Source organism: Liolophura sinensis, chromosome 5, assembly GCF_032854445.1.
Source record: "Liolophura sinensis isolate JHLJ2023 chromosome 5, CUHK_Ljap_v2, whole genome shotgun sequence".
Taxonomy (NCBI): Eukaryota; Metazoa; Mollusca; class Polyplacophora; order Chitonida; family Chitonidae; genus Liolophura; species Liolophura sinensis.
The window spans coordinates 12533654-12677832 of record NC_088299.1 but is presented as its reverse complement, the minus strand read 5'-3'; the positions used below and the strand labels follow the sequence as shown (position 1 = coordinate 12677832).

Here is a 144179-nt window from a genome sequence, read left to right as displayed (position 1 = left end):
GTAAACGAGTGATTCCAGTGTACATTCTATATGACTTACACATATCGCATTAATATTAAATATGAAGCTACTCATAATTTACATGATTGCAAAACAAAACAGTTACCAAAACGGTTAGTGAGACGGTATTAACGACTGGACTATTTAATCAGTTTGGATGTGGTTTTGGTTCATGACAGAAACAGCCGTTATCTATACGGTATCGTATTTCATACTCTACATAGTGCTATAGGAGAAGCCTACTTAACGCCATGTGATACAGGGCTGTATTTCTCTTGAAGAAAACTCAATGTGTTCTCTGTTATATGGTTTTCGTTCTAAGAGTATATACAGACAACCCCGTTGCATATCTCTCCTGAAGGTTTTGTTACCTGATGCTAATACTTAGGATTAAATTCTTGAGGGCTGAAAAAAAAACGATACTAAAATATTACACTGTTTGTGAAAAATGCAAACCATGTGAAAACCACAAAGACTATAAAACAAAATGCAAATTCACATTTTATTTCAGGCCTGATCTCTTGAATGTGATTAAACACAACTTGATATGTTGTTGAATGAGGTGTAAACATTCATTCATTCGTCTATCCAGTCATTCACCATTCTCATTACAGCGCACGTGACGCTCTCTACGCTGGCTTTGCGTCACTGCCACCACTAGACAAGCTTGACGTTTGGAGCCTGTGCGAAACAAGACGGCTTGTTTAGGCTTAGTTTCACCACTGGTGTTCAGGCACAGAACTACTGAATCAACATTTAGCAGTAAAATTGTTTCAGGTGTTGGTTAGAATCATGCTATGCATTACTTCTTGCCTCATCACTTTGACCCCGTAACCTCGGCGTTGTTCAAGATTTCTGTTCTAAGTTTGCTAGTGGTGACAGTCATGTGAAGCGAACGTAGAGAGCGACGCAGGCGTTGTAAAGTGTATGGCGGTTCACAAAATTATTTAAATATTAAATCGGCATCTATATAAAATAATAATAATAATAACAATAATAATAATAATAGTAATAATAATAATAGAACACCTTCTATACACGACCGTGTTAATAGCGATATCATTTGGGGAAGTTATATATATATATTGCGTCAGAATTGGAAAAGCGCATTTCAGTTCACACATGTGCGAATCCACCGTCTCTTAAAACAGGATATGTTGTTTACTTACCCTCGCGATATCCCGTCCCATTGTTTTGACACATTTGGCTATTTGCTCTGAGATCTGCCGGCCACAAAACACAACAGTTGTGTTATGTTATGATCATGGCTATATTGAAAACCGTGTGTACAGAAACTAAACGACGTGTGTTTTCGCATATAACGATGTATGCAAAATTAATAAAAGTATCACGCATTTTCCTTGATAAAAATATATGTGCATATCACGTGAATGCCTCATGTAACTTGACATGCCGTACCAATTTCTCTAATTTTTATATTTCATGTTAAATTTCACAGACAATTTCCCGTCGTTGATGATGAAATAATGCCTTTAAGGGGAAATAAAGAGATTTTCCAGCCCCCAGCCACGTTTTCTGCCTGGAATGCAAACTGATTAAGTGATGTTCTCGCAATTATTCGTTTTTATAAATAGTTAAATTTAATTGACTTTTTATAATCTAATGACATTATTTCTCTTTAAATTCAACAGTTCATAGCTCCATCGGTAATCATACACGACCCATTCATTCCTCCGAATCCATTTGTTGGTGTCAGCATATTGAACGTGTGAATTATGTATAAAGGCACAATAAATTTACGCTTACATTTATATATACCAATTATATCTTTACTTTTTTCGTCATTATGGCTGTTAAAATAACCTGGATGTTACGCCTCATGTGTGAGGAGCTCGCATTGTTATCAATATCTTCCCTTCTATTCGTCTTAGAAATATGGATCATTACTTTGTATTGTTTTACATGGAAGAGTTGCTAACAAATCACAGTCGACGTTTCCATATACCCTCCCTCAATAGTCACCTATACGTGTAGTCTTGTGTAACCTATTTGTTTTGTATTAGCTCTGCAATCAGACCTTGTTCCAGGAAATATTTCTTCATGGGTCATATCACGGGATCGTTTCCAGATCAAAAGAAGCTTTCCAAATGGCTGCATACGCAAATAACAGACTGCTAAGAAGATTGAAATCATATAGCCTTAATACCCGGTCCTTGTACATGGGGTATATGATACCAGATGTCCGTGTACATTCCCTGAATTCAGGGAACATCCTATTTACTCGCTTGAAGGGCCACCGAGAAGACCGAGGAGAAAGGCGTCCACTAGGCGTCTCGATAGTTCTCCAAAATAGAAGCAATCCGTATTAAATGACTCCCGCAATATAAATTAACTTGACAATTATTGCCGTGAAATCGCATTTATAATTCAGCCGGGAACAAGCATGTGCAAGGGTAATTAACCAGGGCCTGTAGTGATCCTTGATTACATGGATTTGTCCGTGCAATTTTCTTCGCAAAAGTTCCTAGGCAATGTAGTACTCTATAATATACTAACCGTTCAAGTCCACTTGCAAGAGATAATTTCCCCAAATGATATCGCTATTAACACGGCCGTGTGTCGGTATTTCACATTACACATCGAATAAAACAATTAGAAGATGAAAATAAAAACTGAACGATCAGGTGCGTCCTAACATACCCCACTTTATTATTTCCTACAAAAAATGGCATCAAGCTGTAAATAGTGTTCTAGTATGGACAATGACTTTCGCTGTGGTTAGTTTTTTCCTTTGTTCTGAGTATTCTACACAAACCAATTACAATTTGTCATATTATTAAATCACGCTAGTTTAAAATTAGTACACTGTGGTGACCCATACCCACTCATGCAGTTGCTATTTTCCTGCCAGCTTTTATTTATTCTGTCCGCCTGTATCACATGATGATACACATGCACATCCTGTGACAATATGTCCACCGGTTATGAGCCTTTTCACGCGCAGTGGCGACTCAGGTCAAAGCTGAATAGACCACTGTTGTCTTGCCATGCATAAGTAACACTTTACCAATTTTCCCACAAAACGTCATCGCAAAGGTTATAATGGACAGCACACAATACAGCTTACTTTATTACCTTAGGTAGGGAAGGCTCCACATACTAGATTGCATTGTAAGGTTACATCTGCATAACAAACTAGCATCTGACTCAATCAAGACTGAAATTAGACTGAAAAAAAATTCATGTGCATTCGTCGGGGAAAATCCATTTCCCATGTGTACAAATTTGAACAGAAAGCCTCCTTGAATTTCTCTTTGTTCTTTATCTGGAAATCGCTTATTACATCATCTCACCGTAGAGGTTGTCTGACAGTGGATTCAGTGATATTCTTATGGTTCGCAAAATACATCCGTGAAAACCCATTGAAAAACACGATCAGTAGTATGCAGGTAAAGTAGGCAAGTAACCGTTGTTGGCGCTAAGGTTATACATCTGCTGATCTATCGATAACCATTACTGACACTTATTGACATTATGGAGGGCTTCCAGTCGAACTGAGTCCTTTTCTCTTTGACCATGGTGCCCAGGAAAGTTTAAGCTAGTAGATCTTATCATGGTACCGAAAATGTTGCTTTTACTACGATACCGAGAACATTACGGGACGAAGAGAGCAGAGCAGCGTGTATGTGTAATAGTTAATTTCTCTTGTTAATTTGTCTTATTATTTTAACTGTTGATGTAATCAGTTAATTCGTAGCAACTTGCAACCCCACTAGCACCGTGGCTTAAACAGAATTAGATACAAATGTTGGGATGTTAATTAATCAAAGTTGTGTTTTGACAGTGCATAATTGCGAACATATCCACATAATTCTCTTGTAGCACTGCAGCTTGCGAAATTCATATAACACTTACGCTACTTTTAATACAAGGAATATGCATGTAGATTAAAAGCTGTATACGTTTATAGGTACCGTTGATCATGCTAATCCACAATGAATACAAATACCATTTTCGAATTTTTGAACGCCTGGATCTGATTCCACAAAGCCATTTTTGGCTAAAGTCAAAATTTAAAATGACTTTTTGGCATATGAAGTTGCAATTTAGACACATTTGTCTTAAGATAACATTGATGAGGCTGACAAAATTTTAACTTCTAGAGCCGAAAACTAAGCGTTTAGGTAGTATTTCTAATTTTGACAATTCAGAACTGCCTTTGTGCAATCGGAGAATGGTCCTCAGCTATAAGATCCTGTTACTTTTGGCTTAACAGTAAATCCCTTTCAATCAAATCTGCCATGTGTTGTGCCCTTGTATGATGGTTAGCTGCAAATGCGAATATAGGTCTAGTATTATTAAACTACACCGCCTAACATAATCTCTTTCACACCGTGTGCCGATGCTAAAATGTTACTTTTGACATGTAGTGTGTGTTAAATGTTGCAAGTAATAAGTGGCAATGCCAAAGTATTGTTTGTATTTGTAATTTGTTTTTCCTATACCATTTACCCATGTCCGTGCACTCTTCAGCGAGTCACTAACGGTACTCTGTAAATCTGTCTGTATCGCCCGGGGGGTTTACGTGTGATCAAATTGTTCTTGAAGGTGAACGTAATAGCAGTCCTATCAAGAACATACATATTGAAAACGTAATTGGAACCGGACATCCTGTGTGATTAAAGGGGAACATACAGTAGCGGTCGGCGTCTTATTTGATCTAATGCTTTCCCAGAGATCTAATTGTCAAGATGGAATGGCAAAGTTGATTCTGTCCGCCAAGTAGATGTCTGGCTACGCCACGCTGAGGGACCCGATGCTTAGTTTAGGAAATGCACGTTACGGTGATACCAGACACAAGACAAAAGTATGAATTGTTGTTTTGGATATTAACGTCACAGTGAGAAAAGTATAGGATTTGCACGTATATTAGAATACAATGCATGCAGAAATGAAATGAAATATGCACGAACATTACTGTGAAAATAATAAATCCATTTTGGTAAGATAAATGACGTGAGGAAATTAATCTATCGGTACGCAGTTAATGGTTAAATATTCTTCCACTGATTCTGGACTGAAAAAAATCCAGTAACATCATTTACAGACGATGTGCAAGGAATCGTTGAACTTCAATCAGCCTTTGAGCAATGCAAACATATTCAATTTGCCGCAAACGGGATAAATTTCAGATAGGTCGGAATACATTACTGTGTTTTGCTAGAGGCACTTGGCCAAAATAGTTAGTGTGTGTGATAAGCTTTTGTGTACACCAGCAACATCGCACAATATCAGCACCGAGACTTGTTTGCTCCTTGTATTTACGTATGCTTACCATACCGACAATTGGCAGCTCTTGGTAGTTGTCCAGAATCAATGAAATTTCTGTGAACTGTGTTATTGATTCAGTAGTGAGCCCAGATTACTTGTTCCTTTAATCTCATCACTTCGTCTTCAGTCTTTAATTATTGTTCCCAACCTTTCATCCATAAAGTCTGAAAAAGGACCCGGACCTTGTTAAATGCTTCGTTTCTAGATATCTGTCAACTGCCGGTGCATAAAAGCTGAGTAGAGTTCGATAGTTCTCAGCAGATAACTTTGAAGAAAAATTGCTTCTCATTAGGGACAGTTTTCTGTCAGGGTTCTTTTAGGTAGATCGCTAAAGTTCCCTGCTTATCACCTCTTATATCGAGGAAATCAAGCGTTTCTGGGGTTAAAAGAGTCTATTAAACAACTTCAACACTTTTTGATATGCAGACAAAAACTTGTGAAACTTAGCAAAGGAATTTTTTTTTCAAGTCGACTTAGTGTTCATGATAATGTCTTTTACCATTCATAAACTCTTCCAACATGGGTCAAAATGTACCGGTATGGTATTAAGCTGAAACAATTTCACACTTTGACAGAAGCCTGTGGCGCATTTTGTTCAAGGAGGCACTACTTTAATCGTAACAATTCCTTAACAGTGGTGATCAGAAACCTGCTCTGTCCGAGATGCCAGTTAAGAAGCTTAGTCGTTGAGCACAAATAGCTACGGATCTTAAAGGCAGATGGGGGACACGTTTTTTAATATTTCCCTAAGGCATGTGAAAAACACATGGAATACTGCTACTTACATCTTGAAAGAATAGATGAATTTACTCCAAAAGCCTGTTTTCTGACGTCGATGCATGTACTCTAACGTCGTATGTAACTGGTATCGATAAAGTGGACACGTATTTTTGTTAAAGGGATACAGTCCATGATATTTAGTTGAGCTTGAAGCGCGATTAAGAATGACCTTTGTACATCTGGAAGGAAAACCAATTCGCAGGGGTGGTCCATTGCTTGGATGGACAATGCCGACAAATATAGCGCACATTATTGCCGAATTGCGCATTAAGGGCAAATGAATCTAGATTTCTATCGCGCGCCTTTTATTCGAAATTGACCCTAGCTTTTGAAAGGAAGCTAACTACCTTATTGAGCGAACTTTTGCAGATGGTTTCCGGTGACCACAATAGAGCCATTTGACGAACGAGTTTTCGTGACCGGAATGAGGAGTCGCAACACTTCTCTGTATAATGCATGGCAAGCACGGATATAAAGACATAAACAGTATAACCAAGATTATACATTATGTATTTGACAGAAATAAAAGTCCGAAAATGGCACAGTTTCGATATCGGAAAACAAACTTGATCGCTTTTGGATCGATACACTTTTTGGCCAAATTACCTCATACATGCAATTTAAAAAGAATCTTTTGATGTAGAAGATTTGTCGATAGTCAATATATATATATATATATATATATATATATATATATATATATATATATATATATATATATATATACCAAAAGACAAAATAGTTAAAGAGTGCCTAAAGATCATACAATTGACAGTTAAGCCGACAGCAGGTTGTCTAGATCTGTAATGAAAAGATACGTGATCAAAGAACCCTTCATTAAACCATGAGTGGTTGGATGAAGACCAGAGTAACTGTAAGCTCCCGATGTTGTGGATGACTCTGTTCAGGTTATCCCTTAATGAGTCAACTGCTACCATATTTTCTTTTAGATGCGAAGCGTATTGTTCTCATTATAGCAAAGTTTTAAATTTTCCCCTTGAACACAATAACAGCTGGCTGTCTGATACGGTTAGAGAGTATCTTAATTTAGACACTTCCGCTGCAGAGAAAACCGAGTGGATGCAGGTCAATGGTTCAGCCCTGGTCTGACCTTAACTAGGTCATGCAGGCCGAAAAACTCGTATCGCCTGTTCTCATAACCGTCTACAATAAGGACGTCTACATCGTGAGCTGTGTTGTTGAGAAACTAAGAGAGAGACCTTCAACCGCCACATGGTGCTGTTTTCTAAATTATCCGTCTGTCCCTGGCTTGCTCTGGGTAATTTTGATGAAAAAACTGCTCGAATAAATGTGATAACAGCGTCTATCGACTTTTATGCTAGATTTCATTTTCTTCTATGAAAATAAATGTCTCCAACGGCAAGAAATGATCCGCTGATGGTAGCATTTTTTTCTTCTCCCTTCAGACCTATACCGTATTTCCACTAATTTATGTTTGTATAAATTACATCATTCATAAACACCGAGGCGATTTACGATGTGTAGTTGTCATATAAAATGCGAATTGATTTAATGCAACAGGCTTTTGCGTCGTCCAATAGCCAACATAAAAGCCTGCAGATATGGCACTGCCTAATAAGTAGAATCTCTTTAATTTATTTACTGAAGCACAAAATCTTTTTATTGTTATGTTTTAGTGAGTTATTTAGCGTTGTTTACGTTGTGTTTTTCAGAATGAACTTAAAGAAATTGTCTCAACGCTAATCGGAAGGGAACACGAGAAAGAGACACATAACAGACCAGGGGTTCCAGCGGAAGTTGAAGAGGACGGAAATACGCAAGACCGGAAGTTAAACGCCGACATTGCAGGTGACTACGAAGGATTTGACAAGGAGTCAGTCGTTAAAAGGGTTCCTTGGTACAACGCCCGAGACTATGACGGATACAAGAGGTTCGGTGGATTTGATTCGATCAATCACTATAGCAGTTTTGGGAAATTCCAAAAAAGGAAAAATGAGGAAGCGGCCGTAGATGACTCCAAAAACTTGCTAGATCGTCTGAAACGGGCTGCCTTCGATTCTATACACCATTACAGCAGCTTCGGGAAGTTCAACAAGCGGTCTGTGGACAGAGCGTACTTCAACCGCGGATATGTGGCCATGCCCTCTTGGAAACGGCGGGCATTCGACTCGATCCACCATTACTCCGACTTTGGGAAATTCAGCAAGAGGAAATGAGCTACATCTGAATGGTATACATAGAACTGCCATAGATCAAATTTATCTGGGTGTCTTTCACAACAGCTTTCACTTCACGCCATCAGAGCACGTCGACTTCAATTAGCTTCTTTAAAATTCAAGTAGAAAGGTTGTGATAAGTCAGTGACTGCGTCACCGCAAAAAGGATTCTTTTCTAGCAAGCTAAACAATGTACATGGGACAACACATGTCCAATGCTTTAAGACGATACAAACTGGGCATTATCAAATTTCAACTAAGTTTGCTCTTTCCCACCCCAAACTGTAACACTTTATACAGGATCTTCAACTTTCTGTCAACAGAGGCGTTAAATTGCTTGCATCCAGCCAAGCGGACGAAGGGTCTGCAAAATTGGACTAGGCACCGCTAAACACATTAGCATCGGGCCAAGGGGAAGTGTAAATTTTCAGATCTAAGTCTCTTCTGTATTTCCCAACAAATGCACATTTTTCAAGTTTGAACACATGTGTATCAAATACGACAAATTTTGTGTTCTGTGCTTGCTGGTCACCTCATTTTTCTAATCGTGCCTCTACTTAGTTTGCAGAGTCATTTAAGTACCTTTGTAATAGTTAAAAAGGTAACTTTTATGTAGATAGCCAATTTGTTGAGTTATGTATTTATGTAATATGCTATCATTTTATTATCAGTCTATAATCCAGCGTAAAAGCTTGCCGTAGGGTGCTAATCTATTATATTTTATGTGTATCTTACATATATATTTTAATTTCACCTTCAATCCACATTTCCATCAAATTTTCTATCAATTTTGTTTGGAAATACAGGCTAGGTGCATTGCAATTGTACATATTTGTTAGCCTTATTTATTACAATTGTATAAAACCTTACTTAATTGACCTATGTCAAAATACAAACCTTTGTCTGTCGTCCTTCCGATAACTAAATACAATTCCTCCGCGACGAAATACGATTCATGAAGACCATATTGTGTTTCATTATTTACACATTTTCTAGTTATATTTGATCTTTGCTCTAAATTATTTTAAGCGTAATAAACTGCACTCTATTTTTTATACATTCATGCTTAGCCTCGTTATTGCAGCATCGATAGTTACACTCTATGGTTACTAATGCTGAAGACGTTTCTAGGTACCCGAGGCCGTGCATTGCGTGGAAATGCGCACAAGCAAAAGTTATAGACGAATCTCGTTGCAAAGGTATGTCTAAGCAAACAAATCTCTAAGTTTCGCCATGACGTATTAGTATTCACAGTAAGAGGTGTTATATGACGCTTGTAACAGAGCTCGAGAATAAAAGCTGACATTGCTTCAGGAGTAATACATGTTACAAGGCCGATCTGCCACTAGCTATAGGGAACGCGAAGAGCTAGGCATTGTGCTACGGTAAAGACCAGAGGTTAGACATATTCCATGTGAAAGATTCGTACACTTTCGTTCTGAGTTATATGGTTAATGACGTGCTGATCGTGTACGTCCGCAGGCGAGCGTTACCCTTTAACCTCTCACTGGACTACTAAACTTTCACAAATGAAAAGTTCTGGTACCAAGGACAAACTGCAGTTGTATTCTTTTTCTCTTCCTTCTTTATCATATAGAAGAAAGCTAGAAACATCGGGCAACGCCATGGTAGAATTAACGTCAAAGGCAAATTTGCATATTGGACAGACCAGTTTATGTTGTTGGGAAATGAATTGTTAATGAATATATTAGTGTTGGTTTAAAGACTAACAAGCTTGCTCGTATGGTTTTTTTATCCGTGCATGCTAGAATAACATTAAGTTTTGGTGGAGAAATTAACGCATACAATTATGGAGACGGAAACTGTGCCTGTTTTCCGATCGGATACGTTGCTCTGCACTAGTGCACTGACGACTCAAGCGCTTCGCCATGTCAAGAGGTTTGACACGCAGAAACTTGCAGCTTTGACTCGGATAATGTTCTGTTGTAGTGAGAAATTTTATCGGTTACAAGTGCATGCGACACAGGATAAAGAGGAAAGGAAACCCAAACAGACTGACCTCTAAAAAAGATGACTGGGTACAAGACGTATTTGTCTTATCCACATGCCAGGTTAACATACATCTGGTTGTCCATCGAAATACTTACCTCAGTGAAAATTATACTCCTGTTCGTCCTCCGTGCCGCACTCCGTGGGTTAGTAATTTGGTTATTTTGATGGAACATTACTTACATTCGTTTCACAATTTTTTTCTGTTTTGAAGCAACTAAGTTATTCCGTTATTTCCGTTATTTCCGACAGAGTATACGCTATGCAGATGGCTTCTCAACAGAAGTAGCCCAATACCTACATCATGTAATAATAACTCGTATAATCCCTTCTTAGGAAACTGATTGACTGACAAAAACAACTCTTTAGCAGATTGAACCAGCAATGCCCAGTAAGTTCATATGCCCAATTGCAGCTCTTTCTCTCTCACACAACAATGGCTTTAATTCAGGAGGTTTGTGAGATAATTGACGACAGTTTGTGATCCAGTGCATGCAATACGGCTTCTACCGTCGGCTTTCTTGGAAGTGAAAAACTTCAACGCTGCGTTAAACCCACAACTGAACAGACAAAAACATAAAATAAAATCGGGACCTCCGTGACTCAGTTTGTTAGCGCGCTAGCGCAGCGTGATGACCCAGGAGTCTCTCACCAATACGATCGCTGTGAGTTCAAGTCCAGCTCATGCTGGCTTCCTCTGCGGCCGTAGGTGGGAAGGTCCTCCAGTAACCTGCAGATGGCCGTGGGTTTCCTCTGGGCTCTGCCCGGTTTCCAACCACCATAATGCTGGTCGCCGTCGTATGAGTGAAATATTCTTGAGTACGGCGTAAAACACCAATCAAATAAATAAATAAATAAATAAAATAAAATCATTCCGTTCTGAGATTTAGGATTGGACATTTCCTATAAATTTGGCGTTTGTTGTAGACAGTGAATTTAGCCATATCTACGAAGGTGACTTAAAACTGAAAAAAAAAATTAAAAAATTACATTTTCTATAAAAACAGGTCGAATGATAATATTATGTGCGCTAAACTATAATGTTTACATCACGTCACCATTACGTCATTTAATTATTAAGGCTAAATATCTTAAGCCATTTAATTAGCAAAACGAAAAACTTTCTGATCTGAAGACTGATTGGCGATGTTTTGTAGCCAAAGAACAATTAAAGTTTATTTCCTTGCCTCAGTATGGCTCATTCAAAATTTTTGACAACCACCATAATTTTAAAATTGTTTGAGAGATAAAAACCAGAGATAAACTCCATATTGCGGTGATATGGCAAGGGATGGGACGCTGTGTGTTGACCTTACCAAACATACCATATTTGTGGAAAATTATTATCTTCCCAGGTGCATATTTTTTAAATATTTATTTCTTTGATTCTTGTTTTTCGCTGCACTCAAGAATATTTCACTTTCACGACGGTGGCTGGAGTTATGATGAGAGAAAACTGGGCAAAACTCACGACCACGCGCAAGTTGTTGGTTGGCACTTTTTGAAAATAAGAACATGATGAAAAGGGGTTTTTCTGTTCCTTTTTATGGTTTGAATTTTAGAAGGTGGCGTCTGTCACACTCACTACTGCCTGGTAGTTTCTATCGTGTGATGACGAAAACTCTACCGGGCCTATAAGCAGAAACCCTATAACTGCATATAACCATAGAGAACGTCAAAACACAAGCGAAGAAAACAGACTACAAACAGCAGGTTAAAATGGACGCCAATGTTATAAACCAAACTAAGGAGGTGTCTTAAAAATAAGCTTACGGGATAAAGTGTATACATCTAAATGATGTCTAGGAAAAATACCAGACACGCGCCAAGGAATGGCACTCACTGCACTTAAACAGATCATCAGAACAGGTGGTTTACATGTACGTATATCACTTCATTATTTATAACCAACATGGATCGGATAAGAAAGGGATACGCCGTAGATCTATATGGACATGGGCGAAAGTGGTCAAAAATTAGCTGTAGCTCATGGCAGATCCAATTATACTGGCACCGCGGAGACTGGACGTAAACTGCACTTTCAAACAATAGTTAATTATATATTAAATGAACGTATGTTCAGTAGACGAAAGGATCGCCCACCCGCTGTAACACACCAAGCAGTATACCAGTTAGGAGAAATAGGCTAATCGAAGGCGGAATATCTGGATGTTCAATCGACCAATTCTGCTCGTCCGCGACCGCATCGTTCATATAGGATAATGTACCGGCCGATGGTATTGCTCTACCCCTGTCTGGCAGTGGAGCAGATCGCTTACCGGGTTAAGAAAATGGTGTGCTAGTTCAATAATGTTAGCAGCATAGCTGACTGGCTTCAGTAATTAAGCCCTCTGGTTATGTATCAAGGTCGCTATGAAGGATATTCGAGACAGTCTGTGTCTCCCTCTCTCTATATTTGTAAGGATAGGAAACATACTGGTTACGGTATAGTCAAAAGTTGTCTTCAAAAGGTAAATCATATTCATACCCTCATCAATACATGCACAAGACCGTAATTGCATTCATATCGGCCATGTCTTCATCAAGTCATGACCATGCCGCCTGCAGGCGTCCGGTCAATGCCTGCAGGCGTTATCCAGTAACACAATCTGATTAAACCAACCCCGTATTAATTGCTTCAGCCGAACCATGTAGCTAGTAAATCGGTGCATACAAACTGTTGTGGTCTTTCTATCAAGCATACTTGCGTCGAAACAGACATTCGTATGGAAAATTCCAGGTCAATAATCGCAAGGTTAATTCCTAAAACGATGTTAAATATAATTAAAGATGTACAGCATAGAAAGTAAAACCAGAGCAGCACCGATATATTCATGGCAAATGTTCACATAAAACCGATGAAATACGGCTTCCTGTCAAGTTAAGGTCTTATTCTAACAGTTCATGCAAATGCTTACATAGCAGCAAATTAGCAAACAAAAACTACCGAAGGATTAAGAAAGTATATTAAGTACGAAATCGTCAAGAATTTTCAATGAGTGTTGGAAGGACACAATGAATATTCCAGGCTGTCGAGGAAAATCAGCATTTAAATTGTGTACCATGCTAGTAAATAAGTTGTCCATCTCAGTTAGGCTTCGGCTACAACTGTTCACATAACGTGGAGATCTAACCCAACACGATGCATACACCCTCCTTAGCACCGAGTTAAGTGAGATAAGACACGACCTAAAGAATCTTACGGGAACGTTCAAAGTCCTGAGCATGTTGGGATACATGTTCGCCCTTAAATTAGCCCTATATAAGCCACACCATCATCACTGCTCTAGTTTTACTCTCTATGCAGTAGTCTCTTGTCAACTTGTATCTTGGTCTGTCAGTATTTTTAAATGTGGGCGGTTAAGATCTTCCTTTTTTTTTTTGGCTTTCTTTAAGTACAGAAGAACCTCGCTGTGACTGACTTCTTGCGCTTGATTTCGAATTCGCCATGGTCAACAGCATGGCGACCGGTTATGCTTGAGATGTAACCCCATTAGGGGAAATATAGGCATCGCCTCTCAATCAGTACCTGCATCGTTTTACATCTTGCGATGAATTTATTATAATGTATTTTGTTGCACTCTTCCCCAATGAAAAGAAACATAATTAAATAATTAACCACGTTATGCTCTGAATAAAATCCGTTCTAAAAGCTAAGATGGATACAGAATTGTTTGACAGAGGATATGCGGTGGTAGTCAAGTGGGTACCCAGTTGAATATGATATCTCATGCATTGTATACTAAATGTGGTGACAACACAGCGTTTTAGGTAATTCTAGATCAGTGATCAGTCACTGCAATTTTTTTTTACTTATTCTGCTAAAGTCATGTTGCTAGGGGGCGTGTAATTTGTTACTATATGTCCATCTACATGAACAGTTACAACATAACCTTGACTGACGTAAATAGAGAAGAGGTCGTATTTCACCGGTTACGTGTAACCATTTGCCAGCTACTACAGTAGTATCACACTGTTGCTCCCTCTTTCAGGATTCTCTATGTATGTCTTATAACATAACAATTTAATTTACCTTTATTCACGTTTTAAAATTCTGTAGACTGTAACATAACGGTAGGTCTATGCACATAAATGGCGAAAGCATAGATGTTTTAAAATGCATCCCTTATGTATGAATGTATAAGAGGCTGGACAAGATGCAATTTTTATCAGCATTGGATCGGTGCGTCGTGACGTTTCTTTATCCGTTCACCGTAAGGCAGTTGTTAATGAAGTGAAGCGTGCAGGAGTATAAAAATGACGGTAATAATATATGCATGTACTAGTTTTGTAGAATTTACTTCTGGAAGCGCCACTCGCGGATGGAGACTCGAGGCGAAACGAAATAGGTATTAAATGTAAACGGTACAACAGACCCGAAACCGCCCATAGCTTTGTTAATGCAGAGTGCAGGCTACAGCTGTATAGGCGATCTAACTGAACTCAGACATTGAGAAAACATACAGTTCCTCGTGGGATTCACAAAAACGCTCGTTAGTGGGAAAGTCATGTTCGAAAGGGGCCGCGTTGAGCATTATATTCAGCTGCCAGTGTTATAATGCATTATGGCCTTTGTCCTAACCACAACGCATTCTCAGTCCAGAAGGGACACGCGCAATACACCCTGTCTCCAAAGAAAATCTGTTGTTTATTCATTGACACTAAAACCGCGAACATAACATTTCGCTTATCTCTACCAGGTTACGCTTGCTAGTCTTGCCGAACGCCGTTTACTGCGCTTCTCAAACTTTTATGACTGTTTTATGTGAGAGGAAACGTTTCTTTAATGACGGGGATGGTGGTGTGAACAAACGTGTAATGTTACTCAGAAACAATGCAAAACCTTTAGAGTGACAGTGTGTGAATTTGCGATTTAAAATCGTTTCTTTACGCTTTCTTATTACCATTGAAGGGGTTATCAAATTTTAAAAGATCATGACTTCTTAAGACATTAACCAATAGCAATGCGGTATATGTACGGTTGCTTTAATATCACCATTTATGGTAACAGCATTCTAAAATCTTGGAACAGGTTTGATTTATTAATACCACTGCAGTATTCACTTTAAGCAGAATTTGATAAAAAAAATTAAAATGCACTCATATGCAATATTTTAGATGTCACTGATGTAGAACTACTCAAAATGCTTTGTTCTCATTATAATGCGTAGGGATCTGACCTCAGATTCATGTTCTCCGGGTTTTTTTGTGTGAAAAAGCTTTCAAATATAAGTTACGGTAAGAATCATCGTTACATTTATCTTATTCATTTATTTATTATGTTTAACGCGATGGTCAAGAATGTTTTGTGTATACGAGGACACCGGAATGCTAGGGATAAACCATCGACATTTTGGTATGTTACTGATGAACATTCCCACGTATGATTCCCACGATATTGCTGAGTCGCAAATACCAAATTTCAAATAAAACGAAATCAAGATGAAAATCCTTTGTTGTTAAGAAAACGGTATTGAACCTTGAAAGTTCCCATAAACTTCAGACTTTTGTTAAGCAGGATCGTATCCGAAATTGCTGACAGCATAGCAGACATCTGAGACAACAATGACGGCAATTTGTCGTAAAGTCAGGTATTATGGTCCCCGTTAACAAGTAAGGTCCCGGGGCGTTCATTTGATATGTCTTTCTACAGTCTGAGATAAGCATCAACAAGTGCCTCGTGGACTCGCAAAGTCACAGAAACGCCGCCAAGAAAGCTACAATCTCGATCTGCGAATTAGCAACTGGGAATCGTGACAATCTCAAAAGGACAGCGCCTTCTCAAATCCAACATGTTCTTTCCATGGCATGAGAAACTTGACTATACGTTATATGGAGCGATCAACCAGCTTTTGTAGAGAACGACTGCTGCACATTTTATACAAACAAACCAGATGAATTTGACAGATGTCCAAAATTCAGTGATATCTAAGACCTTTGTAAGCCGTACAGCCATCACAATTTTCATCGCCTTATTGTCCATGAATCTGTTGATGACAAATGCACCAGTAATGGATTCTATTTGTACTCAGTAATAAAAGAATAACGGATCGATATATCAGCCTTCCTGGGAGTCCAGTTTGAACAAGCTGGACGAGATCAAGCGCAACTTGTCAAGCACTTTAACGGGATCTCCCCATACGGATTAAAAGAAAATCATAACCTGGTTCTAGTGGGATGACCAGAGAACGGCGGGAAGGGGAGAGGGGAGAAGTCATGACCTCACCAGTTAGCTTTTGTGTCACTTAATTAGATTCGTCAGCTAACACAGGCGTTGTTTGATGTTTCACCGTTTGATAGTATAAAGTATACAGTCAACCCAACACTAGCCGCTAACAACAAAGATAACTACAACAATTAATGAAAAAAAGCTTCTTCCATGATTCGAACGATCGATATATTAATATGTTACGGTCGCATACAATCATGTGGAGAACCGGAGTTTATTGGATGTCCAAATATTAACTTCAAATCCTCTGGATTTATGGTGTCCCCCGCAATTCGACGTCACAGACAACCGGCTTCTTATACTTGAGTCACATTCAGCGAGTATAATTTTTACTTACCGTGCTATATGAAACATAATATAAACAAATGTTAACCCCCGGTCATGAATGTAACCCTGTACTACTTAACATTGGAAGTGTTTAACTTTTTATATAAGAAAAGCAAACGGCAGTCAATTTCCTTCGTGGTGGCTTTTGTACGTTTAGGTGGATGGATTGTCCTGCCATGAAAGAATTAGATTTATTCGAAAAATACATCTATGTTAGATGTCCTTGCCATTGCCTGTGGGGAGTGGAGAGGTCGGGGCTTGGAGAGTAAGTAAGAACCTCTTAAACTGCCAATGTCGATGTAACCATTTTGCTGACCACATGTCTGTGAACTTTTCCTTTCTCGCTACAAAGTCCTGTTTTGCCGCAGATGTGTCTGCGTACCGTCAGGTGAAATTCATCATCAAGTGTATCTTTGTTCAATAAATCAATATACCTTTAGGTTCCTGTTCTTGGATTCGAATTTGTTTACACACCAGTGGCTTAGGGCGCTTGGGTTTAAAGGTCTAAACACTTGCGATAATACTTAGTAATTTACCTTAGTTAACGAAGTGCTCAGAGCCTCCAACTCCAAAAGGCTATGGACACTAAGATAAACTTACCTTTACTTACCTCCAAATGCCCTACGCAATTTAAACTCACAATTTAAAATGACACTGTGGCCATTTCGCTCAGAACCAAGGATGGATTTAACTGAAGTACACCACCAGCACTTCCCACACCCACTAATCCAGCGTTCATGTCTCTCGTTGGCTTAAGTCGAGGAAATACGTGGTCAACATTGCTCTAACACACGTTTAGGTGTGCATGTTCTTAGATAAAGTTCTTGGGCATGTTATACACTCGCCTTCAACCATTATGCTATACGCTATGGATTCACTGTGCGAGTGAAAACCCGTGTGTCACATATGGGAAAGCTCATCATGAACTTGATGTGAATGACCATAGCCCCCTGCTTCAAATGCACCTGAGCTCGTGCTAGTTTGGATGCGCCTGTAAAGTATCTTTTTTTTCAGGCACTCCGATTTCCTTCACCGCAGCAGAAAACAGGGGTCGGTTGTTCGAAAGGGTATTATCGGTCCCGATGGCTCAGCTGGTAGAGCGTTCACTTCGCAGGGAGATAGACCCAGGGTCAATCCTGAGTCAGGCCACACCTAAAACCTTAAAAAGAGGAATTTGCAGCTTCCTCGCATAGCGCTCAGCATTTAACGAGTAGTGCAACGACTGGTGGACCCGTATCTGCATTATGGATAGGGCGGTAAATTTCTACCGGAAGAGAGCATACATTGAAGAATAAAAACACTTGCAATATAAAAATATTCAGAGAATCAAACTTTCCATTGCGTGTTTGCGATGTGAACTTATGTATAATAGCCAAAGAAACAGTGGGCAAGTTCGATGGTATTCTGATGTATAATATAAGGGTAGAGTAAATAAACGAAAAACCTTCAGCAAATCTTTTAGCAGTCACTGTGTGTTGTACTTTACATAAAGTGACGTTTCTCCTGAAATATCCATTCTAAAGCACCTTCGTGTTGTTCTATCTCTGGCCTGTTCTGACATTAAACTTCCATTATACCAGAAGGACACCTTGACCCGTCCCATCTCACACCCATACCTTATCACTTTTATATCCTGACTGATAGATTATCAATCACCAAAATACCGCCAGGGTAAAAACATCTCCATGTTGCTTGGTGAACCGTTATAGCCTTATTTTGGAAAATGCCAGTTTCTTTTCAATCGATTTATTACCGCGATAATGTTCGCTCGGTGCTCGGTTATCTGAGACAAGGAATCGATCGTTCCATGCATCGGCAGCCTTTCACCGAGGACAGTGGTAATCATCAGCTGTCTTCTTTGCATCGCATCTCGGACATAGTGTCAGAGAGACGCATGGAGAACCAGTCACTTAATCAGACACGCAAACCGTCAGCAGATTATAGTCATATCACCAGCCAGTCTGTCTGCCTGATCTTACGTATGTCAAACTGACTGCTAGGAATTAAGGCGAGCAGTCAAAGAATGGCCCTGCCTATTGTAGGAGTAAATCGATGGGAGACAAAAAGTGAATTAATGTTGATCGGATCCACACCTGAAAACGATGCGCAAAAAATACGTTCAATTTTTTTTGTTTTTTTATTTCAGATTTTTTTTTTTACGATAGTTCAGATGTTTGAATTCCATGGTGGGCTTTATGGAACATATAGCCAGTGTGTAAGATCAGCATTTTTACCCACAGACAAAAGTTTTTTATTGTAATGTTTTCAAAAATGTCGTCTGTGTGTGATTACAGACGTGCCATTGTCAATATGGACCTTAAAGCTATTTCAGTGAACAAAAAAACATATTTATTGAAACAGTTTTCAGTGGTCTGTCTCATGATACCCACTTCATTTTAAGCGCTCTATTCCACTTATAATCGATCACACATCCAGTTTGTCAATCGAAAAGTCGGTTTCTCAGCCGGTTGATCTCAATATTTATGCCGGATGAAGGGACACAGATGATGTGGAAAAAATATAATAGCCCGCGTCCAATTGTAAATTACCTACATTTCATGAATGGCATCAGTATAAATGTAATGCATTCACGAGCAGAGAAGGGGAGGTTATCCAACCAGTACTTAAAACAGTTAATGATGTGTATTAAGTCAAGCGGTTTAGAACGTTGTAATGAATTTCTCTATTTCACTGTTTGTTCAACTGTGGATTCGAGGATTGTGTATATATATATATTTATTTTCAATTTAAATTGAAAACTACATAAATTGTCTTACAGTGGATAGATTTGGGTTTCATGAAATAACTTCTCCTGTATGGTAAAGCCATGTTCTCACTATGCGATGTCTTGTGTAAGCTCTCAGAACTCGACTTGGCTGGCTTTTGTGAATAGCAAACATTTCAGTCTTCTTTTTTCAAATCTAAAGAAACACGTTTGTTTTTTTTCTGTTTTTTATAATGTTTCCAATCCTATGTTGAAAGCTATTCACAACTGTCTCCTGGTTCTAAGATTCTATTGTCGCGGAAAACTCAATAAACCATTCATGCATTTATTCATTCTTACAATGAGCAAAGAATTAAAATTACATCGCTTGAGACTTCCTACGATACATCCACACATACACGGTGGGTATAAGAGCGCTAACTTGAAACAATGAAAACCATTTACAAAGAACAAGCTAATCAGCGCTAAGGCATCAAGCGGGGAGGCAAGGCGTGAAGGCAATTTGCGTAGATGAGGCCATACTTAATGTAACTGTAAGATAAGTGTTTACTCTCTGTATGAGAACGGAAGGCACCAAGTGGTTTTCTAATGAGTAGACGAACTGAAATCTCAAAGTGGCCGAATGCTTAGAGCGTCCGCCTCCAAGTCGGGAGATCTGGGGTCAAATCCGGTTCAGGTCATACCAGAGACTTCAAAAATGGTGTACATGTTGCTGCCTTCCTTGATGCTCAACACCCAGGACTAGAGCAGGAAAACAGAAATGGTTAATGCCAAGCATACATACATAAATTAAAATCTTAAAATCTCAATTTCGACAAGCTGGGAAAGGTTGTGAGGTTGAAATCCGGAGCACCCCAGGAATAAATATGATAAATCAGATGTCCAGCACCTGTCAGAGCTCACAGAAAAAAGTCGTTTGGGATGCAAACTGAAGATGCTGTTCTCATCTTGGAAATGCGTAGTACAAAATCTGTGAGTTTCAGAAACATCCTTGATTGTAGTAGCAGGAGCCGGTCACACCGGAGTGTACCCTATATTACAAAGACATACTAAAAGATAACTAATTCAGCTCCGGTACAATGGGGAAAAACAAATCTGGGGTGAACATAATGTGCTTGAATATCTTCAAAGTATCTGCTACAAAATCTGTGAGTTTCAGAAGTTTCCGTAGTTTGCTGATTGTTTACCTTTATAGGAGAAGTTGATAACACAAAATAAATACTCAGCTTCAGAATGGAGTGACTATAACCAATCTGTTATTTTCTTTTAATACAAACTGATTTTAAAATAACAAGAAGAATCACGCCTCTTCGATTATAGCAATGTCATAACCCAATCTATGAGTGAAATATTCTTCATCATAACATAAAGCAATATGCAAATAATACAGGCCTACAGACACGTGTAATAAATTACCACTAGGTACCATTTAATTGTTTTGACGTTCGGAAGGGCTTGACTGAAGTTGGCTGCGACTTGACTATAAGTTGGGTATGACTTAACCTGGGCACGCGAGGAGTTGGGAACAACTTAACCTGATCCAGGGTAAGCCACTGATCTTGCCACTGATCCATGTCTTGTTGTAACATCGTGCTACAACTAATTCATGTCGGGTTGTACCATGTTCTTCGAAGTTTACCCTAGTACATCACGAGAGTCTTTGATAAACGTGTTGATTTGTATCCCCAAAGATATACAATGCAGTTTGGGAGCATTGGGTTCCTGTTTTATGTTGGGTATAGAGCTCTTGCTACATGGGCTGTCATATTTAATCCATAAAGCCAAACTCGGTGACAGATGTTCTCCAAAGGGTGGACATGTACGAGCAATATCATCTTTATGGCATAAATATTGCTTAAATAGAAGCTTTTCCCCGCTTAATAAAACAGGCTGGTGTTGGAACTATAAACAGATCGTCAACCAGATAACTGTCTTAGACATAAGGCCTTCGATCCGCGTCATTGCCTTAAAAAAATACAGCAGCACGTTTACCCGGCACGATCGAGTTTCGAGTTTGGGCGAGAAAAATTTATTGCCACTATAAACCCGGAGTGAAGTGTCAAAGATTGTTTCCGAACAGTTTGTTATAATATGCATCGCGGGAGAAAGACTGAAATAAAAACCCGAGTGGATAGAAAATTTACGCAGAAGAATTTAACGTATAAAACGAACATGAAAACGGATCAACTTTGGTGAAGAGCTTATGGATGTGTTTATATACACACCATGATGTGTGACATATCGAAAACAGAATATTTAGTAATGCTGAACGATTGTTTATCATACGCATTTTATATAGTGGCACGTAGGCGAAACTTGGCACGAGTTTTTTTTTGGCATGATTTAGACGGTTATACTACCTACAAAACCACAAATATCGTCGAACACACCGGCCAACAGCCAAGAATACAGTGTTTTCGAATACAGTTTCCATTTTTTTACGTCACGAAATTAGGCGAATCATAGTATTCTTCATTGATACCTGTGCATCATTTAATTCAGAACCACCATTGCTTTTGGGAAATAAATTTATTCATTTATTTATTGATTTTCTGTTTAATATTTCACTCAGTATTACTTTTCATTTATATCACGGCGAATAAATAAAAAATATTGCATTCTTTTAAGTTTTACTCAGCAAAGGCAAGTGTTGCTTTTTACAATCGTGGTGGTTTTAGTTCTTCTACTTTAAACTATTGTTCGTTCTTATATTGTATCCATCACCTGGTATGACCGAAATACTGTCAATGTAGTGTTAACCCATAATCATTCATTTAACGTGTCTCTAATTTTACCTAACTGCAAATACTTAATATGTTGTTTATATTTCGCTATTTGTACTTATAAATATGTAAGATTCTTGGTACGTCAAGAGAGATAATACAGTCTAATACAATACAGTTGTACGTCCAGAATGAAATGAGCAAAGGATTATGGCTTAACGCCACGTATGGGTTAACAATATCTCAGTGATAAGAGATGTACAAAGTAAAATGCATGCATCGGATATGAAGCTTATGTTGTACCTGACTTTGGGAGTAGTTTTGCCGAAATGTATCCATTCCTTTAAATCTATACAGATTATCTGAGCGGTTTGGGATCGTGCACGAGATCTTTTTCTTCTACGACTGAAATTCTTATTCGTACCTAGATGAAATAAACCAAGCAAAAACCAACATTACAGGTATATGTCATAAATTACTTACAACGTGCTTACAAAGACAGACTAATAATAGGAAAAAATCGCTAAATGTTGTTGGTACATTGTTCGGCAGTAAAGATTCAATGTACACATTTTAAACATTTTCAATTCGGTTGTATTTCAACAAAAGACGCTTGATAAATATGGCCCTTACCCCAGTATATCGAAGCACTCTTAGATTTAAGTCAGACGTTGTCTTAACTTGAAAACAAATTTACGGAGCTAGAGTTTTGACTTATCTCAGTAATTTTCATTGATACTTAGAACTGTGTTCGATTTTGGTGACAAATTTAAACATTTTGCGTTTATGTCCAAGTATAAGGGTGGAAATAACACCACAAGTTGAGACTAAGCCCACCTTCAGTCTAAGACAGCGTTGTGATCCTGGGTGCAGAGGAAAACATCGTCATGTACAAGTAACATGTAAAATCTGTCTTACAGCCGCAGTTTAATTGTCGAGGGTGGGATTTGAGAACAAGTCTTCATTGGTCATTGACCTGTCTTACTCAATGTCACCTGACGCAGTTAAAGACTTCGGTGTGAACTGAACCGAAGTATTTAATCCTAATAGATTTGAGGGAGCAATAAAAGACTTAATGGGAAGACGATATGGTACCCAGGCTAGTAGTGTGAAATTGCCCTTAAATTCCGAAAGTAGTCCGGTTGGGTTTAATATACAGGCCCTAATTTCCAGTACATGGCAGTCCAATTCACGGGCATCAAAGGCGATAAAAGCAGACTGATGGAGAGTCTGTGGGCTAAATGGATTTTACTGTTGTAGCCCGTTAGCCTATTGGAATGGGTGACATTCTTCCGAAATGGCGAGGAAGTTAGTAAGGTGTCTGTGGACGGAAATAATAAGCCTGATTCTAAGCCAAAGCTCTGCATAAAGATTTGTAGACGGTGTAGCGTTAGTATTAAAGACCAGGCAAACTGGGGTATGAAATACTGGGATAGAATATAAAAGAATACAGCATGGAAAGCAAAATGAGAAGATCGACAACAGTTATTGTTAGCAAAATGTGAAATGTAAGCGGTGACATCCGACCTCATGTCAGTTTGTGCATCAGTTAGTGTTTATTCTAACTGATCATTTAAATGTTAAAAGAGTACAACCAATACATCCCAAAAATCGTGGCTTCAGTAAAATTAAGTGAAACAATAGCAATCTAATAGACGTCAGTGGTTCTGAATGCGCTGCAGCTGTGACACGTGTTTCTATGTACATCCGGTTAAAATTCTAAACCACAAAGTTTTCTGTTCCATTTATTTCTTTTCATTTACTCACCATAAATCTTAAAAATGAATACATTGATATACGTGCGAAAGACGATTGACACAGAATCGACGCTGATTTGCTGACAGTGGAGGTAAGTAATCCCGGGTTAAATCTTGTAGCCATGGTCACGCTTGAATAAACGTACCATATCTAAAATTCATCTTAGGCAAGGTATAACCTGGACTTACCTGTCTCTCACACCAGCCAATCAGAATCGATACTGTATCCTTTACGTGGCTTAATAAGGTAGATGAATCAATCGGAATCAACTAAACTACATCGATTGAAAAGTACTAAACCTGAGGTGAAATACGGTTATTTAGGCTATGATACCAGACAACGTGTGGAACTTGTTCGAATTTCGACGTCATTAGACATTTGTGCAACACACATTTTCATTATATACCTATATGAACATATTTGATGAAAATTCACGACGAGGAAGAGATTTTGATAGATGGACAACCTCTGGTTATTCTTGGACGATGTTTCCATATGGAAACTACCATCGCTGGAATTAAGTCAACTGGAGTTACAGATGAGTAGCTAGGTACATATTTATGTACAAAACTCGAGAGACTGATGTCAAAACGTGAGAGATAGGTGTCAGAATGTGAGAGATAATTGTCAAAACGTGAGAGATAAATGTCAAAACGTGAGCAGTACTTAACAAATAAATAGACAGTTTTCAAAACAGATCAGTAACATTTAGAACAACGGGAGTACACTTTTTCTGAATCTTCATCTGATTTGGTTTCACCAGAAACAATAAATATTTTTGTTTGATATTTACATATCTAAAAAGGCATGATCCTTGAGAAAACAGTATATGTACAATAACAATGTGCTACAGAAACTAAATACACCTGTGCATCAAAGTAGCAATTCCTTTTATTCCACAAAAAAGCAGAATGAACACTGAAAACATATATGTTTTACTCATTTTTTTAATTTGCGTATTAAGTCGTACAAATGGATGTTTAAACACGTCTATGCTAGTTTACTCTCATCCGACAGAGACCGTAACTTTATAGTCCAAACGCCTTAAGGTTATAGGGTCTGTCGTAGAGAGAGAAATGGAAATAAAGTTCACGGATTGAGGAAGCCTTAGTGGCAGGAGACTTAAGTGTCCTTCGCCAAACACTTAACAAACCTCATGATTTAAAGCGTAAGTAGGGGAGAAAGGCATGAGTTCCAGGAACCAACCTACTTCGACGGGCGAAATGCTTTAAACTGAAATAAACATTACAAAATGAAGCAGTAAAACAAATCAGTAGAAAGATCATTAAAAACTGAATCTGAAAATATCTTATGTTTTTAGATGCTGTAACTGAATTAAAAGAGAAATAACAAGCAAATCCTTGGATTATAATGCAGGGTTTATGGACCAAAGTGACAATGTATGTCGCCAGTGACGACATGAACTATTTTAAATATAGAAAACTTGAAGTTTCCAAAAACTGATTGGAACAACATCGTAGCCTTAGTCATCGCACTCTAAGGGAGACAACTCGATAGACCCTTCGATCATAACGTGTCGTTCTGGTAAGAGTGATAACTGATAATGCTGCGTAGAAGCACAACAAAAGATGTCTCGACAAGCAATCATAACGTACGCTCTGGACCTATTGTTGCCCGCGAGTGTTTTATTTTGGGAATCACCCGTACGTGGGAAGGTCTACCAGCAACCTGTGGCAGATATAAAGGAGTTATACACGAGTGTATAAAGGAGTTGTACACGAGTGTATAAAGAGGTTGTACACGTGTGTATAAAGGAGTTGCACACGAGTGTATAAAGGAGTTGTACACTAGTGTATAAAGGAGTTGTACACTAGTGTATAAGGGAGTTGTACACGAGTGTATAAAGGAGTTGTACACGAGTGTATAAAGGAGATGTACACGAGTGTATGAAGGAGTTGTACACGAGTGTATAAAAGAGTTGTACACTAGTGTATAAAGGAGTTGTACACGAGTGTATAAAGGAGTTGTACACGAGTGTATAAAGAGGTTGTACACGTATGTATAAAGGAGCTGTACACGAGTGTATAAAGGAGTTGTACACGAGTGTATAAAGGAGTTGTACAAGAGTGTATAAAGGGGTTGTTCACGAGTGTATAAAGGAGTTGTACACGTGTGTATAAAGGAGTTGTACACGAGTGTATAAAGGAGTTGTACACGTGTGTATAAAGGAGTTGTACAAGAGTGTATAAAGAGGTTGTACACGTGTGTATAAAGGAGTTGTACACTAGTGTATAAAGGAGTTGTACACGAGTGTATAAAGGAGTTGTACAAGAGTGTATAAAGGGGTTGTACACGAGTGTATAAAGGAATTGTACACGTGTGTATAAAGGAGTTGTACACGAGTGTATAAAGAGGTTGTACACGAGTGTATAAAGGAGTTGTACACGAGTGTATAAAGAGGTTGTACACGAGTGTATAAAGGAGTTGTACACGAGTGTATAAAGGAGTTGTACACGAGTGTATAAAGGAGTTGTACACGTGTGTATAAAGGAGTTGTACACGAGTGTATAAAGGAGTTGTACACGAGTGTATAAAGGAGTTGTACCTGAGTGTATAAAGGAGTTGTACAAGAGTGTATAAAGGAGTTATAAACCGCTGATCACTCCTAGAGAGGTTCACAAATTCAGATCACACCGTTGAGCATTTTTAAGCGCTAGACCAGGCTCACCTCTGGCACAAGTACTGTAGGCTTATGTGTATAGGTCTGCATTAGACTGTGCTCCCCAGCATGCGCCTGCCGACGAAGAATATATTTATCTTTTTATTTGATTGGTGCTTTACACCGTACTCAAGAATATTTCATCTTTGCGACGGCGGCCAGAATTATGGTGGGAGGAAACCGGGCAGAGCACGGGGGAAACCCACGACCATCCGCACGTTTCTGCAGACCTTCCCACGTACGGGCGAAGAGTAAAGGTTGTACTCGATTTCGCTTGTGGAATATTTTGTTTTCATAAACATATTTAATCGATATTTGAAGGCAGAATTCGTCATAAACTGTAAAATGTATATATATAGGAATATATAGGGAATAAAGGAATATAACAAGAAACCACAGTATTGTTACATCATTGTCGTCTGGAAGTCGGGATCAACCCCAGGCCGGGTCATACAAAAGACTTTAAAAGTGGCTCTTGTTGCTGCCTCACTTGACACCCAGCACTGAGAATTTTCCAGAAGGAAACAGAATTGGTTGGTCCGGTGTGAGTACAACGTGACTTGGTGGGGGTGTCAGGTCTGGTGTCTTCAATGGCTGCAGAACTTTGGCGACATGGTCTCGCCCAGCCATATGTTAAAGTCACAGTACAATTATGTACATACAGGTGATCGTCATATGACTTAAAAATTGTTAAGTACGAGGTACAAAAAGCCGAGCACCCATACATATTTCATGACCGCGAAGCCTGCAGCGATGCACTCTGACAATATTGAGGGAGACCGAAGCACGCAAACCAAACATGACAGCCCATCCACGCTGACACCGGGCCAATCAGTCCTGTTTAATTCATCTAACCTGTCACTGCTAGGTCTCAAGCGAGACATCAACAAGCAGTATTTTAAAGTCTTTGATATAACCCTACCTGGGTTTGATCCCAGGTCGCTAACTATATTATTAAGCTAATTGCGTGGGCCAAAAGAGGGAGTATGGATGCAGCTATCTTTGTGGATTTACCTAGAAGTCGCATGGTAAGATGTTGGAACTTCCCCCATGTGAGCTTGGATAATCTGCCCCAGCAGGCGAGATAAGTTGCGACATTAAAGATATAACAATTACAACAATTTAGTGATGAACGAGGTAGAAATTCAACTTAAGGATTAACCAGACAAAGAGGATGCTGAGTACTTGTTGAATGGTTTTAAGTTTGGTTTTCCTCTGTATTATCATTGCTCGAGGGCTCCAACAGGTGCAACAAATTTACTTTCAGTTCAGCAAAATCTTGATACAGCGAAACAGAAAATAGACAAAGAAATCAATCAAAATAGATTGGCAAGCCCCTTTTAGCTCACCCTCATTTCCTAACCTTAGAGTTTCGCCAATCGGATTGGTTCCCAAGAAAAATAACATAACAGGAGATTACAGACTAATACACTACATCTCATACCCAGAAGGAGAATCTGGCAATGCTCTTCCGACACTGCCATGTGTTCTGTTAGCTACTCCAGTATTGATGAGGCTGTTGATCCTATACAGGAGATTGCTGGGGATACTCATATAGCCAAAGCTGATATAAAGTCAACTTTCAGACTTCTACCGTTAGTCCAAATGGCATTGACCATCTTGGGTTTACATTCCAAGGTAAGTTCTGTGTGATAAGACTCTTTCAATGGTATGCTCGATTTCCTGTACCACCTATGAGAAATTCAGAACGTTTACAACACACCAAGTCAGACAGGTATGTCACCACAGAGAGGTACGAAAATGCCTGGATGACTTCATGTTGATTGGGGAATCAAAAGCAACCTGCCAACATATACTTGATAGCTTCATGCAGATTTGTGACTGATTAGGTATACCAGTAGCACATGAAAAAACCGAAGGACCATCAAAGAGATTGGTATTTTGGGGGCTTGGAATTACATACAGAGTGTAATCAAATTAAGCTGCTTGAAAACAAACTTGTGCTGTTCAGTGCCTACATACAGTCTTGCCTTTGTCGCATCAAACTGCGACTAAAGGAGCTCCAGTCATTACTTGGGTCACTTAATTTTGCCTGTCGTGCAGTAAAACCGGATGGGCCATTCTGTATACGGTTAATAGATGCAACATCGCATGTCAGGAAGCCACGCTATTTCATACGGGTAACCCCAGGAATGCGTAATGATTTACACATGTGGCAAAATTCCTAGATGAATGTAATGGTACTGCATATTTCTTGGACGAATTTTGGTAATCAAATCGCAGCCTACAGCTAAACACTGATGCCTCTGAGTTGGCTTTGGTGCTGATGGAACATTGGATGTGTCGTGCATGGCCACAGGAACTGGATGACATAGAGATCTCCAGGGATATCACGTTTCTGGAAACCCTTCCAATAGCTCTTGCTATCTTGGTGTGAGGGAAAATTGCTCTCAAACAGGAAGGTGGTTTTTCATTGTGACCAGAATTCAGTTGTTGCGGTTCATAAACTTCGTTGTTGCAGTTCATAAAGTTTAGAAGAGTAGTGAGACTCATAAGGTTCATTAAATTAGAGTGCATGACACACAAATAACATAGCTGATTCCTTGTCTCGTTTGCAGGTTTCCAGGTTCAGGAAGTTTGCACCCCAGGCTAACAGGGCAGCTACACCTCTACCATGGGAAATCTGGGGCATCTGTGGATAAAGGCACACAAGTTACTTCATAGCGCTATGGCCAAACGCACTTGCAAGGTTTATAATCGTTCATAAACGTTAGAAATATTTCTAACATGTCCCATTTGTGGCCAGATCCAGTGAAAGATATCATCATGTACATTACATATTTGTCAGTGCCCCAATTATCCTCGTCATCAGCTTTCACATATTTTGCAGGTGTAGGCAATAGGCATAAGTTTATGGGCTAGCCAGATCCGACACAACATTTCATTACAAAAAAGTTAGTAAAAGTCATTTAACAGGCAACCTGGTCACCTGGATGAAACCGTTGCTGCGCAACACCACACACACCCCGCCCTCCACCCCACCCCTTGTTTGTTCCTCGGTATATGAGGTTTTACCATTTAGAGTTGCATTTTTGCTAGTGTTATGTTTTTATTTTTAAGAGTCAGTGAGCTCGTGCCAGATAGTCTTTCTCACATAAGACTTAGTATCTTCCTGTTAAATGACATCAGCTTTTCTAACTCACCACAGGACAGGTGCCTACTGATTCAGATTCGGTCCTCCAAAACTGATCAGTACGGTTAAAAGGCATACCAAGTTCTCTACCTATTCCATCAAAAAGAGCTTTGTCACTTTAAGGCAGTCAGTGAGTATTTGTCACTTCGTCTACATGGGAACTCGCACTTACTTTGTCATTTTGATACAAACCCAGTCACTCGGTACCAGTTCACATCTGTTTTAAAGAAAGCACTGAGTTATCAGGTCATTACACCATCAGGTCATTACACTTCACATTCCTTTAGGATTGGAGCCGGTACAATGGCAGCCGTTTGGGGTGTGTCGGAAGATCGTATAAAGGCTTTGGAAAGATGGAGATCGTCAGCTGTCCGCACATACATACAAGTAGCCTGGGGTTGTGGATATGTGTTTTGTTAGCAAATGTATGTTTCCTTATACAAGTTCAGTAATTCAGTTTATTTCCAGGCAAGAGACAAGTTACCATCTACGGATCATCCGTAGTGCTCTGGGTAGGCATACGAGCGATATCCAGACCAGGTGGGACTTCCCTTGGTTTAAGCAGCCATTTTTTCTATTCGTTGGGCGGATAAAAGAGAGATGAGATTGAATGAGCTCCTCCCAGCTGTTAAACGTGATTTCCAACACTACCCAACCCCAGACATTATCATTGTACACCTGGTAAGTTATGATTTGGGCAAACGCAAGTCATGCGATTTGATTTTTAATATGATCCATGTTCTTGAGGACATTCCTTTGCTAAGTCACATTGTGCGGTCTTGTATGCTACCCAGGCTAGTCTGACGTGGGATACAGAATCTTGAAGCCGTTGACAAAGCTCGCAGGAAGTTCAACAAAAAAGTTAGGGCTAAATGCTGTGCCAGGGGAGATACAGTGACAACACAAGAGTTCATAGCCCACACAATCCCTGGCTGATTCAGGTCAGACGGAACACACTTATCAGCTACCCATAATGGCATGCTCAGTTTAGATTTCCAGAATGCTCTGGAATCTCTCATACCTATTCGAGGATGTTTATGGTGGGTCATGGTGGTATGTGCACATTAAATTTGTGCACATGTGGCAGACTGTAAGCCTGTCTATTGACTTGCATTTGTGGATATACTTGAAACGTAGGGAAAATTTCATTAATGGGGCGGAATCACCTTTAAGTTCTCCCACATTGTTGAAAACCATGTTTTTGTGATGAGATAACATGTAATATATACATCTAAGTGTGTGGCCACATCAGATGTCTTAGGCGTTCGCAGAGATGGACATAGGCGGGTTATCAGGATATTCCTTGGGAGGAAGATCTTTGACCCAGTTATAAAGGGATATTTGGCTGTCACAAAGCCGGTAACTAGGATATTGCCTGGGAGGAATATCTTTAACCTAGTTAAAAAGGGATATCTGGCTGTCACACATCCGGTAACCAGGGCATCTTTGACCCAGTTATAAAAGGATATTTGGCTGTTTCAAAGGTGGACATAACCGGGTAACCAGAATATGGCCTGGGAGGAGTATCTTTAACCTAGTCATTTAGGGATATCTGGCTGTCACACAGCCGGAAACCAGGACATCTTTGACCCAGTTATAAAAGGATATTTGGCTGTTTCAAAGGTGGACATAGCCGGGTAACCAGAATATGGCCGGGAGGAATCTCAGGCCATTTATTCATACATGTTTACTGTTAAGGTTGACGACTCGGGTACCTTGGCGGTAACTACAGTAACTTTGGTTATCAATGGTTTGCCAGGACAATTGACCGCAACCACTGGAAACCACTGGAAACCACAAAGTATCTCGGTATACCGCGTAAATGGTTATCTTGTAATAGGGTGTTCTAATGGTGCGTGTAGATATGTTCACAGGTCTTACTCATGCCTCGATGTAAAATTAAAGGAATAAAAGCTGTGTCCAATCTCCATCTACCATTGAAGGTGTTGTTAGCTTTATTATATGTTTTATTGGTTAGCATGGTTATTCGTAGCCATTGAAAATGTCTTGAGACAATACTATTCAGCATTTTCCAGCCTGAGCACTGATTATTTTGAGCTAAGTCTTGGTAATGAAACACAACTTTGTCTTGTCGCACGTAACCTAAAAGAGAGCTATCTCCCTTCTTGGCCCCAGCTCCCTGGGTTGTGCCACAAAATGTTGTCGGTTTGCAAATATTTTGTCATCCGGATTAAGCATTATTACATCATCTGGAAGACGCACATGGTAGGGCATATAGATGGTAAAGTATTTCTCGTCAAAATATTTAAAATTTCCTCGTACACTTATGTCGCGGTATTTATATTATCTGTACCTTGTTTTAATTTCCCGATTCCTTTATCCTTCCCAGATTCTTATAATTTAATGGGATGATATTCTTGTCAGTGTGGACTGTGAGCATGTTATAGACTGACGTGTGGATACACTTGAAACCTTAAGGAAAATTTTATTAATGGTTTGCGATTTCCTTTATGTTCTCCCACATTGTTAAAATTACATGGGTTTTATGTGATGAGATAACATGTAATATATACATCCAAGTGTGTGGCCACATCTGTTGCGTTCGCAGAGGTGGACATAGCCGGGTTACCAGGATATTGCCTGGGAGGAATATCTTTAACCAGTGATAAAGGGATATCTGGCTGTCACAGAGTTCTATCCTTAAAATTTGGATTTGACACACGGTACATGAATAATACACGTTGTAAATAACCTCACGGGAAACGACGCAATTGGCCTAACCACCCTAAGAGCAGCTGCTTTATATGTCAGCCATTATGGGTTTTATAATACATTAGTTTTCGCTAATTTTGACATTCTCAACATATGTACTAATTCATCTTTAAAGACCTTAAATCTTTAAGAAAAAACCCTTCAAATTACTTTGACTTTAGGAAAAAAGGGCTTTTTTCTATGTTCAAGGCTTTCAGACCACCCAAGATTTTATCACAGCAGAAATGTATACTCAAAAATTAATCTGTTAATTTTAACAAAACATCTGTTGTCTTAATATTAGAATGTGTTCTGTTATTGCAACAGAGTACTCTATTAAATATTACACACATGTTCAACATAAAGATTCCATTAGACTAAAAGAATATTACGTTGAATATGATACAGTTTTATGTTATAATAATAGAATACATTCTAGCATCACTGAGACAAAAGGCTTTCTGTTAAAATTAACAGATTCATTTTTTGAGCGTACCTCTGTAAGGTTTTATACGGTGGAACCTTTAAGCAATACTCTCTGTAATCACAGAAATATTTCCAGTGTTGCAACTTACACGTGTTACAACTTGTCCCGGCCAGCCAACCCCAACCCACCGCCTTACGATGTAATTGAAGCTAGTACTTATTCCCTATTACAAATTTTCCAGTTTCTTTCCGGCACAATAAGCAAGAAAGCCCTGCGTATAAAACGTGGTACAAGGGAGACAACTCAAGGCGAGTTATCTCACACTGCTACGTGCTGCGTCCGCTGTATACATGTATTTAGAAACGTCTATGGAACAGGTACACACTTCATTTTTGGCAACTGTAGAAAGGTTCGGCGTATATTCATCTTCAGTGGAGAATATAAAGTAAAGAATGTATGGAGATTCGTTGACAACCGTATTCCACTATACGTGTGTATCAAGCTTCAACACGTATGAATTTATAATTCAAATACATAAGATACACATCTGTACAGACAAGTACGCGTAGTTTATGTCCCGATATTTAAAACATCGATTTGTTCTTTTCTCTGAACTGACCCTACTACGACGAATGGCTGGTAAGCGAGACGCGGAACTAAGGGGGGGGGGGAGGGGGGGAGGGCATATCTTAGACCTTAAATTCGACAGTCTTGGTTGTCGTCTAGGATAGAGTTCAGAACAAGGGGTCTGGATTTCAGGTCAAGTGTCTTCTGCATTAATTGTCAAGATAAATACCATTGCTAAAAGGCTCACATGCATGTAAAACCAAGAGCGAAGCGAGACCTCAAACTTTATTCTTCAACCAGCTTGTAACAAACAAAATTAATCAACTGATCATCAGTTTTTTAGTGGATACTAGATTGTCTCCATGTTATGTAACTGTGCGTACTTGTCTCCATGTCATGTATCAGTGGGTACTTGTCTCCATGTCATGTACCAGTGGATACTTGTCTCCATGTCATGTACCAGTGAGAACTTGTCTCCATGTCATGTACCAGTGGGTACTTGTCTCCATGTCATATACCAGAGGGTACTTGTCTCCATGTCATGTATCAGTGGATACTTGTCTCCATGTCATGTACCAGTGGGTACTTGTCTCCATGCCATGTACCAGTGGGTACTTGTCTCCATGTCATGTATCAGAGGGTACTTGTCTCCATGTCATGTATCAGTGGATACTTGTCTCCATGTCATGTACCAGTGGGTACTTATCTCCATGCCATGTACCAGTGGGTACTTGTCTCCATGTCATGTATCAGTGGGTAATTGTCTCCATGTCATGTACTAGTGCGTACTTGTCTCCATGTCATGTACCAGTTGGTACTTGTCTCCATGTCATGTACCAGTGGGTACTTCTCTTCATGTCATGTACCAGTCAGTACTTGTCTCCATGTCATGTACCAGTCAGTACTTGTCTTCATGTTATGTACCAGAGGGTACTTGTCTCCATGTCATGTACCAGTGAGTACTTGTCTCCATGTCATGTATCAATGGGTACTTGTCTCCATGTCATGTATCAGTGGGCACTTGTCTTCAGGTCATGTACCAGTGGGTACTTGTCTCCATGTCATGTACCAGTGGGTACTTGTCTCCATGTCATGTACCAGTGGGTACTTGTTTCCATGTCATGTACCAGTGAGTACTTGTCTCCATGTCATGTACCAGTGAGTACTTGTCTCCATGTCATGTACTAGTGGGTCCAGTGGCATATGGCCTCAGTCCACTACTAATTTTCGATTGAGGTCTACTTACATAATGTTTGACCTCACAGCATTGTCCCTAAATCTACCAGAAAATATATCTACATAGCAAAGGAGTACAGAAAAATAAAGTCAGAATTTAAATCGATAATTATTACCCTGAGCAAGATCATTCCAGTCTAAAACACTTTTAAATTGTCCCCTTAACGGTATAGTGTCACCGTGGATAAATGCTATCAGCCGGTTTTACGTACTGTTATATATTTAGTCAATAGAGTGTATATAATTACATATGACTAAGGCTTCGTGATTTTTACTTCTGAACGAGATAATATTTTTAGATATACTGGTTTGGAAATATGGCATGTTTAATGTGCATGTAAATATTTCCATTTCAAAGCAAAAGAGTTCAACTAAACTTAAAGCCGTATGCTAAACCTTGGCCAAGAGCCGTTGGGCCTTGGTGAATTATTCGACCTGCTTCACTGACACTTTTCATAACACAGGGCTCTTCTTAACCTTGCATAAGCCTCTGTCTCTGTACTGAGCGCTTAATGGAACGGGGAGAGGAGGAGACAAAAACAGTAGATCTACTACCGCCTAACGTAATAGCTGTGGAAGGTCATCAACCCAGGCCTCAGGCGCTCATCACTTTCATGTTTCGTTTTAGCCAGGCCAAATTCAATTAGAGTTCCACATTTTGTCCTCAGTTCACCGGCAGCTGTTTTAAGGGCACTGACACTAGTAACCGGGAGACTAGGAGACTGGGAGACTGAACTGTAAACCCACCACTGCTCTGTCCTGTCTGATAACCACCTCTGTCATTACACAAGTATCCAAAGCTTTTTGGAGAATCGATTTCCAACCTCTGTTTCGTAAAGCAAAAATCGATCTGGTCAGTTTTGTTCATTTTCTGAAGCGTCCGGCAAAGCCCTTTGGTTAATTACGACATTTTGATATCGTAAGACGACTGGGAAACACAAAGGGTCTTGGATGGCTAGGACCTCTCATGTGTGAATATTGGCCATTCTCCATTAGACCTATGCGTGTATAAGACGGAGCATTTCTCACGACAAACTGATTGCCCTGATGGCTTAGTTTGCTTAGCGTCCCTTTCGAGGACCTGGGTCAGGTCACACCTAAGGTTTTAAAGGAGGAAACTTTAGCTTCCTCGCTTGGCGTTTATCATTAAGGGATAATGGCTCGGGTGTGGCGGCTTTCTTGTCTTCGGTATGTTGTCTCATTGAAGCAGAACTAGATAAAGGAGCGGTGAAAATCCGACCTGCAACAAGGAGGCACATTACACGTACATGCACTCTAAGGACTCCTTTGTCGACTGAATATGACTGAAAAATTGTTACGTACGACGCTAAACCCAAAGTCCTCAATCACGGCAAAATGTGCGGACACTATAAAATTCGAGATAGAGAAAGTTCATAGAATATGTGTTTCTCTCACTTTGGTTTAAAATCGCTCTCAACATGTCCACTATACTTATGTCATATGACGAGAGTATCTCCTTGCAACAGACTTGATCCAGTGCCCACATATTTATACTGCTGCCTCACTGTAAGGCCATAGCGAAGACACCAGACACGACGCCCCGCCCTGTCATATAATGCCGACACCGAACGGACCAGTACATAGCGTATTCCTCTCAGACTTATCTGGCTCGTGTCGGGGCTCAATCCTGAATCATCCGCATCATCAGTCTTTTTTCTTTTCATTTATTTTCTTATTGTTATTATTTCTTTCGTGGGAGGTGGTGGTTGTGGGGGGAGGTGGGGGGGGGGGGACATTTATTTTGACTTACCGGACTGCTGTCTGAATTCTAGTGACCCACTATCACTTACATAGGGCGTTTTGCCTAGATCTGGTATATTTTTGTGCATTTGTGTAGTTGTGTTAACTTATTTATTTATTTAATTGGTGTTTTACGCCTTTGTCAAGAGTACTTTACTTTTATGGCTGAGGGCAGCATTATGCTAGGAGAAAATCTGATAGAACCCCGCGGGAAAACCACGACCATCCGCGGGTTGCAGTATTTCTTATACGACTGCGACCAGCATTATGGTGGGAGGAGACAAAGTAGAACCTTTAGGAACCCACGATCATCAGCAGCTTGCTGACAGGCCTTCCATCGTACGGCTGGAGAGGAAGTCACAATGTGATAATATTTATTTATTGATTTGATTGGTGTTTTACATCGTGCTCAAGGATATTTCGCTTATATTTTCGAGACCAGCATTATAGAGTTAGGAAACTAGCCATGGAGAAACCCAAGGCCATCCGAAGGTTGCTGACAAACCTTCCCATGTACGACAATTGGGCTAGATAATCACATATGATGGAGTGATGATTTATCGAGGCTTTGCACTGGGTACAGTTAGTAGACCAAATGCGGTACATTTTCGCAGCAGAAGTCATGATAAACCAGTGACAAGTGCCCAGGACTGAGCTTTGTATTATCATGACCGTCCTTGAAGCGTCCTTGTAATTCATACACAGATGACGGACTAAAAGCAATAAATCCAAATAACAGAAGACAGAGAAGAAACGAGAGATAACATCGGCATTATGTCACCGCGATAATTATTTCCTGTTCGTCTGGCAAACAACCTGTTGCTCATATCTACGGAGTTCGGGGAAATGCGTAAGGTTTGTTGTCAAGAATGCGTAAGGTTTGTTGTTGAGGATTTTAACAGGGCTGTAGACAATGATTTCCCCAGACAGAAAGAAGGACCTTAACCGATCATGGCGATTCGCCAATAAATGGAAGCCATCATAAGAGTTGAGAAACCACCGACAGCGAACCGATCCGGTTGCAGCTTCAATCCATATATGTTTAGTTGGAAAGAAATTGTGAGGCGAACTCAACAAAACCAATTTATTCCTGATTGAAAGTGCATAATTACTGAGTATGAAAAGATTAATGCATGAATAGCCATTTCTTAAGCATGAAAATCCTACAGTGCTTTTCGGGTAGCCAATGATTTTCATTTCATTGCTTACAAGGGGCAAACAAAGCTATGGATGTGTTTATATACTCGCTTTTAAAATTTCATTTGCTTCTCGTGCGTGTTTTATCGCTCAAAACCAGAAGTGATGAAGAAATATAGTCTTTAGGAACGAACAACAATTATCAACTCTCGTGCACAGTACTAGTCTGATTTATTATACAACTGGGGCAGTAAAGTGCGTCTCTGTTTGCCTTTTAGATGTAGAGGAAATGTCAAGTTAAGAGTTCAGCGGCACAAAACACAACTCTTCATTAGACGGCACCTCAAGGTGATACGACTGGAGATTTTAAGGTTTGACCCAGCAGGACATCCTCCACCAGATTAATACGATTTTACGCAACAGATGTACACGAAAACGACTTTCGTTTTTACGGAATATTAATTGGTAAATGTGATTTATCTTTTTGCCCTCCTTTATCTTAACGCTTGGCTCTAAATTTCGTCCCTGTGAAAGATTCAAAGCAAAGTGGATGAAATGGAAAATGTCAATCGTTCTCCAAGATAACAAACTATCACATGTACCACGTTTTAGTAAGAGCTGTTGCTGCGTGGAGAAGCCAGTGTTCAAAACCGAAGCGTATTCTTCGTTGAGAAATATAATATATATACATCAATGTAATGTTGCAAAGTTTCACAGCTAGTCCACCAGTTATGAATATAGGAGTGTTAAAATATCACTGTCATCAGAGCTAAAACACTAAACAAATGGCTTGTTCAACTCTCAGACATCGATAGCCCTCACACAATGCCAAACACAGAAGTACGAACGTCATTTACCACAAGAAAGTATATAAAGTACAAAATTAGGACAGAATCATGCAAAAAGAAACAGTCAACAGTTGTAAATTATGTTGTGAAGACGCGAGAAGTGGTCTAGGTGAATGAGTGAAATCAGTCGTGTATCATGCCTGTACGTAAGTTGTCAAGGTTCAACAACGACACCAGGTCGTAGCAGATTTCCGAAAGGACGACATCATTACTACGCACAGAAAGCTTAAGCAGATACATTAACACTCGGTGTCCAGAAAGATACCTGGGTCTAAATGCACTCTAACACAAAGCAGACAGGCTTTTACTTTAAAAAGATTTATGTCAAACACTGACCCGGTTAGCATCAAGTCGGTCTCGTCAACTCACTGTATTATATACAAAAGGACGTCATCTATGAACTTACTCACGAACTCAAAAGCTCCGACAAGATCGACAAAAAATCTCCATCTAACTTCCTGCCAAAGGTGCTTTCATTACTTTTCTAGACGCACCAGTCGTCACTCAAGGGAAGTGTGCAACTTCAGGGAGTGTGTACCTCTAAGGTCGGGTATTCAAAAGCACAGGCAGGATATTTGAGATTTTTATGACATGTAGATAACGATTAAGCGCAAACTGAATGAAAGAGGCAAGTCACTGTGTGTTCTCGTTACGCCCCAATAGCGCATAAAAATGGGTAAATCACATTCATGCTTTAAAAGGCCAGAAGCATGTCCTACGTCACAATTAGTCCAAAAATAGCAACCATCAACAGACACTCCAAGAATTAACGACAACGTAACCACTCCTTTTCTAGGTTCAATATATAAATGTGTTTTGTGTGGGAAAAGTTCGAGGCAACGCAAACGGATACACAACCACGTCATTCGTTATACAACGGATTTTTTGTCTGTAGTGCAAACCATGTCATCTCATTTAACATAATTGTCCCGTAGTGCGTTTCGTTTTATTGAATGTCTCTTATTTATTGCTATCGCACGAAGAAGCTCTCCGCTTGTTCATTCATTTTTAATCTACTTTTTAGGTATATTTTTCAGCCCTGCCTATTTTATAACTTAGAATCAGAATGGATGAAGAAGTATAGTCATCAAAGAAGGGATAACAACAGGTGCACTTCTGCCCTTCTGCCCTTCTGCGATGCGCGTCCTTGCTTTCTCGAAAGATATAGATAACAACCGCCCCCCGCGAGATATCAGAGATAATGTTAAGCTTAAGACGGGTTCAGTGGCAAACAACACCACTCTTCATTAAACGACATCTCAAGGTGATACGATTTCTAAACGACGACTGGTGTCTCAAGACTTGTTAAGGAGTACTTGCTTTAAGATCTTACTCAATGGGAAATTCGGCTGTAGATTAATGTCTTCGTAGAGCAGTTGCGCGGAGAATTGGATTTGAGGTTTGGCATGGTTTTTGTCCCTGATTTTCCTGCTTTTACAGCGGTATGTTGGTGACGCTAGTGTCCATATCCGTCCATATCTTTTAAAGATACACTTATAAGCATAGTGCAATAAATTGGATAAAAGTGAAAACAATCCTCATTTTACAAGACACTATGGCTGAACTAGGCTTGAAAGTTTTCATGTTTGACTGCTGTTATGCAAATGACTATTTCGACACCTAGATTCTTAGATAAAGTACAGCTCATCCCGGATATAGACGAACGTAAACATGTAGGAACACATGCACATTGGGGACAAATATTTGCACTGCGTGGCAGCAGACAACCAAGTATATATAAATGCGCAAAACTTCAGTCGATCACAGCTGTGTCATGGCTTGCTATTAATCTGCATCATCTATGTATATAAAACACAAAAACAAATAGAGCAGTAAACAAAAGGCACATCTGTTCGCCATAGCCAGAATATGATATCTTGTCTGGAGGACAGAGGTTTCAAATTTAAACGTTTGACGACTCGAGTTTAGCCGAAAATATCTTCAAGGATTTGTAATAATATTGACTTCTATACAGTGACGCTGCGGTAAGTGTCTTTATTTAGCTTATCTCCATAAATGCATGTGGATGTATTTAAGCGAGTGAGTGAGTGTTTGATATCGTATTTAACAATCTTTCAGTCATATGACGACGAAGGAGTCCTTAGAGTGCATGAACGTGTAATGTGCCTCTTTGTTGCATGCCGGATTTCAATCGCCCCTTTATCTATTGCTGCTTATCTGAGGCAACTTACCGAAAGCATGTAAGCCATTATACTAATACAAGTCAGCCAGTCGTTGCACTATCCTTTTAACTATGAACGCCAAGTGGGGAAGCTACAACTCCCTCCTTTACAGTGATCTTAGTGATTTTAGTGTTACACTCTATCGTTCTGTTACCACGCTTTCCGCTCTTATGCTTTCATAATAAAATTCCGTTTGTGATCTTTATTTTGGTGACATACCCCGGGTTATATATCGATACACAGCATACGACCATCCCATAACCCACAAACACGCCTCTGGATAAATGCATACATGTACATGCTCTAGAAATGTAAATCTCTTCATGAAAAATCAATGGATAAACTGCGCAGACTCATTATCCATACATATTATTGTATTATCCACTTTGCTTTCCCACGGGAAAGGTGCGTTCCGGAAACCACCGACAATTGCAGAACGGTAAATCGTTGTGTCCGGAAAATTCATTGATCATGATATTTAGCATGACAGACATTGCACCCTCCTGGAGCATTGAGGTCATTTCCGCCACACCATGGACAAATGAGAGCGATGGGTTTGACAGTTGATCGACCAATGTCAGGATAAGTGGATGTAACGATCGAAGTGTACATGCAGTACTTGTATCACAGGGTTTCGCATGGCCGACGATGTTGATACCTGTTTGTATATCAATGACAGAGTCAACTATTTCGATGGTGGGCCATATTAAACGTTTTTAACATTTTCTTTTTTATTTAATCGGCGTATGGTCTCCTGACTTTTCTCACTTATGTGATAAGGGAGATTATCAGGGCACGTCATCACAACGAACACAAATGCCTGAGGAACGGTCTGAATAATGACGTGGACTAGATTTGAACTTTCAACCTCACTGGTCAAGAAAACTAGACAAATGGTTACCATCCCCTTCGACCAGTGGGGCAAGAACCCCCATCTCCCATTTCCCTCCTTCATATATAGCACAAACTCCGACAAATATCATATCGTTTTCTGTCTTAAAATGACAGTAATAAGGGAAGGGAGAGGACACAATGAATGAACGAACGATTAGTATTTAAGGCCATATCGTTTGGCAAGTTCCCGCCAGATACTGGCATCACGTTGGCGGAAGACAAACGGTCTTCATCTTGAGTAATTATATACCAGTCCAATAAATTGCAATTAACATCACTGCATTTTTTTACATAATTCGGATTTGGTCACGGTGCTAGAGTGCATGTAAATTGCTACTAGTTAGAAAAAACCCTGACTGATGTAAATGAACAAGAGGCCATTTTCCTCGGTTACGTTTGACCATATGCCAGCTATCACACTGTCATCGCTGCTGTGGTCTTACTATTTATGCTGTATGTCTTCAATTGTATTCATGGAATGTTAAATTGCCTAACACCCTGGCTTTGTCCGAGTGTTTGAAAGATAAACACCTCAAATCATGGCGAGTTAGGAACTGACAAGATTTATGCCGTTTTTCCTCCAGCCAGCGATGGCGCTTTTGCATGTACCATACGCTTTTAATGTTCTGTAATCGCCATCACGCTGCATGGTTAGCGTCGGCAGAAAACGTTAGCTCGCTAACTAACGCTAATATTGTCTAACAAGTAAGGGAGTGCTGGTTTTGAAGTAGTGTTAATCCTTTAGGTCAACACGACTCTGCGACTGACATTTTTAAATCTATTTAATACAAAAAGCTTGTTTCCTTTTTGATCTCCTTTTTATTCATTTGTATCATTAGCAGGACTTCATTCACCGGTCTTTGCATTCATTGTCGTTAATTGTACCTTCCTTTGAATTCATTTACTCTCCTTTGGATTCATTTGTATTATTAGCAGGACCGCAATCTAAACTTTGCAATGTATTACCACAAATGAGTCACGTTAACTACATCAAACGGCCTTAAAATACGACAAAATTACGGAGCTCGTTATCATCACATTATTTAGTATGTATAAGTATATTTGGTAGGAACATAAATAGCGTAATAAATCCTGTGAAACTACAAATTACACGCAGCCTAATCTATTCCGATATAGTATGCGTCATATCTGTCGAAACATGGTAACCTGTAATCACATCATGTGACATTTTGAGTATGTATTTGGCGATTCACATCACGTTCATGCTCTATACCCAATATTTGATTTGTTCATACTTTAAACTCTCAAGCTTGAGGCCGAAGGAAACCACACCTAGCACTAAGGAAACCAGTGCAACGCCTCTAGAATACATCCCGAACCAACGTGTCTTGTGACACAACGCGGATAAGAATGGTTCAATGATTATGACTGCGTCACTGACAGGGTTTTTAAAAATTGGGACGTTACTCTGTAATGACTAAATAGAGTGAGTGAGTGAGTGAGTGAGTGAGTGAGAGCTTGGGGTTTAACGTCGTACTTAACAATTTTTCAGTCATATGACGACGAATGCATGTAATGTACCTCCTTGTTGTAGGACGGATTTGCACCGCTCTTTTATCTAGTGCTGATTCAGTGAGACGCCTTACCGAAGGCAAGTAAGGCGCCCCGCCCGAACGGGTTGACTGATACGGGTCAACCAGTAGTTGCACTATCCCCTTCATGCTGACCGCCAAGCGAAGAAGCTGCGACTTCCTCTTTTAAAGTCTTAGGTGCGACCCAGGATTGACCGTGAATCTACCGCTCCCGAAGCGGACGCTCTAGACTAAATAGAATGGTCTCTTTAATCAAACGCTTTGAAGGGGCTCAAACGTAGGTTACGATGAGACATACTGTATGCGGTGGGTGAATGCATCAGGCTCAATTAATAACAGCGTGTTGAAGGTTTGCGTAGATAAATGATTATTTGCTTTCCTTGGATATCAACAGGTCGCCATCGATATATTCAATCACTGAAGATTTAGGGAAATTTTCATTTTCTTATTTTACAGTCTGCTAGTCTTCAACAAAGCCGAACGTTTTCAAATGTTACAGAATTTAACAATGAACATCATGTCAAGAGCTTTGTTAAATATGCGAGTCCCTTTGCATAAGGAAATTATAAGGAATAGCTTTGGCATAGTTCAATAACCTAGAAGTATGTTCTCGGCGTGTAACAGATTATAAACAGCACAGTATGTGTACTATAGCATTTTCGCCATTTCTGTCTGAATCATTCGTCCGTTAAAGAATTTAACGATTGCAAAATTGCAAAAATTACATTAAAAACATGTTTTTTATGCCATTGAAACTTAATTCCAAGAACACTAGAAAATCATCATTTATTCACTGCACTATAGCATTTATAGAGGATATACAATGAGTGACCCATTATATCTGTTTTATTAAACGAGTGGTGGAATTTTGATTTGTTCCGAGCCTTTGAGGAAAAACAAATGAAAATTACATGACGAGCTTAATAAATTTGATGTAATGGGTCATGGATTGCATATACTATTTATCCCATAATTTACTTTGAACGGATTTATGTGGATGATAGAGATGACAACGCCTGTTTGTTTTGAAGTGTGTAAATGAGATGCGTTCCGATATCGATATACCGGTATGTGAAGCGGTTGGAACCGAGCCACACATTTCACTAAATATAGTTCTAGAAAACATTGAGGAAATCCGTCATTTCTCTGAGCACAATTTGTCAGTGTGCTATAAGATGACGAGCATTCATTACTACTTATTTTTACTTATTTTTTTTACTTATTGATTTCTGAAATCACAGGCCTGCTGAACGAAATATTCAAATTTGGGCTTTTATCGCGAACAATTCACCTCAAAACTCATTTGCTGGTCTTAGTACCACCATGGAACCTGGAGAATGCAACAAAACAGTGTCCAAGATATTTCCAGTAGCTCTGGATGACAATGCTCGTAGGACATCGCGAAGTCATGGCTGGGCCCCTTTAGCCCGGAAGGACGAATTGTAGAATATCGAAAAACAGTCGATTACTAACGTACCCGGCCCACCCAGCCACTCCATTACAATGCTTAGGGTTATAGGGCACCTGGCTGTTAAGAGTGCATGTCATGTAGATGGCGTCAATAAAAACTGACCGGAGAAGGGGACTTTATTTATTTATTTATTTGATTGGTGTTTTACGCCGTACTCAAGAATATTTCACTTATGCGACGACGGCCAGCATTATGGAGGGAGGAAACCCGGGCAGAGCAAAATCAATTAGTGCCTTTACTATGAAACCCACGAACATCCGCAGGTTGCTGACTGATCTTCCCACTTAAGGCCGGAGAGGAAGCCAACATGAGTTGGGTTTGAACTTACAGCGACCGCATTGGTATTTTACTAAATATGGATGAATATTTACCTATGGTATGATCGACATCTCAGGATTTTAGGACCCTAAGCATTGTAAAACAGTGTCTGGATGGGCGACGTACGATAGTAATTGACTGTTTTCCGAAATTTTACAATTCATCCTACCTGACTAAAGCGGACCCAGCCATGACTACGCGAAGCCCTACAAGCATTGTCATTCAGGGCTAATTTCAAATATCTTGTTTGTGGTTCGGTTTTGAACTTCCCGTGCGATGGCAGACGTGTTGTTGAATCGAAAGGTCACGGTGGAACTAATCATCGTGTTCGATTTGCCAAATAGAATGGAATGGATCTAAGAATAATCTTGAGGTACGTCAGCTGCACACGAGACAATTCTTTGGTGCTCCACAAAGTGATAAAAATCCGCAGCAAAGGAAATCGTTTCAAACTACATTTGGTTTTCTCGACAGTTCGAAAATTCCGACTTGTCGTAGCCAATAATCAGCAAAGCCAGACATTGTTTACTTTCCAATATGGATTAAAGAGGATGATTACCATTCAGCTGACCTATAGTTAGCATAGCAAAAGTGAGCTTCCTTCAATGTGTCATACAAAACTGGTGTCTCCGCATATCATCTCGCTAAGCTATTGCGCCCTCATTAGCTAATTTATTAATTTAATCGCTGTTTAACTCTGTACTAAAGAGTAATTCGCTTTTACGATAGTGGTAACTTGTATGCACGGTAGAGGAAAAAGGGGTGAATGAAGGAAACCATAGGCCTTTGGCAAATGACAGCTGAACTTTCCCTCGAGTTAAACACATATATACACACATGCAAAACAGCTCTATTTGCATGTGATATCGGTGAAGGGCAAGTGATCTCCGTTACACGGTCATGTAAGACAGCATCAACTGCAAAAAGAGCGCTGTCGACAGCATTTTGTCACCAGTGTGCGCTCTACGTATTGGCAGAACCTAGAGGAATCTTTCTCCGAGAATAGCGCTGAACCAACACTTTGTGTGCGCTAGAGTTTGCTAAACAAGCTTCAATAACATTTCCATATTTAACACCATAACAACAAAACATTGATGGCGACTTATGGATGATTTAAGGAGGATTTTTCTTGGATTCTGATTGATCTTCAACGCGGTACTCGAAAATGTTCCGCATAAAATGACAATCAGTGCTTTGGGTGGAGAAAACCGGGATAACCATCAACCTTTAGGAAGTTACTAACAAACTTTCCCACTTTGTGACGTACAGATATGCCGATCATATTGTTGCAAAAACGAGTGATCTTAAACGAAGGCAAGACTGCTAAAAACGACCACACGTACATGTACGTCGTATACTATATATATTGTGTCTGAAGTCCCACAAGCTATGGAAACGAGGTGCATTAGAAAAAATAACGGCCTTCCTATATACCCATCTCAAACGGTTTTCTGATGTTGGAGAAAAATCTATTTGATTCTGTCTCGCCATTGTTGTATGGACTTACTTAGCAGCCAACGGACTTCGATCTTCCTTTATACCTTTACAATGCACGTGTATTCCTTAAACGCCCCTGCTTACATATCGATCGAACACATTTGCCTGTTTTAAATGCTGATCGATATTTTACATCTGAAGTGAACCTGGGCGATATACATGTACACGCAAACCTTCAGCAGCTGTGTAAACGAAACCAACGTCTATGCAGGTCAAACAAGGATATTATTTGTAATACTGTGATCTAAGCAGAACGCCTGAATGATCGCTGGATAGCGTGGGTGTGTGCAGTGTATGATTTTTTTGTGAGTTGGAGCTGCACGTATATTTACAACATCAACAAGCATTTTCTTTGTAGCCTAGATGATCAATGCTATGAGTACAAAGTCTAGAGCATGTAGCACATTATCAAATTTTACCTTTTACCGTTACGCGATCTATTAAAACAAGCAGATGAAAAAGCTTCATTTTAAATGTTGTATAAGAATACACTTTAAATACACGGGATCGGTTAACCAGTCATTTGATTAAACCTGCCATGTTGAAACTTGCCTTTTTGTTCATGATTAGATTGTGTAACAGAGTCAAAATCAAAACGTTGCGTAAGGATCACATTTTAATTAATGGCATTTTTTGTGAATCAGGATGAGTGGTTGAATGTAGTTGAGTTCATGGACGCATTGCTATCTGCCGTTTCGGAAACGAACCAATTGCACATATGCATTAACATATAACTGTCTTCTATTTACACTTCTTATTTGGTGACCATGGTAACGCTGCGACAATGTTGCAATGATGCCAAGGTGTCGTTAAGCAAAGAAGCATGCGCTTATGTAATTTTTTGGGACGCGTCGAAATCAAGGAATATAGTTATTCCCCAAATATTTTTCATCGAATGGGATAAATACAATAAATATAGATTCAGAACTGATTGGATTGTTTTTAAGTTTCCAGTTTTTGCAGTGGTACTTATGTCTCAGTCAAGAAACATAAGCGCCTTAAAAACAGTCACAAGCCTCAGTATTAAGCTGGGCAATATTAAATATCCTAACTTAACACACTGGTCACTGTTAAAACACAGAAGACGTGACAAAGGCCATATTTAAACAATGTCATGTTAAGCACTGGAATGATATTCAGATGTTGTCGGTGGACACTTTTCTGCAAGAACATAAAAGATGACTGTTCATAATTTCTGGCTTATTGCCGATTTTATATGCTGCTTTGTCCAGATGTCTTAAGATTAAGATATGAATAACCACAAAAGTCACTGACATAGGACGTACATTGTTCAATAAATATGCCCTAGTGCTAAAAAAATTGGTAAGACGTTAGATGTCGTTGTTCTAGAGAATGACAATCTTGTATCGTCATACTTAATTATGGAGTGCAATTTGAAATGCATATGCTTTCAAGTTTCTAACTAGACATACATCATTTTGTCTTGTTAGAGATAAATATGGAAACCAAAGAGCGAAATATCAAATAAATACTAGTGCAAATGTCCACATATAAGTATGTACACCGAAACCTGACCTGGGAGGTGCAGACATACACATTTTGTCCTCCTCACTTTGTAGATGGGCGGTTTACGTGCTACTCAGTCACTATATGCAGTTAGGTAACAACCTGCTAAGCTGGCCTGTATACAGCGATATATTGACATTTTTATACAAATCTCAACTGCATGGAAGTTGACAGTGATAGATGGCCGGATTGAGGAAGTTAAAACCTGCTGACGGTATTGTGAGTAGCACGTACTTGTGCAAGCTACGGGTCTCACAGACCAACACGGCGTCATGCAACATCTCTGGTGGGTTTGTACTGAAGGTTAAAACTCTTATCGAAAAATCCGAAGCGAAAATCTTGACTGAGCGTTTTGTCTGACCTCCTAGCTGGCACGCATAGACTCGTACTTAACGGTTCTATACGGAACCACACACCAGTCCGTGGTACGAGGGCTAGCATTGCGAACGTGAGCCAAACAAAAGCTGGTGAAAGCCACGTTACGCGTTTTGTTTATACTGGCCATTGATTTGGATTAGGTGGGGTTATTTTTCGAGCGACATGTTAGGTATTTAATAAACTCAGTATTGATGTGGTTTTCTAGAATATCGCTGGTGAATACTAGGAGTCTACTGTATGTGACGGATTCGGAATATGTAGAATCAGACGCATGACAGCGTCATAGACATGAAACAATTTCGGCACTCACTCCAGTGTCGCTTTCCTTTTACACATTTAGCATAAATGTGTACATAAAAACTGCAAACCGAAATGTGAATGAGGAAATAAATCTCCAGAAACTGGTCCACAGTTTTCACCAAAACAAGTTGCAGAATGATAAGAAGGAGGCAGACAATGACACCTTCATGTAATGGCAACATTGTGTTGTATTTGCGTCGCTTTCAATCTACGTCATACGTGTTCAAGTTAGGAACTAATTTATCTCCACCCGCCACTACATTCAGGCTCTTTTTCTATGGTTCAGAGGTTTAGTACAACACCCACTTATGGGCAGAGTTTTCGCCTCATTGACCCTCTGTTTGATAGGTTTCTAAATAGGCATTTTGCCTGGGCCAGGATATACATAATCCTTGGGAATATAGCCATAAATAATAAGTGGTGGCAACAATCGTTTAGCCGAATAATGTATAATTTTATTAATTTTTCCCTTTATTTATTTAATGATTTATATTTGCGATTTTTTCACAGATACGATTGCGCTAACATTTATGAGCATATGAGATTAATTATCTCAAATGTAACGTGCAGATATGCACACCAAATTGCTGACGTGACATTATCTCAAATGTAAAGTGCAGATATGCATACCATATTGCTGACGGGACATTATCTCAAATGTAACGTGCAGATATGCACACCATAGGGCTGCCCTTCATCGAACGTGCATCGTCGACCGCTTAATATCACCAAGGTCCCACAAGTAGTGAGAGGCGGATTAATCCGCTAAGTCCCTGTCCTACAAAGAACCTGTAGCTCGTGTGCCCTGATTTTAGTAATGAAGTTAATGACTGTGTTAAGATAAGGCCTTGTGATAATTTATATTAATTGAATGTCCTCCTTCTGGTTGAACGTAAACATTTGAAAGCCTGTACGACGTTTAAGCATGACAACATTTCAGTACACAATCATTACGGAGGGATTTCTGCTATCGATGGATACATGCTGACAATATGATTTACGAGGATTGCTCAGTTTTTCCTGTTTTTGTCAGGATGGTCAGTTTACCACTTGATATAGGCGTTGCGCCTACAAGCTGCATGCTGAAAATCAATTATTGAAATCTAGAATCCAGTGGAACAGATGTTTCAGATTCCGATGTGTCATAGCAGTCTGACATGCTGTCCTGTGTTTTTTGTGCAGCTGAAAGCGATTACACCACAATTTGTGGCACTGAAAATGTAGAGATCTCAGCACTAAAGCGTCACAATAAACTCTGCTGAAATTTACATATATTTCCACATCAGGAAAAGACTGCGTAAAAATTAAGTGATCATCCTGAGACAGAACATTTATTCTATACTGGTGATTTTAGCAAAAAAACCATATATTCACTAATCAAACAAAACTTTCTCTATCTGCCAAGAATACTGAAAATGATTGTCTTTCATAAAATATCAGTATCTGTACTATTTATAGTGGTAAAATGATTCTAAAACGACACCTCATTGAAACAAAAGTCACAAAATTTTGAGACGTGACATCTGCCCAGGCAAGGCTGATATTTGTGTAAGGCATAATTATATTTGAGCTATCCTGCTCCACAGTTAATAATATTGATTGGTTTTGCGCTGATCGAATTTTTTGCCAAAAATCTCCGGCAAAGTCTCTATGTAGATGTGCCCCTACGTGATGGAAAAGCGAATCTGACGTTAAATATATACTAACGAGCCTGAGAAAAGTTGATATAATGTCATTACCGACATACATTATTAGTATGGTCCATAATCTGTGAAAGGTACATGTACAGTTATATTTTATTAATGTTTATTTCAACCTTAATGTCGTCTTTTTCTTTAATCAGTCATCACAATGTAAATGTTATTTCACAGTTGGTACTAATTTTATTTCTCTTTAATTTACACGATAATGCAAAACATCAAATCAGGGGTGGTCTGCGGGAATAAGTCTGGTATTCATCACCACAACATGTCGCCTCGTAACCCAGACGCCAAAGTTCAAACCAGGGGGAGTCATTCAATATTAAAATTCAAACTTTTCCAGGGACATCCGTGGACGAGGTCATTAGCACGCCAGCGCAGGGCAATGACCCAGGAGCCTCTCACCAATGCGGTTCACTGTGAGTTCAAGTCCAGCTCATGCTAGTTTCCTCTCCCGCCGTACCTGGGAAGGTCTGCCTGTAACCTGCGGATGATCGTGGGTTTAGCCCGGTTTCCTCCCACCATAATGCTGGCCGCCGTCGTATAAGTGAAATATTCTTGAGTAAGGTGTAAAACACCAATCAAATAAATGAATAAATCAAGCTCTTCCATCGTCATATTTTACAATTTGCCACTTTGCAAAGCATTGACCCGTGAACCTGGATTCAGTCTGGTGACGTCTTTATTGCGCTCATGTGAGACAGCATCAATGTTTATATGTCGACTTTGGAACCGGCTTGCTACAGTTGGACACAATCTATACATGAAAGACATAATATTGAATTTCACAGTTAAACAGTGAACCAAAGAAAAAGGGTAACAGAGAGATATGATATGTATAAAGAACTCACTTTGGCAGGATTATTTCCCATGCCGATGTATATATCAATGGAATAACTGTATTAGGCACACAAGTGCTCAGAATTCACCACCAAGCTGTGGTGCCGAAACCGTTATTAGAGCATATCTCCCGAGATATCTCCAGCATATGTCTGCATCCCCAGGCAGTTACAGGTCAAGTGCACATGTAACACGTATACCAGTCACAATGGCTGTCCTTTTTATCGAGATTAAACCCTTAATGACTTCCCATGTTGGGTTAGAGTGAAATATAGAGCGTTAGTAACAAGCCTTCCTCATTGATGCTAAAGAATATTGCGCTGCTAATTGTCATGCAGATCACAGAGAATGGAATGGACAGAGAAAGCGTTGTTCAGCCCCACAAACCACCGAAAACTCCAACAGGTCATAGGTCCCTGGTCCTGAGGCCACAATATCGGATCTAGTTCTCGTTTATCTCTTTTTGTCCGTATCTTTATGTAAAGATATATTTTAGTTTGCTGGACATCACAAGGTTTAGATCGTCCATACGAGATCCCAGAATGTGTCGGTTGTCATGGAATCGAGTGTCCACTCCATTCTACAAGATTTTTCAAAAATGACGTCACAGGCGAATCAGAGTACAAGTACCAAGCCAAGTACGGGGCTACACAGATAGGCTTCATTTTCCAACCTTCCTCCACCCCAGCCCCCCCCCCCCCCTCCCCCACCCCATTGTTCTTCTAATAATTGTACAATATTTGTTTTGATAGCGTTCTCAATCTTAGCCACTGACCGAGGTCAATAACTGTCTGGTTTCTGAGAGTTGATAAAACATTACTTTGACAGCCATTTTAGAAACAGAAATAGACTATAGTATATTTCTCAATTGTGCAGCTTTAATTAGCTCACTATGCATATATCAGCATAACAGATCAACACCGTGAGATAATGACAAAAGTAATGAGAAGACAATGAAGATAATTTTATGATTTCGAAAACTTTTTGCAAATTGACCTCCACTTTAGGGCGGATTCAAATTCCTATTAGGCCTACATAATGGTTAAATTCAGATTAAACTGAATGTAAACAAGCACGCCAACAAGACAAATCAGACATAAAACAGATGAATCAAGATTGTATAGCACATGGAATTTTAATTATAGACATGACATATGACGTGGGACCATACAAGCAAATTTAGTTTTGCCACTGAGACAAAGGTCTCGACGACATCGAACACAAGCGTGATGGGTACAAAAGTTAGATCTGCGAATACAATCCATGATGAGTGAGTGCACTACCCTCTACATGGTGGTTGTGATAGCTGTTGGTACTCAGTACACAGTGGAGTCGCGTGGATAGAGTAATTGTACTGATAATTTCCACACCCTAGAAAGCTGCATCAAATTACTCATCTGACATTTAACAATTGGCCGGCTTTGAAGGCTTTGTTTGAACGACCGTGCCCTTCGAATCAGCCATAATGATTTCTAATTGTAATGGCGGTGTGCTTGCTTCAATTTATGCACTGTCAACAAGGTATTTGCATGATGTGGCTTGGGTGTAGAAGTGTTGATTGGGAGATGTAGGAGGTCTTATGGTCTAATATGTTTACCTAAATCTTCAATAGCGCTAACCTCTCTTGATGTGTTCTAACTAGAAGCGGTATCTGGTTTACACCGAAGTCACTGATATGCACACGCAGTACCCTGCACAACGCTGCTGTTCGACTAACAGTTTCGTCGTTCTCATGCATTCGCTTGCGGTGACATCGCGTGTTTGCATCTGCATTCTTCGTTGCCATGTCGGCAATCACATATTTTTTTCCTTTCATTTTCCCCAGGGGGTAGTCTCCAATCTGTGCTCACAGATAATCAGGCCACATCTCACAGTGCGTTATATTGACATGCATATACACAAGGAGTATGCCAGTTGCAACGCTGCTACAGCAGCTCAGAAAATACAGCGGTGATAGCTGTTCTTGTTTAGATTTCATTCTGTTAAACCACAATTTTTTGAAACATATGCATGTTCAAACTAAGGTATATACGATTTTATCTTTATAGAGATCAGCCTGGTGCAATATACTCGGGCGGTATTAAAATGCAGCTTAACATCCCCGCTGACAGGACCATTTAATGACCCTTGACAATAACAGAACAGGAGTTCAGAGCAAGGACAACGTACGGCACCGTGTCAACGACATATGTACCACCCATATTGTACAGGCCTTCCACTATACAGGCGAATAGGCTCGACTGCATAGCCTGATTTTACTGGTCAGGTAAATAGTATATGTATGCTTTCTGTGTAAGCCGGCTAAGTGCTCGGAGCCATTGGCGTCTTTGCAGTCGCAGTGTGCAAGATGAGGTTTTGAAGGTGTGAAGAGATCGCTCTCGAGCCGATCGTTATTAGGCGATCAAACATCGAGGATATGTTGTTTAGCAGGCTATAGCTTCCGGAAAAATGAGTCTTTATCTCAAGTATCTCTCTAGATTTGAGATGCTTTACAAGGATTTCGACGGAGCTGCCTCGATGCAATCCACTTTTGACGCGCCGCATGTATATTTATACACAGACCTTTCCCACAGCTTATGTTGCCAGGTGGAGGGTCGGTTAGCATCGTTTTATAGTTAATTCCATTACGTTAATTAAAACCACTGGCGGTCGTTTTGCTTGTTGACAGCTTGAGCAAGGCCTCAAACAAATCAACCATTATTGGTTCACTTCAAGGATTTCGTAGAGTATAAATGGGTTTTTTTCTGTGTTAAAGGGTGGGATTGTGTGTAAGGTGTCTATTGTAAGCGGGTTTAGATTAATGCTTTTTTTTAGTTTCATTTTTTCTTTAACAAAAAAATTTCACCCAGGTTTTAAGTATTTATGATGTATGTCGATCTTCACAACTTAGGTGCATCGATCTGTTCACGGGGTTGACTTCGCATGTTAGCGGCGGGACGAAAGATGAAAGGAGAAAGCCTAGGTGATCGTGGGATGCAGTGTAAAGCCGAAGATTCCGGCGATGGCATCTCCGCCGGCCACGTGAGTAGAGGAGGCAGTAGCAGTGTGAAACGCGGGGGACGAATTGAGGCGACGGCAGCCAGCAGCGCTGGACTGAAACATCTGCTGTGGCCTGGGCCCGGATTATTGATGAAAGGTCAAAGTTTGCAAGCGATTCATGCCCAAAGTTCAACAGAGACGAGCGGGTTAGGTGATACGATCACCTCGGGCGTCTCCTCGCAGGAAAGTCTACATAGTTGCCGGGGTGGGGCAGGAAAGGATGCTAACAGCTCAGTTCGAGGTGATCAACTCGACACGTTCAACTGCTCGCAATCCCCACAACGGGACGGAAGCGAGTACAAAAATTATACCACTTTCGCTCCGCCACCTGTCGTGTATATACAAGTGTCTGACAGGACTTGGAGGCCAATTTCCACCCACCCGGACAGTAACGTGCACCCCAGGGGCTTCAGTAAGCGCGTTCGACGTAGACCATCCTTCGAGACTGCGGTCGAAATGGCAGGTATTAACAGCAACAGCGAGTCGGGGCGACCAGCTGCCGCCCGCGCCAGTAACGAAGATCGCTACACACAAGATCGAACCAATTTCGATGAACTGTTCATTGCGAGTAGTAACACTGACAATAACAGGGTACATGATTACACGAGAGCGCCGAATTACCGAACCGGCTCTACCGCTAAACCCATGACGTCTGTCCCGGGTTATGGCCTCTCCTCGTCAGGCGGGCACGGCTATACCACGAACTCACCGTCGGTCGGTCTTCAACCCGACCAAGAAGACTCATGGAGCCGAAGGAACTCAGTTAGGAGCATTTCTTCCCTGGGCGGGGGCTCGTTCCGTTCAAGAAGTGGCTCAACGCGAGGATCCCGGAAATTCCTGGGCAGGACGACGGAATCGCGATGGCTTCGCTGGTCGAAGGATCGGAGACTTTCATACCGAAGGAAACTCGACATGATGGAGAAAGACAACCAGGAAGAAGACAGAATTCCAACGCCCGTCAAAAAAGCCCGTAAAGAGTGCCTTAAGTTCGTACACCCGGATCTTGAACACAAGTACTTGTCGGAAGAAGACCTGAAAGACCACCACCGACAACAACAGGTACAGCAGCAGTATTACTATGGGATGCTTGATGCCAAGAATGGCGACGGTTTGCATCTGACCATCATAGAATGGCATCTGCTGGCGGACTACTGGGACCACAAAGTGTTTAACAGAGCCAGATATGTGGCAGTCTTCCTCAGCTTCCTCGGATTACTACTTACAATAATTGCCTTGACACACTACAACTGGATGACCTACCTGGCCACAACCGACAAAGGTAAGAGTTAATCAAATATCCCAGGTACATGTATGATAGAGGCCCCACCAGATGATGTCAACTTAGTATGTAAAATGCTCACAAACTTATATCCATATACCATTTGGGCTATTTAAGGTCTGCTTTGGGCCTTTGGGCTACAGTCTACGTGCGACCTAAACTCACAAGTACTGTAAACAATCAACAATATGTAAGGGAAACCACGTTTAACTTAAAAGAGGAGAGGCACAATATTAGAAACTAGCAGGTTGCCCATTGAGCACTGTTAGTGTTGTGTATTGGCCATTTTTATGGTTGTGTATTGAACATTATTATAGTTTTGTACTAAACATTGATGCAGTTTTGTGCTGAACCTTAAGACGGTTGTGTATTGAATATCAGGACGGTATACAGCTAATGTAGTGGTATCTGTAGACTACGAATATTGGGGCGTTGGATGTGAGCTATACAGTTAAATTTGAAGAAATGAATTTTATCATGATGTAATATGGTACCACTCCTACATACATAGCCTCCAGTCGGAGCGACATTGTAACACATGTTGAGCGTAGCAGTCTCGTAAATGTAGCCTATATCGTCGTCCGGCTATTCACCCTGTTGTATAAGATAATGTCGACCACGTTATTTCGCATTGTTATTATTTTTCTAGAAAATGAATACCCCTGTGTTGATAACGGAAATATAAGTCCGATGTAACTCTAATCAATTTTCATTTTCTTCAAGAGCATAGGGCTAAATACCAGTTCGAAGATCTGAAGGAATTTATGCAAATTTACCGAGCATGCACAAGTTCATGGATTTGTCTCATGCCTGGGCGAATTAAGCTAATACAGTTAACACATTGTCAATAAATTAACATCTCTTACTCCAGATGTAATATTTATTTTCGTTCCACAACTTCTATTTCACCGGATGAAAAAAGCGGTTTGGCAAAAGGATTGCATTATGATCCATTAAGGCCGATTCTTGTGTCCACATTATATTACACACGATTAATACACATTTTTGGGCCTGTTTTTACCCAGTTGTAATGTTTGTATACACGGGGCGGTTTGCGTGTGGTCTCAGCAAAATGTTGGTTGAAAAAATGTAGTAAAATGCTATAGCATTACAATCTTCAGTCCATGTGTGTGCTCGTATGCATCCGACTATGAAAACATACTATGACAATACTGTTCTCCATAGGTTCTTTGACAATACTGTCGCCCACAGGTACACATTTTAAAAGGCATTTTGCGACTGTAAATCTGAGGATAGCCGCTTGGCCAAATAGTTCTAGTTTATATATACAGGATACATAATGATCTAAGGTCATTAATAATAATAATAATAATATCTCTAACTAAACTGCAGATGTCCAGTAGAAAACAAAATGTCGTCGATACCTAGGCTGTCATAACTACGATGAAGACAAGGCCTTCCATTCAAGAACGATTTGACTTGAATTTCATCTTACCAGCACGTGACCATCAGACCTTGACAAGCAAAGCGATCTCAGTGTCGCTAATCCCAAGCACCTAAGCATTTTAGGCATAGCTATCTTAGCTTTGCCATGGCTACCAGTACATATTTCTTCTACAATTAGGCCAAAGCAGCGTTGCATATAAATGATGTATATATTGTTTTTATAAATATATGTGACAATAAAGCTCCATTACTGTGTTGAGGAACAGCCTGTTTGCCATGAAACAGTGCGTCACATGATCAGTAGTTTGATTGTTGAGATAGCGCTGACCTCCATAATGAAAGCATAAAGCAAGAGAGATTACTGATTTGTGTTATGTTAGACATCACTGTGAGAAAATCTATAAGCTGTAGGCCTTATAATATATCTGATATGAGGACTGAAATATTCATTTTCGATAATACTATATAACAGTAAAAATCTAAAGCGTTGAGCGGCGAAAAATACACTAACAGATATAATATTATAGACTAGCGACATAATGAATGAATGGAGTTTAACGCCTGATATGAGCTATACAATGTGTATAATATATATTGTTGAAGACTGAAAATAAAACGAACAGAATACAACTGATACATTTACTAATTTAAACAGACAAAAAACTTCGGACATACAACGCCAAATTCATTAAATGCTAACACGATGGTACCCGCAGTAAACGACTGCTCTTCGTCAGCTGCCTAACAAACCTCCTGCCTTAAAACCGCTAATGAACAAACCAGGATAAGTTGTGGTCGAGCTTACTATCTCCTGGGGTCAGGTACTTATTTTACAACCATGGTTTGGAGAACATTGAATTGTTGTGATGCCAATTTGATCGTTTACACGTTTTACGGTAGGCTTAAATTCTACATGTATTTGAAGGTAATTGCACTGTTGGGCTATTATATTTATTGGGTGCAAGGCGAAGAGGTTTTCTCCGGCCAGCCTGGTCTCCTTCACCCATTAAGATGACCCCGTCATATAAGTGAAAAAATTAATAGGATGATAAATGTAGGCAAATAAATAACATGCATGTAATTGCGTATATATCGTTCGCTGTAAATGCTGTCACGACATGTCAGTTCGAATATAAACACGGACAGCTGTCGTTTCGAACAACCTGTTTACGGGGCAGGATGGAAGAACAATACGGGATGTGGTGACGTCGGCACAATGGTCTGCACCCAGTCTGTAACAGATGTGCGATAACCGACGATGCTTTCTGCATAACATGTTCATAGATCGACTGCACTTGACGTCATAAACACACCATCGGTCGAATGAAAAAGCTCGACACTCTTTACTGCGTATGTATCGTTTTCTTTACATAACTGTCATCACTAGCAATCACTAGAATCGCGAACTCCATGGCCACTGGTTTCAGGCTGACGAAGCTGGAAAATTTCTCAGAAAAAAAAGACTTGCTAAATGAAAAATGGCCTATCTGCACATGATAAATGGTTAAAAATGTCTTTATAATCATTTTCACCGATATATCGACTTTTCTGACATCTCATAACTGCAATGGATTCATTTGAGAAAGCAATAAACATTAATGTTCGTTTGACATTTTAGACATTTCACAGCACTGAATCAATGCCTGTGCAGAATTGTCTGCAAATAGAAAATATTTACATAATCCTAGCAATTTCAATACTTCGAAATATATCAACAGATTGTGTGGACAGATCCTGAAAAAATGTCACTCAAGAAATTACTTTAAAATGCATTTGTTGCCCGTTATACAGATACGATCCATTTTGTTTAAGAAAAGTGGACAACATATTGCTTCTAGTGAGAAAAAAATTCCGTGAGCACAGTCTGATTGATGTCTTTACCTGATTGGTGTTTAACGCCATATTCAAGAAGTTATCACTGGTATGACGGTGTAGAAAACCCCCAGAGTGCTCGATACAAACCGCCTAGCTCTGGATTCGAACACGCGACCTCACTGGTCAAGGGCCGAAGGATATTTTAGTTTCCGTTAACTGGTTGATCATGTCTCCTGGCATGACATTAGCCCCGATGTTGTTATGCTGTTATAAATAGCTTCAATAGATTCATCGATTATTTATGTGGCGGATGCTGATTAATTAACGTTATACTTAGTAGTCAAACTAATTTCCAGCAAATTTCCCACAAAATGCACTCAACAGCATTGCTAATTATACATTGTTTTAGACTTTTCCTCAATGGCGTCAATGTCTTCATTTCCTAATTTCCCTGGGCGTATTTTAAAATAATAAATCAATTCTTTCTCTAGATATTGTCAGTTCGGATCAAGATAATGTGAAATACCTGTAAAAAAAAAGGTTGCGTGTGAACACAGTCCCGGAGATTAAATCTATTCGATAACAGAATTTCAACATGTGACAGGGCATGGAATTTCTGCTATATGTCATATAGTTTGGCTGGGAGAAAGCTGTAGAATGTTCCGAAAAGAGAATGTTCTAGGAAAAAATTTGATTTAAAATATTTAAGAATTTAAGAATATTTTAAGAATAAACCGGGCCACTAACCGGGTCAACCGAGCCATCAGCTGGTTTCTACTGGGCGTACGAAGGTACATGTATGTCAAACGTGCTTAACACCAATGCGGTCGCTGTGAGTTCAAGTCCAACTAATGTTGGCTTCCTCTCCGGTCGTACGTGGGAGGGTCTGCAGCAACTTGAGGATGGTCGTGGGCTTCCCGCGGGCGCTGCCCGGATTCCTCCCACAAAAATGCTGGCCCCCGCCGTATAAGTGAAATATTCTTGAGTACGGCTTAAAATACCAATCAAGTAAATAAAATAAAATACAGGAGTGAGTTTATTAATGACTATTAATCAAATACCATATATTGAATTCACGTCATGTTGTTTACCTTGGGGCGTTTAAGAATCCGCCATCTGATGCTGTAGTATTTGTATAATGTGCAGACAATAAAGACACGTATCTGGTTTCCCACCGGACATCCAGGGTACAATTTCACTTAGGTTGCTTTCATTAACTAATGGTATCTTATAGGACAACTGAACATTTTTGTGTATTGTATGAAAGCTATACCTGGGTATACATAAAGAAGACATATGAAGATACAAGACGATAGGGATGGTAGACGCGTTATTCCAGATGCTTTTCTTTGAATGTAGGCGTGGGTTCAATCCCACCATTGGGCAAGAAATTGAAATTGAACGACATAACTTACTTTAACTAATTTGAAGTCAACAGCACAGACATTTCTAGTGAAAACTAAAATATATATTATGAGTGTGCATTAGTTGTACTCAACCACTGCTCTTCAGTTCTGATTTGCACCAAGATGCACTTGTTTAGCTTGCGCAGTAGGAAGTATCGAGGCGTGCTGTGTCTTCAAAATGCACACGTTCCAAAGCCTGGTTTAACCAGTCTCGTGCCATAATGCCTCGCAGCCGCACAAAACTATGCAGAATTCAGCATAAGTCTTTGGTGACCTTTATTTAATGAGAATGTGTCAATTTTTCACCACAGATAGGGTTATATTATTTCTAAAAGTTCACGTGTACTTTGCAATCTGCTATTACATCTACAGTGACATGATTATAGATCTCTAAATACAATGCACTCAGGTTCTCGTGTTCAGCGATATGTTAATAAATATATTCGGCGAGAAACATAGTGTGTATATTAATTATTAATGGAGATTGTTTTCCATTATGACAAAATCTGTAGCAGTATAATATCGTGAAACACATAATGCAATACCAGCACATAACACGATAAGATGTTGTAAGCGAGGACTAGGATACCAAACAAACATGTGCATGCTGTTATCTTTCGTATTATATCATATAGTTTTATAAAGCTTATTCATTAGGCTGAAGTCCTTCGATGAATTTCTTGCAAATTATGCATTTCCACTAAAATTCCCTGCTGGTATATTTTCTTTAATACCCCAGTGCAGGCACTGGCATGTGTCTAGCTATTGTAAATTAATTTTATGGAGTGTCTACCTTCCGGACCACTGCCATACATCACTGAATTTACGGCGTTTTTTTTTTTTCAAAAAACTGGGCATTTTAGAACTGCTATTTAAAGATACACACGTATTTTTGATATTCTCATTAAATCACATGTCTGCCATACCCATTTCATCATTAAGCCGCCTCCACGTTGTCATAATGTTAGCTTTTTTGTAGAAGATGTCTGTACATATGCATGGTTCACGAACGGCGGCAAAATGATCTTCTTGGAAGATGTCTTCAGTCATGTCGCATTCCAGTATTAGGTCAGGCTGTATATTCATCGTGTTGCACAAAATCGCCACGTAGGATGTCTTTACAGTAGCATTCAAACCGCTACTGAGATATATGTCATGATCTTTGAGAACTTATAAACTAACATTTGTACATGATTTCAGTACTGATTCTACAACATCCCTTGTGCCTTTTCATTGTAAGCTGTTGACAGTTTCTCTCTAAATCTGTCGCAATGTCGTACTCAGTATACCGTCTTAGTTCTTTAGTAGTTCGTGTTGAAAGTAGTTTAAGAATTGACGTTATACTTAGTAGTCAAGCTAATTTCCAGCTACGTTCCCACAAAATATAAGAACGTCATTGATAATTTTACGTTGTTTTAGACTTTGTCAATGTCTCCATTTTCCTGGGCGACTTTTAAGACTGAAGCAATAACTTTGTCTTGATATTATTGGTTCGGATCAAGATAATGTGAAATACCTGTAAAAAAGTTACGTCTGAACACAGTTCCAGCGCTTAGATCTGGCTACAGTTAAAGAGGCCAGAATGTGGCAAGCAAGTGGCAAGCATGAAAATTCCTGGTGATTTCGTGCAAAGCGTAACGCTAAAACAACAACACGCACTTTGACATAAGTTGGCTGTTGTTAGTCACACACGAATGGAGGGCCCTCCGGTTGTTTACCAGAAGGCCCATCATAGTTGATGGCTGATATATGAAATGCTGTTTTGAAGCCGAGGTTGTTTTGAGGGGCATTTTTCATACATTGAATGTTTGTGTATTGTGTGACATGTTGAAAGTACTGCCTTTAAAACAGTACCATTCTTCAATCCAAAATGGGAACGGAGTTATTTGTCTAGGTTACAGCAAAATGAAAAACAACGACTGTGTCTTAGGACTAACACTACATAAAGTGACATATACTTTCGCTGCAGATGTTGTCAGTCAATAAAGTGCTATCATCGCTGTTTCTGATTACACTTATCCATTAACAGTTTGAGGTCTGTCAGTTATACCACACTGAGCTATCTTCTGGATGTTGGCATGCCGTAAATCCAAGACGAAGTGTCGTATGTTTATCTATGACAGTTGTGCATCTACCCGTTAAGTTATTATGACTATTCAAGTAAAACAGCAGCGTGCTGCCAGTTTCCTTTTTGTTGTACCACAGTTTCCTGTCAGTGAACATCTGGGACTGTTCGCCGTGATCTGGCGCCGTGCTATTTGCTCAGCGATGTGCTATCGATTCTCGACATGCACTGATGGTACAGCAATGCTCTTTGAAGTGTGCCACTGTGCATGTAAGATAGCCTGCCAACAATAGCTCAATCGACGGATTCAAAAAAGACTAAAATGAGTCTATGTGATATGTTGTCTGTGGGTTCAGCCTGGAAGCCATCCTGGAGAACCAGCCATAGTGCAGATCCCGCCTCACCTCGGGCTCGTTTGATCAATTATAAATAAATTATTCCGAATCATACCGGAGATATTACAGTTTTAACATTAACTTAATTACATGGCGTGTGTTTTATTCATCGGCCTTGTGTTTGTATATGTCGTCCGCTATATTGCTTGTCGCCAACCAGGTAGAGTCCATCCAATAAATGTCAGCTCCGTGAAGTGACGTGGTAAATACTGAGATATTCAAACCAGTTTGGAAGAATGATCAAAAGAATGTCTTCTCTGACGTAAATTGATGCCGGTAATTAACATTGAGATATACAGAAGTGCTATGAATTTGCGAAGTTGTAGCTTTGAATCTAGCTCTCGAAATCGCGCCTGCGGCTTTCAGTCAGGTGCGGTCGTAACTCATGTGCTGAGTCCGTAATCTTGACCGCTACCACATCACTGAAATATTCCTAATGAAGCATACGCCTTTCAATACAATCAAATAAATAGAAATAGTTTTGAAACTACGTTTGGTCAATCCTAACCATGACACTTCACGTGGTGGTGTATTTCGTGTATTTAAAATGGACAATGGAAGCTGGGGATATATATTTCCAAATCCAGGGTTGTTAGGGTTGCTAATAACAACAAGCAAGCAAAAAGTGGTCCATTCTAGAAACAAACCTATCATTTAAGCATTTACACGAACAGTTAGAATAAAATCCTGACTCCGGTAAATTGAACAGAGGCAGTATTTAACTGGTTGCGTGTGATCATTATGATTTGTCGGCTATCACACTGCCGTCGCTGCTCTGAGTTTACTCTGTGTGCTGTAAGCTTTGCTATACATACTTTAAAAATCAGCCGTTCTAAGTCTCCCAGTGTGTGGTATCAATCATATTTTGAGGGTATTATCCCGTCTGCATTATTGAAACATTTTAAAGAATTACAGTATAAATCCCCACAAATTCAGATAATAAAACCGTTGATCATTCACTCCGTTGATCTTCAGTGCTCATCAGATTGTGTATATCGGTTACTTCTTCTCCAAATATTTGCTCACAAATTCGGGCATTATTTGAACTGGTCCACCCGTTAATCTTAAGCATTCATCTAATTTATCAGTAGGCCTACTCTTCTTTAGAGTGGTCATAGACCATTCCTTTTACATGATGTCTCTCATTTAACATCCAGCACAGAGATAAGAGTGTGGGGATTTTGCTTTTATAGAGGATGTTGAGGTCAGTGTAAGGTCAGTGGCATATACGTATGCTTTGATCAACCTGTATTATTCTAATCGCTCCGATGACCGGGCCAAGCTGACGTTAGCCCTTCTGCTGGGAACCAGCAGGGATCACCAACCTGTTTTCTGCTCGATGTCAGCTGGCGCTAATGGTGATCGGGCTTAACTCTCTAGGTAAACAGATCAATTAGCTTTGAACAATGGAGAGTGGGAAGTCAGTGCGAACATAAACCGTGCGCCCTCAACACTCCCAGGAAATCAATTATGCTCTAATGAAACGATTGTCACCGCCCTGTTGTGTGCATACACCAGATAGCGATGGCCTCTGTTGTCTCAACATGTACATAGATTACTGAAGAAATCTTCTTCTAACGACAGAGTGAATTGTGACCGACTTGGACGCCATACTCACTTCGTGACGCCATACAGTTATTGTCGGGCTGTATAGAGGCCCCTTTGCATTCTTTCCATGCTTTTGTTTGTTTATTCATTTGTTAGCATTTCAACACAATTCTCCTTCAGTAACATCATACTCTCCATGCTGTGCGTCTTAATTATATCTAATACATTTCTGTTATCAGTGCATTTTTGTGTTCACTTAATTTTACTTAAACCACGGTGCTATGGTGCTGGTATGTTGCTACATCTTAAGCGTTTGCACGAGCAGTTAGAATAAAACTCCAACTGAGGTAAAATTGAACAAGAAACCGGATTTAACTGGTTGCGTGTGATTATTTTCCAACTATCACACTGTCGTGGCTGCTTTGGTTTATTCAGTGCTCCGTAGTGCGTTATCTAAATCATTGTTCGCCAGTTTTTGTGATTTCATTTCCGGAACCTTGCTTGTTGTTGTTGCATATAGGAGATTGCGTAAGCAAAACTATATCTGTGCAACATTATTAAATGATCATTGAATAAACTTTTACCCTTTCACTTACCCTAACACCATACTTTGCTGCTTGATATACTCCTTTATTTCTCCAGGTGCTGGGGGCGTGTAAATTGCTACTAATTATTCATTTACATGAACAGTTAGAATATAACTCTGGGTATGACTGAGGTAAATTGACAAGAGGACGTACTTCACCGGTTACGTGTGACACTCGTCGCCGGTCTGGTTTTACTCTCTTTTGGTGTACACCTATAATTATATCTAATTCACTTATAGCGCTTTCAATATTAATGACCTTCGTAAATACACACACTCTGACAAGGGAAGTATTCCTTACGTCACACATCCACGACCATCCAGAGGTTGCTGAGAGTCCTTCCCACGTACGGCCGGAGAGGAAGCCAGCATAAACTGGACTTGCCTTTGTATAAGAAGCGCACTCTTAAAGTCTATCCACAGACAATTCTGACGAAAAGGAATGATTCTTACTATATTAACTTGTTTTTTTTCATTATGTCAGGTAACTCGAATGGCGGTATTAGTAATGTTCGAAAATCGTGTTTTTGTTTTTGTTTTTTTTTTTGTTTTGTTTTTTTTTTGTTTTGTTTTTGTTTTGTTCTTTTTGTTGTTTTTTTTTTTTGTCGACCAGCAAGAGTACAAAAGTAATGCAAACTTATAGTATCGGCAAGACCAAATGTCATAGCGGATCTTATAGCTCTCTCATTTACTTATATTCATTTTAACACTTACGACAGTGCCTCCTGGCGAATAGATCAGCAGTGCAAACATTTAAATTGACAGTCGATACCAAACGGACCAGGTCAATAATCGCAAGGCTAATTCCCCAAAACGACGAATAACACCAACCACCAAAGAACTAAGAAAGTATATAAAGTACGGAAATGGGACGGAATCGTGCAAAGAGAAGAAGTCAAGACTTATGGTATATTCTAGGCGACTGAGTGAAATTAGTATTCAAATCGTGTGCCATGATAGAATATCAGTTAGCAAAATATGTATCTGAGTTGCGCTTTGATTGCAACTGTTCATATATCCAACGTGCTGATCTAATTCAACACGATGAATATACAATCGCTAGCCCCGGCTTAAGCGGAATTAGACACCATCATGAAGCAGAGCACGCTCTGTCCATATTTATTTACAAGAGAATTATACTCATTGTAAAACTTAAGAAACTTGGAGTGAAGGAGTTTGATTGAAAAACTTTGTTACGCTAGTTTTTGCAGTTAGAACTTGTGACTTTGGCCTTTGCACAAATATAGATCCAGATAAGATGTACCATTTGGAGAGTCTGTGGTTTCCTTTAAATCCAAGGAAGCTGGATAATTATCCCTGACAGCGTTTTCTATATACGGATTCTTTAAAGACATATGGCACAAGTTGTATTCTTCGTTAAAACGCTCATATGTCGCAAGCTTTAACTTAGGACTCGAGTTGCGACTTGCTGTCTTTAGTGAAATAGTGGCCAGGAAAAGAGTGAAGCTTTTCCTCAGGTTTGTTTTGTCTTTGCCCCACATATAAACCTGACTCCTGGATGCTATGAATGAAATAAACCAGGTTTACGGCATCAAACGCTAATCGAGCAAATATATATTCATGTTTCTTAGTCATTCGTTCAGATGTACCGCTTTGCTTTTCTATTGGTTACAAATGTTGTTTCCATTGAAAGAGTGCAATGTTGCTTAACAGGTTGCAAGCCTTGTCTCCCCTTGTAGAGGGTTGAATGATTACGTGTTACATGAGCGCATTGATTTTATTCATTATTTATGTAGTAAATTTGTCAACTTATATATCCCCTGACTTTCGCGTGGTACAATGCCATACTACCACAGACAGCTTGCACTTTTCTCTGTACAACATATCAAAAAATCAACCTAGCATGACCACCATTTTAGCCGTGTCTCCTGGAAGTGAAGTCAAAGCATTTTGTCACCTCCATGGGGTGGGTAGTAGTACTGGGCAAAAACTTTTCAGTTCTATCCTAAACAGTCTAAATTCTGATATATATTTATCTAGGTGTAAAATAACAGTGCAGAAATTTATATTTCATCCACAACTTAAAATGTCTGCTGGGCAGTATTACCCAGTCAGTGCTCCTTCACTCTTCAGGTGACAGGCAAATCTTAGATCCAATGCTCCGAATTGCGCATGTGCAACCTACAAGTGTTTGTCCACTGTTTATTTGTGTTATCCTGATAGATGGACGATCCACCACACTTGCTGATAAAACATTATCTTAGTTTGCAGGTTGTTCTACTAAAAATCTCATTGTTTGAGTTCAACAGAAAGAGCAGACGGGTTTATTTCGGATACATAATGTAATTAACTGTGTTCAGTAGTAAGTCAATATTAGCAGTATTAAAACCTGTTTCAATCCATGGTTTTGATTACCACCTACAAGTACATGCGTGTGGGAGGTATATTTGCACGAAGCTTGTGTGCAAATTGCCTTAGAGAAACTGGCCAATCACCAGTTTCACAATTTACAGAATCAAATTACATATATGCACGTAAGTATTTGCATAAGCGTATTGTTTATCTTACTTTATTTTACATCAGCGCAGGCTAACTATACCATTCCGTCTGGACGTTAATTTGAGTCATTTAAGCAAATGTTTAAACGAATCTGCATACTGTTAGCCTGTGGCATACTTATGTAACATTTGGAGCTTTTGAAATTCAAGCGAACGTCCTAGCTTAGCTGGCCGTGTGCTCATATATATACACATGTGTGGCGCACACAGTAAGACTATCGCGACCCCCTCAAGCCTACACGCCATAGTCTACATTATTGATGTATACTGTCTCAGAACACGCGACATGACGTGATCCAGCTAACGAACGCGCCCTAATTCAACCCTCAATTCTATCTCCAAGGGGATTGTGCTCTACCGCAGTATATATGTGGCTAAGCCATCATGTAGCCATCGGGGAGCTGTAGGCCTACCACACTGTACGGAGGGTCCACGGTGAAAACACGGGAGGCTGCTCGCCTGTATGTAATACATATGGAGGAGGTGATGAAGATGGGATAGACGGCGCTGTGCATATCAGAGAGAAGGCAATCGGTCATACAGTTTGGAATCCAATCAAGATATATAAGCAGTGTTGACATCAAGTCAGTCCTCATTTATCCCAAGTACCAAGAGATTCCGCAAGATAATGCGTAGATGTGTGTATACCTCTCATCGATACACGCTTCAGATTTCTTAGCCGTGTATATTAGCCATGCAGTGAAGAATCTGCTACATCAAGTAATGTGCCGAACTTCAACATAGACAACCCTTTGGAACAGTCACCGTTTCCATCTTGGGATAATGTCATAAAATTCGCCCAACTTTGGCATAGATAATCCTTTTTGAGCAGTCAAGGTTTATATCTTCGGATAATGTCACGAATTCATATTCATAGAGAAATTGCAAAACTAGGTTAATAGCTAAATAGCTAAATAAAAAGATAAATATTCCTGTAATCTTCGAGCACATGAAACCTCCTTGAAGTGATACTGAGCGATCGGGTTCTTGTTTTGAGAATCAACCAGGATTTTTGGAAATAAGGATTTTAAAAATAAGAGTTTTTAGGTACACATGCAGGTGAAGGTTTTGCTTTGTCAGAGTTACGGTTTAAAAGGATGTATACAGAATCAATTTTAAATCCATATGACAACCAGAACTGCTGTTAGTGTTCAATCCTATGGGGACGTTTTCCTATTTCGTTAAAAATGGCTTCCTTTGTGACGCATGTCTAGCGTAGACAGTCATTCTTACATCTATCCGATTGGTATTCCTGATGCTTGTGTATTTAAGCCAGAGTCGGGGCTTCTCGGCAAAAACATTCATTTCCACCATAGATATCAGGTGCAGAGTCCATTCTGTACGTCCTTCGTATACTGGTTTCAAAGTTGTTAGTGATCGTAGTCCGATATTACACATCACAGATGGGTTGGAAGACATGGCATCGAACTTCGGTCTTTTACACTGATATATGAGCAATACATTATTTACAGACTGTCTGAGGAATCTGTCTAATTACTGAATTGATAAGTCGGCTCATAATTGTGGCTTTCATGTTAGCATTGGGAATTTATGATGCGGTGTCAGGTAACAAAGGATATGGTCCAACGGAATAATAGGCTGACTGTCATAACTGAAAATCATCCTTGGTAATTTTGGTCAATACTTTGATTCGCATCATTTATTCTTCATGTCCCGTCTTTGAAGATGATTGTGTTAGTTGTGCATGTATTACTTCGTGTGGGTGAACGAAGGTTCATTTGTCTCTCTCTGTCTCTAACTACCTTCCTGTGTATTCAAAGTATATGTAAGTCTGAATCATACATGTCGGCTAAAGACTGAACCCCATATCTTACTAAGAACTCTAGTTATGTATAGATTATTTCAGGAAAGCAACTGACATTTATAACAGAATGACTTGCTACATCCTCCCTTAGCTAACAGTTTCAGCTATCTTCAATCAATCTAACAATTAATCAATCAATATACAATCCACACAATCGGCAAATATCCTATGAAATACGTTCACTAGATATTTTAATGGCAATATGAGTTTTATTAAAGATGCAAGATACAGGCCTCGAAATCTAGTCGTGACCACTTTGAAACTGTTTTTGTGTTAGTTTACACACCTAGTAATTAATGACCAAAACTCAAACAATGATGTAGCAGATAATGTTTTCAATTTTCTTGTATAAATACCATTATATTTTGTTTCGTTCGCTTAATACCAAATGAGTTTAGGTTCCGGAACATTTTGATGGGCGAAACTCAACTATTTCAAATGCTGATCTACACATCCGACAATTTATAACCAAAATAATGACAGAACACTCTCTTTCCTTGTTCAAATATAACAATTTTTATTTCGTTTGATTGATACCAAGCAAGATAAGATTTCAGAATATTTTGACTCTTGAAACACAACCGTTTAAAATGTACATATCCGTTAATTTATAACCAAAAAAAATGTAATAAAACTATGAAAAATACCATGATTTAAAGCATTATTCGTTGGTGAATTGCTCCCTTTGGCCCCAGTGGAAGGGTAATGTATATATACTGGCCTTGAACAAGCCTTGTTACAAAGTGGTCAGCCCGGCACCACATTATCTCCTGGGCCATCTGACACCTGCACTCATTCGCAGCTGTCTGTGTGATATATATGCTGCATTATTTATGCAGAATGCTATATTGTATTCATATGAAGTGTCCTCTGGGAAATTAAGCCGGTGTGAAACACATTATCTCTTCCCCGCCAGTGAGCAATCCATTTTGAACAACAGCAATTTTTGCCATCGACAGTGGTCAACTTCTGTTCTTTTACAGTGGCGATATTGTCGCGGCAAACAGTTCTCTGTACTCTCCCATATACAAAGCTGTCTGTTCAATGCGGCTTTTGTATCCCATATTATAACCCTCAAAACTCATCTTTACACCTCTACATAGGATTTCATTGCCTAAACACGTGCGTTAATGATGAGCATATGCTTTCTTCAGTTCAACAGCTCGAAGTTTTTTTAAAAGGAAGCCTACATTCAGAAATCGCACCAAGGCAGTACCGATATTTGCATCTGTCTTTCCGGTAATGTATTGTAAGAGCTTTATGAAATATGGGAACTCAAGAGTTTTTTCTTCAACTTTTTGTATTTTCTTTAAACCTTGTATCGAAACGTCCAGGAGAAGTACGACAGGATAACGCTGATCGTGGATGTCGTGGGAATTTATCAATGCATCCATTCTATGGTGTAGTTTTCTGTCTCACATTGAAACTGGTTTTCTCTTTCACATTCAAACAACTTTTCTCTTTCACATTATGGTTGGTTTTCTCTTTAACCCTGATACTGTTTTCCTCTAATATACTGAGACAGGCTTTCACACTGAGACTGGTTACATTGAGACGAGTTTTGTGTCTTACGCGGAAATTGGTTTTCTCTGTCTCACTTAGACAGGCTTTCTGTTTCACATTGAGACAAGTTTCTTGTCTCTCATTGAGACTACTTTTCTCTCTGATGCCTGGACCAGTTTTCTGTCTCACAGTGGACGTCTCAGTGTGATACTATTTGTCTGTTTTACATTGCGGGTATTTTCTGTCTCGTTGACGGGCCTGTTTCCAACCATTCAACACGTCAATTTTCTTTCCTTTTTTTCCTCACTGGTTCCGTGAAATTATCTATTAAGTACTGTTTTCTGACGATGGCGCTTGGTAACCTTGCACGCCAAGGTTCAGCAAATACCTGTTTTAAAGAATATATCACTGTCCTGCCTGATGTGGGCTACATAGGGAACACAAGTAGAACAAGGCGTTCTTTAGCTAAGATCAACGGTGTAAATAATTCATCGTGTGATTAAAGCTTAACGGTCGTTCTTATCTCGGTTTATGGAGATAGTGCTAAATCATCCACAGGGACAGTGCTAAAAGAAGCACAGAAGCTTCAAAATTCCTGTCCGCAAGCAGCAGCACCAAAACGCCAGCTGTATCACAGTCACAAAAATGCATTTTGATTTAAATCAAATGAAAACTGATAAATGAGTTTTCGTTGTCAACATTCAAATACGGACTCATATCCGTAATAACCACAAACTCACTTACCATATTATAATTCATCACGTAATATTAAATACCAAGACAAATTCAGGCGGACGCTTTGCTTCGAAGCTTTCTGGTGGATTTTCACGACTCATCAACGTGTGGACCGTCTCAAAATATCACCGACTTCGTGTCGTTTCTTGTCGAGATATATGATTTAACTCATATACGCGTTGATCAGTCCTCCAAAGGACTATTTGAATCTCTGTGAGAAATAAGTGTGTACCAACACGTGGATTCATCGATGTACATATTAATTTATTTTTGTAATAAGAATCAACACTAAAATTAAGATTAAATTAAGACAGTGATAATGTCGGTGGAAGATTTTGGAAAACCTGTGATCTGTTCGCCAACGAGAGGTATATTGCAATGGACAAAAGGCAGATAAGAAACCCCACAAACAGATCATTTTCGCTGGCCTGTCTTTAACAGGACATTGAAATCAATACAAGTTTTTGCTAATACTCCCACGTATTCTCCGAAGAGAAGAATTGTATCCGGTCTGATATTGCCTTTTTGCTGGTTGCCCACTCCCTATAGAAAAGAGACGAAAGACCATGAAAATTAAACCGTTAAACACCCACTCTTAAAACCCGACGAAAGGGCTATTCATCCTGTTGGATAGGCCAATAAACATAAAGGAGCACAAATTAAGAGATGATGGTTAAATTGAAGCTGTAGCTTAAAAGCTGTCTTCATCCAAACTTTGGAACAAACGTGAATTCACTTATAAATGTGAAAAATTAACGAACTGAACAGCGAAAAATTGTCTTGAATGTTTTGAATGTCTGAAATGTCATACAAATGTTTGAAATTTCCTTTTTTCCGTTTGTTTTTGGCGCTCAGTTTTCCTTTGCCGCCATTGCAATATATGGCGAAAGCCAATAGCTAAACTTTTCCTGTACTTGATCTGTTCTCTTGAATTTCTCAATTACTCTGCGTCTGTCAGGTTTATAGGTGTAAGGAATTAGAGTGCTTGTCATAAAGCTTTAAGAACCTTACAAAACCTTAGAAATCTCCTGATTTAGAGCCCCAACGGCATTAGCGGGTGATGGATTCGATCCTATGACCCTTTGGTCAGAGGCCGATAAAATGTGTTATATACCAACGCTATATTATATTGGGCCAAACATTTTTTACCAAGACATTTCACAGACAGGTTTGAACCCGCACTTCCTGACTTATGAAAAATCACCTTTACCACTCGACCACGGCCTGGACCCCAAAACAGCAGGTGGCCCCATGTCTAACACATATAACTGATCTGTCCATGACAAATACCACAATGATATGCGAAATGGATGCTCTTGCTCGACCTGTAGCAACGTCTAATCACCTGAACAGGTGCATAAGACTGATGGATGTAGAGATCATTTTCCATGTGATTCAGTCGTGAAATAATGATGAGAGAAATAGGAGAATGATGTAGGACGCCGTCACAAGGACGAAAACAGCTTGACAAATGGCCGTTTCTCATAATGTGAGTTTTAAACGCATGGATCACAGATGGTGGTTAGAACGGCATTAATTCAAATGAACATGATTATTATACCAGCAGTGTAATGGTGGTTATAATGGCTTAGTGAGTGAGTGAGTGCTTGGGGTTTAACGTCGTACTCAACAATTTTTCAGTCATATGATGACGAAGGAATCTTAGGGTGCATGTATGTGTAATGTGCCTCCTTGTTTCAGGACGGATTTCCACCACTCTTTTATCTAGTGCTGCTTCACTGAGACGACTTACCGAAGGCAAGTAAGCCGCCCCGCCCGAGCCATTATACTGATACGGGTCAACCAGTCGTTGCACTATCCCCTTCATGCTGAACGCCAAGCGAGGAAGTTACAACTTCCTCTTTTAAAATCTTAGGAGTGACTCGATCGAGGATTGATCCTGTATCTACCGGTCCCGAAGCGAACGCTCTACCAACTGCTGATGGCTTAGTCACGAAGTCACACGAGATGCGGGTTCCAAAACAGTCGACCGGTCCCGATGGCTCAGTGGTAGAGTGTCCGCTTAGCGGAGCTGTAGATCCATTGTCAACCTTGGGTCGGATCACACACCTAAGACCTTAAACCAGGAGGCTGTAGTTTCCTCGCCTGACGTTCAGCATTAAGAGGATAGTGCAACAACTGGTCGACCCGTATCAGTACAATGGCTCCTCTTACTACCAAAAGCTCAGACTGGGGGAAAACGGTGTACTGCTCAAAAAAACATCTAGAATATCTTCCTTATAAGAGAAATAAGACGTCATGACAGTGATTTCATTAAAAGGTTTTATGTAGCAAAATGAAATCCAATGTTCTCAAGGCGTGTAATACAGTATGGTCTTGAGACTTTTAATTTGCTGTTGACGAGCTTTTGAGTTCACCGTGAAAATAAGCACATCCGCGCTCATAATGTCCACTGAATTGTTACATCTAGCATATTCATGGTGTGGTCAAATATATATAGCCCCTCCATTATCGAAATTAGCGCGCTAAACTACGTACAGACACGAAACGTTGAACACAAAAGCTGTCTCGTTGGCGACGGTTGATTTCGCTAAACGATGTTTTGATGAGGTATCCTGATATGTTATTGGTTTTCTTCAGATATCCCCTTACCTTACACCACCTCGGACTGAATGCGTAATTGAACTCGTTGCGTTTGGAAACGCGGCATCCAGGCGTCAATCTGGCCATTCCGTTTTTGTGATGGAGAAGCTGTCACATAACGGTAGAATTCATGTTTTGCGATGCAAATTGCGGAGATTCTAAACTGAGCGTGTTTTGGGTGGATTTTTTCATTAATAATTAAGGGCAGGAAACCAAAGCTTCTGATTAATGTAGTTTTCGGCGAGCATTAACAAGTGTACGTTTGCCTGGAGCAGTACTGGCAGTATTCCTAAAACATGCGAAAACCTGTTACCTTTATTTTTGCTTACGTTACAGTTGACATGAATGTGTACCACAAGTTCGCAGGGTTTACAGGTAGTGATCACAGTACAATATCTCCACCCCCACGATTGTTTAATTATACCGGTAGAACAATGCAAACGCTTAAATAGTTCTCGTCGGCCGTATTACTCTTAAATCTTAAGTTTACGGTTTACATAAAATACAAACCCAGATATATGCTTTCTGTATAAAAACCTATATACTTTATATCTTTATTTATCAATATAGAGGATTTCTCGAAGATTTATGGCCATTGAAGAACCTCGTCAACTTCAGTATACAAAGCACATACAGACACGAGCGACACGCAAATACTACTTCCAAATACAATTAATACAGAGTAATTGCAGTATTAGATGAAGTACACGAAAAGCTGTTTATGTGCGATCGTACATCTATAATAATTATTAATACTATAAAATAACAGTACAAAATATGATCACGAAACTGTAATGTCGGGATTCAAGCTCCCTTTTGTGGTTTATGACGTCACTCACGTGTTAATGAATTTTGTCTTTTCTCTGAATTTTGAATATCCAATGGCATTACTCCCATGTCTCTTGTATCCTTTGCAAAGAACATACGTTGATTGTTCATTTTGACTCGTTTAGTTAAACTCCATTTTCACACTTAAGTTTACACATGTCGAAAATGGCAGGTCATCAATTTATTATAAAGTTCAAAAGAATAAAGATAAAAACTAAAAAAAGTCACTTGACGTTTTCAACATGTCCGTCAAAAACTAATCTGCATACGAAACTTGATATACCGTTGGTTGACCTCGGTCAGCTTCTTTTCTTCATGCGTACATGATTTCAAGTTGTTAAGAAAGTTTTTAACAAAATCTAATATGACCACTAAGTCACTTGACGACATCTGTCTAAAAGTTACGGTGCACAACTTCAAGATTGTTCTAAAACTTGTTCTTTCAATATGTACGACCAAAAGTTGTAGAGACAAAATTTGCGTAGAATAATATATCCCTAACAAAACAATAAGGGTAGGTCTACCAGCCGGAGGTTTGAACGCCTAATAATGAATGTAGTCGATAGAAAACCTTAAGTTTTAATTCAGGCGTTAAAAGCAAGTTACTCACGCACGTTTCCACAAGTGATGTACAGATATACAGGCCATATTCGTGGAGGACAGTAGGGGAGTTTCGAGTTTGAACCCTTTTATCGATAAAGGTAGAAAAAGTCCAACTGTATCACATGACCTGTAAAATGTTGGACAACTATTTCTGACTATATCTACTAGAACATGGGCTTCCAGAATAGGTTTCATAAAGAGTGATTTAGACGAATAGACGAACAGTGGAGACAACTGAGGTGCTGAACGTTTGTGAACTAAAGCAAAGAGGTGTCATTTATGCCTCTGCAACAGAATCACACAGGTGATATGTAAATTAATGTTAACAAAGGTTGCTTTTCACAGGTCACATGACACAGCAGGACTGTTTTTATCTCTGACGGCAAAAGAGTTCCAACTCGAAAGCCCCATGTTGGTCCGAAACGAACGATAGATTGTACATACGGACACTCGAGCGTCGTCGACCGTTGACTGTCTTCAACGCAAGCAGTGAGAGGGGAAGAATTGCTATCCAATGTTCAACGAAATCCGAGGTTACATATAGTATATGTATATATTCTAACAGGCGTTTATTTGACGCTCTTCCTTGTAATACCAGACCGGATCATAACGTGTAAAACATGTTAAAGGAAATGTGATCCTAAGGCCGATTAATTATGTATAGGAGACGGTAATTGCTGTGCAATCCGTCTACTGACGAGGGTTCCCCGCTTGAAATGTCAAAGGTGACACCACACTGCTGTGTCTATCACCTTACCAGAGAGATAATCCGTCGTTTGCAGCTGCCTTTCTCGGCGATTTTTCTTATCATATGCACTCCCTATAGAGAGATGCAGGAAAATTGCAATTGCAAAAGGGCACAGGTGCCGTGATCCCACATAATGTCCAGTGAAAATTCGATTAAATATGTGACAAACAAAACACAGAGGAACTTCTCGGTTCGTTTAGGCCCTGCAGAAAATCCTTGCTCTCCGCAAATATTCTGACATTCGGCACTGATGTTTTGATATGCACAAAAGTTCTTCCTTGGATGCATTATTTAAATCATCACAGACGTTGTCTGTGATCACAAATCGTTTTTGTTCATCGCTTAAAATTGCCGATTAGGTTTGTGCTTTTTTTACTAGTAGTCTTCATGAGGTATTCCCAGTGGCTTTTTTAGACCCCTTTTAATTCGAAGAATTGTCCATTGCACTGCATGGGCAAGCTGTATTTCCTTCTAGCTGTCGAGACTACTGTGGTCAAAAAGACCTTGGAGTTGTAGAACATTACCGTGTAAAGTTTGATAGTAGTTTCTGTGATTACTAGTACATTGCAAGTCTAGCAGAGACCCATTCCGTTTAAGCTTCCACCTACATTCTATAGAACGCATTTTTATGGGTTGAATACTCATGCCTTGAACAATCTACACGACATGAGCGCTGAAGGTATTTAATGAATAAATGTGATAGGCGAGTCTTAAAAGTGTAAAGATGTGTTGTCTATTGTTTCTAGAGATACAAACTCTTAGACCAGCAAAATTGCAAACTGTACATCCCTTTGCCCTCATTGCTCGTGGTGGCAATAAGCGGTCAACGAAGCCTGTCTACTGGTCGTTGAAGACAACATGCCTTCCACCAAAATGGTGTGCTACTCTACACATCACACGTGGGGAAGACCGTCAGTAACGTGCCAAAGGCAGGGGATTTCCCCAAGGCCTTCCTTGAACGATGAGTACATTTCTAAGGGGAGTAAACGGATGATGGATCCCAAGTTTTAAATCAACCAGTAATTATTGTGTAACATCTACCTTAAATCACAACCAAGCAAAAGAAAGTGTTTCTTCCTGTAGAGATCTTGCGGATGTCCATCTCTCGGTTTTGCTCCGCCACACTGTGGACGTCAAATGAGCCTCCACGCCATGCAGCGAAGTGTTTCCTTGCATGCTTGCTTTGCCGTTTGCTCTTACATTGATTGCAGCAAACGGTGGTGCGATACTTGCCAAGAAAATACAGTCAAACTTTATTAACATTTCGAGGAAAGTAATGCTCACAAACTTCTGCTAGATATCAGTACTGTTTAGAGCTATCACTTGTTGAGTAGCCTCTTCCCTATTCCCGTGTGTAATCAACTTTTAGCGCCATTTCCTTTAACAACTTGACGTGGCAATTCAACCTTAGTTTGAGAGATCAAGACACAAATTTTATTTGAAACTGCTTGTGGATTGTAGGACAGGGTTCCTATAATGCTGTCAGAGAGAGTTGCACCATTTTTCACAAAATAGGACCACAAGATGAGGTCGTAAAAAAAGCTAATGTGACTGAGACTTGGTTAGTTATTTATTTATGAGGTATAGTCTCAATTTCAGTTGGGCAGGTAATAGGCATGAGTCTATAAAGTAAATGTCATTGGAGTCAAAGTGTCTTAGATTACTGAGTAATGCTAATGGAAAAGGTAGACGCGAGTAATAATGGCGGTTTAACCAAAGAACAAGAAAGATAATTTAATTTCAAGCCAAGTAACCCTGGTCACACGGTTCTGTCGACAGCATTTGCTCGGAATTTCGAAACTAGTGCATAAATATTAATGACAGACGTGATGGCGGGGCGCGAAATTGCAGTATGCGCAGTTGCCTGCCTTGGCTATCGTAGGAGGGCGGAAAGAGGCGAAGGGCCGGAGCTGTGCTCCACCTACGGCAATTATACATGCGATGAAATATTTATGGACTGGAATTCATTAATCTGGAAACTTAGCCCTTGGACACACATTTAAACAGCAACTGACACATCAGAAATACAATGTTCTAACATCTGTAGAATAATTGATATTTTTTTAAATGGTAGAACATCTTTTTTTAATAGTAGACCTCTTCTAGATTCGTTCTTGTATTTAGATGACACAGGCTGACCTATTAACTCAATCGATTATGTGACAGAGTATGTACTGTTTTTATGATCATTACTCCATGATGGAACCGAGATCCTACCTTCTATGAACTAGTTACAATCTAATGTTTCTCGAGCGGACATTTTGCAGCAGAAAGATGAGAACGCAGTATTGTGCGTAGGGATGGGAAGTCTGTATAGAAAGAAAGACTTTTATTGTGCTAAAGTGTTGTTATCGGTACAGTGGATCGGCCCCTGATCCCTGAGGTCACTGGTTCGAATCCACCTCACACTGATTCTGCTGGGGATTTAATATGTTTGTTTACATGCTTTGGGTTTTAGGTCGTACTTAACAATTTTTCAGTCAAATGACGACGAGGAGTCTTCAAGCTGGGGATTCAAGTCACCACGTTTATCAGACAGGTGACCAAGGAATTTAGGAAAAGTATTATCACTAAGGTGTGACATTACGGAAATAATGACTGTAGACTGTAGTAGATATCACAATCCCTTCAAATCGTGAAACTCATGATTGTGTACAATACATACATTTGTATTATTGGCTTTTATTTACTGTTTTAATGATATCACTGTTGCCTCCCACACATTGACTAAGACAGGGATTGCTCCAGGTATCGCTCCTGTTTTCCCCACCCATAACCCTGACCGTCCTCTCAAATTTGGTGAAATATTCTTTAAAACGACGTGAAACAACGAATTAGTCAATCGCTCAATACTAATCACTCATTTGTCATGCGCAAAGATAAAAAATTGTTGATAAACAACTTTATTAAAATATTTACGTTAAGAAGTATCGATATTTTTATAGTGCCAATATTTCCAAGTGGCACTAACTGGAATGTTGCCCAAAGCCAGCGGTGGTATGAACATTTTGTTCTCTGCCAGATGGCTCTGGCATAGTATTGTCCATTTCCAAGTCATGAATGTTGCAAGAACACCTAGTTAAAAGATACCATGGCATTTCTTGTCTTAGATAACAACATCTTATAAACATTCAAGGTGTGGAGTGAGCGACCCTTGTGGGCGTCGTTATTGTCATTAGGGGTGTTTCGCCACTCCCTTGGGCATTAGTTTTGGCTACCGCGTGCTCATGATCAAGTGCACCGTGGGTGATACATTCTTATTAGGCCCTCTGTCGCAGATCAATGACTAAGTTATGGGCTTGACTATCTCTTAGCCCTGTCTTTACACCTGCCTTACATTTTGTATACGTGGACAATATCCTCGTAATGAAAGCCAGCGGATGGTATTATTTCTGTTACAACGCTCAAAATGATGTCTGAATATTGCCTGTGGGGATTTAATGGTATGGATGGATGCGAAATCAACCAAATTTCGCTAAAAAAGAACCGGCTAACGGGATAACAAAGCTTCACTTCACATGATATTTCACATGATCGAAGCGATATACATACACGAGAGGTAACCAGTTTGGTAATACCTATCATAAGAAGGTTTTTGATTCTTTTCACAATTACACGTTCGAATGACCAAGTTTTCAAACTCAGACTGAAATTTGCTATTGGTACCTTTAACATTCAATTTCGACCACAAATTGGGAATTAATTTATTTATTTTATTGGTGCCTAACGCCATACTCAAATATTATTTCCTTATGTCACAGTGATGAGATAAGTGAGATAAAGTGGAGTTGCTCTGCGTAAACCACCAACCTTAGGTAAGTCAGTGGCGAACTTGATACACTGGTGCACGACTAGTGGTCTTCAACGAAGATGCGACTGCGCCATGCGAGCGCCCTCGACCGACTGTCATCAAGGCTTCACAGAGAGTGACGAGGATAGCCTTTGTACTGAGATGAGTCGTATGTGTAGTCAGTCTTGGAAAAGCCTAGCAATGGAACAAAGCTAATTTTCAACTCTTGTTTTGCCTTCATCGCTACAGGATACACGATATCCTTTTCCTGCAAACACCATCTATCATTTATTGTGTCTTACGATCTATCATTTATCGTCATAAGACACATGATATGGTTGAGTTGTATAATGGGATATTTTTTGTAGCCTGCGTTATAAGCTCGAGGCATACGAAAACATCCGTAATGCTCATTTTAAAGGCAGTCCCCACTGAGGTGTAATTTCACTTGTACCTTTTGCGATATACGACGAGGTTCATCGAAAATCAATGAATCCCGGTCCACTGGGTCTTAGAATAGTGGCATCAACCAACGGTTAGCTAATGCCATGTCGTTTGATATATTGCATGGGTGCCAAATGGGACCGCACTGATCCAAGGGGGTCAATTATGCTCTGCGTTCTGCTGCATCAGGGAGGAAACGGTGTTATCAGCGTAAGAAATCAATTGGAAGCCGTCGCCACGGATATGACCAATCAAACTGTTGACATAAGCAGCCCTCATCGCAACCCACCGTCGCTCATAACAGTCCCTTCACCTCAAACAAAGATGTAATTACGCAAGTAGGCCTCGCTGCAATATATGGTGAGCTGTTCGGAACACGTTTCTTTTTAATCACCTGATAAAGAAAACGCCACCTGAGCAAGCCCATACAGATATACAGATAGACCATTTATTCTTACTAGATATCAACACAACATTAACATTATAGGCTAGCTCACCTCCTACCAAATGTTGTCTGAAGAGCTATAAAATGTGTTTCATAATAAATATAAAAGACGACAGCATGGTGAGTAATACCAGAGCATCGATGACAGAATGATAGTTGGCGAGTGGTCCCACGAACCCGTTGGGGTCAGTGTTTTATTCTAACTATTCCTGTAAATGGTTAAAAAGTAGCTAACAGCTTGCCGACGTGCAGACAAATGCTAAACTGTGTCTTCAGCTAGGTGTCTTGGTGGCAACCCTGTCGATTCTGTCGTGATAAAGCCCTTGGAATCTCTGACTCCTTTCTTATCCGCGATTGCTAGGACTTGTCGAGCTGAAGTTTGAAACGGTGATTCCCTTTGATGGTATCCAAGAAATGTGATTAGAGTCACACATTAGTACAAGGAAGATGTAAATCAGGGGCTGTAGACTGGCTGCATTGTCGTCCTCACCTTTACCAGCTCGTGCCGGCCTTTCATCCTAGACTCATAAACTTATGGGCGAATTCCTATGATCTTTCACTGTTCTTGTCTCGTCGATAGTTAGCCACTGTGATCCGCCATTGTCTGTCTGTCTTGATTTCTCTTGATTTCCCTGTGTGAATTACCCGTGTCGTCGGGAACACGGTTTTCTAATAACACTTACCCTTCTCCCGCCGTCCTAAAGCCATCATCAATCCCTTTAATGGCATCTGTTTGGTGTGCAGATATGTCTTAATGCCACCCGCTTGCGGAGCTCAGTTGCCCGATGATCGCATCCACACTTTATTACGGCAGAATAAGAGTATAACCCGGCGCCTTATCGACAAGCAATGTTTTAATAAGTAATAACCTAGCTGGATGAGTTTATTGTAGTAGAAAAAGAGGCAGCATGATGTAAACTGACAAACACATAACACCACAATGCAAATGCCACGAGCGAAGCACTTCAAGATTTCTTCTTGATATCATAGCAGGACTCAATATTTTTGTTCAATATATTAAAGGTTTGGCTTCTAAAAATATGGTGTATGTGGAGTGTAAAGAGATCGGTTTCTTACTTTTTTGTATTGGCGTGTGTGGTATATCTCACATTTGCATAAAGTTCCCTTATTTGAAGCCAGAACAGTGCAGTTTTGTGTAACCAATGAAGAACCGTAGTTTGAACTATTAATATTACATCAGCTTTAATTCATTGATTTATTCATGTCGTTTGTGTTTAATGCAGAATGATGTTTTTTTTCACTTATATCATGGAAGTAAGATTACCAGGCCACTACCCTTCGTAATATGACAGACAAACCTCTTGCCTGAAAGACGGCGGGGAAATAAGTTCTTTAGCCGATGAAGGCGTGAGCTGTTAGGGATATAATCTTCTTACACACATGGATGTGAATCTAATTATATATTAGACAGCAGGGTGTCAAGTTATAACCAGACCATTGGCCAGCGTACTGCTTTTACGCCTTTAAATCGGAGCTGTAAAGTTTTACGCACTAATGAAGAACCATACGTATACTTATGATTTACTATCCTCGGTTAACCACCATCTGTCTTACGCCATGATGTACTTAAATACATGGTGTCTCATCTGCTTGGCCTGCATGAAGATCTGCATGATCTGACATTTTCAGATATCTGAGAATCCACTTCATCTGAGACAATCTGAGACAATTTAATTGAGTATTTGTGTACAATCTGCATTTACAATATTGAAGACAACAGGCGATTTTTGTCAGATCTTATGTAACGATTGCTGCAGAAGCCTTCTCTTCCACAAATATGACATGTTACATAAACGTGGGGAAGCCCTTACGCCTATAAAACACGCCTATAAAACAAACCACTGTTTAAAAAATAAACTGGAAAATAAATCTGTTGATTTTAACAGAAAGTCTGTTGTCTGAGTGATGCTAGAATGTATTCTTTTATTGCAGCAGATTGTTCTGTTAAAGATTCTATTTAACTAACAGGATATTGTGTTGAATAGGACAGAATATTATGTTTAATATATATTAGAATATTATTTTTTTAACGTAATAGAATACATTCTAGCATAAAATTAACACTTTTGAGTGCTCGAGAAACATTTTTGATTATCGCGTTAAAAAAACAACAAATAAATAGATCAATAAATATTGTGGCCAGCTTAGATCATTCTTTTCATTAGATGAATTTACCCTATGGCTGGACCCACATTATTTACATAGAGTGTAGGCGCTATTCAAACAAGTTATCGGCATTCTCTTACCAGTATATGGCAGCATGAGGTGTGAGTAGTTTGATAGTGTGTTTATGCGGTATCACTGAGCTTCGGTAATAATGTGAAAGTAAATTTCGTGAATCAGTCTAAAACTGCACAGGGCACGACTACAACGGTCATAGTTTATATGAAAGCTATTTACAACTTATTTCCTGGTTTGCGTTGAGCACGTGACAATGAATTTTTTCCGTTACATGAAAGGGCACGCTCTGGAATAAGCGGTGTGTTCACAAACACGATATGTACCTTACGTAAATAGCACCGCCTTTAACTTCTCTGCCTTAGAGTATACAGTGCTGTAAATATATTTCGGTATGTTTCAACAAAATACTTTGACAAGCTACATATTAGAACCCGAATCTCAGCATGTGATACATGAGCGCTTTGTTTATTTAATTTATTTACATTTTTCATCTTTGTTTACATTTTTTTTCTCACTGACGTGATGGTGGTAAGATTTATGGGTGGAGAAAACGTAAGCATCCAAACTAAACCACTGCCCTTCGCCATATAGCAGACAAACCTCTGGTCTGAAAGACGGCGGTCGTATTGGTGAGAGGCCGGTCGGCTACGACGAACTCAGCTCTTTAGCTGTTGAAGGCTATAGGCGTACTGCTATAATCTTCCTACACACACGGATTAAATCTAATTATATATTAAACAGCAGAGTATCACGGTATAGCCAGAGTATTGGCCAGTGCACTACCATTCTTCTTTTGTTCTTCATCTTATAGTGCTAGCAACCATATCATGTTTGACACCTGCGTCTACATGTGAGGACACATAGACTCAAAGTCGGACTAATTAGAAGAAGTAAGAAAAGTGACTATAGCTTTGGAAGTGTGTTGTTAAACTGATTTACGAATTCCCCACTCTGGTAAAAAAAAAAATCAACTAACCAAAGGGGTCAAAATATGTGTGAAGAGAATGATTCCATCTATAAATATATTCCTAGGACAAAAGTCACACAATGCTGCCTAAGCTTTAGTTACAATAATGGATGTGGTATTGCTTTTTTCACATCCTCGTGGCTTTCAGTGCCTGCCTCGAATGGGAGGTAATTAAAACCTAAGACTACGCCTTGGCCGTGCTTACCAGTCTCGTTGCCTGATAACAGACGGTATGTGGCAAAGTAAAGAGGAGAAAATCCCGCTCGAAAGTCTCACTTGTCTTGATTATTCCAGTCTGGTCGCATGAGATGGGCTATTGAAAAGGGATACTCTGTCTGTAACACACGAGATAGGTCATCTCTTAAAGGTAATGGATCTGTGAGTATCGACTGTGTAGGAATGTTGTACAGTACATGGCTCCAACAGGCTGTCGAGTACCATCGGCTTTCCTTCAGTAAGCGTTAAGTCAGTCCTCAGACAGCGAAATTAATTGTGAAGTTCGTTATTATACATGTGAATATGTTCTATTTTTGCCTCGACCCACTGGACGATATTTCCACTGCTACAATACGCGGGACAATTGATTCTCGGATGAATTCATGCGTCAGCTGATTGCTGCTCCATTGTCGACTTCTTGTACTTGACCTGTGGAAACAGCCGTTAAGATCTGCCCAGTCTTCCCGTATCACGACAAGCAGTTCGCGTCAATAAAGCCTTTGTTTGCTTCTCAAAAGTACTATTTCCATTATGCTTACCTGTCACGACGCAGTGCTATAACGTTAGGCTGTGTATCGTTTTTCAAGTCGGCTTTCGTCAATGAACCACAGATTCTGTTTATTGATCAGTACATGATCTGCGGTAACACGTACTGATGCGTAAAACCTCAGAAGTTCAACAGTGGTGACTCCTCTTGCGCAATGGGATGAAGACGTTCTGAGCCAGCTCCTGTTTGTCTTCAACACTACATGCCTGCTAAAATCCATCGAAATCCATCTGCTTCAGTCTACCTTATGGGTTAATCTTTTCAATTAATTGGCGTTTTAAGGCCGTGGGACGTACTTCAGTGTTAAGGTGTGCGATTTCTTCCCGATATAAACGATGTTAGACGTAGCACAATCCCGTCCTTTGGCAGTCAATTTTTACAACCCGGCTATACAGCATGTTAGACGTGGTACAATCCCGGCTTTTGGCAGGCAATTTCTTGAATTCACCGCCCTTGTTGCGTGTGGGGGTTTTGATGCCAATATATGGTGGAAGATTGCTGTGAGGCTATTTGTGCGGTACGTACATGTGGACATCTTGGCTTTCATCACCATGGTATGCATGCCTTCGTGTCATATGTGGGAATGTAAATCTGGTCGGTGGTTTGCTCAGGGCCCTTATATAAGTGAAACATTCTTGAATGTCGCAGTAACAATAAAAAATATAAGAAATTGAATCCATTTCTTGACATTTAAGTAAAAATATTTCGCTCATATGACGGTGGTCAGTTTTATGAGTGGGAACACAGCGGCTAAACCATGCCTTCCAAAAAATATTCTGTTATATTTAGTAGAGAGACTGTTGTCTGAGTGATGCTAGAGTGTTTTGTTATTGTAGAGGATAATTTTGTTACATAGAGCACACATATTCGTTTACTTCAACATACATTTTAGATCTGATGCTGGATTTGAACGCTCATTATACTTATCCAAGGGTAGGGGTCTAAATCACGGAAGTATACACTTCCCAGCCGATGACTGACCGAACTTTTGGTCAAAGAGACTGATACCAATACAGAAGGGCTGTATCTAGCTGTTCAAATGCCTGTGCATTGGAGATCCAGAGCGTAAACTGTGCCCGGAAGACCAAATTAATGGCGGCTACCAAACGTATCATTTACAGTAAAGCAGAAGTAATCAATATTTTTTTCAAATGATGTTTTGAATGGCACAAATGTTTATTTTTTGCCGCTTCGTGAAGCCACAAACATGGGTTGTCGGTTTTATCAACACGCCTACAACGTCCAGTGCATTTCTAATCGATATTACACGCAGCAGCTTTTCTCAAAGCAAGACTGCACCACATGCATCGGCAGACGATAAAAGACTAGTGCAGAGTGCGCTCCCTTGAATTCCTGTAAATCACACTATTGCATCCGTAGTTTTTATTCAGATGTTCAAACCCGGTATGGAAAAAAATACACATCTGTCATTACAGTAAGGCTGAATTGACGCTCATTTATATGTAGTGCTCGATTCCGGGAAAGATTGCCTTATCAGTCGATAGCTTTTTTGAATTTTTTTACGCTAAAAAAGAAAATCTGAGTCAGCCTTCCTTTAATTTCTAATATTGTCTTTCCCCTCTTCTGTCTATATATTTTATGAATGGTAGCAGTTAAGAGTAACATGTTAAGGTGCTATGTTTAACGCCGTGTTGGTATAGGCGTAGGGCCTACTCACGGAATGCTTACTGATGTGGCGGTAGTGAGGTTTATGGATAGGGAACACAGCAGTGTTCGGAGTAGGGGATGCGAACATCTTAATAAGACACATCTTTGTAAGACCGAACATACGTTTGTGCCTTGACCACTTCGGTGGCTCCAAGTCAATAGACCCCGGGATCAAAGACTTTAAAAAAAGAACTGATGATTTAAACACCAAGCATGCATACATGAACATGTGTACCTTACAGCACTAATGAATTGACCGGCTGACTGACAGGGCCGGATAGCACAGTTGGTAGAGCGTCCGTAAAGTTAACTGACGTTTTGTACATGTTGCAGCTGTATTCGAAACACTGATCCTCACTGTGATCAAGATTTGGGGATCAAGGGAAGTAACTTCCTGATGTAGCGTTTAGTAATTATCTCCCCTGGACTGGATGTGTATAGCAGCCTGGAAACACTAACATTTACCACCATATTAATTTCTAGAAATCAGTCAAAGTAGATAAAACGAATATCAGTATATAAGTAGACATGTTAGTAATATTGAAATTTCAGCAAGTAGTAATACTGTTTGTAAGTCTGTGTAAGACTTCAGTGTCTTCATATAGGCCTTGTCAGGCCTAAACATGGCATGGTGCCCCCATTGTTTGTGAGCAATCCAAAATCTCTAAATGCCTTGTAGACCAACACATCTTTATAGTTAAACGAATCAAGTAAAATGAAAAGATCAAACGTGACTCTCGCAGAATGTAATTTGCTCTTCGTAAATAAAACAACAGAGGAAATATACTTGACATTTCATTTAAATACTGTCCAAGCCGACACACCACAAAGACAAACACAAATCAATCTTAATTATTCAAAATTCCCCAAAAATGTGTTTCCCATCGAAATAGCATTAATAACATAATAGGTGATGAAATACACTTTACTTGCAGGTAGCATGTTTAAGATGTGCAGATCCTATATACATACAATCACACATTCCTACAAGCACGCATACGCCCATAAACGTTCACAGCCACGCATGCACACATTGACGAACCCTCATATTATATATATATATATATATATATATATATATATATATATATATATATATATATATATATATATATATATATATAATTTATTATTTAATTGGTGTTTTATGCCGTACTCAAGAGTATATCACTGATACGACGGCGGCCAGCAGGGCAGGAGGAAACCAATCAGATCTCGGTTAAAACCCACGACAATCCGTAGGCCTCCCCACGTACGGCCAGAGAGGACGCCAGCATAAGCTTGAACTCACACTCGATCCCAATGGTGAGACGCTACTGGATCATTGCGCCGCGCTGGTGTGCTAACCCCCTAGGCCACGAAGACCCCATACCTACATATATACATACATACATAAGTAGATTTGGATGGCGACTCAGTTCCATAGGCTGATTTGTGCCATGCCGTTAAAGTGTTTCACTGATTTAGGTTATTCTAAGGAACACTGGTGAATTAATGGAGAAGTATCGCCCTAAAATCTGTGAATGAATCTGTGAACAGCTTTAAAAATGTAACATACATTTTTAGCTTCCTCTCCAGCCGTATGTGGGAAGGTCTTCCAGCAACCTGCGGATGGTCGTGGGTTTCCCCTGGTCTCTGCCCGTTTTCCTCCCACCATAATGCTGGCCGCCATCGTATAAGTGAAATATTCTTGAGCACGGCGTAAAACACCAATCAAATAAGTAAATTAATAAATAAATAAATACATTTTTAGACCCTGCAGGTGGATATTACTCGTAGACCTGTTTCCAATAGATTATTCTGGAAGTGTTGTGTACTGTTGATTACTCTCATTATATCGAGAGATTTAAGTGCTTTCCAAGGACAGAATTTTTTTCGCCTCGAACCCATACCTTTAATGTGTTTTCCGATATTTTCAGCTGGTTGTAAAAACTTACCTGTTTTGCCCATCTGAGTTATATAAAAAAAATAGGGATGTAATGTGTCCTGGTTTTAACATAAAATATTGCCGAAGTGTTTTAAAGTCATAATCTTTTATTCAGTCGTTTAAACATGCGCTTGCATAACCATGGTGACCATAAAGATTCCTCTTTTGTTTGTGCACTCACTGTACTGCATAAGGCATATATAACTACGATTTAAAGTGGGACACAGAAATGGCCGACATGTTGGTAAAGTGCATGTTTGCTAGTTCTCGACGGTGTAATGAGCATTGTGCTCAACTTCCGGTGCCTAGCTGATAGTAATGACAGCGCATGTCCCGCACTCTCTCTCTTTACGTCACAGACCAATAGCGAACATTTTAGCCTATACAGAAATCTTGCACAACTCCAGAGGTCATAGCCAGCAAGTGATATCAGAAACTATATCCTCAGCTTGTTTTTTCTATCAGTATATTTGATACCTGTGCATTTCCTTTACCTAGAGTATGCACAGCATCATTCCAAAGGACACCTCTAAATTAACTGTACTGGTAAATGTTGATGATATGTCCGCGCAAAGACATTAATAGTTAGGGTAAGCCGAAACAAGGACAGGTGTGTCGCGTGCGCTCCTCAAGTCAAAGTTGTTTATTGTTGGCAGGGATGTTAAAAGAGCGTAGCGTGATAAATTTTGTATTTCACTCATATCGAGACGGGAAAAGGGAAGGTATTTAGTATTTCGCATTAAACGATGTTTTACACAAGTCACATGAGGATGTGTCCATTTCAGGGAACGTCACTCAGGGATTATGGATGGACTGCTATATGGATCCCATCACAGCGGAAGATGTCTGTGAATCGTTCAGCACTAGTAAGTATGCGATTACCCTGAAAACACTCAGCGTTAACAATGACGTACAATGCATATAATGACGGCTGCTATGATGGTGTCTTTCGTGATTTATGCTGGTTTTACCACTGTGAAAACCACAAAATTTCACACGCGACAAGGCCTTTTTCTTTCCCCAATGGTGCCCTGTTTCTATTTCGATAGTATTTAGTGCTCATGTACATGTGCCATGTGCAGATTTAGAAATGTGTTGTGGTACAAACACAGCTATTTGACTTGATTTTAGTTAAATCTATTTTACACTCGAAAAAAAATCTATTAATTCTAACAGAAAGTCTGGTGTATGGGTCATGCCAGAATGTATTCTGTTATTATCATAAACATAATACTGTGCCACATTCAACGTAATATCCTGTAGTCTTATGCATTATTAGTGTTAAATTAATAGAATTTGTGTGCTATAATTATCGCAAGAATCTACTGCAACATAACAGAATACATTCAACCTACACTCAGACAACAGATTTTGTGTTAAATACAACAGAATATTTTTTGAGAGTAGTTATGATAATAACTTATACCTCCAACATTCATACAAGTCACTTGATCCAGCTCATTGCCTTAAGTGACCACAGTATTGGTATTAGTATAATAGCTAAGCCAGTAACCAACAGCTGAGAGACTGGATTGATTTTCACGACAAATTGGTTTACATGTTATCAACATTTATCATCGATTTTGTTCTATATTAGCTGATCCTCTGAATCAGAAAACAACAACAGCAGCACAGTTACTGTGCACACCGGAAGTCGCCTTGTCGTTTGTAGCACGCTGGGGCTATGAATGTGCCGGAAACTGAACTAGGGACCTTAATTGCTTTCTACAAGTCTCAGTCCGCATAAATTGGGTTGTGTTTACTGTTGTTTCCTGCACATCAAATAAATATTTCCTGGGTCAACCCCAGTGCCGTTCTAGACATTCCCCCAATATCGGTAATGGATTGGGTTAATATGGGGTCTTATTGGGACATTGTATTTTGGGGGAAACACAGGTAGGCGCCTAGTCAAATCTACACCAAGTGCTTTTCTATGAAATACACGCAGAGTGCTGCCCCTTTAATAACCTTGATCTTCTTTTATCGATAATTGTATAAATTGCCAGGGTGATTCTCAGGTATTATTTGTAAAATGGTCAACCTAACGATCTTCTGCGGCACTGTATCAGTAATGTAGCTAATTAGCTAATGTGTCCATCCTGACACCGGCCGAGTAGGCTGCGTGCGACACAGGTGTTGCGGGTTTTAAGCCACAATCAATACGGAGAACGTCCAGATAGTTTCCGCAGCCAATATCACACGCCCTGTGGATTCACCTGGACAGCAATATTAGACACAGCAATGCGCTCAGTTCTTATCTTCCCTCTCTATCGCGTCGATGGCAAACGTACAAAATTAATAAATGTACGCGTCGTGAAAACTGAACTGAATGAGTAATTATATTAGAACATATCCTGCTAGCATTGCCGCGTGCTGAGGAAATGTCATGCCGAGAGCGCAACTGCATACAGTAAATTGTCTGCTGCACCGAAGAGCCGACGGCTACTGTTTCCTCCGATTCCCTGAAGCACAGAAGCACAACTCCTCCCTGTGAGCGACAAGCCATCGGTCTGTCTGGAGGTCTGTGGTGGCATTCCTCAACAAAGCGCTCTCCGCGACACTCTGTGGAGGTCAACACAACAGGTATTTCCAGGCGGTGCGCCCAGGTGTGTCTCAACAAGGATAAAATATTCATGGTAATTATGAAGACTTAGCCTAGTGCTAGTGACATTGTGATCGAATAGCTGTGACCGGGCGTGCGCAGGAGGCCCGCGGTGTTGCTGTATCGGTCTGCCAGTGGATTATCTGGCTTTTGCCTAAGCAGCTTCCAGCAGTGATACAGCTGGATGTGAACGGAAGGTTGTGTTGCCACGCAAATGGACAGAGGTTGGTTAAGGAGTCACCTGTTCCCAGATTGATCTCCACAACAGACGGCGAAATGTGCTTGAATTTCTTTTCACTCGCTTGACAATACATCAAAAAGGTGATGCGTTATTATTACCGCTTATCTTCAAGGGCTGAAGAAGAGTTTAAAAAAGAGCAACACGCCCCAGTATTTTACACCTGCATGTGTCAACAGTGTTTGAACCGCAGCTTTTGGAAATTCTCCATATCCATACGAAGAATGCAAAAGCAAAGTTCGGATATGTAATTCACAGTTCGATTGTTCAACTGGAAACATTTCTACGATGAAAAATTTTCTGAAATTCAAAACAAGAGACCCAAGTGTGGATTTACGAAAGTTTGGCGAAGAATATTACCTAAGAGAAGCTCGTATATGGCGTCCGTTTCGGATGTTTGGACTGTTTGCCATGGTGGCGGCAATGCTTTTCTCTATAGCAGCTGTTCTTAATCACCACTGGGTGGACGGATTAGGTAAGTACTCTTTCATATATTTTTCATTAACTTACAATAATTTCATTTTCGTACTGGTTTTAAATGTTTTTATTTTTAAAAAGTGTATAGATCCTTACAATAATGCAATCGTAAGATTACCGCAGACTTTACCTGTCGCCAGTGTTTGCTGACAAAGAGTCACAGTTTGTACATTTTTGATAATTTTTTATGGGAACTCTATTTACCATATGTGGTTGTATGTGCTGTGATGGACGTTTAATGCTAACAACATGCTTAACACATTTCCAAAATGCTGGCTCGATGACATTTGTCATACTGGCCAGTTGTACGTGCCCAGATACCTAAAACACATGTTTCATTTCGATCGTTTTATCTATAAAAATTATTTAAAAAGAAGTAAAAAATCATGGAAAGTGTTTACTCAGACTAAGTAATCTCACCATTTTATTTGATGTCAAAAATTTGATCACAAGACATTGTTTAAGTTTATATCAGATAACTTTGCCCTTTTCAAAGATTAGGGGATGCAAAAACAAATCAACTAGAATAGCTCACAGATAAGGTCTTTTACGGCAACATGCCCAAGGAGTGCTAGTTGCACTGTGTACACAACGCTGACCACTGCTGACCTTGTATCACGCTCCTCAGCGCTCCGGGACGTCTCTTTATTTACTGCTGCGCGATGAAACGGTGTTGAGTGTCTCGTACAAAGTATCTAGTTTAATACATTTCGCAGTTTACAGGCGGCTTTCACCTAATATGAGTTTTGTAACACACGTCAGCGGATCTTGATAACGAATACCTTTTTTTAGCCTCTCCACACAATACAGCTCTCAAATGTCGACATTTTACCTCTAAAAATTGATGTAACCATATGCTTTGTGTATTTTCTGGTCTGACTTATGAAGGATAAAACCATATTGTGTGAAAGCTGAAATGTCTCACAAGACTTGTATTACATTTATAACGTATTTTTCTGCCATGGACACCAAGGGTCAATTGTTGGCTGTCAAGGTAGTTTTTTTGTGCTGGTTATAAAGAATGGTTTTACTGATTATTGTAGAACGCATGAGAACCATAAAAGCATTGAAGTTTGCATCGTTTGATAATAAATACCGGTAACAACGAAAAAGTCTTTAGGTCTAAGTAAAGGTGTGCAAGGTGTGAAGAAATGTTGATAGTGATGGTTTTATAAAACATTAGAAACATAAAGCTAGGTAGGTCTGCATCGTCCGATAATAAATAACAGCAATAAAGTGTTGAAGTCTAAGCAAAATTGTATTAGGTGTAAAGAATGGGGATAGTGATTGTTGTAGAAAACCTGGGAATCATAAAACTTGGTACTCAGAAAATAAATCACTCCAATAAAGTTTTTAATTCTAATTAAAGTGTAACATTAGACCAAGCAATGAAAAGTTAAGATCTAAGCAGTGGTATAATAAAATACCTACGTATATTTGTGTAAACTTGAAGCTGTGTGCCTTTGTGTTTATGCTTCTTTGTGGGTCCCAGCATAGCCTGTTTGAGTTTTTGTTTTTTAGTGTGGGCCTATACAGGCGTACACATTTGTCTGTGTCTGAGCCATATGTTTGTGGACTGAAGACGTGGTGTGAACCCACATGTACACAGTGTTAATTAAGCTAATTGGAGCGGTAACGATTAACCTTCCGTGAGAAATATGTCTAGAAGGGTAAATGTTTTTGGTTTTTTTTGGTTTGCTTTTGAAAAAAAAAACAGTGACTGGTACACTGTCCATATAGACCATCCGTATAGTCATGGTTTAAAGCGACCTATCCAGTTGTAGTAGCGTTAATATCCGTTAGCGTGGGTTCTTATGCATTATTTACAAGGTATGTTTCCAGTTCTGCCGTATGATAGTTGTACAAAAACGCATTACATGGTGCTAGAGCAGTTTTGTTATATTCCCTCCAGGAGAGACCGTTCGAATCTATCCATTCTATGCTCTGTCGAAAGATTTGATTGATTGATTGTTTTTTACGCGGTACTCAAGAATATTTCACTTATACGACGGTGACCAGCATTATGGTTGGAGGAAACCGGACAGAGCCCAGGAAAACCCACGATCATCCGCAGGTTGCTGCAAGAGCTTCAAACATACGGCCGGAGAGAAAGTCAACATGACCTCGACCTTAACTCATAGCAACCCCATTTGTCGGAGGTTGGGGCCATTGCGCCGCTGGCGTGCTAGCCCCTCTTCGCCATAAAAATAGCTATTTTATATTTTTAAAAAGTCTCAAAGTTAAAGAATGTATGTATGTATAAAAAGCACGTTCTTTATTGTTTTAGCCACTTCACTTTCTCAATAAACCCTTCAGTTTCGTGAAGTCTGGCAGGCTATTAAATTATACGAATATATGTGCATGATATTATCATGATTACTAAGAAGCTAATCATCTCTTATCATTAAAGTTAACTTAGTTGGTTTTTGTTTTACTTCCTGATTCGTTGAATGACCTTGAAGGAAAGCCATAATTGTTCCAAGAATCACTGTGTTTCATTTTTAGGAAGATAACCGATGATCTATGAAAAGGGTGAATTTAGACCCCATTACTCGAATCATAGGCTGATAGGCTGATTGACATTTAATACATATGGATCTATGCGTCGAAACAGAAGATCATTTTCCATAACATTTCCTAAGGAATCCAATCAAGAAATAACAACTGTTAATCCCAAGGTACAGTGTAGGCAATATATAATCATTATTCAAAGTGAATGTATGAGTAGAATTTTTAATATTTCTTACTCAAATCTGCCTGACAAAATTTCAGTTACAGAACGTAAAGAGAATGACTATATTCTATCGTACCATCAGATAATTTTGGCAGTGTGCTGCGTCTTGGTTTCACCGTTCTTTGGGCAAAGCTTTCTTTAATGCATGATGAGAATGGGAAGACCTTTATGTATCCAGGGCGACTATCAAAAACAAGTCTTTAGACGCAACCGATACTGCTGTACATGTACCAGTTTATCTGTGGTTAGTTTCTTGGGGAGAGGGAACCATAAAACACAGGCATTGTCCGGCCTCTGTTAAGACAACCGACAGCCTAATGGCACACTCTAGAAATCCTGTGGAGATGTCTTCTGGTTCGGCGACGCCTTTCGTGCCTGTCTCAAATGGCAGATTAAAGATAGCACAGAGCTGAATGCTCTGTGGACCAGGCGGGTCATCTCCATCCCTTGTGACACACGGCAGACACTTACGGCAATCTTCCATAGCGATCCCTACCAGGCCTCATCGATAGAGTAATAACAGGGACTCTGTACAACCTAGAGGATATGGCGGCCACTACTACCGGTCATCGTGTTGTTGCCCCAAGGCGATGAAGCTATTGTCTTTCTCAAAACGGAGACTGTCTGGAAATGACGGCGACGAACACTTGGCCACTCAAGCAGGCACCTTCAAAGGCGCTCCAGGCTCTCTTGGGTGCTTTTAGCTACCTTGATTTTTATTTTTGCTGTGGATGTCTTGGCAAAATTGGTGGTTGGCCTCGTATCTTGCTTGACGTTGTACCTCGGTCGCTCTGTAATATGGCGTGGGATAAAAACCGGCCCATTGCTCTTCGCGGATGCAAGATGGTTGCCAGGGCTAGGAAGAATTTTTTCATTACCCGCATTTATGCTTCTCAACGATATGACAAGCCTATGTCTTTATCTATAATCCAAATTCAGCAAGAAATAATACAGACTTAATTACGAGGTATCTTTATTTGCGAATAACTCCACTTTCACTGTGATATTCAGTCAATTCAGTTTCGTCATTGTTTCGTCATGAAACCAAGAACATAGGCATGCCGCTTTCTCTTTGGCATAGGTTTTGTCTCTTAAGGCTATGGTTGAGATAACGAGGCAGTTCATTTACCATGGTGTATAGTGACTAGCTGTAGATACTAGCTGCTTGCGCCATTTTTTTTTTCTTCACTCTTTCAATGTCCGATTTTTCCAAATACATATTCGATATAACACAAAAGCATGTAATCGTCAATAATCGTGAAGATTTGTAAATAATATTTGACCTTATAAAAGGCGACGCTTGAGGAAAAACGACGTTAATCACTATCTGTGAGGTTTGCGTTTGCCCAAGGAATTGAACGATGTATAATGATTTCAGCGGAGGGCAAAACACAAGTTGTTAAAGTTATCAAAACGAAACAGAATCCATCTAGATTCTCAGTGGTTAACATTGTTGCCTTAAAGAGAAGATAAGTTCGTTCTGTAGATTCAGTGATACAGTGGCTCTACAGAGATCAGACAAAACGTTTTAATTCAAAGAAGATGATGGGGCTTATTTGGTGTTTTCAGTGAGCAATATATTGCGTTTTGAAATGAATTAGTGTAACATTTGGTTCCAAGGGAACAGCAGATACTGGTGTGCAGTGTTGTACACAAGGACTGTATATTTCTCCCGATGCCGCGATGTTAAAGGGAGGCGCTATAGTTTAAATAAGTCATTCACGTTGCCATGGTATAAGATGTCATCCGCTGCAACACAACCAGCCAAGCATAGACTTCATTACATTTGCAAAAGTGTTAGTGGGAACACGCTCATTACAGCTGGAAGCTGACCTAGGCTTAGTAGCAGAATCATCGTTGCCGGGGATAGAGCATGTGTTTTATTCTCCTATGATATCCAGCTCACCGTAATTCCAGTTGGCTTATAAATCGTATTCATTGATTTACGCCAATTAATGCCTCAGTCAGAACGGATTTAACGACATGTCAGGGCCGGATGTATTTTTTCTGTTTACGAAACTGTGTTTCATCGGCTGCCTCTCGTAAAATACTCCACATATTCATGACACATATTTGTGCCAGTTTAAGCAAACTAGACTCGAAAGCTCTAATAACAACTATAAACACCGGATACTACCTTGGTTCTGAGGCTCATCCGGTTTCATGGCTATTAAAGCGAGCTACTTCACTGTTGTTTTATTTTCACTGGCCTATCTGAACTTGCACAATGCTGTCATGTTAATTCAGATCATTTTGTCCGCAGGTTTTTTGAGAATCCACTCTGCCTGGAAATGTTGCTCGTTTACACCACAAGGAGGAAGCCGTAGAAAATTTCTGGTTTTGTTATAGAAATGCACGGAAGGCGGTTGCCGCGATTTCGATCCGCGCCGTTAAAAAAACTCACAGTTTCAATTTGCAAGCATGCTGATAATAGTTGGTACTTATCGCAAATATATTCATCTGGGATAACCAGGTCTGTAAATCGCTCCCTCCGTCCGTCTGTTGGTTTGTCGAACAGCAGGTCGCTTGGTCAGATATTTGGCTCCCTATCCTTAGGCATGGATCGTTCACTTAATGAGGGCCTGCGTGTAAGACGACATCGATTTTTTCAGTAATGTCGCAGCTATTGCAAATATGTGCTTGTTTACCTATGCGCCCATTTTTGTTTTTACCTAAATTCGTGTTGTGGCATTCGTGGTGGGTCCCCTGGACGAGCAGCTGTCATCTAATTGAGGAATTCTTGAGACCATCGATAAGTATCAAGTAAATAAATGAGTAAATCTAATCCCTCTTAGACGAGTAGCTAATGGTAGAATGAACAATTTAACCCTGACATTGTAAGGCAGTACTACCCCAAAGAACACTTCTGGGTTGGATTTAGCTGGTTCCGCACAATATCATAGGGAAAGTTCTTCGTCGTTATTCTGCAATGTATAATCCTCTAAATCTATCCCGAAATAAGGATTACGCACCCTTCCTGTTATGAAGCGCGGGAACTAATCCTTGGTTTTTCTATGAGTTGGTAGAGCGTCAGCTTCTGGGGTGGTAGATCCACGATCAAACCTGGGTGGGATCACACATCAGGCCTTAAAAGAGGAAGTTGTAGCTTCCTAGCTTGGCGTTCAGTATTAAGGAGATAGTAATCACCCAGGAGCCTCTCACCAATGCGGTCGCTGTGAGTTCAAATCCAGCTCATGCTTGCTTTCTCTCCGGCCGTAAATGGGAAGGTCTGGCAGCAACCTGCGGGTGGGGATGGGTTTCCCCCGGACTCTGCCCGATTTCCTCCCACCCTAATTGTCGTATAGGTGAAATATTCTTGAGTGCGGGGTAAAACCAATCAAATAAGTAAATTAAGGAGATAGTACAACGAGATAGTACAATAGTTGATCCGAATCAGTTTAATGGCTCTAGTGGGGGCGGCTTACTTGTATTCGGTGAAGTACCAGTAGATAAAGGAGCGGTGAAAATCCATCCTGCAACAAGGACGCCCGTTACATGCACACGTCGTTAAACCCTAAGCACTCTCTCACTCGTTTTGCTATGGAAACATCATCATTTCAATTAATTTCATTTCGCCTGCTCCCTTGGCGCTCAGCAATGACAGAATAGAGCACTAAAACATGGATGATTGGAAGTGTTAGTTTAATGTCATGAAACTTGGTCGGGTGTCATGTGTGGTGTCATGATACTTCGAGGGCATGAACTCGCCCTGCCACAGGAAGACACAATATGCACACACACCAAATGACTCTTCATCGTCATATGACTGAACATTTCTACATTCCAAAACATACTTACATACGCATATGCTTATTTCACCAGTGTAGTACGTCCATAACATTAATTCATGTATGAATCCCATTATTGTTTAAAATACATAGTTTATACTGGTAAAAATATTATAGTACAATATTGAAATTCGCTGTACCGCATAACGGTGGAAGCAAATGTGGCACATACACGGTACTGCACAAAGGTGGAAGCAAATGTGGCACATGCAGGGTACCACACAAAGACGGAAGCAAATGTGACACATACACGGTACCGCACAATGACGGAAGCAAATGTGGCACATACGCGGTACCACACAAAGACGGAAGCAAATGAGGCACATACACGGTACCACACAAAGACGGAAGCAAATGCGGTACATACACGGTACCGCACTAAAGTGGAAGCAAATGTGGCACATGCACAGCACCGCACAACGACGGAAGCAAATGTGGCATATGCACGGTACAACACAAAGACGGAAGCAAATGGGGCACATACACGGTACCACACAAAGACGGAATCAAATGTAGCACATGCACGTTACCACACAAAGGTGGAAGCAACTGTGGCACATGCACGGTACCACACAAAGGTGGAAACAAATGTAGTACATACACGGTACCGCACAAAGACGGAAGCAACTGTGGCACATACACGGTACGGCACAAAGACGAAAGCAAATGTGGCACATACATGCTACCACACAAAGGTGGAAGCAAATGTGGTACGCGCACGGTACCACACAAGGTGGCAGCAAATGTGACACGCGCACGATACCACACAAAAACAGAGTTTTCAAATGCGTGGCCCCAATAACTATATTCACAGTTTGAACAGCTGCATTATGGTGAACTAGTAGAGGTGTTGGAATGTCACGTGATGCCAATAATAACCATCTTGATGAAGTGCTGATGCTATATTCGGTTCCAAAATGTTGCCCTGCTGGGCGTGTTTTTCTGAAATGTCACTAATAACATGAAGTAAGATCCGCTGAACAGTATTTACACTGGTTCGTTTAAATGCTCCACCCATACAAAGCATCTCCGGTTCAGGGGAACCATCTCGATAGTTTAGCACGAGGGTCGTTTATGGCTGTGCGACAAAAATCAATAAACTGATGTATATCAGTACATTTTACTCCCGGTTGGCCACTGATATCAGGCTGATTGTATAACATCACATCATCGCTCTGGAAAATAATTGCATCGGAACACAGCAATCCCATCGTGAAGGCGTTGAATTCACGCGTTTGTGATGGCGTTTTGCTCGTGTTGAACACAAAATACAATATACAAAGCCAAAAACGTGATTCATTAGAGACCGTCTTCACAGGTAGGAAAATAAAATATGGAAATGATAACGGTTTCTTAATTAGCTAGTGTTTTGAGTTTTTAAGCAATTTTCGAGTTCCTGATTCATACTTGAACCAAGTTTGCTTACGCTTTCTTTGAAAGAAAATCGCTTACATGTATTGGTTTTTGACATTTTCAAAGCCAATGTAATACAGAATGGACACGCGTAAACTACGTCTCACATTTTTAGCATAGGTAAAGTCGAATTATATTGCTCAGCATCATATTTAAGAATATTTTTCTTATGCAATATCTTATGTAAGTTTTCTGGGTATAGTAAACCGTATCGGGGGTAAACCACCGACCTTATGCAAGTTGCTGACATACAGATTTTCCACATGAAATTGGCTGGAAAAATGTGCCCTTTGACGAACGTGAGATGGAGCAAACGACCACACGGGCTTTGTCACCAAGGTCATCAAGGTCCCGCAACCAGTGAGACACAATTATCCTGCCCATGGCCAGGTTAGCATCTATGCGTCCAAACGTATACCAGCCCTCAACCGAAATGAATGTTCCAGGTCAATATTCGCAAGGCAAGTTCCCAAAACAGCGTTTAACGCAAGCCACCAAAGAACTGCGAAATTAGGGCGAAATGATGCAAAATGAACCGGTTAACGGTTTTCAATTATACGGAAAAGACGCAAGGAATGTTCTAGGCAAATGAGTGAAATAAGTATCTAAATCGTGTACCAAGCTGGTATGTAAGTTGTCGATGAGGTTAGAAACGGCACCTGGAGCTTTAATAGGGCTTTGCGAAGTCCATTGTTGGATCCGAGCATGTGTTAGTACAAAGCTCAAGTACACATATACCAGTATGTAAATACGGTCATGTTGTACTGTTTGTTTCAGGTTTGTTAAATTGAAGCTTACTCCTGAGATTATTATTGCCATTAGGAACACTGTTTTAGGAATAATAAAAAAATAATAATTGGGAAAATTCAGTAAAGATCTAGGATTCCTGTGGCTTGTGTACGGCTTATTTCAACATTACTTATGTGGTAAATTATACTGGCCTCACACTTGTATTTATTGTTCTGGTGGTAGATATACGTGTATTTCTCAGGTAAAGGTTGAAATTAAAGGACTTACATGTAAACGTTCCTCTGCCGAAGAATGCATTCCAAAGTGTTAAAATAAAGTTGTTCATGTTGCACTATATCGTTTGATTCAGAGCATAGCAATTTAGGATTTACGTAAACAGTTAGAAAAAAACCTAACTAACATAAACTGACTCGAGGATGGATTACAGATAATTGCCAACTGGCACAATGTCGTTGCTCTTGTGGATTTACTCTCCATGCATTTTATATTCACTAAGGATCGTGAATCGCACAAGCTCCTACACTCATAATAGTACTTTGTGAGCAATAGCTGTGTCTAATGAACCCTCATTTGTAGTGGATACCTAAAGCCACGCTCTCTTACCCCCAATGCGGTAAATGACTTCAAATTTTGCAACTTTTTCCTGTCTTCGAAATGTAAATGACTTCAAGGTGTTTTGGGGCTTGTGTTGAAGGTGGTATAATGTCCTACTTGAAACGGTGTAAGTTTTCAGCACCAAAAGCAGCATTTTATCGCACTTTTTGGTCTCTAGTATTGCTCTTCTTTTGGGCGAAATTTTAGATCATTTACCGTATACACAATATTATTCACTTAGTTATTTGCGTGGTGTTTTACGCCCATTCAAGAATATTTTACTTATACTTATAAGGCAGTCAGCATTATAGTTAATGGTAAATGTGGTCTTCAATATGTTTTTCGACTTGTCTTAGAAATTAGGCACAGCCAGAAAAAAAAAACATCACTACCTACACATTACTGGATGACCTCCCACGTTTTATACAACATTAACAGTATGAGTGGGTGGTTCCTTGCGATACTATCAGAATATCAGTAGTCCTATGCAGACTGCCGCACGTCCGGATCTGTACAATTTACAGGTGAACTACAACCTACAGTAAGAACGCTATGGTATGATCGTTTTCGTTTCCCCCTTAAGTGGGTTGACAACCCACCACTTTTGTGACTTCACACATTTGCACCATTGTTCACTGTATCGACTATGTGTTCATAGAAAGAACTGTGACCTGAGAGTAAAAATAACATTTTCACAATTATTTAAGTATTTGACGCCCTTTTAGATATCGACAAATGATTTTGTTTGAATCATTTCTTCCAGGCAAAGTGAGAAGACAATAGATTCGAGCTTTTAAACCCAACAATAATTACGGTTTTAAGATTTGTCTTAAATCCTGTACACGTTAGAGGCTGTAGGTCTAATGGACCTCGGCTGGACGATGCCTATGATACATGTGAAATGGGCAGCCACACAGCGTAGAGAAGCTGGCTAAGCTTTTTGTTTCCAGTGTGCTTGTCGACCCTGTTTCCGCTAGATTATACTATAATACTATAATCATGAACTTAAATTGTGTGGAGAAACACTTCATGTTTAACTTACAGGGGTAAGCTAAAAACTACAGATTTTATCATTTTCCTGAACTTAGGAAGTGTTGTAAAATCAACGCTGGAAGAGAAGATTAGATTTGTCAGTCTGTAGATACCACTATGAATTCTCAGACCGTTTTAAGCAAGATCCGGAGTGAGGGACAAGCATTTTGAATATTATGATTTGACAAGAAGTTCTGTTTTCTCCATTGCGAAGAATGGTCATGTTGTATTTCCGAAACCTTGATCTCTCACTCTCTCTGGCAAGGTTATAAAAAGCGCGGTCATTACATTTAAGCATGGTTTTTTTTTCAAACCAAAATAGTAGTGCAATAAACAATTGGTTAAAGTCGACCATCTTTATTTAGCATGGGTCGTGTGAGGATATTTATTTACCTCACGGTTTCTCAATGCAGCTTTAACATGTAAAATATTCTAGTCACACACGGTCTTTTTAAGCAGATGCATCCTGAACATTCTAACCTGAGGTGTAATCTGTCTATTAATACCTTGGTCCTCAGCGTTTACAATTTTGATTGACCAAGGCCTTTACTTTAAAGCCTGCTGCTAGCAGTTACCAGAAATGGACTCTTTCATATATGACTGATGGAAATCACGGTGAAATTGAGTGACGTTCGTATCAGTGCACATGAGCCTTTGTTCAGCCTACTAGTTTGGTACTAGTAGGCGTAAATTCGAATCTATCTATCTACGGCTGCCGTTGCCTTAGTACATCTGCCCTTCCTCTCTCGTAGTTGAAGATGTTCGTTCACTACGAATAGCAGCTCGCGTCAGACTGGTTTGACTGACAGTCTTAACGGCATTCACTTTCAAAGCTATCGGTGGACCAGTAATCAGTGAAATGATGGTTCCTAGCTTCAAGTACTATTCGATCACTTCATCAATGGACCTTTGTACTAATGCACGCTGATAGTCCTTCTCTAATCATATTAACTCTATAAATGATGCTTTCTGAGGCAATAGTAATTTGCATTTGCCATTAGGAGAGAAGAGCTATTGGTTTTTGCAGAGGGAAATAATCGATACTAAATGTATGCTAATTTAACACTGCCATGTCGTACAGTTCACAGACCGAGTAAATGAAAGATGCACATTCCACAGATACAGCGGATGATGTAATCTAAATTATCTACATTTAGTTGATGATATTGTCATTTCTTTCTCTTTAGATTTTTATTTGTTTGTATTTCCTCTGATGGATAGAATAAAATACTATAGGAATAAAAATATGATAAAACCTATGTCTCGCTACTTGAAACATACAACTAAAATCGAATAAATGTTGAAACATGTCAGTTTCTTTGAGATTTTTGGAATCCATTTTTCAGTAAAATACCCTTGTATGTATACATTTTTAAATTTATGTTTAACGCCATTCTCAGAAATATTTTATTGTAGGGCTGGGCTAGGTTTATCGGGTGGACGTGGAAGGAGGGGGGCAAGAAAAAAAAAAGCTGAAAGCTGCAGTCGAAGCTGGATTCGAACTTGCGATCTTATCGGTCAGTGGTTAATCAGACACGATAAAAACTACGTCTTATGTGCTGGTCCCTAATATATCGATACCTGCACGATCGTACACTCTAATTACGTTGTAAAAAAAAAATTTAACGCATTGTTGACTTTGCCAATCCTGCACTTAATGTGTTTGCTCATGACAATATATGGGTGTTTGGTTTGAGGCAGGCATAGGACGGATGTACTTGATACAGGTCTGGACTATCACAAACGTAACAGGGCCTTCAGACAACGCTTTTACCAAACAATTTTCTGGCTAGTTTAGCCCATCATAATCCCCAGGTGCAAGTTAAGGTACAAAACTGACGACACCCGGCGGTCAGTTGAGTTCGACTTTATCATACATCATGGCAGGGCAAGGGTAGTTTCACGAAATGGCTCAGCGAATCACCGAAGACACACACTACGCCGTTATAGTAGTTGGATGGTAAACCAGACGGATATTAGAGAAGACAGATAGAGTTAACTGTGTATTCTGTAATCACTTCTCTGACTCGTACACTGCCAAATGACACTGCTGATTTATTGGTAGCGGTAACCTCATTAGCACGTCAAGCCTAGCTGATGATGGAAGCTTTTCACAACTGTATTACCAATTCCCGATTCTTGGATATCGATCTATCAAAATTTCCATATAATCTATTGATTAATTTCCAGCTTAATTTAATTCGGAACTCATAATGCGAAGCACCTGTACATATTGATCCAGTCAGCCGCAATACAATCCTGCCATTTCATGCAGCCTCATTCCCATTATTCAGAGAAAACTGTGACATGAGTCTATATAATGAAATAAATTTACAAATAATATCTCTGGTGAAAAAAGCTGTTCTTCTTCACAAAATATGCCGAATGTTTCAAGGCCAAAAAAGTAAGCAAACTTAAACCTGTGTCGTATAAATTATGGCTCTTCCATGGAAGCCTTCGTCAGATTTTATGGGGTTTTAAAACTGCTATAGTTAATGCCATTCATTTACTTAACATTTTCATTCCTCCACCTTAGTTTAGCGGTGGGAGTTGGGGGGATTTTTTTCCCATCAAGATCCCATCATTCCTCAGTATCTTTCTTCGATACGGTATGAATGATTATGGCTTAGCGCGACATCGGCAGTATCTCACCCATATCGTGGTGATCTTCGATATCGTACATGTACATTCAGTAAACACAGCACAATAGCAAAGTCTATTAGAAAACTAAAACATTAGAGAACTTTGTAGAACAGGGGTGAAATTCACTGAGAAGTGCGTTAGAATGAGAGGAAAACTTTACAACCAGGTTAACATCAATCAATATTCATCAAGGTTAATAGCTTGGTAAACCACGTCAAGGTAGATAAAAAAATGGCAATACAGTTCAACTTCACAGCAGCTGGCCTTTGATATGAGTTAACGTTTTTTGCCGTAATGCGAAATGGCAGAGATCAGACGATGTTTGTTAGGCGATGTGTTTTGTAGATCATACATCATTTAATGACGACAGAGAAATGCGTCTGGGGCTTGTGTTTTGTCTTCGCAATACAAGCAGATGTTAATAGTTTATTACCTACACTAAGCATTATCGATTTTTCTGCGAGCATCAGCAGAAAATATATGTAGGGCTAATACACGAGTACGTGTAGGGCTTTAAATTTCATGACATGCCCTCGCTCTATTTCGTCTGTATGAGCTCATAATGGGTGATGGAAATGCTTGTTTTATCTACATGTGTTCTTCAAGATATCATAAATCTTGTTCGGTAATAGTTCTTTGTATTTAGGAAGATTTAGGAAGAGAGATATGAGAATATCAGGTAAATAACCCATAAGCCCAAGTTGCAACCAATGTACGCTGCAAATATCTAAACAAAAAGGGTATTTGTGGTTAGGCAATTGTATGACAAATGCGCTAATAAATTGGGCGCTTATCACTTGCAAAGAAAAGCAGCAAGCAAATTTCAGTGATGCTGTACAAAACAGAGTTGGTGTTTCAGGCGTAAACCTTCTAATCGGTTTCTACAGCATGCACAACAGTATTCAAGATGTGTCTGAAGCGAAGTATGTAACTGTTGTGTTCACAGAGTTTAAAAAGAAAACATACATTTGTATTGGAAATGTATTCCAATACAATCGCAGAAGTTCGCGATCTGGAAAAACCGATTTAGCATTAATGAGGAAGTGCAATACATAGCTCAAGACTAATACTCTTAGTGGAAGCCCTGTATCATAAAAATAAGAATATAAACAATTCATACAAATTTTGTTAATTGAAAAACTAACTAATTATTTGAAAACTGTTGCTTAAAAGCATCCCTGTGAATGAAATTATCAAGCTATATCGTTTTGTTGATGTTTACCAGCTGTATAAGATTAAGTCTGTTCACCTGCCTTTTTACGTACGGATACAAGTTTTAGTGGTCAAGTGTAACCAAAGAAAATAACTGATAATCTATCTTTTATTACAACATGCCATAATAAGTGTGATACGCTCACAATGATGCTATCCGCCGTTGTATAAGTGAAATATTCTTGAGTGTGGCATAAAACACTAATCAAACAAACAAACAAACGGTTTTTCACAGTATCTGAATGGAATACCACAATGTTAAAGTCGTACTTTAACCACAGTATGTACCTGAATCTCAGTTGTTTAGATATTATACCAGACACGTTACACAACTTAAGCTGCTATACAATAATTACAGTTCATAGGTAAAATGTCATACGCAGAAACACTTCGTATAAAATAATACAAATCTGATCTCCAACCATCGCCAATAGAAATAACTAGGGGTGTTCCAGTTAAAAGTGTCTCTGTGCGTGAAGACGACGTGGAGGTGCCTCGAGAAGGGTCCCATAATAATGGCTCAATTGTCAGCTTGTGACACTGAAACTGTTAGACATTTAATGCTTAATCTATGGCGTCTAAGAAGCGCGGGAAATGACAGACCTCGTTGGCGGGGACACCGAGGATTTCGGATGGAGATTACCCTCGTGTCTCCCTGCCTGTTGACAATATTTTTTTATCTATAAAACATTACCTTTGTCATTTGTTATGTAAGAGTATGGCACAGTGAAATATCCCTGTATTTTATTTATGCATTTGATATGCATTTGATGCCGTATTCGAAGAAAGTTCATGGATGTAACCGGCATACAAAAGGTAAACCACCGCCCTTTGATAAGTTACAAACGCACTTTCCTTCGGACTTGCACGCAATATTGTCAGCAAGGTACCAAGAGCAAGAATATCTTTTTTTTTCGGGGGGGGGGGGAGGTTCTGAAGCATAGACATGGAAGGTTGCATTGCTTTGAACTGAGCCTCAGTCAAGTACTCAGACTTCACAGCCTACGAATTGTTGTTTACAGGAAGAGGGATGGGTCTGTTGCCTAAAATGTTCACTCCAACTGTCTTTTCTTTCAATTTTCAGGTTATAGTGCTGGAATATGGGACAGATGTTACCAAAACCACACTGATTTGAACGCCTTCTCGCTGTGCCCAAGAGAGAGAACCCGTATGCCTAACGTTACATCTGAGAAGCATAGTGCTCATTGCAGAGAATAAATCATATTGTCCATTATAGACGTCGAATAACAGTGGCAAAAATAGAAAAAGTGGCATTAAACATAAATGCCAATATTTGATCAGAATTTCTCGTATTTTATAGAAATAATGTCACATGTGTCGTTTAAGGCTCGCTAAACTTTATTTGCAGCATTTATTAATGACGTTAGATAACATTGGTTCCAACACGATACCTAATTGCTTAAGATTGTGTGGTTTCGGTGAAACAGATTTGTAGATCGCAAACGTTTTGTGAAATAACACTTACTGGACTGTGTTAAATACATTCATATATGTTTGATAAGAACCTGTATGTTGTAACACCAGTGTATGTTGTCTCGCAAGGAGAGTCATACACCGGGTTTGTCTGTCACAACTAAATACTATCAACCCGTTCCTGTCAAAATTCTGGGATGTGTAAAGTGGAGTTTGTAATAAAAATACATTCTGGACTACCAGTGGAACCCTAACGTGAATGTGCCGTTTAGTGTATTGCTGAGATATTTGTTATGCTAATAATACCATTGTTCCAGTGTCACATTGCTGACATTAATACGTTTACCAGGCAAACTTCCTAATGCAGGATGAGTTTAAGCATTGATTTCAATGACAACAGTTGATCTCAATGACAACAATGTCCAAGTCAGTATGGAGTTATTTAATGACATCGTTACAACAGAGTGACATCCCAGAGCAGAATGACCTCTTAACGCCACTGCACTGTAGAGTTCCTTGCCTAGTTTTAACATGGCAGTATTCTTCTTCTGACAGAATGTCATTATTTCACACCCAAACTGTGAGTTGTGAGTTCAAGTCCAGCTCATGCTGGCGGCCGTACGTGAGAAGGTCTGCCAGCAACCTGTGGATGGTCGTGGGTTTTCCCCGGGCTCTGGCCGGTTCCCACCCACCATAATGCTGGCCGCCGTCGTATAAGTGAAATATTCTTGAGTACGGCGTAAAACACCAATCAAAAAAAAAAAAAACAATCAATTGGGTGGATTGGTCCTGCCGTGCCGTAATTGACGGCGTCACGTCGCAAAGGGTCGTCACTGTGATGATGTAAGTGGTACCTCACAACAAGCGTAAGCCACCGACGGCCCATCTTTCAAAATTAGCTCTGTCCACGTGTAGGCTTATAATACAGCTCTAATGCAAATTAGGTATCTTGATGTTTGCTGTTAACAAATCACCTCATCGGTCCTCTGATAAATGACACACCTTCAAAGAGTTTAGCTGTGTTCATACAGCATGCATGTAATGGTTTATTAATTCTGCACGCTTTTGATCTTTTTTTTTCTTCAGATTGGCAGAACGCTGTGATTGGTTTCATGCTCTTCGCCGCATCCTTCGGATTCTTGGCCTCCATACTTTCCATCTTAGGCGTTTGTACGACACCTTTGCCAAAGAAAATCTATTATTTCCATTCATCAGGCGAAATTTTCCTCGTGTGTGGTGAGTGTGATTATCTCCCTTCCAGAATATTAATGGGTAATGAAATATCTTCTTGATGCAATACAGGAAATAGGGCTGCGGCGGTCATGTCATTGGACGGTGTGCGGCGTTGCTTATTACCATTCCGTGTCACCTTCCACTGACAGACACACGCGACGAATAATGGCCCGGGGGCCATAGGTATTGTCAGCCCAGTACAGACGTATCCATTATCTGTCAGATTTCGCCATGAGCTTTCCTGATAGCGCGCCCTTATCAGATTTCAATCCCTCTGAGTGCAATCGGTCACAGGCAAACTACATATAGCCACCACAACTGAGGATTAACAAGCAGTCCAAATATTATGTAGCTTATAATTAATGCAAGGCTATGCTTGTAAAGTCGACATTTGTGTTTGAAGCATAGCAACATGACATTAGTGTGAATGCATATTAGAACGCTTTTCCGAATGGCGGCTTTGTATAGTGCCAAAGTATATTTTTGTGTGTCTATGGCGGTTGAAAGTTGAACCATTTCTTTGCTTTGCGGTAGGCGAATTTTTTAATCAATATATATATAGACTATATATATATGTAGACTATACACTTAACCGTTAATATTTTTAACTAATTTTCTAACTAATCACACGAATAAAAAAAACGCAAAGAGGCTTGGAACCGTAGCCTAGTCCCTCTGGCTTGGCTCTCAGTGTAAAGCTATTGATCAAATAATGATCTGTTCGGTGTCATTATACTATGCATGTTATCCTTAGAGCATCATGTCTGGTGTCTTCATCATGGCGTTACAGTCAAGCAGCACTATAAATAACACAATGGATCCCCAGCAAACAAAAGTACAATATCTAGATATCATCAAGTATGAAACCAATTTTATACCCCAGTCAAATAAAACAACTATATAGCATGTGGCGGCTGTTAAAGAAATCTACGCTGATTGGCTAACAGTAGAGATAGGGTTTTCTGGGTTAAACCCTCAAGAATTGGTAACGCTTGAACTTATATCTTCCATACCTAAAATTCACCTTAAGCATAGCCAAGGCATGCCTGCTTCTTATACCAACCAATCACGATCGATCCCTTTAAGTCTCGTGCTAGAAGAAATTTAGTCTCACACCTTACGGAGATGGTAACAAAATCAGCGACTGGCCACGATTGCTGTACGCAGTGTAAATGTCTACATCCTATCCTTTGATAGTCATGACAATTAGAGAACACAAACAGAAGGTTAGAATTAGTTTTGAATAATTCTATATTTCCACTCAGCAAGAGAGTTTTATTCAGGACACTGTAGCTAGTTAGACGCTTTAACATCACAATAGTTCCTTGTGGTGCAATTGTGATGTTTACGGAAACCCGTTTTCAACCTCATAAACGCAGATTTACAATGCTGACCATGGCAGTTGTTCATGTGTGCCACGGGCACTCAGTGAGCAGTCTTCTTAGCTAAAGGGATTTGGTCAAATGCAAACTGGACTATTTAGTAGATAATAGATCATAACGATTTCTCATCGGAATGACCTGGTAGATGTGACGCTTTTCTAAGCTTGCCTCTAGCATTGTCGGCGAAAGATAATATTCCGGAAAGGATAATGTCCAGTCAATGGGAAAAGACATTAGTTACCCATGTTATTGGACCGCTGTTCTAAAAGCCTTCCTCACTATAAAGTACACCCCCAGGAACATGGACCACGTTGTTCCCCGACCAAACCTGTTGGGGTAAAGTATTGATGGGCGAATATCGTGTTTGTCTTTTAGGGCGAATTTCCACGTCAACCCAGAGCTATTGGCAAAAACAAGATTATTTCAGTTGGACTTAATTTTCCAATCGAAGTCAATCAGTATTTGAACCAAGTCATAGGTTTATTGGCTTCGTGTCCCGTTTTTCTGACCGTCTGGAAGTCGGATTGCTCTACGTGAGTTCACTCAATGTGGATGCCATTTGAACTCCAAAGACAGTTTTTTACTGACTGCCTGGCGTGTTTGCACGTCAGAAAAAAGGCATACAATATCCTATCGTCTCCTCCACCAAAAGCCAGGAAATTAATGTCACAAAATCAATTTGCCCCGAGAGAACCCCAAAGTGTTTCCAATGCTAAGCCTCGCCAGCAGCCACGGCACACAGCTGTCTGTATGATACAGATATGTGGCTATGTATCCGTCGGGTCTCGAACAACAGAAATCATATAAACGTCGGGCTGCAATGCATTGCATGGAATTTACAGAGAATACCAATTATTTCAAATTGCCCTTTCGCAACATTCAGTCAGCTTTTATAAAGAGGCTATCAAATAAAATTATCTTTCATGTACCAATAGTCCTGTTGGACGAAGGGATAAGAATAAAAAAACTGTGACATAAAGGAGGGTTTTTTTTCTATTTCACAAGTCTGTTGTCTGGTTCACAAAACAAAAAAAACAAACTTTGGCGTGCATTAATATATTGCAGCCAGGGATTTTTCTGCCTGTACATATGAAGCTGTTGTGTCTTATGTGGGTTTTGCCCTGAATAATATTTTTCTGTTAATTCCTTATGATACCAAACATAAAGTTTTTTTTTTTGGATTTGCAAGATTTTGTATCCTGATAGCTACATCCAAAAAGGTAGTCAGTTTAATTCTTACTAACATTAGAAAAACTGCTTATATTTAACTCTCAGATTATTCTCATGAAGATTTTAATTAGAGCTCTTTGGTCGAGCCCATTGATGGATTTTGTCGCTGTGCTCTATTGACATCACAATTAAAATAAATGCCAGTAATTACAAACAAGCTTAAGTCGATCTATGAGGCGTTGTTCTGAGGGCACCCATGTCGTTCTGAACCTTCGTTTCACGAAACTTTTTTACTCAGCAAAATGTGCTTAATATTTTAATGCTTGATTGTATAGACTTCCTGTAACATGCATCGCAGATTCACATGTTACATGCGCCATTATAAATAATGCGGTTGTATAAAATTAAGAAATCATTGCATGAGAAAACTAGCAAAAATTAACAATAGTTTTAGCATTTATATGTTATTATTTGGTTCTTAAGTAAGCCGATGTAACGGAATTTACCTTTCAGACAATGTGAGGTTTGTGGTTTATTGTTTTACGTTCCTTTCAAACTGGCGGCAAATGTATATTTAAATTCCTTGAGATCTGCTTTAAACTTTTATAAAAAAATAAAGGTAAAAAAAATAAATGAATATTTTTTTTAATTTGAGGCAAAAGCCTCGGAGATCAATATCATGTTTGTTTTTCTTTTTTCCCCACAGCTGCGAGCTGTACGTTTGCCCTCCTCATTTACCCGATGTCCATTGAGTTGGATAAATCAATAGAGGGTCATCGGTACGGCATTGGATACGGACTAGGCTGGGGAGCCGCTTTCTTCTTCTACGCAGCGGCACTGTGCATGAGTCTGGATGAGTTAGTACGGGCGTCTTCCAGGGCCAAATGCTGCCGGTGCTGCTGGGGGAGATCAAACGAGGGGGACCGAGGGGACCTCAGACAAGTATGACAAGTGATGTGCGGAGCCACCTGGTGGCAATATTTAAATGTATGCAAACAGGGGCGACAGTCCCTTTCGAACTGGTGCCAGAGAAAACTATGGTCCTACTTCATTGAAGTTGGTCCAGATGAGATCGGTTGCGCGTTTCTCAACGGATCAGGGTTTTTCCATCTTTGTCTTCTCTTAAATGGTACGGATCCTAGAAGAACATCTTCCAGTGTATTAAAAGAATGGCGCTTTTGACGACTGTCATTTAAAGTTGACGACTGTTAAACTCATTCCACTTGCATTTAGCGTTCTGGTGGAAAATGCCTTGGGGAAATAAAGTGAAAGGTTCAGGAATGTTTAACGTGTTCGATAACCAACTTAACATGGTGCTCGCAGTGCTGCATGTGAATAGTTTCCACGGCAGCGCTATGTCGTGAGAGTTTATCGCTGTGATGTGACGTCACGCACACGTAACGCTCTGAGCGCTTCTTGAAAACAACCACACTGGACGGTTTCAAGGGATTGCAAGAGCAGACAAAAGCTGCAGCAGGAAGAGGTGGGGACAAGACCAGAGCTTTGTGATCAACAGAGTAGCAGCTTGTGGCCTCCATTCATTCTTGAGTGATTATTGTTCAACTTTAACAGATAAATCTAAGCAGATGTCGTTTTACTAAATAACATATTTAGACTCCTAACGACTACTGGTCAATTTAACTATCTTTGCTTCTAGACCATATGAAGGATACTCGGAAAGTCTGAATGGAAACCTTAACGTATTCAGTATAAACCGACAAGGAGACATTTCTCAGGTGCGATACTGAACGGTGCTGATTGGACATGAAGGCACTATGCTCAAATATGACGAAGACAAATCGTGGTAGCAAAGTTTTTTACTTCTTGCATTTCAGTTGTTTTCTAAGCAAACTCCTTTAAAACTCTATATCATAAGCCTTCGAATATAATACGAAGAAGAAATACTGCAGCTGACATTGTTTTTCTCAAATGGTATGAGAATTTTTTTTTGGGTGGGTAGGGGGAGGGGGGGCTGGAAGGGGTCAGGTGGGGCGTGTGAGGGTAGAATCATACTAGCACTATGTTGAACACTGTTTCCTATATCTACACTATATATATATATATATATGTATATATATATGCACGTGTTATTTACGACAACACTATTTTCACATTTCATATTTACTTGTGATAAGAAAGTATTTATAAGAGTTTTTTAAGCTCAGCACTCAGTATCTAGGTGATATATGGCATTATTATTGGGTCAGACATGGGGTATGTTGACCATAACTCATTCTCCCAGATCTGTATAAATGAATACACTAAGTATGGTACTTTTGCACGTTGAATTGTTGATGGGTTTTTACACGTTATAGCGTATTTTTTATACACTTTGCTCATGTGGAACTCCTAAAAAATCAAGTTCAACTGGTTGATATTTAATATGTTTCTCTCTCACCATTCCATTTAGTGTACAGTCATTGCCTTTGCCGTTGATCTCTGTATATCTCTTGGTGGTCCTTCTCCAATACGTCAAACCCATCGCCTTTATCCATTTTGCATATCTTCTGCATAAAGTTGTTTTCCTAAATGAGACAGATGTAGCTTTCGTGTTATTTCCTTATAATACCTGTTGTTGTACCTCAGGCCCTGGCACTGTTACAGAGTTTTCAAGAGTTGTCATACTTTTGAGTGCATATACATACAAATAACCTTCTACAACACATAAACACTGCACAACAAGTAAATGTACATTATACACAGCTGAATGTAAGGATTTAGAACAAAGGTCTTCCAGTGGATAAAAAAAAGTTTCCATAGAGCATCTTCTGGTCATGGTGCCGGGTAACACATGACTTACCAAGCGGTATATTGATGATGTACTGGCGTTAAATAACCGCCATATTGCTAAGGCGGTGAAAGAAATCTATCCGCCTTCATTGGATTTTAAGGATACAACAGATAGTCCTGATGGTACATCTTGTTTTGATCTATATTTGTACAACGAGGAACAAGGTTTCCGTTCATGCCGCCTTTACGACAAAAGGGATAATTTCAATTTTGATATTCTAATTTATCCTTATTTAGATAGCAATCTACCAAAGGGTCCTGCATATGGCGTATACATATCTCGCCTTGTAGCATTTGTCGGACCTTGCGCTAATGGTGATGACTTTAATCTGCGTCACAAGTTGCTAGTTCAAAAACTAGATTGTCAAGGATACTCCATCAAATGCCTTTATTTTAAGTTTCTCAAATTGTACAATGAGTATAACACTCTCGTTGGCAGGTATGGACAGAACGTTCAGAATCTCTGGCGATCTGCATTGTGATCAACCACACAGACGGCGCTGTTATCCCTATGTACATATCTATCACGTACATGGTATTTAACAATATAGATGGCAATGGTTGCCCAGTGTAACCGTCCATCTTGTATGTCATGTGTAACATCATAGATGGCGCCTCTTGTAGCATGAGATCTTTACATATTAACGGGAAAGACGTAATCGTCCGTTACTTTTGAATCATAATCCGATCGGTTAGGGTCTGTTACGCTCGTCATTTTCAAACTACATCTAATACCGCTTAACCTGGGGCTAGGGGCCGTAAAGGTAGCCATACTCATTACATCAGCATGATGCCTTTATGAACAGTAGCAATTAAAGCGCGACCGAGATACTTCTTTAATTGTTATTTGACATGGAACTCATTCACGGACTATGAATTTGAACTTTGATATGGAATTCATGCCTGGAATATTCATTGTCTGACCGGCATCATTGAAAACTGATGACCGCTTCTCTGTTGTGTGTTACTGGCTTTATTTCTTATTTGTATAATTTCTTACATACCTTTGTTCTTGGGAGTTAGTGTTAAACGTTGTTGTGGAAATGGATCTTGCGAGTATCGACTTGGAACGGCTTTTACGGACTACGAATGGTATATGAATGTCGGACTTGACGCTTATATTCAATGGTCAATAGCCTTTCCCCTTATACATGTTTGACGGCTGTCATGTTCATGGATGGAGTAAAGCTGAATTTCCTTTGTAAACTACCGACCTTCGCCACGTACTTAACACGTCCTGACTTATAGCCACAACCGAAACAGCAAGAACTGGATTTGAACACGTGATATCACTGGTCAAGGTCATTGATAGTCGCGGCGAACCCTTGTTTTAATCATCAGAGCCAGCGAGGATCCTAAAAAGATATTTGACGCGTAATTCAAATGGTCCTAAGTTCTATGTACTTCAGCTGTACCGGGAAGTCAGCAGGTTTGCTGACCTGCCAAAGGCCGTTGGTTTATTCCGAGCTCTCTGGCTTTCTCTACATACAAACCTAACCGCAATCGTGTAAGTAAAAAGCTTTTCATTACAGTGTGAAAATCTAACGGGGTAAATAAGTAATGCATATGTTGAAACCGAATCTGTAAAACATCTATCCAGGGGACTGGTATGTTTAACCGATGGATTATTTTCCAGATACCGCATTGTCTTTCCTTGGATGGATTCATTGAATGTAAATCTGCTATAAAACAGAGAGACAATGGGAACGAGATATAACCCAAAAAAATATCCTTGTATTATTTATGAACACCTGGTTTTAATTATTATTTACTTTATTATTGGGCGTTTCAGTTGGGTTGTTATTGTTTGGGGTAAAACTGTGTCACAATTTGAGAAAAAATGTCATTCAGGAATTCCTGACTCCTGGATCATGAAGCTTTCTTAGACTGAATATTAATCACTAAATTTGGTATGTTCCTTTCCGTTATTTTAGCTGAAATGTGCTGTACAATAACTTGTCCATACAGAATTTACGTTATTATGCAATATTTATGTACCTAATTACATCAGAAAAAAAATGTTAAAGTCATTTTATAGTTTGACCGCTTCGTGATCCTGGTGCCAGATACTTAGGGATGTTTATAGGGCGGATTTGAAGTTGTGTTTCGTAACTTCTGGGCTGACTCAGTCACGTAACTTGATGGTAACAAAGGATTTTAAGGAAAACTCTTAAAAGATATTTCTCCAAAACAGCTCAAGGAGCTGACATCAAAATAATGCAGATGTTTTCGCCAAGACCTTTTCCAAAACTTGTTTCTCGATTTTCGACTTGTATGCAAATTTGCTTTTGGCTGAGTAAAGAAATTAGCATAAAGCAGGTCAATTTTAATAAGTCAATGACTGAGATATTTCGGACTCATGTGTATATCAAATTCACCTTCACTCCCCCACCCCACACCCCCACACCCCCACACCCCCACACCCTCTCCTCTGTCCTGCATATTTCCCGCAGGTGGACAAGCCAGATACATGTACTCCATCATAACCAACATTTTAATCGTCTCCACTCCATGGAACGGCTGGCATCAACATGTAATATACTTTAGTCCATGGGTTATGCCCAAAATTTCACATATTGCTACCACCCATGGTGGCCAAATCTCCATGCTATTTTTAAGTTGGTACATGTCTTTAGTTTATGTTTCAATATGATAGCCCTCGCACTTGGGTAGCTTTCTATGGTTTATGCTCCCTTTAGTAAACATACTTATTGTTCAATGTGCTTACTCATATATTTCCAACAGTCATTCAGTAACAGTGCTATCTGAGCCCCCAGTCAACTGAGGAACAGAGTGTTTATCTTTAAGAATTCTTCCTTAACTAATTCAAGCTAATCTTCTCAAACATCATTGCAGATTTCTTGATGAAAGATGACATTTTAGCCCTATCTAGGTTGGGAGAGTGTAAGTTACAGGGGCGAGAAGGACTGCATCAGCAGTCTTCTTGGCAGCCAGAAAACCACAGAAGACATAAAGTTTATGTTTGCTAACATTTCAGGGCATTCTATCGTGGTTGTGTTAACAATAACTGTTGACCAGGACTAAATATCCAAATGAGAATTTCCGAATGGCACACAGTAGGGGTTTATCCATGACCCCAAACACCAAAGGAAACCGACTGGCCCTGATGGCACAGTTGGTAGAGCGCCCGCTTCGGGAAGCGGTAGACCCAGGGTCAATTCTGGGTCCGGTTACACCTGAGACCTTAAAAGAAGACGTTGTAACTTCTTCGCTTGGCGATCAGCATTGAAGAGATAGTACAAAAGCTGGTTGCAGCAGGTTTCCGTATCAGTTAAATGACTCGGGTGGGTCGGCTTACTTGTCTTTGGTAAGTCTCCTCAGAGAAGCAAGCACTATATAAAAGGGCAGTGGAAATCTGTCCTGCAACAAGGAGGCAGATTACATGCACTCTTCACCACCATATGACTCAGAAATTGTTAAGTGCAACGTTAAACCCCCAAGTATTCACTCACTCACTCCAAAGGAAAGTGCAAAACTTGGTTCATTCAGAGGGACTATCGTGTATCTGTCACAGTGTGCCATGGATGCTAAACCAACATCTTGCTCCTTAATTTGATGTTTTAATTGCGTGGTGACTCCAATTACGGAACCCTGGGTGTTGGCAGTCATTGGTTCGGTGTATGGTCAAGCTGGATGAAGGAGAATACTTCTCGTCTCATCCATAAAGTAAAGTGATTTACCCAATTCACTCTGAAACATTATTGTTTGTGAACGTTTTGACCTTGATGTTAAATCTGTCAAGTGTATCACTTCTTCATTTTGCAGGAGAACAAGCTGGTCCCTTGTTCGCTGAATCAACCTTACGGTTAATATTGTGCAGCACTCTGCATCAATCGTATTTGATTTATATAGTGTATTGGAAGTTGTACTTCTGGCAGTGTAGCTATAATGTAAGGCTATATTTCCAGCTATACATTAGGTACAGGGTAGCATTTTACTGTAGCCGAGCTTTGTACTTGCACGGTGCAGCTCAGAATTTCTCAGGGCGCCTTTTGTCTTTCCTCTAGCCTAGAGCACCCCCTAGCCATTCCTTTCTATTACATAACTGGCTTGTGTTAATAACTTGTCCTGTCCACCTGACCCTGACTCCGTAGAGGTTGGCGAAAACAAAAGCGCGCAGGATATTTCTGTTGAGCTTAACGCCCCGGAGGAAAAGTCCAGGCAAGGGTCTTACAGAGGTACGGCAGGTAACTAAAATGTCGTAGTATCTTCATTCTTGGAATCCAATTAAATTTGGGCAAGCCTTACAGCAGGTGATAGGTAATGTCCAACAAGTTAAGAGTTGTAATAACAAAGATCTTCTTATATCCTGTTCTTCTGCTACTCAAGTTAACACTGAATCTGTCTTCACTTATAGGTCGTGATGTAGTTTGTAAATTACAGTCTACTGTTAACACATCTCATGGAGTTATATATGTGTTGAGGGAGAACATATCTGAAAACGTTTTGGTGGCATTAAAGAAAAGTAAGTTACGAAAGTCCGAAGCTTGCCTCAGGAGAGGGGGTGAGTTTCTACCAAACGTCTTTTGTTATATTTTGATTCTAAAAACGTTCCTGAAGAAATCCACTCAGGTTACGAAAGATTTCCTAATATATTTCAGTATATTCCAACAGTATATTACTTAGATGCTTCCAGTGTCAATCCTATGGCCATAGATTTTCTGAATGGAGAGGGCGCCAGAGGTGTCCGAGGCGTGGGGGAGAACATTCGTATGACAAGTGTAAGAATTTAGACAGACCATGGTGCGTGCATTGCTACTCATCTGGCCACAGCTCGGCGTACATGGGCTGTCCACATTGTATACAGGTAAATAAGGCTCAGTGTAATTAAAGTAACGCAAAAAATTTCATCTTCTCGAGCACTTAAAAATGTTTTGGAAGAAGAGAGGAGACCGAATCCTGAAGTCCCCAATGAACTAGCTCACTTACATGACTCTCATTATGAAACCCTCACTCCAGATTCCCGTGCAGTTAGTCAACCCCCTGCGCCTGTTACATTCCAGTCAAGCCGTTTAAGACGTCAGTGGCAACACAGACTACTGTATCCACTGGTACACAATCCTTTGACAATGGTCCCTAAATTAATCGCCATTTGTGCTGAAATACAACTTAAAGTATCCCATGTGTCCCATCCTAATGAGCTTGTCCAAACAGATTTTGAAATTGCCCAACATCGTATCGGACCGGAAACCATAAATTTTGGGCGTCTCATGACATCATTAACGTCCATGTCAACAAGTCATAGGTACCAAGAAGACCCTGTGTGAGTTGTATTACATTCTCCCCCTATTATTGACAATGCCTTTCAGTCTAGTGCATTAAAATATTATTGACATTCGTCTCCCATGGGCAGGAGTTTAAGTTTTACTTGTCCCGATGTGGTGTGCTTACAAGAAACTTTTTTTCAAAACCACACCTGGACTTTACTTACCCGGAGTATTCAGTTTTAGGGTGGATCGACATACAGGGACTAAGGCTGGACTTGCCATGTTTCTAAATGATGAGTTGTCTTTTTCAGAGGTTGATCTCTCAGTCTTTAAAGCATATTGACCACGTTATTGCTACATGCCAAAAAGTTTTGAACCTAATGAGGAGTATAGCTAGGAAATCTCGTGGAGTTGATAGACACTGTCTGTAGTTGTTATAGGGCTCTCTGATTCATTCTAGGCAAGACTACAGTTGTGAGGCATATGATTCTGCTTGTAATAGTTTTAAACGGAATCTGGTCTCCGTCCAGTGCGCATCGCTGCGGTTGTGTACAGGAGGAATGCGGTTCACTCCTCTGATAGTTGGGTTTTTGTAATGAGTGGCCTTTGTATCTCTGCCCGCGCCTGGGTACTCTCAAGTGTTTTTAAGGTTCCAGTCTGATGCATCTAATTCTGCGTCTACTGTACTTAAACCATCATATTATGATAGTTTATTTGAACTTAATGACAGCCATGCCTTGTCATTCGGTCTGGGATCCAACGAGATCTCGGAATCATTTACATTGTAATGATTTAATATTAAGTCTTCCTTTGTCCCTGGTTTCCTGCCATTGAATTTGCTATGGAGGTCTGTGGAAAGAAAAGAAGAATACAAAGTTAAGAATCTGACACCCCCGTCATATCGTTGTTGTGTGTTAAAGACCATATCGAATCCAACTGGTCTGTGTACCTACATATTTATACAGATGTCTCAAAATGCCCAGAAAACAATTGTGCTGGTGAGTCATTTTGCGTTCCAGAAATGAAATATAACATGTCGTTTAGATTATCCAATTTCGTTTCTGTGTTCACTGCTGAACTTATTGCCATTATTTCTGCGCTGAATTTTCTTCTTGAGTTAAAACCTGTGCGAACCATTGTATTTACTGATTCATTGCCTTCGTTACAGGCTATGTTAAAGTACATCTGGACCAAGTGTTCTCCACTGGTGTATGAAATACGACACTTGTGTACTGCACTTAACTCTATAGGAGTTTCTGTCTCATTTGATTGGGTACCAGCTCATGTCGGTGATGAGCTTGCCGACACTGTAGCTAACGGGCTCTTTGGTTGCCAGATATGTCACCTGTGGTTTCGTTATCAATTCACGAAGCTTTAAGCTACAATAAACGCAAAATCACTGATCTTTTCCATCAGGACTGGAATAATTCCAACAGAAGTAGATTTTTCTACTCGTTCAATCTCGTAATTAATATGAAACATTCTCTCAACCTCAACATATGAAAAACTTGTTTTCCCTATTTTGTCTGAGCACTTACCCACCAACTTATATCTATATCGCCTTGTCATCCACGATTCTGGTCTCTGTGAAGAGTGTCTCGTTGAGGACTCATTTGCCCACCTGGTACTATACTGTGCCCTTCATGCTGATGCCCGTCCTATTTACGTACCGATTTACGTACCTATTTAAGCAATCTGGGTATACGTCATTTTACTATTGATACCATTCTAAATCCCGTAGACAAACAGGACAAAGTGTTCTAAGCCGTAGGAAATTTTCTTACTCACTGCCACAGGTTTTAACCACACTTTAATTTTTTTTTGACATAGTTTTACATACCGTCTAGCCCAGTTATGTTCTTAAGTCTAGTGGTTGTTGTAATGACTTATAGTTCTCTAACGTACATGGGATCTGTACTGTGACTTTCGACTTTGTATGAATAATTTTGCTGTATACTTGTACTAGTACTTGCTGTATAAATATCTAGTCCCACTGTATGTTTTAACCTGCTGTCGTACGCTAACCAGTCCCGCCTATCCCGACTATTTTTTAAAACGTTCCACTCTTCTCCTCGGCCTATCTCTGACATCTGTAAGCATTGCATATATATTAAAATTATTATATAAATTACAGTTCGTATATATTTAGCCTAACCAAGGAACTACCAATTTAAGTTCCGTCCTTGGCGTAAATCGTTCACTTCGCACGGGTACACGCCATTACAAATTTAAAAGCCCTCTCTCACTGTCACTGTGCATTATTTCACCCTGTAATAAGAATGTACACTCTCTAATTCATTAAAAAGAAACTAGTTTGACAATAGGGTGACGCCAAAATTATCGTTTGAGGCCAATTTTACGCTTGTTGTGACGTCACTCTATTCAGAAACCGCAATTTCTCAGGAAAATAAGGCAGCCAGAAATTCGTTTTGCAGATTAGGTATTGATGCCGCCACAGAACTAAAACATAGCCCGCGCTCACTGCCCACTCTGTATCCCCACTTCCTCCCATCGCAACCGTTTAAGTGGACGCACATCCCGGGATAATAAGGTGGCTCGGCTTTTCTCCACGCCGGCAGTTCACTGCAGCCAGTCATTTCCAGTTTGGGCCAGTTGTGAAGAATGGGGTAGTTCTTTTTTTTTAGCCAATGAGCATCTTCCCAGATGCCTAAAAAGGTCGCTCTTCGATGAACTGACGTCACTTTACTACGTGATAGCAGTCTCACCTTTCAAATTCCCTTAGCAGATATTATAAGCCACATGAAATGACAGTATATGTACACATACCTACTCATATCTCGTCGTCAGACGTAAAACCCCAAGTATATATGCAAACATATACCATCACCCATCGAAACCAATTCCTTTATTTAGTTTACAAATGATTGTAAGTATAAGTTTCGCCGTTTGCGCAAAGGAAATGTAAGGTGATTACAATTTTTTGGAAGTTACAGTGGTGATCTGTTGTAAATGGACAATCGCCGTACAATTATATTTCTTGCATTCCTTTTCAAACAAGTGCCACATCATGATGAATCAGCAGTTAACAACAAAATGTGAAAAAAATTGCTCTTAGCATCTTTTTGAGACAATTACATGGTACATCTTCGCAAACCGAATTCAAAATTACTAACTGAGTGTATAGAGGCAAGTATTTGTACCTAATTTTGTACTTTTTAATTTTGGGGCGTTTGTAAATATTTAAAACTGGATCGACGCTCTTGCAGTTTGTGATTGTAAGTTAAAACTATCTTAGCTTAAATCCCTTCGTGCAAGAGTGTGTCGATTTTAAGTTCTCGTCATTTATAATCAACTTAAGCTAACTATCCCCAGATGTAGTAAACATCGAACATAAAATTCAACTTCGCACGAATCTTTTAATTATACGACTCCGAGGTAGAAACTTTTAGGTATGACCAGTCGATTTCATTCAGTATAAATGATTTCCACAAGTCCATTTTCACTTTTAAGTCGATTGCGACCAAAAGGCTTACTGTTTGATTACACACTGCCTGCCAGCGACACCATAGACGGTGTGAAAACACCTTGCAGCGAAACAGACGTGACCAACAGAAGAGCACTCGAGCAGCACGAAAAGCGGTAGTACTGCAGGAAAATGTAAGTACAAATGTCGCGGTGATAGAAAGTTTAGCAGACGAGCTTAGGAAGCTAAGATCTTGTAAATGTGGCTCCCTATATAGGTAAAAATACGTTGGGAGAAAAAAACTATTAAACATTCCAGAAGGACTCAAGGGACATAACTCAGTAAATTACTTAAGGCAATTGACATGACTCTATTCTCACCAAAACTGTAAACACACGAAGCAATTTCATATTGCTTCGCTCGGTATTAAATAATGTGTTAACCCAACAATTAGGGTAAGTACTCATTATCAATTGCAGCATCAATTTCCACCAGATTGTGAAATTTTAAGGCAATAATCCAGGAGATATGGCAACATGAAAACAAAGTGGTCGGTAATCAGTGCAGGGTGTCTATCGTTAGCATCACTAAGAGCGTGAACTGTGATTACCGTTGGGTATAAATTCTAAACTATGTAAAAAAAAACAATTTAGTTTGTATTTATAGGAACTAGCATATGTGAGCAAAACCTGAATGGCCAAAAATAAACAGCAACTAGACAAGATAAATTACAATGGGAAATATCATAATGCGCTTGGTTTATTTAAAGTATAATTAAAAGAAAAGTAAAATGCAATTATGACTGAAGAATGTTTGAAACTTAGAAACCAAACTATACATATATTATATGTACTGGTCTATTTATTTATTTGATTGGTGTTACTCAAGAATATTTCACTTATACGACGGCCGCCAGCATTATGGTGAGAGGAAACCGGCCAGAGGCTACCTGAGATGACCAAAAACCATGCGCAGGCTTCTGCCAGACCTTTCCACGTGCGACCGGAGAGGAATCCAGTATGAAGTGGACTTGAACTCACAGCGACCGCGTTGGTAAGAGGCTCCTGGGTCACTAAGCCACGGAAGCCTCTATATACTGGTCTGTATTTTTTTGTTGTTGACTGCATAGGTATAAATGTACAGTTTTATACATACATTATGTACATAGCAATCTACACTTACGGTAACACAATTTACTGTCATGAATTTTAGAGGCAAGAGACAACAGTGGGCTATATGGACTTCTGCTTGAGAGGCAAAAGAAGAGTCAGTATACTGCCTGTGATTCATCGGTGTACTGAAGTCATCGAAAGTAAGTGAAGTCCCATAAGTAATCCTGCTGCTGGCTTTCAAAGCATTCTTGGACACAATACAAACTTCCATGACTTAGTGTTTAGCGTGCTAGTGAGGCGTAATGAACCAGGAGCCTCTCACCAATACGGTCGCTGTGGGTTCAAATCCCGCTCATGTTGTTCGTACGTGAGGAGGCCTATCAGCAACCTGCAGATAGTCGTGGCATTTCTCCGTTCCCCGCCCGGTTTCCTCACACCATTAAGGCTGATCTGCGTCATATAAATGAAATATTCTTGAGTACGGCGTAAAACTCTGATCAAATAAATAATAAGATATACACATTTGTATGGGCTAGTCTCCCCCTGGGGACAGGATTAGGTCTGTAGATGAGGTAATGTAGCGACAGGTTTGAGCGATTTCTGTAATCAACCAACTCCAGTCTACAAAGTGAATGTAATTGTGAATGATTGACTGTCTGGTACAAAATGGATTCATTGAAAACTAAGCTACGTCCTTATCCGGTAATGAGGCGATTGTTATTAGTGTTGTCGTTTTGTAGGTTTTAAGTAGAAAGTTGTATTCTTTTGTTCTACGTAGTTACTGAACATTTAGAACGACATTTTTCTAACGGCGTATATCTGTCAGGTTATTTGGCCATGAAGCTCATTAATACGCCAAACAGTTGTGCATTTCTGCGTTCACATCAACATCAAATTGTAATACATTGTATTTTCCTCTCCAAAATTCCGTCTTACAAAGATGTCACAACGTTACGTCAAGTACATTTACCATGGTTACGTATCTCTTCACTATATGTTGCCATGGTTGTTACGCCAGGCGCATGATTCGTAATACAAGCCCCTGTAGAGAGTTTCATTCGCTCACATTTCTCACGTTTTTACAGTGTAACACCACTGCAGTATCATGTGGTATGGCTTTGTGGTCCAGATTTCAAATATTGCGTGATATTGTAACCATGCTCTGTTATTAGAACTACATGTAAACGTTTTGCCATCACTCCACCTCATACTATTAAATTTAGTAAGAAGGCATATTGAACATTTCAATTCTTTTGTATTAAAAATATTACTTTAAATGGCTATGCCTTAACGAACAGCGAAGACACTCCGGTGCTCCCCGCTGTTCATTTTGTGTACAACAACGTATTGTTTTGAAGGCGACCAATTGAATGCATTTTTTGCGAGTGAAATTAATATATATATTGTCGCAATTTTCACATTACGGCACCAGTACAGTTTGCACCAGTACTTGCCCTGGGCTATTGGAAGGCACGGGTCATGCGCGGTGGCAGCCACACAGAGCATGTTCGTTAGAGTTATCTCCCATGTTTCAGAAAAGCTCAGGCATGTGTGATTCAGAAATAGCATAATCATGGACACTGAAATATCTCCTATTATTTGGCCAATACATGTCAGCCATAAACAGTGGTTGTTTCATAATAGAATGCTTTTACTTCACTTACAAAATAACATATAACCTCCTCAACCGGACTCAAATAGCCCCACCCCACCCAACCATAGGGCTGGGCGCCTTAAATTCCAATCTCCTTTACCGTGGCCCCAATGTTTAATGGTGTGGACCGCTGCGACCATCAGGCTCTTGACCAGTTAGAGGGCGCGTTCGAGTCCAGCGCTCGTTCTTTCGTCCGCGTCAGGTTGTATATTGTTGTTTTCTCCTCCCATAAACCTGGCTGTCATCATATTAGTCAATAATCCTTGAGCACAACATTAAACATGACTTAATCAGTCCCTCAATCCATCTGCATAATCAACTGATCCCTCATTTATAAGCGGTACAGACGATGCGTCGTTCTATAAGTGCAGTCTTGCGACAAATGCTCAACATATTTCGCTGACCAAAGTGTTACAACGGCTGTGGGGTTGTTCATATCCGATTTCTCCCCCAAAACACACACCTACCACTTTTCAACTGCAGAGCGCCTTCAGATTCCAGGCACAGATATGAACATTTTTCTATGTAGTTCCAAGCTCCATTCCTGTCGCTGTGTTACCAGTATTTAGTTTTATCAACGTTGTGGTAATTGCTTATATGTAAAGGAAATCTTATGTTGAGCGATACCGATTTACCGTAGTAGTGTTCTGAAGTCATAGCTGCCATGTCTGACACATATTCCATATATCTAATATACTGATCAACCAACACAGATGTAACACCAATGACTCGTAAACCCCGTAGTTTTCTTTCCTTGAATATTGTCAATATTTAGAGAGTGATATGGGGCCGCTTCGGTGGCTTAATGCTTATAATATTGTGAGTGCTTTTTAACATCGTACTTGACAAGTTTTCAAGGCCTCGAAGTCGGGAGACCTGGGACTAAATTCGGGTCAGGTCATGCCAAAGACTTTAAACATGATACAAAACTTGGCAGCAAAAACAACAGGACTGCTCGGCCCGGTGTCAGTATAATGTGACTGGGTGGGGTGTCATGTCTGTTGTCTTCGGCATGATACTTCAGTGGCGGCAGCACTTTGGATGGGCTCGCCCTGCCTCCAGAAGACATGTACATACACATAATGACTCCTCGTCGTCATATGAAAAATTGACATTAAACCCCAAGCTTTCATTCATTCACTCATTGAATAATGATATGCATGTTAACACAGGAGTCTCGCTTGTAAAGATGCTCAAAGCCCTGGGTCACTGCGACCAGCAGACTCTTGCCCATTCAAGACGTGGCTCGAATCCAGATGTCGATTTTCTACTGCTGGTTTAAGTGAAGAGGTTTATCGGGTACCAGACGAAGCTGGGTGTCTTACTCCGGTTTCCTCCTTGCATATATCTAGCCGCAGCCATGTAAATGAGCACAGCTAACCGGAAAGAGTTCTCAACGAGACTTCACGTGACATTAATTATTACCATTTTGAGGTGAATTACAAGTCCGTTCCACGTCGTTTTGTCTTTATATAGGAACCATTGGATGTGATTCACCAGTGTTATATATATATACGCATTTTAATCAGTAATTTGTTTAAATCATGAGTCTAGATTAGTTGCTAGCCAGCTGGCTTACGTTCCTGAAAACCTAGTAGTAAGCCTACGGATCGAGGAATCAATAATATGGGTTTCCCCTGGGCTCTGTCCGGTTTCCTTCCACCATAATGCTTGCCGCAGTCGTATAAGTTAAGCATTCTTGAGCACGGAGTGAAAACCCAACCTAAAAAGGAAATAATGTGGCGCTAGTTCTGGACAGCCGAGTTCATTTCGGAACTCTGCTCCGAAGTTTGGTTGAGGCAAGTGCGCTTACCTCCCTTTACCCACGTCGCTATTATTGAACGAAATTGTCACATGTGCAACGTGGTATTAACAGGATTTAAAGAACAGAAATTTGGGGTTGTGTCGATTGCAGGTTTATTCCAGGTTATACATCACGTCCAATCAAAGTCTTTTATTTCGGTCTGGTTCCAGTGTTTTCCCTCTTTTACTGTCGGTATAAGCGTATTTTACAGAATGTACTACAGACTAAGAAAGTCATCAAGACTAGTCAAGTCGCGAAACTGGACATATCTCTGTGCTCTTGTTACATACTTTTTTAAGACCAATATGTATATAGTCAAAAAAATAAGTCACCTCGCATTCGACTTTGGTTTTGAGCATGCGAACACTGCTGGTTTACTTCCAGCGAGCCAGTTTCCTCCACCAATAAACCTGACTTCGGTCATGCAAAGGTCCAAGGTCACTGTCCAAAGGTCCCCGGTTACTGTCCAAAGGTTGCCGGTCACTGGGCAAAGGTCTCCGGTCACTGTCCAAAGGTCTCCGATCACTGCGCAAAGGTTCCCGATCACTGCGCAAAGGTCCCCGGTCACTGCGCAAAGGTCCCCGGTCACTGCACAAAGGTTCCCGGTTACTGCACAAAGATCCCCGTTCAGTGCACAAAGATCCCCGGTCAGTGCACAAAGGTCCCTGGTGACGGGGGAAAGGTCAAAAATTCTTTTCTATCATTTCGGTCTATTGCTACATGTATTTCAACTCAGCATCGACGTGCGTTGAGACACCTGCATGCTCCGCTTCCGTAAACCTCGGTATTTTTCGGAAACAAACCTCTTTCCAGTGAATTCCCAGTTTTCTATCACAACATGTCGGTATAGCGACAAAAGATAACCGCCTATACCCTTCAAAAGATCTGTTTTATTTCCCACAAAGACTTCGTGAAGGTTAATCCAGTTTTAAGACTTTTGGGATAATTTCCACACACAGATTTGGGCCCAAAAGAACACCGGTTCTTATTTAATCCGTGGCGTCTCCATCAGCTGTTTAAACCTGCCATGCAGTTTCATTGTAGGAAATCACCTTCCACTTGTCCAAAGCCAAATAATCCTCCTCCCAGCCCTTCCGCCATTAAAGCTGGCGGGCTAATTGCCTCGCCCAGTCAGAGATTGCCCGTGAACTTGAGCCTTGCATGGGGTGTATATAAAGCTTTGGCAAGCACACCAAACCGGAAAGTCAATGATTTGCAACGCCCAAATAATTAAGCACTTGGGGAAAAGTCGGAAACGGCACATAAGTGTATACTTATTAACCTGGGTGAAAGAACTTCTCTTTAGTGGATTTAATTCCAAAGCTAAGGTATTAAATGGGCGAGAATTGCTCTCATCGATACGGAACATATACGCCGGAGACGCATCTGTAATATAAACGCAATTATACATTTTCTCATAAAAGCCAAATCTACCACGTGATATCCTGTAAGACTGTATTCTTACAGTACGCGATGCATGAATGAATTAAACAAATTCATATAAATACAACCGCCAGCCATCGCGGTTTATATAAATTTATATAGAGTGACAAAATCAGAAGATGTCAAGTACTGATAATAAGTATATATGAATATACACAGTCATTGCATGAACAACGCATACACTGCATGGACCTTCCCTGTCGTACATGGGAAGTTCAGTCATCAACCTGTGTGTGATCTTGAGTTTCCCCTGGCTCTGCCCGGTTCCTCTTACCATAATGCTGGTCACCCTCGTATCAGTGAAATATTTTTGAGTATGGCATAAAACACCAGCAAAAATAAGTAAATCAACGTCAACACCTTTAAAGTTTGAAGTATATAAAAGACATCATCTTTGTTGTTTAAATCAGAATTCTGCCATATGCATATTTCTGCACGGTTTGGCATTTTTTTCTGCATTGCTGTGTAGGCCTATACTAGACCACAAATTTGAAATGAAATTGAAGATGGATTTGTTCGTAAAATTCACGCACTAACATCCCAAGACATTCTGTATGCGAGAAGATTTGCACCTTTGACACCGATTCGTAATGGTCAGTGACATAGAAAACCATGTGGACTTTCAATGGTCTCAACGTTCTTAGAGTCATCGTTTTGTGTGACATACATTTTACTCCAAATATTTCAATGGTGCAGATATGATTTTGACACCCCGTGGATAGACATAGATATCAATGTGACCTAGATCCCCCTGAGCCCTATCAGAGCCCCTGGCAGGCCACACTCGATCTACAGACCCTATGGATGCAACAGACACAAGCCTTGTCCTCAGAGGTACGTATTACTGCGCCTTAAGACGTGGTCAACGTGCGACAGAGTCCAGATTACTTCTGATGCTGTCTTCAGAGGTCGCGGTCAGTCGGAAGGATCACATGTGGCTGACTCCCATCACTCATCACAGCACTCCTGACCCACGGAAAAGGCAGCGAGTCAACAAAGCAAAGGCATCTAAAGCCATACAAAAGAGCACATCTTTCTCGTAACTTTCTCCCATACGCCGATAAGTGTTTGTCTATGTGTACGAGAGACTTCACCCGCCTTTATATGACATTAATGTCTTATTGTCGATATACGTGACATACTGACCTTAAATGCCCCAGGGTGCGTGTTCCACGGGAGCATATTGTTCACGACGCCTTCGAATGATGGATCGTTACATTAGTTGTATTATTTGCATAATGGACGGCCCTTTGTGTATTCATTCATAAGTGCAGATGAACTGCTAATTTCTGTAAAAGATATATTAGGCAGTCACAACAATAAGATATCTTTGGAAACGAGAAGATTTAACATAAACTAAACAAAGATGTATAATCCAAAGATCACGAAACATGTAAGGATGTATGTTTCAATCTGTTAGGGGCCGCTATGACGTGATAGATTTTCATTTAACATTAGTCTGATATAATATATTTTCCCACATGATATTTCTATAATTATGGATCTGTTGTATAACAGTATAATGTAAATACATTGTTAATGAAATCTTTTATATCCATAATCTTGGTAGTGTGTTTCCCCCGGGCTCTGATCCGTTTTATACCACCATAATCATGGCCGCTCTTGTATATAGTAAAACAACCTGGAATATAGCGTAAAACGCCAATCAATTAATTATATACATAAACACTTGACACTTACCTTTTTTGCACGTTAAGAGATCTGATAATTAGTTTAGATTTCCACACTCTCTATTAATAAACCCATGTAAAATACCAGAACAGAGCCTATCTCTTGGTATAAATCACACGTAGCATGTTTGACACATTTTTTGTCTTCTTTTCATATTGAGATGGGGGAAAATCAGGTTTGTGGTGTTCCTACTTCATTGATATCACACTGGTTTAATTTCCGCATTACCCCCACATGGTTATATTTCACTCGTGCAAGGAAATTAAAAATGCTGTCAATGAGTATATCATGACCAGCAATGCACCATGGCTAGCAGTATATCGTGACCAGCGCTGCATTATGACTAGCAGTATACCGTGACCAGCATTGCAATATGACTAGCAATATATCATGACCAGCAATGCATCATGCCTAGCAGTATATCATGACCAGCAATGTATCATGACTAGCAGTATATCATGATCAGCAATGCATCATGACTAGTAGTATATCTTCGCCAGCAATGCGTCATGTCTACCAGTATATAATGATCAGCAAAGCATCATGGCTGGCAGTAAATAATGACCAGCAATGCATTATGACTAGCAGTATATCTTGACAAGCAATATACCATGACTAGCAGTATATCATGACCAGCAATGCTCCATGGCCAGCAGTAAATAATGACCAGCAATGCATTATGACTAGCAGTATATCATGATAAGCAATGCATCATGACTAGCAGTATTTCATGACAAGCAATGCATCATGGCTAGCAGTATATCATGACCAGCAATGCATCATGTCTAGCAGTATATAATGATCAGCAAAGCATCATTGCTGGTAGTAAAAAATGACCAGCAATGCATCATGACTGACAGTATATCATGACAAGCAATGCATCATGACTAGCAGTATATCATGACCAGCAATGCACCATGGCCAGCAGTATAGCATGACCAGCTATGCATCATGCCTATCAGTATATCTTGACCAGCAATGCGTCATGACTAAAACTATATCACAAGCAGCAATGCGTCATGGCTAGCAGTGTATCTTGGCCAGTACTAGATTATTACCAGCAGTAGGCCTATATCATTACCAGCACTGCATAATGACTAGCACTATATAATAACCAGCAATGAATCATGACTAGCAGTATATAATGACCAGCACTGCATCATGACTAGCAGTATATCTTGGCCAGCACTGCATCATGACTAGCAGTATATCTTGGTCAGTACTGCATCATGACTAGCAGTATATCCAGGTCAGCACTGCATCATGACTAACAGTATATCATGACCAGCACTGCATCATGTCTAGCAGTATATCTTGGTCAATACTACATGATGACTAGCAGTATACCTTGACTAGCAATGCATCTTGACTAGCAGTATACCTTGGCCATCACTGCATCATGACTAGCTGTAGGCCTGTATCATGACCAGCAATGCATCATGATTAGCAGTATGTCTTGACCAGCACTCCATCATGACTGACAGTATATCTTGGCCAGCACTGCATCATGGCTATGAGTATGTCATGACCAACAATACATCATGGACAAAGCGTTAACAACCTCAACTAAATCCCAGTGTGTAAACGTTACACATTCTCTTTTCCTATTTTCAGTCGAATTTATAGAGAACTCACAACCAGAGAAGAGATCGATTTGCGCAGATTCGGTAGAATCGAAATTCACGCGATTCGAAATGTTGTAAGTTTCAAAGTTCAGTTATTCAGGTTTATTACTAAACAGACACAGATATGGTGACGAGTTGTATTGAGGGTGATGATTTCGACAGCTTTAGCCTAACATCTATCATATAATGAACCACCAGCCATAAATGTCTGTTTTAAGTAACCTGTAGAACGCATTAAAAACCGTGTTTTTCATGGTTTGCATGCACTCGTTGCTGCTTAAAAAACAAGCACCTTAAAATCTAGTTACCCACCTACCACTTATCTCTATTACCCTGGGAAAGGGTGTGGTGTGAAGCGGGACATTTTCTACAAACTGATTTACATCATACACCGCCTTGTTTGTTGGGGAGAGCGTGAGAGATGTTAAAAATGATATGTTACCGGGCATGCGCTGGACGGAAGTAGTTTCCCACAGTCGTGTGAATCGTAGTTGAGGCCCTTTCTGAAGGGTGTCCAAATTTACTCAGTAATCGATGGCGGCTGCTCTGAGGTGTGGTGTGTCTATTGACAAAGGTTAGCAGAGTTTGGGGCGAGATGAAGAGACAAATAAGACCATAATCATAACGGGACAGTCGAGTATAAACAACGGACCTCCTCGCAGTATTGCATCGCCGAAGAAAAGCAGGCGTGTTCTACTTTGCCCCTCACGCATATCGCAGGAATGCTTTAGCGGCTGTGAAAGCCAACGCTGCCATAATCCGCATCTGTTTTCTAATGTCACCTCATTGAAGGCGGAGATTATCGAAATAGCTACAGATATGCCCGGTAAATTTCTCACCAATCCCTTGAAGTATTGCTCAATGTTAACCGAGAATGTGCCCTCACACACAACGAGCAAGTGTCTTGAGCCCTCTATCAGCCCAGACAAAAGAAATGCCCAGCCATTAGAGCTATGTGTTAAAGGTGTGATCAACCTACAGGGCATAAAAGTAATATGTGATTGTTAAGTGTTTGATTTTTTAAAAATAGGAGAAATGTTTGCTTAATCCTTGGTGGTTGCTTATTTCAGTGAATTATTGCAGATGGCAAATGTCAATCTTCTTTATATATATAAACATTATTCCATTTATTTTATGTATTGCTTTCCTTTCTTCTTCTTTCACCATCCTGCATTTTAGTGCCTTTTTTTGCCTTTTGTGAGCAGCTTTACCACTTTTTGATTCACCTCAGTGTATCTATATATACCCGTTTTTCATCTGCTCACTGCATCTTCCATCGCACAACTTTCAGCTTCACTTCAATATAATTATATATACTTATGTACTTGTCTGCAAGTGCAGTTCTTTGGCACACTTCGAGTTGTCAACATAGTGAAATCGTTGAGTGGGGGAGTTGTCCTTATTACTGGCGAATGCCTCTTGTTTGTGTGATTGATTATGACGTTTTTCTCCAAGGATTCCAATTTCCCCCGAGCTCTCTGATCCAACACAAACTGATCGACCGTATGTCTAATAGACTAAGTACATTGAGATATTAAAATCTATGGTGTTAGCTGTTGGAATAATTGAGTATTGAAACGAATTCAGTTGACTGATTTCCATTTTCCCTTCCAGTTCTGCTATAGCTCATATTCTCCTACCAACATACTTCTTGTACTCTCCACCCACCTCCATTGTTAAAACCAAAATATTCTTGGGCACGACGTACAATACCTACCAACATCATCATGAAGAGAAAAGTGGCCTCGTTCACTGCATGTTTTACTTAATTCTATTAAAGTCATTGTGATAGGGCCTTGTATAAGCTACTACATAGGCATTTACATGAACAATTGCAGTGAACAACCTTAACTATTGGTAAATTAACACTGAGGTAAATTATAAAGATGTCGGATTTCACTAGTTACTTAAAACAATTTGTCAAATATTTATTGCTTTTTCATCGCTGCTCTGGTTTTAGTCCCCATACTGTCCCCATTCCCCCGCTACATGTTGTTTGGGTTGAAGCTCTCCTTCTAGCGAAACTCCATTAGACAAAAGTATATCGTACAACCATTATGAACGCGTAATTAGGCTGAAATACCGCTACAGGTTGTTTGGGTTGAAGATCTCTGGCTAGCGGAACTCCATTAGACGAAACCATTGAATTTTCCTTGACAGATGTTTTTTCGGTAAATAGACACTGTCCAGTGTGGCCGAATGTGGACACGAGGTAAACGGCAAGCAGCAGAAACTGTGTGTCTGTGTTCTGAGGCCTGTCTGTGAGTGCATAACGGTCATTTTATTTCCAGCGTGGCTGCATGGCAAAGGGAAATGAAACGTCACCGCTCGTTTGGTCATTCGATATAGTTAACATGTTAAATACTCCTCTAACCCAGCAATTTGCCAAGTTTAAAAGTTAGCTAAATTCAGCCTGAACTCTTTAGACAAAATTTTACCAGCGTATATGGCATAAAAAATTGTGAATGAATCGTCTAGGAACAGAAGAAATGGAACTGCTTGAAACGTGCTTAAGAGGTGTAAGAAGTCTATTCGCTGGAGTTTAATCAAATAATGAAAGCTCGAACAGCACTCATTGATTAGCGATTATTTTAGTTGTGAATGTTTCCGGGAACGTCAAAAACCTGCAAAATTCGCTAGTAACATGTTGCTTAAATATCGCGCAAAATGTTTGTGACAGTAGTTCATAAAAGTGTCAGCCTTCATAATTTGAAGAACCTTCAAAGCACGAAAGTCTTAACCTTCAGACATTTTACCATCTTCAACCTATAAAAGTCTAAGCCTTTAGATATCCTGGAACCTGGAAACCATAAAAGTCTAAACCTTTAAACATTCTAGAACCTTCAACCTTCAAAGAACCTTCAAACCATAAAAAGTCCACCTTCAGACTTTGCAGGGCTTTCAAAAGGTCTAAACCTTCAATCTTGGTACAACCATCAAAGCATGAAAGTCTAAACCTGCAGTCTTGGCAGGACCATCAAAGCATGAAAGTCTAAACCTTCAATCTTGGCAGAACTATCAAAGCATGAAAGTCAAACCTTCAATCTTGACAGGACTATCAAAGCATGAAAGTCTAAGCCTTCAATCTGTGAAGAACCATCAAAGTATGAAAGTCTAAACCTACAATCTTGGTAGAACCATCAAAACATGAAAGCCTAAGCCTTCAATCTGTGTAGAACCATCAAAGCATGAAAGTCTAAACCTTCAATCTGTGTAGAACCATCAAAGCATGAAAGTCTAAACCTTCACACTATGTTATACATGTAATCACAGTTAACAGGGGGATAAAATATGTGATAATGACAGATGTGAGAGGCTTGATCAGATTATTCATGTCAATCTATCCATCAGTTGATTCATCCACCCATCCCCATAACTGATCTATTAATTCACCGGTAGCTGTGCAGAAAGAAATCTCTGTGCCCGTGTCTGTCCATCCATGTGTATCTACAACTATTCATCTCAATAAATTAACGCTTGCTGTGAACATTGTTATGGATTGCAGGATTCTGTCGTATCAGGAAATAATCATTTATATTATTACATTATCAGAACATCATCACATCATTTCGTCAGATTTCTCGAGGAATATCTTTGACGCATGTGTGACCAGTCCATGAGGAGACAAGGTTGTATGTGCACTGGATGAGACACCAAACATTTGCTCATGGAATTAGTACTTGGACGCTTTAAGACGGGCAGCTTTTCTCACAGGTGGCAAAGGGAGATAATCCTCTGAGGCGATGGGTTTTCTGGACCTACAACGGATCATCCCCGTAACCAGTGGGTCTTATCTGCATGCTACATACCTGGTGACCTTTAGACGACGTTTCCATCTGGTATCTGACATCTGTACGTTTCTGGTCAGCAGCTAAAATCGAAACCTTGACTTTTTTTGTGTAAAGAAAATTTTGTTGAAAATGTTTGTGGCGAGAATTGCTTGTCCCAAGATTACAGGTATGGGAAATTTTAAAGTAAATTTGATAAAAAAATTTAACAGAATACGAATGGATAAACAGTTAAAAAATTGTACACTCAGTGCTGTGATTCGACGTTTTGCTGATAAGTTAAAGTGAGTCATAGTAATAAAAATATATATGTATATTCATACTTTAAAATTTGTTTTGAAAATCATAAATCATTTTGGCGTGATAAATTTGTTTATTTATTTGATTGGTTTTTTGTCTTGTACTCAGATATCAGCATCTTGCATGGCGGGAGAAGATGGGGCACAGCCTGTGGGAAATACACGACCATCCGCATTGATGAGACGCTTTGGGATCACTGTACTGCTGTAGCACGCTAATCCCTCGGCTACGTATGCCGCGAAAGGAGTGTAATACATATGTCAAATAAATATATTCATAAGGGGGCCAGACAACACGGTAATAGCCTTATCATACAATACCCGGTGGTGTGTACAAAAATGTTGCAAGATCCTTAGTGTAACTTTATAATCTTTTGAAAACGTTCCGAGTGTTACTGTTACCATCATCCATAAGAAACTAAACACTACGCACCAGCAGACGATGTTTTATTCTAGTAGAAAACCGATAGTACATTAATCTTAATGTAACAGTTTGTCAATTTCTCTTCCCTACGATAAATATCATTTATTTAAATAATTTTCACGTGATTTTGGCACGTGAGACAATGTGACTAGGTGTGGTGATAAATTCGAGTCGAAGGAAATTTGACCAAACCGAGACACCGACCAGAGAATGCTTTCCTCCATACCTATAAAACACGTAACGCTTGTAAGAGATTAGAGTGACTTTACAGCGGAAATTCAAATAGCTCTCGGCCTTTCTTTTAATATTAGTTCAACAATTTACGACAGAGGCTTGTTTGTCGTTGTCAAATAACACTCATTATCTGTTTAATTAAAACTGCCTTACTGCTATCCAGGAGATTTTAAATTACCATAAAAATAGCATTGTCCAAGTTAACAACAACGCGGAATCCTTAGAATGTCGCGAAAGGAACTTAAACTGCAGGAAAGAGCGAAGCTCACGTATATCAAGTAAACGCTGCAAGCGGGATGCGAGATGCTTAAGAATTTTATGTTGCCTTGTGCGTCATTTAACGATTGGATTCTAAACCGACAAATTGCCAAAACTTTTGACTATTTCCCAAAAACGTCTTCTCGTTCTATATGCGCTGAATTTAGATCCTGTGTGCAAAACTCCAGAGAGACGCTAATGCCAAATTGTGGTAATCCATAAGATTGTTATTTCCTTGCTGTCAAGCAAATAACATGTTATTTATAGGAATTTTCCAATTCTGAAGTTAAATTTGATTATTACCGGGTGGTTTTACTTCCAAAGGCATACGTGTAACAGATTGGCTTTGAGTTCTGAGTTCTGGCTACATTCCCAACAGTGTCTTTCTTACAATGGACTTATCGACAAAATTTTGTTCTTGAAAGTTGAAAGTAAACACCTGAAGGAAAACTCTTTTACTTTTTGTTTATGTATTTCTTAAAATTCACTGTAACATCGAGCTTTTTCTTTTATGTCGCTAAGACTCAGTGGGAATGTCTTTACAGGCAGAGTAAAGACCATGTCTTTATATATTCGTATCAATTTCATCCACCGATGGACTCTTCTGTACATTGTAAGTTTAAAAAACTGAAAAAAGTGCTTACACTCTAAACTTTTCAAATTGTATTTGTAGACATGTATCTTGAATTAATGTGTTAATAAGTGTTCATTCTTATATCTAAAGACCGATCTGTCGAATATATTCTAATACCTTATATCAAACCATAATTACCGCCCGTGAGTATGACAATTGAGATGATAATGTGTAAAATTCCATACAGGACAAGCAAATCACCTTTAGAGCCCTAGCACCAGTTCAACCAGATGTTTGGTTTTGGTGATCTTGATATATATCTGAGCAGATTATCAACAAATCGCACTGCTTTTTCATAGATTCCTTACAGAGTTAACTACTAAATATCAAGTTTCAGAAGGCTTTGAAGCTAACCCGGAATCGATTGCTTCACATGCGGCTAACGTCTAACAAAGGTAAGCGCCACTGGCAGAGTCCGTTGATTTGGTGCCTTCGCGTTAAGACAACGTTCTTAGACAAAAGCGCTAGGAAAATAAAAATGGACAAGGATAGGGACATAGCACAATCTCCGATCTGTAGGATAAGTTCGAGTTCATCCCGCGGTCAAGATCAGCTTTATATTGGGGAAATTTGACCTTACACTTAAGACTTTTCTTTCCGTGATGAGAAGATCCCTTGCATGATCTAACATTGTATTCGTAAAACCATTTTACCGAATGTCAGCTGTTTTGATTCGCATACAGTACCGAATTTGATCTCGCAAACAGCGAAATCCAAGGAAATTATCATCTTCCATGGCACGAAAATTATGTTGTTCCACTTATTTTTATTAATAAATTTTGACTCTAATTATTATGAATGGGGTATCTGTTTTCACGAACACCTACATTAATGTCCTTCAGAATAAAAGTGGAAGGGTGTTTACAAACACAGGGATTATTATTACATGATTATTACGCTGTAAATTACGTTTTCGTTTACATTCAAAACCGTATGCTCTCCTATGAATGAAGAAATCAACATCGTTTCTTCACGTTCACATGTCGACCATTTCCCTGCATTAGACATTACTACTGGTCAAGGCTTACTGTGGATACAGTTTAAGATCAAGTGCAAACCTGATGGGAAAGGTTCAGGTCAGATATTATGCGCGCAACAAACGTACGAGTCAATACGGACACCTGTGCAAATGTTTTCCGCTCGCAGTGTTAAATCTGACCCCATCGCCGTTGTAGCTGCAGCAACAAAATACTTGACAGCAAAACAAGACATGTTACACTCTGTGGACCACACAGGATCAACACTACAGACTGACATTTCTTGAATGTGTGCTAAGAAATGGTTTAATGGAAGCATTTGCTTCACGGTTTTCATAATCTCTTTTCTATGGAATAGTTTGCGGATGTAGGCCGTAATCCTTACAGAAAATTTCAACGACTATATATTTAGAACACCAGAATAATAAGTGTCGGTATAAAATGCTGTCAGAGATACAGAGAAACTCTAGACTTGTGTATGGTCAGTTCTGAAAATACTTCGCTAAGGCATAAAGTAATCATAATCCCGACCCAGGAGGAGTTTTCCAATCAACATTAACCCATAAATCTAGCGGTCAACGAATTAGTGGCAATTTTTTTAAGGGTAAAAACTACGATGAAATGAGATAAATATTACCAGGTAAAGGCAATAAGCTGAAAGGAAAGAAATCAGAAAAGTGAAGCAAGACTCAACAGATAACAGCCTGCGGATGATCGTGGGTTTACTGTCACCATAATGCGGACCGCCGTCGTATAACTGAAATATTCTTGAGTATGGCGTAGAACACCAATCAAATAAATAAACAGATCAACACATAGCTAGCCAGTTGAAACTTAGCATAAATTGCTTTTATGTATTTTGTTTTAGAGAAAGAAGTTAAAAGTTATCTGGTTTTTCACACTCAAAACGCAACATTTAATGTTTGAGTAGCTTTTATTACCCACGAATAAGAGATTATGTAAATAACGTTCTCAAAAACCCTTAGGAAAGGAAAAAGGTAATATGACGTTACCGAATATTTTGCCACTGGCGGTATTATCAATACTGCAGACCCTACCATTCAAACATTTGACTGTTTTTAATGAAGTGAAGAAAAATTAAAAGAAAAAACAAGGAAACATTCTTTTACAGACAGTTTTCAACGGTTTTTACTGATGCTCTCTTTATTTTTATGCAGTCTTTTCCTTTAAGGATTTATATTAGATTGATGTTGAATAATTACCCTTGTGAACTCGAAATCATTTATAAGAATGAATGAATGTTTTTATGTGATGATGGCAGCAGTAGCGACGGTAAGCTCATAATATACCATCATTTACAAAGTTGTCGAATAGTCCTGTGTATTTTGGTTTTAAGAATGAATGAATGTTTGAGCTTTAACGTAGTACTTAACAAGTTTTCATTCATACAACGACGACATAAGAGAAAAGCGGACCGAAAGGCTACCAAGATTCAACGGTGACTTATGTCATCCAAAAGCAGTGCTGAGGATAAAATATCATGTGCTATAGGTATTAGAAGAGAATGGTAGAATGCAAAAGAGGCCAGCTCGTCTGATAAGAAAACCTAGCATGACAAACGGAGTTTGAGTGATTTGAATTACATCGCATCCGTGGCAGATTTAGTGTTTGACATCGTCGGTCTCCATTGTGTGTAAGCTTTGTATGTGATGGGTAGAGATGGTCTGTCAATTCTTCTCATGTGTATATATCATGTAAACGACGAAGAAGGTTGCCCTTCTGTAAAATGCCATCTACCTCTCGGAAGCCGGCTACCGGAACTCCAAGCTTGTACAGCGGACATTTTCTGTCATTTGAAAGGAGGAAAAATTCGTTGTGCTTTGAAGACACGTCTTACAAATATGTTTTGTTTCATGTATGTGTTGATATGCACCTGTTTATCTTGTCAACTTGCGATGATAATAAGTAAAGCGTTTGATAAAACACGATAATACAAAACCCAGGATGTTTCCATTATGGGAGAGGATATTTAAGTGTTGGAAGTATTCGCTTCTAAGAATAAACTTAAGGATAAAAGAAAAACGAAAACGGATTATATCAGGGAATTATTTAAATTCTGGATTTACTCCAGTGTGTTGTGTATTGCGGTCTAAGCCTTTCACGTCTCACAGGCTGGGGTCATTCACTGACGTGGGTGGCGATGACCTTGTGTCAACCGGCCCTCATGTAACTTGTCCCTCCTCGTTTTTTGACCATTCCGGATTCTGCGCATAAGTGACAGCCACCTGGTCTTTCATGCTTGCACTCGCTGGACTTCGGCATTCATGAAGAGGTATCCCGGCATTCTTTGAGGATAAAACAAAGGCTTATACACAGGCTGGGCAATCTAACCTTGACGCAATGGGTGGACGAGATATCGATACACTGTCTGAATGGACATTTGGGCATGAACATCATCACGTCGTAATATAAAAATATATGATTATGGTTTAATGCCGGGTTGGCAGTATTTCTACCTGGCAGTGGTAAGAACTTGTTACAGTCAGGGAACACCCATAACTTTCAATAAAAGTGAATTAAGAACCAAAAAAACCAGAACGAAAGACATACGCTAATAAGTAATAATTGAAAAACAATATCAAATATAGTTATTTTAACTATCCTAAAAATAATGTTTGAAATTTATCTGTAAATATTAAACTAAAGTATCGTCATATATTGAACAGTATCGTCAGCGCAGCTGTCAAACGATGCAACTCATTACGGGGTCATAGCCCAATCGAGGACAGATTTGTATTTAAATACGACGATAATGCTACATTCTGTTCAACGGGCCCATAACGGAGAGCTCTAACTTCAAGCAACAAGCTGGCCTAGAAGGCTGGGGTCTCGTTCTTTTCTCCCTACAGACCCATGGGGATTGTGAGTTCATATTATAATTGTACGAAACTCATCAGTACAGAGAACAAGCAAAAAACACGTTTGTGTATAACAAACGAGTCCAAGTACAGAAAGGGAAATCAGTGGAACTAATAAGTCAGCATTTGGCTCCAGCTACATAATTCCTATAACCACCTGCATACTGAACCGTGTGGACACGGTAATCATTCGGGAAAACAATCAATGATACCTCTATTTGTGACCATTTATTTCCTTGTCCATCTGTCAACCCATATAAATGGAACAACTGCCAAAGACGTTTGAAATTTCGTTTAGAGAAATATTACCTAATTCTGGTTGATGAACAAATTAGAAATCATCAATGTTTTACAGTTTATTGGGGGGGCTAAGTGGTTAGCTTGTTAGAAAAAAACTGTGATTCCGGAACTTCTAAGTGGTCGCTGTGAGTTCAGGTCCAGCTCTTGTTGGCTTCTTCTCCGGTTGTACGTCGGAAGGTCTGTCAGCAGCCTGTGGATGGTCAAGGTTTATTGACCGAGTTCTTCCCACCATCATGCTGGCTTCCGCCGTACAAGTGAAATATTCTTGAGTGCGGCGTGAAACACCAAAGAAATAAATAAATCCACAGAATATTATTACATATTACCATATTACCATTTTAGTCTTACTGTATGTTAATGTTTATTTTGGGATTGGTTTCGATAACAATAACTTCTCCAACTATGTAAATGTAAAAGTGGAATAGCAGAGGTGATACTTCACACTTTGTGAAATATCAGTTTTAGCAGAGCTACCTGTGTTAGTATTTAAGAGCAGCGCCTGTAAAATAGTACTTCGGTTGCTGGCTGTTACAATTTCACTATTCACCACATCCAATTTTCACGGAGTGTAGTATTCTGTTTCCGCAAATTGTAGCGTGTATCATATGTTCATGTGCCTTGTTAAGTAATAGTCAAAATGCAACAGGAGAGGTTATGTCACAAAGTTTATAACACCAACAGTAGCTGAGTCACTGGTGTGAGTAACATGGGGAAACGGTTGTAAGGTAATACTTCCGGTGTAGACCAACGTATCCGATGTATCTGTTTATATCTGGTCTAATTTATAAACTGCAGAGAAGCGCACATTTCTCGCTTTGCAAAATCACGTACAGACGGTTCTCTGCACACAGTTGTGTTGTGCTAACTATCAGAGACACGAGCATAACCAATGCCAATGCCGAACAGACCAGTAGAGATTAAATATTTGTCGACTAGCCCGAGAAAATGACTGTCAACAAACATGGCGGACCTTAACAAGTGCACTGGCTTCACGCTTTGGACTGTTGCCGAGAACTGTCCAATCATAAACTGTCATCGATGGAAACGAATCCTAACTGAGTTGATTTTACTGTTTATTTTACATCAATAAATGAAGGAAGCTGGAAGGGTGAGGTCCGACAGGACAAAGGGTATTGCATTGACGAGTCATAACAATGTGAACATTATAAATTTCTCAAAGTTCATCAACCATCAAATTTTCATCAATTTCATCAAAATATGAATCACTCAGCAAGTTCGGAGCATTATAAATAACTGGTGATACGGACGCCTGTGAGACTGCCGTTGATTCCTGGAAACTCCTAACTTGGTGACCTCTGCCACTGTTTGTAAGTGTATATCATATTCAACCTTGGATTCCAGACTACACTTCCAGACAGCTTATCAAAGACTCTTTATATTATCTTTCCATCCTCCTGGATTGCATAAGACGTTTATGTGGACAAGAGGAAAACCCTGGTGTTTTTTGCCATTTCACATTGACAAGGTATATATGGCGTGGCAAAAATCACTTGCTCTTTTCGGATAGACACAAACATCGCCACAACGTGGTGGTTTTTTTTCACGTCGTCTGCACTGATTCGGTGCATCTTTTTTTGACAAAAGAAGACATATAAGACTCTGTTCTTATTGACCTGCTACTGAGACCATGAATCCAAAATCTTTCCATAGAACAAAAAATGTAGTGGACATTTCTTTGCCGGGCATAACAAGGTACTGATTAAAACAAGTCTTCAACCAATACTTACTTCAGTAAACCACAAGTGAAACCAAAGTTCTTTCTAATAAAACTGTTAGACAGTTTATGTGATCAGACCTTTGCTAAGTCAACGATATAACACGATTGTAAATGAGCACCTCCAGTTATTGGGTGAGGTGGCGTGTTCAAAACCAACTCTTGCCACCTCAAAGGCGATTAATTTCGGGACGTTTGCTTTCTTATGGCGTTAAGCACAACCAAAATTTAAATACGTATAAAGAACTATATGTATTTTCCATTATGACGTAATACCTGTAATTTATGTAAGGGAAATGATTCTAAAGTTTCGAGACCTATTGGTTATCTTCGCAAAGAAAGAGTCGAGAAAACTGGTTCCCTCAAATACTCTGTGAATGATTGTATATCAGGTGTAGTGTATATTCACCAAAGGTTAAATGTAAAACCTTCAGTTAGGGTACAAAACGGAAGACCTGGGGAGACCGAAAATCGAACAGAGCTGTTATTTATTCATGAGTGTGAACCGACAATGTGTATTTCCGACCCGTTAATCTCTTTGTTTGCCAACTGTTTTGTTACACCGTGGCCAAATGTTGACTCTAACGACCAGACAACGGGTGTTAATCTTCGTACTGACTTCCTACCGTGCTTATTTTCACGTTTCTCTCGTATATACCCAATAGCAGTGTTTTCTGCTCCAAATGATATTGAATGTATGAATTTGTGATCTTCTAAATTGCATGTGCAGAGCACAAATGCCTTTAAACATAGGCCAAAGGAGTCAAAAAGGCCTGGAAACTTTGTTAAAATTTGTTAAAATATTTATTCACAATAAAGTAGGGAAACTAAATATGCCAAG

General features: G+C 39.8%; 2 protein-coding genes across 2 annotated transcripts in view; both read left to right on the top strand.

Annotated features, from left to right (window-relative positions):
* Positions 1-9329, top strand: part of LOC135465766 (uncharacterized) — an 11012-nt gene extending 1683 nt beyond the window's left edge. Inside the window, exon 2 of the mRNA XM_064743093.1 lies at positions 7767-9329. Within this exon, the coding sequence (XP_064599163.1) occupies positions 7767-8270 (504 nt within the window). The 3' untranslated portion in view covers positions 8271-9329. The remainder of the gene's footprint in view (positions 1-7766) is intronic.
* A 44845-nt stretch (positions 9330-54174) lies between these two features.
* Positions 54175-112991, top strand: LOC135465892 (uncharacterized). The gene is made up of 4 exons (XM_064743262.1): positions 54175-55543; positions 89122-89202; positions 108340-108489; positions 111745-112991. The coding sequence occupies exons 1-4, from the start codon at positions 54199-54201 to the stop codon at positions 111984-111986; spliced, it is 1818 nt and encodes a 605-aa protein (XP_064599332.1). The 5' UTR covers positions 54175-54198; the 3' UTR covers positions 111987-112991.
* Positions 112992-144179: the final 31188 nt, after the last annotated feature.

What these genes read in the sequence shown, in the direction of transcription:
- LOC135465892 (XM_064743262.1), top strand. Translation starts at nt 54,199, where the DNA reads ATGCAGTGTAAAGCCGAAGATTCCGGCGATGGCATCTCCGCCGGCCAC. An exon ending in CCTGGCCACAACCGACAAAG is followed by an intron (nt 55,544 to 89,121) that starts GTAAGAGTTAAT and finishes TGTCCATTTCAG; the next exon opens with GGAACGTCACTCAGGGATTA. An exon ending in CTGTGAATCGTTCAGCACTA is followed by an intron (nt 89,203 to 108,339) that starts GTAAGTATGCGA and finishes TTTTTTCTTCAG; the next exon opens with ATTGGCAGAACGCTGTGATT.